Consider the following 112333-nt stretch of genomic DNA (forward strand, 5'->3'; position numbering starts at 1 on the left):
GCCAGTGGGATTTAAAGATAGCTTCTAGTTTGACTGGCTTTTTTTTTTTCTGGTTCATGCTTCTGTTTGTTGAAATTCACTGATTCCCTCCAGTTTTCAAATCCGGAACCGAGTTTATGACGCATTTTAATATTTTTCATCGCCACGACCAGTGTGCTCGTGAAGCACCGTGGGTCCTGAGAGCAGTCAGTCTCAGCCCCTCATGAGCCCATGGCTTCCTTCCCTCTCATCTTCCAGAGGGCCCCGGGCAGGAAGTCATCCACGAGGAGGAAGGCTGCCAAAAGCTTTCTTTTTGGTGTCCTCAAGTGTCCATCACTACCAGGAGCAGGCACCGTGGTTTAGAGTTTTCAGGACAAAATGCGCTGATCATCAGCTTCACAGACTGGCTCACATTTCTGCCTGCCAATGAGCCGTGGAGATGCTCATGGTCTGTGTTCTATGCATATTATCCTTGTTTTGCCTGCGAATTTACCCTAGAAGAAGGACATTGTGCATGAATTTATCACCTGACTGACCAGAATCCCATAATTATTTAGCAAAGCATCTTATATTAAATCAGAAGTTCATGTTATAAATACACAAAAGAGGCTTAATCTCATTAGTCATTTGGGAAATATGAGTTCAAATTGTAATAAGAGACAACGACAGGATTGTTAGATTAGTCAAAATTAAAGCTGACCATAGGAAGAAAAGATGCTAACGTGGAGCAGTTAGAGAGACTGTAAACTGATGGCAAGAGTGAAAAGTGGCACGGTTTGGAAACTAAACTGCCCATCTCCTGGAAAAGTTAAAATGTACCTACTTCTGAACCAGTAATTCCACTGCGCAAGCAAAATGAATGCGTTTGGCTGTGCAGATACTTGTCTATGAATATTTATGATATCTTTACTTGTAATTCTTAACAGTGGAAAGTAACCAAAATATCTAACAAGGGATAAATTGAAAAGAAAGGGCTTGTATAGATACAGTAGAATTCTACTTTGCAGTAGAAAAGAGCAAAGTAATAAGTGTTATCCAAAATAAGTATAGCCCAGAATATAAATGATGAATGAAACAAACCAGGCAAAAAAGATGTACACTATATCCTCTATACACTTTCTAAAACCCCTAAGATATAGGAATAAAATAACTGTTGAGCTATGAGTACAAAAAATAGGGAGAGATTACATACAGCATCTTGGGAACTTTTAGGGGTGATGTGCCTGTTTATTATAATCATGGTTTCCCAATACATACATCTTCAACTTCCCAAATCGTGTGCTGTACCAAATTTATTAGATGCTAGGTATACCTCAGTCATGCTATTTAAAGAAATAAGTTGACGCTGTTACACACTTAGGAGCGATTTCACTTTAACATACCAGTTTCATTTAAAAGACAATTGTAATATTGATAAAATGTTAATGATGACAATTAACATTTAATTGTCACTTTGCAAATCTGGTGATTATGCAAAGCATCCTACTTAGGTCATCCCATTCTATCCCCATCAACAAGCACATCAGTTTGGTACTGCTAATGACCTCATTAGACAGGTAAATAAATCGAGGTTCAGAAAGACTAAATATAGCTTATTCAGTAGGCACACACAGGGTCAGCGACAAACATGTGTTGTGGCTCTACAGTCCAACCTCTCAACATCTTTCTGAGTGAGGTGGGAAAGGATATTTTGCCTTACTGGCTTTTCTTCATCCAGGTTCTGACCTTTCCAGTTTTTACCTGCTTTCTGTGGCAAAGGTCATTAAGCTAGTCCTCACATAAAGCCAGTTCTGAGCCTGGGGATTAGAAAAGTACACAACCTTTTGGTTATACTTTGGGAGGTTACAGGGATGGAAAAATTGTGAACAACTTTGGGATGCCCTGACGGGATGAAAAAAAAAATCTAAAAATCACATTTGCTATAGGAAACAAACAATAATGTAAGTATCTCCTGTCTACCTAATTATCTTTGGTGGGATGTAGTTGATCATCATAAAGGCATGCCCCCTTTCCCTGTCCTTTGAGAGCTGTCCATCCACACATCTCTTGATATCAGCTTCTCTTATATGGCTATAACTTGTCTATGGAAATGGTTGTAACAACCACTGGTTCTATCATTAATGGTGTTTAAGTCCTTGAATTCTATATTTTATATTTTATAAGTACCATGATTTATCTTTTCATAGCAAGTTCTGCTCTTCAACATACGTACATTATAATATGATGCAAATAAAATTTTAATAACTTGCTTTTTAGTGAACAGAGCAGTTTGTTGTATTTATTAAGCTCTTCCCAGATTTGTCCCTTCTGTGTCTGTATAAAAATTTCATTAATAGAAGATAATGATTTCCTTGTTGGATTTTATTAGAAAAAAAATAAAGTCCAGGAGTAAATACAGGTAAAGTTTTCTTTCTTTCTGTTTTTTTTTTTAAAGCAGTTCTTTTTCTCTAACCATAAATCTTTGGATGTTTAATAGAAGAACAAGAAAGAAGGTGAGTGCAGGTCTTCGGTCTGCCTTCTTAGGACGTCTGCCAAGAAAAAGAAAGGCAGCCAAATGTTCCTTGACTGAACTTGCCATAGAAAGATCTGAGTTAGAATAATAGGTACCTGCCTTTCCAGATCAAGTCTCCATCACAAGTTAAGACAGTGGGATGCAAAATGGAAAGCTAGAGGGGCTCCCGGTGGACATGCGGGTCACTGGAGATTGGGATTAAATAGCTTTAGACTCCAAACCAGAAAGGCGTTGATGGCGTGTGGTATTTTTACAGGTTTCTCTTGTAGCCCTGGCTCTCCTGGACTCACTTTGTAGACCAGGCTAGCTGGCCTCAAACTCACAGAGATCTGCCTGCCTCTGCCTCCCAAGTGCTTGGATTAAAGTTGTGTGCCGCCACGCCTGGCCCTATAAAACAATATACATATGTGAAGATTTTTATAAGAAAAAGAGGTAGATTAAGCATGCAGTGTATATCGGTATAGTTAAATTATATGAAAGCACTGTTCGTCTAAATAGATAGGGATAAGCAGTTGGTAAGACTTGAGGTCACTGTGTAAATTAGGAGCATGATCATAGAAACAGCACAATAGAAAACCGCCATTGCAGCTTAAACATGGCAGGTGTTTTGTGTCCCGTGCACGTCAAGGTTTAGACAACTGCATGGTGACATCATCAAGGACCTACAGTCCTTCCATCTGGAGCCATTTTTATTATGCTTTTCATCCTTGATTGTCAGGCAGTACTTGCGAGCGCTGCCCGCACAGTACAAGTCTGAATGTTGGTAAACGATGGAAGAAGAATGGAGTATGTGGGCATCTTAGGACATCTAAAGGTTTTGACAGTTAGGCCTCCAGTTGTCCCCTTTGTAGTCCATGTTACGCTAACTCAAATGGCAGGTGACATTAGGAAATAAATATTTTCAATAATACTTTTCTTCCCTGAAGAAAATGAGAATTTGTTTGTAAAGGTGACAAAGAAAATAAAAATTGCTTGGGTGAAAGCAGTGAATGCTTACATTTATGCTCCTATAAAAATCTTTAGTCCTATTTTACTCAGTGTGTGTGTGTGTGTGTGTGTGTGTGTGTGTGTGTGTGTGTGTGTGTAGGTAGGTAGGTATGCTGTGGAGGTCAGAGAGTAACTTTCAGCAGTTGGTTCCCTCCGTCCACCATGGATTCTGGGCACTGAGCTCAGGTCGTTAGGCTTGTGTGACTAAAGACTTTCACTTAAGCTGTCTTGTCAACCTCACCACGCCTACAATTCTTCTCCTGGAATTTACCTCCATTCTGATAACCTTGATGAGGGATTTTGGGGAACTACAATCGATGTATTTGTAAGAAAAGACCAAAGAGTGAGCCTGCTGTCTTTCTCCCATGGATGGGTCTAGGGAGAAGGCAACAGCCTGCGGCTTGGGAGAAGCTCATGGCTGAACCTGGCCCTGGACTCACAGAAGCCAGAACTCTGAGAGCAAAGATCTGTGTTAGAAGTCACCAGGTTACACGGTTGTGTTACAGTAGCCCAAACTGAGCCAGACAACACCACACTCAGAGCTGACTTCACCATTGAGTGTTTAATCTTTATTATTATTTTTTAAATCCCAACAATCTTAAAATAGCAAAATGTAAGTTCAGTCTGCTTTGGGTTAAAATATAATGTTCTACATCTGCAAAGTTGTACATAATCACAACCTCGTGTTTGAGAGGAAACCATTGTGCTACTTACAAACCATTTCCAAACATGTTTAACTAACAAAATCTCTAAGCCAAATTTTTCCATCAATGGAAAAATAAATAAATAAATACACTCGTCATTGGTGATCACACAAAAGCTTCCCTGAAGGCAACATTAGCTCTAAGCAGCATTCAGAGAGAGGAAAAGGGCATGATTTTCTTCAAAACTTAAAACTATTTGGATGAGGCCAATATTATAAGGAGATTTTAACCTTAAAACTTTTCGTTTCAGTTTTCTGTCACTTTAAGGTAATCTTCCTTTTCTTCCTGAGTCCACTTCTTTTTGAAGGCAGTTTTCGCCTTCCCTTCTGTCCTCATTATTTTTAGTCGTTGTTCCTTCTATCCAGAACACCGTTTTAATAAGGACTGCAGAGAGCTTGCCCTCTGTTCAGACTCCTATTCCAGAAGACGGGATACTCGGCAGTCTGCGGAGAGGCTTCTCATAAGTTCCCATGCAACAAACGCAAAGCAATACATTCTGCTCCAGACTTAAACAAACAAAAAAACCCAGCTGTGCTGAAGTAATACGTAAGAGGTCACTGGGAACATCACCTGTGCATGTCATGCCTGCGCACTGGCTTATTTCACCTGAATCCCAGGACTGGGAAAGAACCGCACGGAGCGTAGCTTCCTTCTGGTGACAGCTGCAGCCTCCGATTCTCTCCTCTCAGCGCTGCAGAGTGGAGAGGAACCAGGCAGAGACCACACAGCTGATGCCTCAGCAGAGCACCCAGAGCACCCTAGTGCCTCAACAGAAACAAAACAGTTCTCCGGCGCGGGGGTGGGGGTGGGAGGATAACAAGGCAAGTGTAGGGCGGATGAGAGGTCTATATTTAGGCGCTACGCATGCGCGTTTCAGATGAACTCAGTGTAAGCAGACTGGAATGCTTACTACACTAGTTTAAGTTCATATCCCCTACAATTTATGTCACTAATGACAGGTGTGTGGTCTCGACCTCTTTTCTTCTTTTCTCCAAGTCAAGACAAATGCCTGTCTGACATTGATCAGACCCTGTAAGTCACATAGGTCTAATCTGAGATAGCTTTAAATTTGGCCAAATTTGGTGACATTATAAAATGCCATGTCCTGCTAGTGAGAATATAAATTGTTTTAACTGTGTGAAAGATCATTTGGTGCTGTATTAAGAACTGTAAAAAAGCATAGCATTTCCAATCCATGCCTAAATCTGATTACCCTGTTTGGATAAAGTAGCTTTATGTTGAGATATCTCATAACATATTTATAGAAAATGAAAGTAACCTAATTAATATATTTTGGGATATTGTATAATATATGCTTAAGGTCAAAGATGGGGTACAAAGAATAAATATAATGTTACCTGAGTTTTGAAATTATAAGATCCAACACAATAAATTCTACCACAAAGTAGTCATAGATACATAAAGAAGAGTACAGCCTTCTAAGCACACCCTGACCAAATCTCAGATTACTTGCTTTGAATGCATTCCTAAGTACATTCATGATCCAGCACAAGGCATGTTGTGATTCTAGTGTTTTCTAACACATTTTCAAAGAGTCACCCAGCCAGGGGCTGTGACACATGCTTTAGTCCCAGGTACTCAGAAGGCTGAGGCAGAAGGATCCCTCCAGGCCAGGAGTTCAGGAATATCCTGAACAATATGTAGAGTCCCTGTCTCAAAGAAACACATTAAGCCAAGCAAAGCCAAGCAAATAGTCACCCAGGAGCAGCGCATGAATACGTCAGCGGCGAAATGACTTCTCCCCTGTGTACACCTCGCTTGCTAAGTCTTCTTTATGTTTCCATCCAAATAGATACATTACATGTGAGTATTATAAAACTAAACACGTATGTTGAGTGTCTGAATACAGAGTATCCGCAATGCTAGCACATAACATGGGTCATCCCTTCCTTCAATAGGGAAGTCTCTAGAACCAATGTGAGAGGTGAGATGTATCCCATACACAAAGAAGTGATGCTGCTTGCCCTCCCTTTGGCTGATTGGAAGATGTTTCTAAGTGTGGCAGCATCTACCTCACAGGAGAAGTGCCCTGAATCCTAATCTCTCTCGTTCATCATTTCTTCTGGGGGTCGAAATCTTTCCTCACACTTGAGACCCCTTGGCCCATCTCTGGAACGTTCCTTTCTTGAGCACCGCATTAGGTCCCCTCAGTCTGTCCTCATGTTTCCACTCCTATGGCTCTCACCCTGGTGTGGGATTTTACTTGCCTCTTATTTAACGTACATACTTTTCTGCCCAAAGCATCACATTATGATCATGGTATTAGAAAGATGCTATCTTGAAGTTGGGAGTCTAACAAGGCCGACGGAAAGCACAGACAGATTGTGTGGTTAATCATGCAATGACAGCTACCATGAAGTTTCACACTTGTACAACTATAAGAGCTATTACAGAAAATACCTGGAGAGACAGATCTAGTCTAGAGAGCTCAAGTGAAGGGTTTATAAAGAAGCACATTTACCTGAAGCTTGGAATCTGTGGCGTTAGCTAAAGGGGAGCAGGTGGGGTAGGGGTGGAGAAATCTAGACACAAAGAGCAATATGTTTATAGAAACAGAAGAAGAGAAAAACTGGGCATTTAAGACACTGAGGCAAAACCTGATTGGATACAAGGCAGAAAATGATAGTGGTTTCTCTGGAGCCGGCAAGGCAGGTCTGACCAGGCACCCCTTACAGCACTAGACTACAGCCCAGAGCTGATGTGAAATTGGCTTTTGCAGCTCTAGGGCATGCCCTCCCATCTCTCTTACTTGCTCCAAGGGGATTTATTTTTTCTGAAAGAACTGCTGGTGCACATTGGCTTCCTAACTAAAAGAAAATGGGTAACAACAACAAAACCCAAAACTGACCTCATGGTATTAACGGCTGCCTATGAAGCCAAGGAGCCTCCTTGAGCTTTGAAACAGACTGAGTTATGTCCTCCCCACCCCCCGCCAAATTTATATGTTGAAGTTTATATTATGTACTGATTTAAACTGAGGCCATATTTGGGAACAGAGTTCATGAAGTCACACTGTGAGAGGACAGACAGCTAGTCCAGATGTCTGTGTCCTTAGCATGAGAAATTTGAAGATACACACAGAGGAAGCCAGGTGAAGATGGATTTTATCACATGGCTGAGAAATACATCAGCTTAGAAAGAAGTTAGAAACAGATCATTTCCCCTTCAATACCACCTGTAACTGTCACAACATATAACACCTCTCTCCAATGGTGTCAATGTTTGAATCAATACAGACAGACCTCCCTCGTAGAATTGGAGAACTTAGGCCTGAGATTGATACATTTAAATGGTACTCAGTATAAAATATAGGTAATTCAAATATCTGAGTAAGTTTTGTAACTCATAAAATGTGTAAGGTTGAATATTTTATAAAGAATAAGTTCACTGTACTTTCTGTGGTAGGAAAGTCCAGCTTTTAGGATACTGGTTTCTAATAATTGAGCGTCTGACTGTGTGTCATAACATGGAGCACAGACAGAAAGGGAAATAGAAGGGGCCAACATCCAACATGTAGACTGTCCTTGCTTTGTAACAGCTCTTCTGGCTAGGCCTGGCCACACAGGCCTTAGGCTGGCGCAGAACGAGGAGTTCAAAGCTAGCCTGGATGACATGAAATCCTATCTTAAAACTAAACTAAAATAGTAAATAAGTGAAAAGAGGTCTAGAGGTATAATTCATTGCCAGAGTCCTTTACACTAACATGAGTTTAATCCTTAGAAACTAAAAACAAAAAACCCACAAAAAAGCAAGCAAGCTTCTTCTAGGAAAACTGATTGAGGCACACAAGAACCCCCCACTCTCAGAAAATGGCCATCCCGAATCCCTTCAAAGTAAGGGTAGGGCCACCATGATTTATTCATCTTCCTCTAGGCCCTCATGTCATGTTTCCACTGCCTGAAAAAGAAAGGCTCTAAAAACCATGCAACAATGGAACATGTGCCCTTCAGATAACAAGTCAAGTCCTACTATTAAATCTGATGGAAGAAAGTGGAGATAACATACACTTCTTTCCAAACAGTATTGAAATATGTGTCAACCTGGGCAGGAATATGGTACTTTGTTCTGTGTCTGTATCTGAAATACAAAAACTATTCTTGATTGATACCTCATAAGTAAGGAGCTCTCTGATGAGCCCTGCACCTTCTGTCCACACCCAAACACCAATCACTTCCCCTACCTGTACACTGGCCGTAGTGAGTCACTTTTAAGAAATACAGTAGGACAAAAGTAATCTTACATTGCTACCAATAACATGGTACAAAAACAAAACAAAACAAAAAACCAGTTGTTCTGTCTTGGACACTCTGGCTCAGTCTCTTGCTCTTCCTTGCTTGTCTTGCTTTGGGGTGCCAGCAGCCACTCTGTGAGGCGGTCCTGTGAAAAAGAACATGTGGGTGATGCTGGTGATAGATGTAAGGATTGCTAAGCTTTCTCCAAATGAGACTACAGGTCCACTTCACAGTAACCTCCAGCCAAAGATCCAGCCAAGTCACTTCCAGGTTCCTACCCCGCAGACACTGTGTGAGGTGATAAATATTCTTAGCTTTAACCACCAAGCTTTGAGATAATTTGTTACAATGTGATAAACAAGTATTTATTATAGCATTCTATTAATCAGCTTTCTTTCCATATTAAATTTGCTCTAATTTTTATTTTGAGGTTGGGAATGGGATTGCTAACTGTACTGAGTTTGATGTTCTGAGGGGAAAAAAAACCATCCTAACATTTTTGTTGTTTGTTTGTTTGTTTGGTGGAGAATTCCAAAATCAACTTTAGAAAGCTACCATACCCACTAAGTTTCTGTGATATGTGTACATTTATTTTTTTAAATCTTGGGGAAATTCCTAATAATGAAAACTGTGTATATAATAAAAAGTATCTAGTAGATAGTAGCCATGACAGTAGGCCTAGATGCCAAGAATTCCATGTGTTTGGATATCTTACGTAATTCACTCAGTTTCTCGCTGACCCACCTGAACCCCGCCATCTGCTGAGCCCCTGTTATGGCCAGGCACAGGAAATAAGGTGTACCTCGTCAACTAGTGCTACTCTTGCCCTCCCAAACTTGTCTAACAGGGCAGACAAGCCAACAGCCATTCTGATAGCCAGCAATAAGTGACGGAAATAGCAGCTGGCCCTGGGCACTGTTAGCACCAAGGAGAGGCCCAGAAGGGTGACAGAAGGTTCTCCTTGAAGCCCTTTGGAAGGATAAGTAGGATTTAGTCAAATCTAAGAGAGCTTGGTGGAAGTATTTCAAGTAGGAGGCAAACGTGTCAATGCACAGAGGAGAAAAGGACTTCAAAACTTTGGGGGCACTCAAAGTTGCCCATTGAGGTTGTAAGGGAACAGCAGGGGGTACAGCAGGAAGGTACGAAGCTGGGAATCCTCCGAGACAGATCTTCCCAGGGCAGCTGAGCCCACGAAGAGTCCACATTTGTTTCTAGCCGACACGTTACATTCGAATCACCTGAAGCAGGAAATGATAGGTTCCCACTGGCACTGGAGATTACCCAGTCCAATAAGCATCTCAGGTCAGTGTTTGCAAAACTTCTTTTAATACGTGGACCATTTTAAGGGGAGAGCAAAACACATCTTGACTAGCACTAGTCTGAAAAATGAAAATTGAAAACCGGTGAAGTTTAAACCTGGTAACATTAATTTAAGGTGTGGTATGATGTTGCTTGCTGGGCTAAGGCTTTGCTTCCAAAGTGAATATGAGCCCACCTGCTGCTCAGAGGGCAGACTGTCTTCACACTGTGTGCCACAGGGTTACTTGGCTCATCCGCTATTTTTTTCCCATTTAAACTGCTGTAACAATCTAATGTATATGGTCTATTTGTTGTCATTTGACCTTCAGTCAAGATTCTGGGAGTCTTAGGTCCATGGGATAGTTAGGATGGGATTCAGGTAAAGTGGCAGAAAGCCAGCCAACACAATTACGCAGAGCAGATGCTTATGACTAGCTCATCAAGGCCTGGAAGGATGGCACTGGCCTGGTATAGGCCACACTGTGCCAGGCACTCCGGCTTCTCCCGTGCTTTCTTACCACTTTGCCTAAACTGGACCCCCACGAGTTGTCTAAATATCTTGTGAAAGAAAAAGGCCACAGTTTGCAGAAGCATGAGTCTGTGTTCCACAGGGCAATGGAAATGCTTTTTTTTTTTTTAAGCATCCTTTCTCTTTGTAAGGACATTCTATAGAGACCACAATCACACTTTTGCTTATTTTTTAATGTTTCTTTTGAGGCAAGTTTTCATGTAGCCTAGGCTGACAACAAACCTCTCAATTCTCCTGCCTTGTAGCATTTGAACCACACATGTCACAATACCCCACAAGCCACATGTATGTATCCCCCTGGCCACATTAAGCTGCAAGAGATTCTGAGAAATGGAGGCTTCATCCTAAGAAAATCAAAGTCAAAGTACAGGCAGATTACTTATTCCGTTTTATTTTGTTTTTTCTCATTAGAGCACACAACACACACACACACACACACACACACACACACACACACACACACACACACACACACACCAAAATACTGTTGCTATGTCATAAACATAGAGTGAACAGGGACGTTGAACGCGGTGGTTCGGGACACTCTCATTTTAACTGTTTTAGATGAGCGTCTAAGAGCGTGAAATAAAACTGCGGACTTTTTCACTGAATCGAGGGAGCCATGAAAAACAGTCTCCGGTTCAAGCAAACCTGCAGAGGTGCGCACACAGCACGCTCAGACTTGGAAACCAATGACAGAAAGAGTTGATTCATCGTGCACCTTCTAAGCACGCTCACGGTAAGAATAACAGTCGTTCTCGGTATAAGAGAGACTATGCTAAAATCTTAGAAAGTCTCCTCGGCGATAGAGTCAGCAGAAAACAAAGTTTGACGAGTTCTTTGGGGGTAGAGCAGAAGGAAAGGAGAGAAAACATTGGAAAGTCTGACTTAAACAGTCTGAGAAGTCCGGTTTCAGAAAGGCAATGCCGGCAGGACGGTCTGGCAGCGCCTAAGTAGGAAACCAGAGCACAGACTGCAGTAAGTACTGAGACCGCCAAGGAAAGCTCTGACGAGGGAACCCTGAACTCAGGGCCTGAGCTAAGCGCAGAAGGAGCGAGGCTTGATTACTTTCCGTTACCAGGTGAGGACCTTGGGGCGGGTCTTAGGGGTGCCTTAGGGGTGTTTTGCTGTTTACTGGCCGGTAGGTGAACACAGGGAGAGCTACTGGTCCTCACCAACTCCTCCCACTCCTTGCTCACCTACAGATTTTTTTTTGTTTGTTTCATTTTAGTCTTAAGCCACACATTGTTCTACACTCTAGAGGTAGAGTTGAAAGGAATAAACGTGATCGATGCCCTGTTTTTACTAACCCTTTAGAGATGGAGAAAAATGCACGAGGCCATAAAGATTGGATTATCAGTTGCACTAAATTGGGCTGCAAATTGTGACAAAGCGAATGAAGGGGAAAGCAGAGTGTGACATATGAGATTTTAAAGGGATTTGTATGTAATGTTGGAGGAAAAGGGTTTCATTTTAGACTTCTTAATAAGCCTGCTATGCCCCCGTAGAAAGGTAGCTGCAGTTCAGTTGTACAAAGAGAAAGGTTTGCTGGCATTGCAGCTAAGGATTTGGAGTCCGTCCGCATAGAATTGTTAGCTACGGCCATGCGCCTCCATTATCGCACAAAGAGAAAATGTGTAAAGTCACCAAATTGCTAATTATGTCAGAGTGCTCTTTGAGGCCGACTCTCAAGGCGTTGACACTGATTAATTTTATTTCAAAAAAAAAAATCTGTTACATTTTAACATCAGGGCAGGATTTAAAATTTTTCAAGTAATTTTCTTTAGATCATAATATTAATAACCTCAGAAATTGTCCCTAATGGGGTCCTGTGTGCTTTCAGAAGTTCTAATTCGGAAAGTGTGTGAGACAGAGGTCAGGGCTGGGCTACATGCCCACTGACCACTGCATGGTACAATGGCTGCCCGCTTCAAAGGTGAGCGTTAGCACAGTCTGTAGTCTGCAGGCTGACCAATTTGCATCTTTCATCTAGTTTTCTTCTCTATGAAATGGTAATGAGCTATGCATGTGTACAGTAGGGGGTGGAGCGGGGAGAGCATGAAGCTTGCAGTACGTTGTGTGTGACTGCAGAAAAGGATGGGGCTTCTGGAAGCAGGAGTCTTGTTTTTGTTACCCTGAGGATCGCGGGTGGGTTGTAGCAGTCATTAACCACTCGTGAAAAGCAATGGGATCTTCTGGGGTAGGAGGATCACTAGTGAAGGCACGCTCCAAGGCACTGCTGTTTCTGTCAGCTCTGCAAGAAAGAGTCACTTTTCCCCTGTGTCTGACTGCAAGAGCAAGGGAAGAAGAAAAGGTCTGGAAACGCACGCATGCGAGCGCACGCGAGCATACGCGTCCGTGCACATGCAAACACACATACACAGGTGCACACAGTCAAACAATTTAAGATACAATCTCTGCATAGAAACTCAAAATTCTGGAATTATCCAAAATCCTATTGTTTCTATGCCTACTGATACCTGATAATACTAAGAAATCTGATCACCATTTACAATGACTAATATTTTTATTTTATTGCATCATTTTAATATGAGAGTGATTTTAATTTTCTAAATTACTTGGGTTCGTTTGGTAAGTTGAAATAACAGTTCCAACTCGTGTTTACTTTTACACCTACTATTGAAGTATTTCAAGCTTAAGCATATCAATGCTATCATAATTTTTAAATAAGTAGTGTAAATGTGTTAGGTTATAACAGAAAGCTATGGGGCAAACAAACGAACAAACAAATAGACCTCACTAAAGAACACATTTTTAACTGACTCACAGAAGTGTTACGTGAGGAAGAGTCTGAGTTGTGGGCCCTCCCTGTTTTAACACAGGAGTTATATGGTATACAAATCTGTCTGTTGTTAAAATGACATTTGCAGCATCAACTGAGCGTAGTTGGTTATGAATTACGTTAGCGTCAGGTGTGGTGGTGAACAGCCTGTGATCCCAGCATTCCAAGAGTGAGACCAGAAGATCAAACAAGCAAAGGCAGCCTGGGCTACAGAGGGAAACCTTGCCTCCAACAAACAAACAGACATTAAAGGAAGTAGAAAGTTGGCTAGGTTGGGTCTGGAGAGATGGCTCAGTTCTCGCAGAGGACCCTAGCTTGGATCCCAGCACCCAGGCCGCTTGCTCCCAGCCATCTGTAACTCTCGCTCCAGGGGATCCTATGCCTCTAGACCCTCACCCCAGGACAGCTGCACGCATACACATGTAAACAATGGAAAATGAACTTTTTAAAAACTTTTTACCAAAATTGCTTTATTATAAGAAAAGTTGTACAAGTGCAGCAGGGAATGTTAGAGACTGAGCAGAGCCAGTAAGTATTCCGTGTCTTTCATTGATGGCTTTTTTCTCACAGACTTCCTACTAGCCACAGGGAAGACGCTTCTGGGTTCACACAAGACTCACTCCTTTAAGATAAAGCCAAAGATCAGCTTCATTTCTGATGTGATGGTGACGAAACAAGTGTTTTTTATAGAGCCCTTGTAAGTCTTTACGGTGTTTTCCCATCCGTTTCTTACCTTCTTCGGCACCTTCCTTGGAACAGGAAAAGTGGGCCAGACTGTACCATGTTTTCATGCTGTGTTGTGTCCTTTGACTGAACTGATGGAAACCCATTCTTCAGCGTTAATAGCCGTGGACCAGCTCTGTGACATAGACGTGACTATCTTCATGAGTTGCTTGCTTTTACTTCTAGCCGTTGCCTCTTTGAGTCCTTATTTCCTTGATGAAGATCACAGTGGAACCTAGGTGCTGTGGATAATAATGTACTATAGATACCTTCTTCGTGGTTTCCACCCACCCGATCGGCTTTTACGGCAGCGTTTGATAGGTGATGTTTATCATGTGAAGAGAGTTCTAAATGTTTTTTCAACAAATGTCAGAGTTTTGTTTCCCATACACAGTCTTTAATCCCCTCAAAGCTTAGTTTTGCACAGAAGGTGATGGCGGAATCTCATATTGTCCCCAGGTGTGTAATATGGCCATGCTCTGAAATGTTCCTGCTCAGCCAAGGTGTCTGGCTGGCTGCTGTGCTTGGGGGCTGAGCCTGTTTACTGAATGGGATTCGGATGTATTTACTAAAGTCTGACTTCCTCCACCGGCTTGAAGAGCTAGCTTGTTCTCTTTTACTCTGTTTATGTCAAACACTTCCTACACTGGCACCGCGCTGACTTGATGTAGCTTTCTGTCTTCATAGTTGCTAGAACTCAATTTTTTCCCACTTTGCTCCTCTTCACAATTGTTTGGCTACTTTTAGCCTATTCCCTTTCTAGATGTGTCTTACAGCTCATGCGTCAAGCTGCATGCCAGGCTTGCCAGGATTTTGTTGGAACTGCAAAAAAAAAATTTATAGGATAATTTGCTGTGAGTTGATATTTGATACTATTGAATCTATAATTCATACATATGGTAACACTGCTTTTTTTTTTAGATCGTATTTGTTATTTCTAAACTAAGTAACATTTCCATAAATGTCTTGCACATGGTTTGTTTATTTATTTCTAATATTGCTTTCAATTCTTTCATATATTTTAGAATTGTTAAATTGTAGCTTTTGATTCATAGGAGAATGTACCATTGATAATTTTGATTATTCTATACTCAACTCCAATAATTTGGCTGAAAAGCTAATAGTTAAATTAAACACTTGCACAATGTTTATTTTTACACATAGAGGCACAATCTCCATAATTACTTAGAGACCACAACGTGCCACTACTATTATTGTTATTTTATATGTGAAGGCTGAGATGCAGCAAATAGTTTTAAGCAAACTTGCCCAGATCAAACAAGGAGAGTCAGTATTTGAAGCCAAACTAGCTGGCTGTGTGCTCTGCAGAGGGGTCTGGCCATTTTCATGTCAATAGTGGCCTATGAATAATGATCGTGTTTACTGTCCCTTTCTTAGCTCTGTACCCTGTGCTGCTTTTGTCCATACTGCTATATTGTCCAACTCAACACAGAACACAGGCCACAGTGGGGCGTCACGCTGTCCTGCTTCTGATTTTAAGTGGGCCAAGATTTAACTATATTTCAATTGTCAAAAAACAAAACAAAACAAAACAAAACACCTGTGGGAAGTCAGGCACTCAGGGTTCTCACCACTGCACACATGCGGGGACCAGTCTCTCTGTACCTGAGAGCTGGGATGGGCAGGCTCAGTAGCACTCGGCATAAACTTTAGAGATGGTGTTTTTCATCTGGGTTGATGGATTGCAAAGCTGGCGTTCTTACCCACAGTTTATCCGGTATGCAGTTGCTGCACACATGAGTACATGTGTTTAAAAGTACCATAATTCATGTTCCATCAGAACTGCTTTTACTTAAAAAAAATGGCTGAGTCGGGTTTTGTTGTTTTTTGTTTGTTTGTTTGTTTGTTTGTTTGTTTTTTGACTGACCCTGTATTAATTACTGTTCTATTGCAGAGAAGAGACCCAATGACCAACGTTAGCCCATGATCAGCAAGGGCAGAGACACGGTGGCAGGCAGGCCTGGCGCTGGAGCAGCAGCTGAGAGCTTACATCCTCATCTGTAGGGAGCAGGCTCTGGGCCTGGAGCCAGGGCTGCATCTCCTCCAACAAGGCCACACCTCCTAATCCTTCCGAAATGGTCCCACTAACTGGGGACGAAGTATTCAAACACGCAAGCCTATAGGTGCCATCTCACTCAAGCCACCGCAGACCCTAACCGTTTATACTGTTAATAAAAGTAAGATTGCTGAGAGCACAGCTGGGGTGAGTGGCACAGAGCAGGTCTTTGTACGTATATTTCATCTATCTCGGAAGCCCCTTGGGGTGCCTAGGAACACCGTGGTGCCTGTAACAGTATAAAGAAAGATGGTAAATCATTCCACAGTATACAAATTGCTTTATCTCATCTGCTAAGAACTGACGATTACGGACTCTTCCGTTTACACACATACCTCAGCACTTACCTGGGCTTTGGGTGGGTCAGGGGCCACTCAGTCCAGGACGGCTCATGTCAGTCACAAAGACTGTTTCGTAATGTCTTTGTCCTCAGGACAAACGATCCTCCAGCTCCCTGGCAGCAGACCTTTAGAAGAGGAGAAACTCTTCCTTACATTACAGTACATTTTTAGTCATAAATAAATTACATTTTTATGTTCTGGTGACAGTGCACCTAAGGAACTAGCTGCTGGCTGAGGAATGCCTGCACATTTGTTTAGAGACTTTCAACTGGTTGTTCTGCACTAGCAGGCTGGGTGTCACCTTTACACTAGGGATATCAGAGAATCTTTCATCATAAATTTGGAGTTTTCCCACACAGTTTAAAGTTTCTTTTTCTGGAAGAGGGTCTTCTGTAAAAGACATCGCATGGTAAAAATAATCATTCATCAAAATGCTTAATTGAGTTGACTCCTCTTTTCTGGTAGTTAAAGGCACATTCTTCTAAAATCTTCACATCTTAGAACAAGTTACAACTTTAATATATAAGTCAGAATTCTAACAAAGAAAATAACCTTACTAAAATTTAAAATAAGCATAATGGCAAATAAGAATATAAAAAAACATAGACAAAGGCGACAATGCTGAATAATCGCCCTGAAGAAACACAGATCCTGATGAATGTTATCTATATGGCAAATGAGAACTTGGAAAAGTTGTTAAGTTATGGATCTTGAAATCAGGAGATATCCTAAATTATCCGAGTGGACTCTGCTGGTGCCTCAGATATCTTTGGAAGAGAGAGGTAGAGGTCAAGCTCTGCAGGAACAAGCCACAGCACTGTCTCTCGGAGAGATGTGAAGATGCTATGCTCTTAGATTTGGATGAGAAGGAAGGGGCCACGGGTCTTGGAGGGCCAGGCTGCATCTAACCTAACCCCAACCCTGACTTCATCCTATGGAACTGATTTCAGCCAGAACATCTGTAAAGGAATATGCTTGTTGCTTTAAGACACATTATGTATGGTGATTTGTTATGGCAGCTATACAAAACTCATAACCCATGTTTAGTTAATTGTAAGAAAAGATAAGAGGAGTCAAATGTTGAAGCAAAAGTGGTGCATGCCTTTAATCCAGGAATTGGGAAACTGAGGGCGGAGGACTGCATGTCTGATAACAGCTAGCATGACCATTGACTCAAAAAAATTAGCACAGAATGAAGTTTCAATCCCCCGGGAACATCACATTAGAAATTTATAAGCTGAGGATTTTGTTGTTGATTTTATACCAATCTCCCTCTTTCTAGGGGCCTCCAAAGCTCATGTACTGGAATTGGTCTAACGCACGGAAGCTCATACATGTCTGGCAGCATGGTGAAAGCAGTCCTAAATGCTTTTTACCAGTCCTTGGATAAAGTCAAGACAATAAATATAGTATAATTTGTTTTCTCAAAATTAATTTTAGTTTCTTCTTCTATGCTAGGTTTGTATTATCTTTCCTGTGAATATAATCTGTTAATTCTTTTCCCTTCAATTTTAAATAGTAATTATTAAAATAAGGCAGGAAATCCCACAGCTGGCATTTAGCACTAACATACTGTTTGGAAATTCCATGGGTCCATGAAATTCTTGAGCCAAGCTCACAAACCACTTAAGCATACCAACCATGAAACCCAACTGTGTTGTCTATTTACTGCTATTGTACCACACTACCACACATTTAGGGTGATGAATTATCCAGTCATTCTGCAGTCTAGTAGTCTGATGTGGGTCTTTCTGAAGGACTAGCTTCTCTCTGGTACCTCTAAGGAGAAAGTCTCTCCTTGCCCTTTCCAGCTTCAGTCTCGCTGGTCTGTGGCCCAATAGCAAACCAGAGTTCCACTCACACTGAGTCTCCTCCTCCATCCTGACTCCACGACTCTGACATGCTCCATTGTGATTAGTTGGTCCTACCTTGGGAATCAGGATCCTCTCTCTATTTGAAGATCATTTATTTTCCCTAATGCCACCGAGAGCCTTAATTTCTCTTTGTGGTGCAGCCTAAAATGTTCACATTTTCCAAAGAGTAGAACATCAACATCTGTGGGGGACAAGAGGTCTGTATCATGCTCCATCGCATTCGTAGACATGTCTCTGAAGGCACAGGATGCAGAACTATTAGAGGTAAAGTGTTTTTGTTTTCATTATTTCCTTACAATGAATTATGGTCATTCCAGTGCTGAGCAAATGAAGTTTGTCCACTGGGAAAGTTTTTGAAACACATTGTCAAACTTACACACACACACACACACACACACACACACACACACACACTATCAAGCCATCATTGTCCATTCAACTATTACCTTTCCTTACTCTTCTTTATATTCAAAGGCAAAGTGAAAACAGCCAAGCACTAAGCACTCCTTAAAAAAGGACTCAGCAAAGTCCCTGCCCATTGATGAACTCAGAGTTACCAAGACACACATTACTTTCACAATATGTTATGCTAAGTACTTTAAATGGTTATCTTCCTACATAGCTCTTGTCTTCTGACTCCATTACGACAACTGCTTTATTTTATTTTTATTATGTGCTTATCCTAAGATTTATCTCTCCTCCTAAGATTTAGGGGTGACCATTTATTATTATGGCACCTTCAATCGAGGACTCTAAAGTCAAACCACCCAAGTTTACAATCAGCCCCAGTTTTTAGTGTCCTGAACTGTAACCTGATGACAGCTGTGTTAGTTACCTTCTAAGGCTAACTGAGAGTCATAAGGAGAGCTGAGAATAGCGTTTGATATATAGTGAGCACCTAGTAATCAGTGGCTATAAATACTTTCTAAATCTATTATTATATCATTGTGCCTAAAACACTGACTAATAGGCCAATATTTAAATATTTAAGTAAATCAATAATTTTTGCATCCTTTGATAGTTATGTTCAAAATTCAGGTAAGAATGAGTAACCTTCATTAACCTCAAATTTTCATTTTGTCACTACAGAAGCTTAAAACTTTGATTCTAAAACTCTACCAGTATTTTATGAGCCTACATATGATGACTAAACAAAAGACTGAACAGAAGCATAAAATCCAAGATGCTGTTCTAGAATTGCATCCCGATTTTGTGATCCAGAGTGGAGGGAAAAATCGCTGCCAATTGTGTTTGGTTACGTGAATTATGTTCTTAATTAAACTAACGTGGGCTTGGGTTTTTATCACACATGACAACAGGATAAAGAGCAACAGATGACTTCACACAGTCCAGGGCGGGAGCTGCATCAGAAGCGGTGCCTGGCTGAGAGTGATTTAAGATACCATCGATTAGAAGGTCCATTTTGATCTCAGAGGTGTTAGAACTCGCAGGTTAGAATCAATGGATGATATATGCCAGCACTAGGGAGACTAGGCGAACACGGCCGTTTGGGGCTCTTACCCTTCGGCGGCTGACGCAACGGGCTGCAATGGGAGAGGACTGGGGTTTCTTCTGAAACACATATTGCCCGCGTCTCAGGTCTGGTGCGCAGGACACGGTTGCTCAGTTACCTAATGAGCTTGGCGGCTTAAGCGCTCAGCTCCACAGCCTTGACAGTAACCCATGCAGAAACTCACTCTCCTCGTCACTCTATGCCAAAGGTTAAGATTATGTGAGGGTTTTCTGTAGCACTTGGCAGTGTCAACCTCATACATTCTACAAGCAAACGAATACTGTTTGAGCAAATTAAAAAAAAACACCTAGCACTCCTTCAGTGCCGACTACGTCCAAGCACTATTGTAAGGGCTTTCTCAAAACTTCCCCCATTTAATCTCCCACAAGCAACGACTTTACATAGACGGTTGCATCAATTACCTTGCCTGCTGGTGTGACAAATACCTGAAAGCTTGAGAGAACCGTGTATTTTGGCTCATGGTTTAAATGTGGGTCTATAGTTGATCAGGCAGGAAGCGACAGTCAAAGGAGCATGAAGCATCTGGTCACATTGCCTCTGCAGTCAGGACTCAGGGTACAAAGGACATTCGAAGTCAGCAGTTTCCTCCTGGCCCCCACCCCCTTTTTTTCTTATTCTTTTTCTTTCTTTCTTTCTTTCTTTCTTTCTTTCTTTCTTTCTTTCTTTCTTTCTTTCTTTCTTTCTTTCTAGACAGGGTTTCTCTGTGTAGCCTTTACTGACCCAGATTCGATTTGTAGACCAGGCTGGCCTGGAACTCACAGAGATCCGTCTGCCTCTGCCTCCTCTCTCTTCTCCCCGTTTTTTAAATTTAATCTGGGATCCCTGTCCAGGGACTGTTGCTGCCCGTTTTCAGGGTGGGTCTTCCCTCTTCAGTTAAGAGTCTTTGGAAATGCTCGCCCGGATGTGTCCACAGGTGTGTCTGGTGGGTCATTCCAAATCCAGCCACAGTGACAATGAAGAGTAACCATTGCAAAGATCTGACGAGGATAGAAGTCCCTGGGCTAGGTAACTAGGCTCCAGGAGCCGTGGCTCTGCAAGGCCAAGCCTGTTTTAAAGCCTGGTGTATCTGACTCTAATTACTGGACTGGATTCACATCTATATAATTATCAAGCCAACAAATATCTGCTTCCAGTCACCTGAAAGTAAGTCAGAGGGAATTTTTTTTTATTGATTAAATTTGTTCTTTGACAGTTCCGTCCACGTGTATGGCACCTTCTGTTCGCTCTCACTGCCCCCTCCATCACCTTCTTTTGTGTCCCCTCCCGTCCCTGCTTTCCCTCACTCCCTTCTCACAGGTCACTTTCCCACATTCATGAGTTTTGTTTTGCTTGGTTGGTGATTCTCCTCTGAGGAGATTTGTGCGTGTGAGTGTGTATGCTATAGTATTCTTACTATATAATTTTCATGAAGGAAATACACTTTGTTAAAATGAGCATAATTTGAAGAGTACTAGCGTCAAATATAGATACAGCATTTTTTTTCTCTAAATGGATAAAAACAGCTTCAGATTGGAGGCCTGTATGTAACCCCCCATTACCACTTGAAAATTATCCATTCTGTATTATAACTAAACAGCATATGCATGTATTAAAAACAGTATTTTTTTTTAAAAAAGGCCCATGAAGTAAAAATAGTTGTTGAGATAGCTATGCAAATTTAAAGTAATTATTATAGATTGAAATATTTGGGTTGACTCACTGGACTATTTCAGCATTAATAAACATATACTTATGTAATCTAGAAATATGCTCTTCTATAATAGATAAAGTTGAAGTCATGATTTTTGAATGCTTCATGGAAAACAGCCCAGCAATCTCTATACACACCATCAGTCTCCGGCAACTTGAACCACCTCTAACATTCTCTCTTAATCTAGTCCATGGACAGTCTGTTCTCACTGCTCTTCCCTTCAGTGACTGCTGGCACCTCTACCAGGAAGTTGGAAAAAGCAGCCATCCTCAAACTCGACCATCTTATTGAATCTTTTAAAGCTGGAAGAGCTTTAAAAAGGAAACACCAAACTGACTCCTGGCCAGCTCTCCCCACAGCTTACGATTTCAGAGAGGTCAACCGTGGCCTGGGCATCAGGACTGTTTTAAAAGCTCCCAAATCATCGCCAGATGCTTGTCCTGTGCAGGCTAAGCTGAGAAGAATTGACTAAAGAGCTCGATAATAGAAAACACACCTGCGAGTTTGAAAAGGAAGGCTGACGCAAATAGCTTAGCAGTAGTACTTCTGAAGTAGCTACAGATTTTGATCTATGCATGCTATCTGTTCTGAAAACACCATGGAGAATGGAGACTTAGGTATGCTACTAACTACACTAGTAATTCATGAGCCTCAGATTATAACCATACCATTATCTCGTTATAACGCCATTGTTAAATTTATCGTATTTGTTTCTGGACTTCTGTAACAAATCTGCATTTGGATCTTAGCACCCAGAAACCCAGAAGTTCTACAGCTATCTTGAGGGAGGGGAGTAGAAGTGAGCAGTAACAAGGTTTGAAATTTATAACTTGCCATCTTGGGCAGTTATCCCAGCCAACTCTGTTAAAAGACAATTTGACACACTAATACAACTTCTGCCAAAATAATCCTTTGCGGAGCCAAAGTAACTTTAGGTATGATAAACTGTCTGCAATATATGAACTTATGAAAAAAAACAACTGTAACAGGCTATCTGAATTTCTAACATTACTGTTTGCTGGAAGAACACCCACAAAAGAAAGCAAGACTCTCTACAGCAAGTGGAAGTGATATATCTAGGTCTCCAAATAATAATAATAATTTATGTCCATCAAAATTTAGTAATTGCTGAAGATGATGCTCCAACATTATAGAGAGGTTTGGGTTCAGGCAGTAAACTGTCTCTGTCTGTCATGTTTTCATTTTGGAAGCTGCTAACTTGCATTTCCTGTTTACTCAGGTAATTAAGTTTTATTCCTTCTCTGTTTCTGATGGGGTTGAACCCAGACAGTTATGTCTTACAATTAAACTTAGCTGGTTAAGGGTTAAGATGCTTTTAGATCTAGATAGATGTTTTAAGTTAATAGAGATTAGATATGATAGATATTGATTTTCATTCAGAATTTTAGACTCAACAAGATAGGAAAGATGTTTACTTCAAATGTGTCAAATACAAAGCCAAATCACTCTGAATGTAACATTTATATAATTCCTGATTGTTTTGTAGTTCTTCCTGTTGTATGTAATTTATTTTATTTATGTGTAATAATATAAATGTATATGTTAAAACAAACAAACATAATTTAAAAATGGAAAAAAGGAAAAAATTTGGTAATTAAAATAATCCCCACAATAAAATTTTGTATTTGGTTTCTATGGTGATTTAAAATCACCTTCGGTTCTTGGTAATGTTCTTTGTTAAACAAATGTTTTTAGAGCTCAATCAGTGTGCTAAAAGGTAATTTAAAAGACAGTTCAGAATTGATTGACACGAAGGGTTCCTGATGGCGACAGTCATGACAGAGAAGGGAAGCTAGGCCATGACGTTTACATCCAGCACTATAGCTGTTTCTAAGTAGCATATTTACCTCTGCCTCCGACTCTACATCATCACCCATCAATGCCCCACTTTAAACAGCTCCTTAATGTTATGTCTTCTAAATAGACAATTGGCAACTGCAAGAGCAAACACTGTATAAGAGGAAAATATGACCTCTTAAGAGGAAAGTGTCATCTACTGGGACTTGATAGCAGTGAATGAATATTCATTCAAATAAACATCTGCTACTTCCACAAGCCACAGCAGTAAATCAGTTTTAAGGAGCTGAACAGAGATGAATATCATATCCCCTTCCCTCACCTCAAATCAATCTCTGTACAACGGCATCATTTGGCTTAGGTTTTACATCACACATAAGATACTGAAACACACTGTAGTCACATGACTCAGGCTCTAGAGCTCCTGGTGTCAATCTCTTTTCCTGACTTTAGTTGTATAGTATTCACAATAGTCACTTATATATTTATGAAGTTATATGGCTGTGAACGTTGCAATGCTGATCAGCCACTGTAGCACCTCTAACAAACACATGCCTGCTCTTGTAACATTATCTGTGTACATACACACACATGCACATGCATACAAGTACATCTTACACATGCAGATGTGTCTAAGAAAGTAGACTGAGATCTAGTCATCAATCCGAACAGTATTTGTACTACACTGCGCATGGGTTGCATAATGATGTTGGGGACTTCCTGCACCCAACGCCTTCAAGGACTATTACTCTTATGTGGTCACATAGTTCAATTCGCAAGCAGTGTTTTAGTTTTCTTTACACAGAGTAAGAAACTTCAGTATTCTATAAACAGTTTCTCAGTCCATATCAGGTATACATGAACTTCCTGCTCCCTTTATGAAATGTTATTAAGATGTTCCCAAATATGATTTGGGGGATTGCCTTAAAGCATTAAAGAAACTTTTAAATTCAGCAATAAATGCTCTGTATTTAACCTTTGGCCCTGTCTTCTAATATTCAATTTGTACAATAAACACTTTGTAATCAACACAGGGGGACTTTTTTTTTTCTGTTAAAAGTCATTGACCCTCATGTACCTCCCCAGAAAGTCATGTTTTTGAAGTAACTTCAGCTGTTCTCTCTTCATGGCAGTGGAGAACAGAGCAGTATGATTTGTACATCTCACTTAACAAACAGAATGATTTGCAATTTAGGTCAACCTTATCACAGGCTAAAGGGAGGTGGAGACAAAGAAATGGCATAAAAGAGCAAATTGCAGAAGCATTGGTAGAAAATGTGTCCAGGACTGCAGTCATTTCTGATGTTTTTCAAGAGCTTACTTACACATTTCTTTCTCATTGAACGGTATTTATTGAACTCACAATACAAAGACCATCCAAAAGCAACTCCCTCCCTTAGGCTCCTGAAGACACAGCATTTCACTCTCTCCACCAGCATCTCCAGGGGATCCTGGAGTGGTTGACCTTTTATTGTTAATTATGAGGCCAAGAACACTATTGAGTGTTTCTCCACCATCTTATGGGTCCCCCTCATTGGCACTATTATTTCTCTCTTTGGAAGTGGCAGCGTATAGAAACCAAAGTATGGCTTCCCGTGTCAGAAGCCATCCTGTAATAGTCATGTGACCAGAGCAAGTCATTCCCCTTCCCTTCCCCCCCCATCTCTCTCTCTCTCTCTCTCTCTCTCTCTCTCTCTCTCTCTCTCTCTCTGTGTGTGTGTGTGTGTGTGTGTGTGTGTGTGTGTTTCCTCATTTGCAACAGTATCTACTCTAATACTGGCCTCGCTGAGTCACTGAAAGTATCTCACAGGTCAGTATGTAGAATCAGCCTTGGAAAGGTAGTCCCTACCACATGTGTGTGCAATATTTATTCAAGAAATGCTTACTGAGAACCAACAGAACGCAGGGCACTGGTGCTAAAACTGTGACAGCAGGGAGTTGGTGATAGCCCAACATCTAAACTGTCTTGCTAGGTTGCTCTCTTTCCTATAAAAACAAGGGTAACTTACCACAATGAAAAAAAAAATTCACAGACTGCTTTTTAGTCATATAATTATCCTAAGATAGAACTTGTTTGTTTGTTTGTTTTAATTTACTCCACAAGGCTCGGCTCATTGGTGCCCATTCTCTGTGTGTGTATGTAGTGTGTAGTGTGGTGCGTATGTGTCTGCGTGAGTGTCTCTGTGTTGAAGGACCTGTCACCTGCATACAAAATTACTGTTTTCTCATTTGAACACTCAGTATTTGTTGAATAAGCATGTAAAACTGACTTTTACATTTTATGCACTTCAGGGCAGTAAAACCAGAGTCCTTGGAGGCTGCTTATTTCTTACTGCACAGATAAATGAAGCTGCCACTGCTTATGACGCAAGAAGCTCTTGTTTGGGGGTATTGAGGACCTCCCTTTAAATCGTCCTTTTATATTGTAAACCCTTAGAACAGAGGTGAGAGTATCATTTTTGTTTGGTGCATATTTAGCACTGTCTTTTGTGCTTTAAAATAAAAGGCAAGTATTAAGCTCGTTAAATGAATTCAGTCTTAGATATGCTAATATATTTTCTAAACACACTTTGAGGGGATTTCTGTGTGTGTGGAAGGAAAGGCCGTAAGGTAAGCCATAGTCTTCTTGTGTGCTCTGTTTTTTTGAGACAAGCTCTCACTGTGTAGCCCAGACTGTCCTCAGATGCTGAGCAAGTCTCTTTATCTCTTTATCATTACGGTGGTAAATTACCCTGCCTGGGAATCACAGGCTTTTAAAAGATGCATTTCTAATAACAATGGGGAAAAAGCAAGTCATGCAGATACATATGTTCTTAAATCATTGCTGTCCTAATTTTTAAAAGCACTGTGTGTGTGTTCATGCGTGCATGACACACACACACACACACACACACACACACACACACACACACACACACACATTAAGACTAAAAACCATATGGATTAATTCAGTTTGTTCAACATGGCTTTATTTAAGCAAGAGCATAAATCACTGGTTTTCAAGAACTGAAAATGACCTCCCTTCTCATGTCTCTGTGTCCCGATTTTGGGTACAGCACCTACAAAAGAAGGAGGGCTGGCTAGAGGGCTCAGGCTTCTGAGAGAGCTCAGCTTTGAGTGTCAGAGGCCCTCAAACAGGCTTTCTGCTCCCCACCTCACCCCGCCTGCGCCCCCTGTCCCGCCATCCACCCTGGCATCATCAAAATGTTTCCAAGAGATCTCTGAGCCTTCCTTGGATCTTTTGTATGATGCTAGGGGCTCCTGAGGGACTTATGGAGCAAGTGGCTCCTTCCTTTGCCTGTCAGGATTCCTATCTATAAGCTTATTAGCAGGAACTAGAAACCCATGTTTCTGCAAAAGCGTGACGCTGAGTAAGTGGTAGAGACACTTAGACCAAATAAATACAAGTTCTCTTTCCATTAATCTTTTAAAAAGCCTCTTCAATGAGCCTCAGATTGATTGATTTTAACCTTAATTGCCAGTATTTAAGCCTTATGATACACTAAACTTAATTTCACCCACGAAGAAATCGTATTAAGAGGGCTAGGGAAGTTTTGTAGCCCTATTGTTTTTGGAAATGAAAGCAAATCTGTAGTTCAGTGGGCAAGCTCTGACGACGGCTCCACTGGAAGTGTTGTGAGAAAATGGGACCGCACACATTATTTAGGAGGTTGCAAGGTCACATACTAAACACCCTGAACTTATGTGGGTGTACAAACCCACTGTCCTTTACTGTTTCTAGATTATTTTATCCTTTGTGTGCCTGGCCTATGCTACTTTTTGTGAAAATTATTTTAAGGTTTTGAAAAATATTATTTTCCTTATTACACCATGGTATTTCCTTCAGTTGGCTTTGAGCATGAAGGTAGCCTGCTCACTATTCAGGGATTTATTTACTAGCTGTTACATGCCAAGCACATATATGACTCCTATGCTTACATTAGTGGGAGAAATAGTAAAGAAATAATTATACAAATAAACTATGATAAAATTATGAAAAGAGTCTGTTTTCAGTGATTATAACAGGACTGAACTATGCCACCATAACAGAGAGCGTGTCTCCTGTTACAGTGGAAGGTGAATACAAACTGTTAGAAGAAATTGATGATGCCTTGGGGGCTATGAGAGCTATAACAGAATGGGAGAGGGAAATTGATGATGCCTTGGGGCTATGAGAAGTGTAACCGAATGAGGATAGAATTCTGAAGTCTTTGTATTTGAAACATTTATCACATTTAGGTTAGGCTAACCTGAAACTATGTCACCCAGGCAGGCCTTGAACTCACGGCAATTCTCCTGTCTCAGCATTCCAAGTGCTGGAATTAAAGCTGTGAACCACCAGGCCTGGCTTGTCAAGTTCTGTCTACTGTTCTGTTGGGAGTTACCTTCTGGGATCTAGGACAGACATGTAGGGTCTCAGATCCAAACTTCTTCCTGCTGAAACATCCTCATTTAAATGGTATTTTCTTATTCTGCCTCAGTTGTAAAGATGCTCCTGAGGATGTAAGCAGGCTTATTGTGGCAGATTAAACTAATTTATTTACAAATGAAAGTATATTGCTTCATACTGAGTATTAGACATCCTTTGTGCAAAATAGACAAGTTAGGCAGAACCACAAGTAAGCAAGCACCTTCATCCAAAATGATTCCTTGTATGTTTCCTTCTGCATCTTTTTATACATCTCCCCAGGTGATTGCTGCACACAGTTGTTTACTGAAGAAGAGATATACATCTATTCTGATTTTACATATGAGATACTGTAAAGCATCCCAGAAAAGTCTACATGACAGTGCTAAGACCTCAGTTAAAAAAAGGGGTGCCCAACATGTCTGGTTAGTCATTAACTGAGTAGTCTACGAACAGACCTTAGGAAAACTGCCTTGGCCACAAATAGGGGTTGGTAACAATCATATTTAGACTCCACATCATTTTACATTCACAAGTCATTTTCTATCAAGTGAGTGAACCATATTTTACTAAAGCCTAGCCCTTATGTTGGACAGTTTGAGTGGTTTTCATTTTTGTAGAAAGCAAATTACATGAGAACAAACATTGTTAGGCATATGGCATTTAAAAATATTTTGTACTGTTTCCTTAGGATATATTCCCAGAAGCAAAATCACTAGGTTAAAGGGTATGGACGTTTTCATGGCTTTAAAACCTACTGCCAAATGGCTTTCCAAAAAAGGTTCTATCAATTTACCAAGCCCTAAGTAATACAGCCCTACTCACAGGGTCCTCCTGAGTATTTGGCATGACAGCTTCTAGATGTGGGATGCAAAACCATAAAACCTCATTTTAATATACACTTCAAATATTTAAGGCAAAGATGAATATTTTTATATTCAGTTAAATAGATCTTGTTTCTAGTTTTCCTTTAATTGTATGATATTCTTACACATTTATAAAGCTACTCAGAACTATGTGGGGCATGTACAAATCCCATTTCTCAGGGAAAACCGTTTTTGTAGTTTATTGTTTAAATTTTGTACGGCCATGCACAGGAAGGCACAGTGAGGACTCAGTATTTACCTGGAAGAATAGACATTTTCTCCTGTGCTGTTTGTGGCTCTATTGCTCCTGGGTCACAACTCCTCTCTTCCTATGCTAAGAATTCAATTATTCTGATTTTTTCAGAAAGTAAAGTTTTAGGAACTTTTTAAGCTTTTCTCTTTCAAGACAAAGGGTGACTTTGTAGCCCAGGCTGGCCTGGTAACATGGCTCCTCTTGTTTCAGTATCTAATTATAAGCTTAATCTAAAGATATGTCTGCATCACACATATAGCAACATAAATGGTAGACACATGATACAGACACATCTCTAAGTAGTCTGCTATCACATTGGTGAATAATTACTTCAACTTACTTTTAGTTAGTTACACAACCCCTTTTGCTGTGATTTTAAACAAAGTCTCAATAGTACTTTAGTTACTGGGTTTTTTCATGATCAAAAAAATGGTCTCTCATTTTTTTTTCTTATATCAACTTTACTATTATGACAATTTCTAAGACAGCCTGCCTGAATCTTCACGTTTTAATTTACATCAGAGGAGAGCTAGAGACTTGTTAAAACAGCATCTGTTTTCCTAAGTTCCTGCCTGTGTCTTTATTTACACCTTGCCCCTCTCTTCTGTAAAGGGAGCATGTACTCATTAAAGTAAAATAACAGTGAACACAGTGGAGGGAAAGGTTATCTACCTCCAGCCCCAAAGGCTTAGAGCTGTGGAATACCCTTGGACATTTTTTTGTCTCGGAAGTTGTAAAAGTACAGCCATATCCACTGAACAATAGCGGTTGTTTTTGTGCTAGTGTGCTGCTGGGCTCTGTCATGGTAAATAAGATAGACAAAAGACGGCCTGTGTTAACACTGGTTTGAAATCTGCTAATGTGTTTGTGTACACTAGCCATGTGCATCAGCGACAGCAGCAAGTTGCATGGTGTAGGTGAACCAGTTGTGTGATTGTGTTCCTGTACAATTTGTTGTGGGTCTTCCCGCCTTTTCAGCGATGTTTTCCCCTTATACTCATTAGTAGATGTTTCCTTTCATTGCATCTCTTCTTCCTCTTTCTTTTCCTTCCTTCTTCTTCTGAGACAGCCTTGCTATGGCGTCCAGGCTAGCCATGAACTTTCTTAGTCACCAGGTCTGGCAGATGCCTTTCTTAAAACGGAGAGAGCTGGTTGAAAGGTAGGATTATATTTAAGGTTTCTGTCAAAATCCCAATACTCAGTACAGATGGTGGTAATGACCTCTCCACTCAGGGCTCAGGAGGCGGAAGCAGTGGAGCTCTGTAAGTTCCAGGCCAGCCAGGGCTGTATACTGAGGCCTGGTAAAAATCAAACCTGCCTAGAAACTCCAAACTGTTTTTTTCTAAAGGGCTCATCAACTTTTATCACTTCTGAAAATGGACAAAGGGAATTTAAAAAGCCAATTTGCCAGGACTTAATCATTAGCTTTTTTCTTTTTTAAAAGAAGAGAGGTATCTTAGCTTAGGATTGTTGTCTGTTTTGTTTTCTTGAGAAAGGCTCTCATGGTGTCTACAGGTCTTACTGTTTCCTGGATACATACCACCATGTGCTGGAATATTTCCTTCCCCTTCCCTATCTCTTATTTTTCCCTTTTTTTTCTCTTCCTGTTTTTCTTCCCCTTTCTTCCCTTTCTCCCTACCTTTTCTCCTACTAGCATGTTTCATTTTATTTTCTTAATAAATAAAACACATTTTAAAACCTTTTCCTGTTCCTGTCTTGAGGTGCTTACTATTTCACTTATTTGAATTCCTTAAAGAGTCCTTTTGGTACTTAACAGTGCTCAGAGTTGTCTCAAAGAAACAAAAGCAAGGCATGACCACTGTGCTCTAATCCATGAGGCCAAGGCCAGGCTTGCCGACCTTCTGCCTGAGATTTCAGCTCCCCAGAAGGTTCCACACAGTATGTCCTATAGAGGCCCCAGATGCCAAGTCCTTCATTGGACCTCGGGAGGCCAAAGGCTGTGGTTGATAGAGCCTTGTGAAGCACAGCTGGGCTTGACCTGGCTTCCCAGTAAACAAGTTCGGTTCACTGACTAAGGGGAGTAGGAAAAAAGTTTACAGCCTGAAGGATACAAGTGATTGCAAAGTACTAGAAAGAGCAGGGGTGCGGTGGGGGTGGGGGCAGGGATGGGGAAGAAAGAAAGAACAAAAAAGAAAAGATAAAGGTGAAAGAAACATTGGGAAAAGTTATGGGGTAAAAGAAACAAAACCCCATAAATCCACAGAATAGATTAGTAAGTTTGCATTTTATATTTATTGTGAGCAGTAGGTTGCCATGAGTTTAGCTTACACAATAACCCAACTCAGAAACTTTTTAAACAACTAAAAAATGACGGGTGTGTAGGTATTTAATTAGGTAACACTGAGATCCACTGGAAGGCTGGTGGAAAGGTGTCTCCTAAACTAGAGATGTGATGTGAGCCTTACCTGCTGTCATAATTAATAACCGTATCGTTGGGTTACAATGTCTGGTGGATGAGCAGAGGGCGTGGTTGTGGTAGTGGTGATGGCCATTGCTCTGGATGCAGTCCTTGCTCTTCTGTCTGATCCTCTTAGGATGGTGAGAGGCTGGCAGGACCCCTTATTAATGAGTGGGGTGGGGAAGGGAGGGTGAGAGACTGAGACAGAGAGAAGCAGAGAGATACAAAGAGAAACACAGAGAGAGAACACTCATGTAGCTGATGTCTGCTTCTTGGTACTCTTTTCGTGACACCATGGGGAAAGTCACTATGTACATATTTAGGGGATGATTTGCATTAGTTTAGACGTACACACTAGCTGAAGTGGTTATGCAGCATGATGATCCCTAATTTCAAACACAGACAAGAAATGACCAAGTAAGTACAAGCAGGGTGTCTTGAGAGAAACGACAAGTCATAACTTAAGAGCTGCTCCTGGGTCAGGGGGGTGACATCATGGTACTTTGAAAGACAGCTAAAAATAGCCCTCCGACATCCCTGTTGGTAGCTGAGTACACGGCTCTGTGGCACCGGCGCTTCTCTCTCTAAACTTGCATATCCCTCCAGTGTCTTCCTAGTTTGACAACGTGGACAGTATTACATGCTTATTATGTTGTTCTGTTTCTTGCTTTCTTTTCTTTCGGTTGGTGCTAGCGATCCAATCCAGGCCCTTGAGCATGTGGGCAGGCACTGTATCACTATTATTGAGCTGTATTTCTCCCACCAGCTTCCAGATATTTCGCCAAGAATGTCTTTTCTGTGTCTATCGTCTCTCGGCCTACAGATGCCTCCAGGCTCAGTCCAGTGTAACATCTCTCGGTTCAAGGCCGTCGTCACAACTTCCAAGCCACATTAATAACCCCAATTGTTAGGGGTTTTAGTTTTTAGCTTTAAACAAGCCCTTAGTACACACAAGGTTGCCAGGTAACTGGGTACACCTCTACTTCCTACACAGTAATTCTCGTGCTGTAGAAAGGCTGCTTCGCAACCAGTTAGTTTTGAACTGGCAGCTAATACTGCCCCAGTGTCATTTTCTATCTCTCGCAATACAGTGTGCTCAGCCTTTATCTATTTTCTCTCTGCCCAGCTACAAACTGAGCAGTCAGTACAAGTGCTCTGCCAACAGCTTACCGATTTGGTAGTTCCCAAATATTCTGAGGGCCTGGACTCCAGGAATCCAAACTCACCTAGGGTTCATGGAGGTTTTTTTTGCCAACGATTACCCTTCAGGCCTTCAGGCTATTTCTAGGGGATTGAATCTCCCTCAGAACCTCACCTTTTCCACACAGCTGAAGAGGCTGCAACCCCAGCAACGCCCAAACTCCCAGCTGGCTGGCTGCTCTAGTGTCTGCCACATGATGTAAAGTTGGAACTTTCCGACTCAGCCCCTGTGCACGCTTTCAGTCTAATCCAAGTGTTGGTGTGTTGATGTACACACAGATCACGACCTCACACTTGGTTCTAACTGGAACATCCTTTCTTCTTCCCATCAGGGTGAAAGTTAGTAATGGGGTCTGCTTCCCAACACGGAGCTCCTGCAGGGAAGGAGGGCAGAGGAGGCTTCTGAAAGAAGTCTGTGTGTCCAGTGTATAGCCGCTTTGGGTAAGTTCACTGAATATGTGTCTTCGGAAAGCTACAGAGGTGATTTACAGTTTTGACTAGCTTTTTATCCAAGCTTTTCTATTTGCAGGAAAAATGTGTCGGCTCACTCTTTTTCTCTCTCTCTCTTGAACACTGGCTCATCTCTCATGGCCCCACCATTCCAACTCCTTCCGTGAACTCATGCTCCCAGCACCCCTGCCCCTGGACACTTGTGGGAGAGGAATGCACAAATTCCTGTGAGCTTCCATCACTGGAGCACGTTCTCAGGAGCCGCAAACAGGAAGTTTCTGTACTTCTGTCTAGTTTGTGCTTGGGGCAAAACTGACCTCCACTCGAAGATGCAGCAAAAAGAAAGGCAGGAGTAAAGCAACCTTCGTGACCCCTATCTAAAACTTTTTATGAAGACACTGCCACAGATCCATCCTGGGCTCCCCTACCCAGAAGAGGTGGCTCAAGAACAGGGCAGAGGCGGCCGCCAGGCAGGGATGCCAGGTTCTAACCCCTCAAACTTCCTCACTCCAAGTTCCACATCTTGAGCGGGACATTTAAAAAAAAAAAAACGGTTCGGGACTTTTAAGTTTCCAAAGCGTCCGGAGGGCAGTCCCCTTTGGCCGTGACATTGCAGGATGGAAGACAGAGATTAGCTGAGGTTTCCTCCGCCCCCCCAGGCCCCCCCCCCACCTCAAAATCCTCTCCACCTCCCTCAGAGCCTAGGACTTCACCTTGCCACTTCCTTCAGCTCACAGAGGGGCCAGGAGCAGCTTTGCTTTGCCTGCGTGCTTGGCCTCCTCAATAACACTATTCATCTCCTGCCTCCCGGGGCACCGGGGAAGCCCCAGCCACGCGCCCAGGGCTCTCCGCTCAGGTACGGGATCTCCCCCGGTAACCGCGGCAGCGCCCCCCACCCCCACCCCCAGGATCTCAGGGGCGGGTAATCCAATGGGCAGCGTCGCCCGGGGGGAGGCGGGCTCAGGCCGGAAGCCACCCGCGGCCCCGCGAGACCGCGCCCCCCGCCGCCTCCTCCTCCTCCTCCCTCCAGGACTAGCTCGGCGGCCAAGGGCGCAGGGGCCAGCCCGCCGGTCCCCGCCGCGCTCTTTGTCCCGGCCGCGCGCGGGCGGGCGGACGCGTGCGCATCTACCATCCGACACCCCCTCTTTCCCACCCCAGCCCCCCCCCCCACCTCCTCCCCGCGCAAACCCGGTGGAAGGGAGGCTCGGCGGGGGCGCGCGCACGCGGGGGCGCGCGCGAGCAGCTCGCACCCCCCCCCGCCCCCTCCCCCCCTCCGCCAGCAAGCGGCGAGCACGCGCGCCGCCGCGCCCGCCCCTCCCCCGCTCGCTCGCTCGCTCGGAACTTGCTGACTGCGCGGCCGGGAGGAGCCGAGCCGAGCCGAGCGGGGCGGCGGGAGGCTGAGCGCGCGGGGGGCTCCCGCGTCCCTGCGCCTCGGCCGGCGGAGCGCCCACCCCACCGTGGCTCCCGGAGCGCGGGGCGGCGCCACCCTCCGGCCGCAGCGCGGCACTGCACGGCCGCCTGCGACTTTCGATGTTCCACACTCCCCGGCCGGAGCCTCGGCGCTCGGCGGCGGCTTTTTTTTTCCCCCCTCCCTGTTTTCTCCCCCCACCCCCTCCCGTGGTTCTCTCTCTCCCCCCCCCAGCCCCCCCACCCCAGGCTGCCTCCATTTCCTCAAGGAAGGTTCCTCGGCGCTCTCCCTCCCCCACAGCGTAGCGGCGCACGAGCGGGCCGGGCAGGCGGCCGAGGTAAGGCGGCGGCGGGGCCGGGGCCCGCGTGGGGGGCGGCGGGGGCGGGGGCGGCAGCTTTGTTCGCGCCGGGCGCCGCGCTCCTCAGTCAGCCGCGCTCGTCAGCCAGCCGGCGGCGCGGGGCGGCGGGTCCCGCATCCCCCGGCGGGCGGGCGCAGTGGCGCGGTCCCCTGCGCGGCCCTCCCCACAAAGGACCGCGGAGCTGCGTGGCCCGGCGCTCGCCCCGGGGCGAGCCGCGCCAATTTGTTGCACTTCTCGGGGTGTGGGGGTTGGTGGTGGTGGTGTGTGTGGGGAGGGCTTTTGTTTGTTTGTTTGTTTTGCCCTCGAGCTTTTTGGCCGCTTTGCGGATTTTTTTTTTTTTTTTGGACAAAATGTCGGTCGGCGAGCGAGGAGGAATTGAGCGGGGAACGTCGGTGGCACCGGGAGCTTTGCAGAAGGTGCAGTTCGGATCCTGCCCTTCCCCGGGTGGCAGCTCGGGCTTGGCCGGGTGAATCCTCGCCGCCGGCTGTGGGGCGGCTGCCAGTTGATTTTTTTTTTTTTTTTTTAATTTGAGTGCGGTGTTCAAAGGCTTTCGGTGCGCACGGGAGGACCCGCCACCGTAAATAAACATATGGGCGACTAACAGGGTATGTTTCCCTCTGGGAAGGAGGATTTGGTGGCTCAGACCCGTGTCAGCCTGTAAATATTTAGACGATTTTAGTGACTTTCGAACATTCTCAGCGAGATCTGTTATTTACAGTTGTCATATGTTATTAATGCCCGTTGCCCAAGTTCCCTGGCAAATCTGTTTCATGCCATCTGAGAAAGTAGACAATTGATAGATTGTCTGAGGGATGGGGGAAAAATGTGAGTGGGTTTCCTAACTTGGCTTCGCCAAATCCCTCAACGCCTGCGGTACACAACCCTTCAGCCTCCCCTCCCTGTAACCTTGCTGTACCATAAATACAGGGACTTTCGAGTCCTTTTACAAAAATACTCTCGTAGGTGCTTATTGGGAGAGCAGCATGCTGCAGGGTTATTTTTTAAGATCTAACATTTCTCTGCCGGTCCCTTCTCTCCTTAGAAGTTTTCCCAGAGATAACTTCACCAAGATGTCCAGTGATAGGCAAAGGTCGGATGATGAGAGCCCCAGCACCAGCAGTGGCAGTTCAGATGCGGACCAGCGGGACCCTGCCGCTCCAGAGCCCGAGGAACAGGAAGAAAGAAAACCTTCTGCCACCCAGCAAAAGAAAAACACCAAACTCTCTAGCAAAACGACTGCTAAGTTATCCACTAGTGCTAAAAGGTAACGCCTGCAAGGGAGGACTCACGTTGAGAGGCTGCCTCCTTGTCCCATTGGGTGCTTTTGTTGGCTTAATGTCCATGGCAGCTGTTCAGAAATACTTCCCCATCAAATGTATGTGACCGTGAATGAGCTGTCATTCTGTGCGTTGTGCATAGGCAACCTTCCTCCGACTGCTGACTTGAAAGCACGTGCACTTGGTTCTGTATATGGTAACTTGAGTCACCTCAGGGAGAGCTGGGGGGGCTCATTCTGACAGATGAATGGGTTGGCAAGGAAAATTCGGTGAACCCAAATTAGATGGTACATCGGAGAGGTTTCCTTTAGTGAGTCATGCTTGAGTGGAAGGGACAGTTCTAGAGGCCAGCAGTGCCTCTCTCCGCAAAACGGAATGGTCAGAGATGATAATGTTTACTAGAGAATTGGTAGCTGCCAGGCTTGGCTGTGTCGGAAAGCACATCTTCTAGTGTGCTTTTTAAACTGGATCCCAGGTTGTGTCAAGAAGGCTTTAAATCTTGCAGCGCAGGTGTAACTGGGGGTAAAATTAGTGTCACCCCACCTTCTTGTGAGGCCAGATAAGACTCCAAAGTAGCCAGTTGTAGTTTTAGGTGTCACTCAGTCACGGAAGATGTCACTGTCCTTCGTCCTCTTCACTCTGTAACTTGTGGATATGTATGACAGGCCAGCAGCAGGGGAAACGTCACTGAGGCGAACTTAGAGCTGAGCCGTTTTCTGTTGGCTTCTGTTTTCTGTGGTGACAGAAAAAAATTCTGCCAGTGGGACTCTGAGTCGTGGTAGTGTTTGAATAGCTAGAAAACTAGTGATTAAAATGAAACGTAGCCACAGCATTATCCAGTATGGGGGCTTTGCTGATTTTTTTTATTGGTCAGAACTGAAGGAAGAAAAGTGTAAAAACTGATCAAATGTTATATTTTTATTGAGACGCAAACTCTTTTTGTTTGGATTTTAACTATCAATCAAATGCTAGCAACTTCAGAGTATTTTTTTTTTTGGACCAGGAACAGTCTTCGAAATAATCTAAAGTGCCCAATTTGTTATAATCCTGTGGAGGAGCATATTAAATGTGCCCTAAGTTTTGAAAATGTCCTAAATTTGGAGAATATCATAGTTGCCTTTTGCTTATAACTTGAGCTTATATATTTATATTCTTCCTCTGCAAATTTATTGAATCTTAAAAGGTTCACCTTAAGATACACAGAGAGAAGACAGTCATAGTTAATGTGAATGCCAATTTGAAATTTTCATTGGCAAAGATGTTTATAAATTTTATACTTTTCCGACAGTTAAAATATTGCCAAAACTGTGAATGTGCCCTTGTGGCAAGCTATTAATTTTTAGCTCAGTAGAAAGTGACTTGAAGTCATTGTCAAATTCTCTGGTGTTTTCCCTCCTCCCTTTCTGTCTCATTTGCATATAAGCTTGAAAAGAGAATTTCTTTGGTAAAAACTGTTTTTTAATGGATTATATATCCTTCCCTTGGTGGTCAGTGAGGCCTAGTTCTCAAATCAGGTGTAAATGGCACACTTGGTAACAGTAGCACGTGAGAAAAAGAGCTGCAAAGTTTCTGCTAAGGGATTTGGTTCTGCCTCTGAGAACAAAGAGGAAGCAGCCATGTTAGCCTTACTGAAGGAGAGCCAGCCTTGCATTTAACTGCACGGTGGTAGAGGGCAGTGTGATCCCGGCTGTTCTGGAGGCTACCTCAGATCGTTTTTTTGTTTGGTCTCATTTCACTAACAGAATTCAGAAGGAGCTAGCTGAAATCACCCTTGATCCTCCTCCCAACTGCAGGTAAGAAACAGATTTTGTTGTTTGGATTTTGAGTTGTGGAGAAATGATTGAGAGATTAATGATCTTGCCTGGATATATGTGCAGCCTAAGAAGCGGGCTTCCTTGGCTTCCTTCCTTCCTTTTTTTTTTTTTTTTCTTTTCTTTTCTTTCTTTTTTGAAGTGCACTAAACTAAAATTATCTAGATTAGTTAAATAATAATGGGAGAACAGGTACTCTTTAGCATGCACAACTGAACTTACGAACGTAGGATTTTGTGCTTCTGAAGTTAGTGTGGATGGTGCTGACTGTGCCTGGATGTCTGTAGAGCATTTTTGTTCACCACTGTATTTCAGTGATTTCTAAAAATTTCAGATTCAAAGAACTGTTTGTGTGCAGTCTGAACTAACCTTCCAGATGTAGAGCTTGCTGAATGCAGTGTTAGAAAATGTAGATGCAGTAAACAAGAGTGTAGTCATTTCTGTTTGATTTCCAGTAATATGCCTTAAGGAACAAATTTTATGTGCTAAATAATGGTTTCAGTTATTTCCGGAGGATGAATTGCTGGAATTATTTACATTTTAAGCAATTATCCTAATTGCTTGAGAAAATTCTTAGTAAGTTGTAATCGTGGAAAGGATTTCACTGAAACCCAGGTAGAATAATTTAAGATTGTTGTGTCTAATAATGTTAATATGCACCAAAAGTAGCCAATGGGTACATTTTTTTCATAATTTTTGGTTTCATCTTATATACTACTTTTATTTTTGAAGAGTGATTATATAGCATTATTTCATAATGTATCACATTTGGAGATAAATATAAATAATTTGCACATAGATACTCACGATTGAGAGTTGCTGGTACAGTTGAGGCGATGTTACAGTTTGGCAGAAAGGCACCTTAGCATTTAATCTCTTTCGGCTACAAATTCTGTGTTTGCTGTGTTGATCAGACAGATCTCTGAAGTCAGCTATATACACAAGTGTGATCCATTGACCTCTTACTGTGTATGTTAATCAGGTCTGTGATAAGGTGGTCTGATTCTGAATTTTCCACTGAACTAAATATTAAATATTAAATATTAAATAAAATAGGCATGTCCAACCTCACGGTATTTAGGAGCCATGCTACCCAATACTGTAGCCACTAACCACATGCAGCTATTGATGGCTTTACTTGTGGCTGGCTCAAAATGACACCTTAAAAGTGTGATGTATGCATTGAATTTTAAAAGCTTAACAGAGCATAAAAATTTGCTGTTATGTGTTGAATGATAATATTGTGGCTATGTTTAGTAAATGTTATTAAAATTGTTTTCACTTTTTTTAGCTAGAAAATTTGCAACTAATTGTGAGACTAATGCTGTATTTCTGCTGCCCTAAAAATAAGTAAATTGATTAAATATAAGTATTTCTGTCCGGCCTCCCAAATGGTATGTCACATCTGTGTTCATTTAAGAAGGTCAAGTTAAGTTTGTACTCTGGAAGAATCTATACTCATTTGCATCATGCATACTTAACTTCTTCTGTCAGTATGAGAAACCCAAAGATCAGTACAGAACCCTCCACTATTTAAAAACTGTGTGTACGACCGAACATTTGAAAAGGTAGATTTTCCTGAAGATAGCATAGTCCAGGGGACAAGAGTAATCTACAGAAGGACGTGTGTTGGATGCCCCTCACTCACAGCAGTGCTGTGGCGCCGGAGGAACCGGCTTCCACGTTACACCGAGGGTGTTTCCACAAGGTCACCAAGAATTATTTTAGAGGAAACAGACGCTTTCTATGGGCAGAATGTTCTGAATTTTTCCTTTGTGGACCAGTCTGTGAGCTGGCGCCTTCAGCATTTGGCAGTTAGGCTAGCGGCAGACTAAGGCTTTGCTTCTGCGTGTGCACGGCAGCTTCCGTCTGCTCTGCCCCTCGGTGCACTTGATGAACTGTCAACTACTGCAGGTGGCATCTTCCAGTTTTCTGTGTCTTTACTGTCTGAGTTACTGTGCAGCTGCATGAGTAATTAGAGAAGAGTGGGCATTATAAATTGCTTTTAGCGCTTTGAAGTTAAGGCCTTCTTCTCGTATATATACCTTGCATGTAAAAAGGCCAGGTACTTGGGTATGTCTAGTGCTGTGTGGAAGGTCCACTCCTTCTCCTGGGTGGGAACTTTGTAGATTGTTTTAGCGCAGGCAGTGTTGAATTTTGAAGGACAAGCCTACATTTGTATCATGTACTTACTGCCTTCTTGTTAGATCTGGGAAAGAGCATCACAGTGTTCTTAAATTCATAGATGTTTAAATGTTTATTGTAAGGCTTATGGAGATTGTATGCTTTAAATTCACTCCTTATTTAGGCTAAGGTAAAAATGAAATTTTGTATTTATAAGTACATTTAAGATATGTGGGTTTCTATTGTCTGCAATGTAAGAAACCTAATAGCATAGCTTTGAATGTGTGTGGAGTTTTGCTTTTCTTTCTTTCTTTCTTTTTTTTTTAATACACACTTTCAAAGTATGTGACAGATGTAATTCTTCCTCAGGGCAGACATGTAAAGTATATCTGTGTATCTCAGAAAAAGAGTTGATTGAAATCCAAGAAAATTCAGAAAAAGAAAGCCAAATTATTCAGACTAGGAAGATTTTTTATTAAATTTCTTTGTTTAATTAGCATTCTTTAGTTAGGTCTAATCACCCAGAGTGATCAAGTATTGATTTAATTGTTGGATTGTGCTCCCTTAAGTAAGCTTGATGGTAGTTAGGTGGATTCCTTCTTTTTTCTGGTACTAAGCACATTGGTAAAGACATGGTTGCCAGTGACTTGATTGTATTTCAGTTTTGGAATTACAAGAGATGCTGCTGCTCACAGGCAGGGTAGGACCCCCTTCTCAGTGAGTTCTCTTTGGAAGCACCCTCACAGGCATGCCCAGAGGGGTGTCTCCTAGGTGATCTCAGGCCTAGCAGCTTGCCCATGAGGGTTAGCCTATTGATGCACACCTTTTGCTTATTGGTTTAAATGTAGTCTTGCCATGCAGGCTTCGGATTAGGCTGTAAATAACCGATATGCTAGCAAAGTTGAAAGAAAATTGTGTGTGCGTTGCTCTGCTTTTAGAGAAACCTGTTGAGGTGCCCGTGGAGTGCTGTGCTAAGAGGGTGGCCTTGTCTTGTGGGCAAGGCTTACAGAAACTGCACATTTGGAAAGGTGCGATGCTTCTAACTTAGCCCCTAATTTCTCTCTATATATATATACACAAATACAATGCATGCTTCTAAAATACTCTTCAGCATGTTTAGATAGAATCTATTATAATGCAGATGTTTAGGATATTGGTATAGTTTTTTGATGTGGGAAATGCCTATTTGGGGTAGGCATTACAGATTTAAGTTTATAATGACATTTTCTGGTAAGACCTAAAAGTGAGTGCTTAGAAATTTTGATATAGTACTCCTGAAGAAAACTAAAACTGGAAACCTAAGTTCTGAATGAGAAGCTGGTAACTAACTCCTCACCAAGATCAATCAAGGGTCTTCTGGAGGTTGCTTAAACCATCTTTTATCGTAGATCAGAGTGTTGTTGCTGATAGGGTGAGCTGTGCATCACAGGGAGAATTGTGGGAAACACAGAGTGCTGCGTCCTCCTCCCTTTCCCCTCCTCCAACCTCAGTCACAGGTGTAGAATCCGAAATGTGAAGTTAACAAGATTTGAAGATTTGTGTGTTAAGGTTTGAAAAGTCCTAGTGTAGAAGTCAGGCTACCTGGGTTCAGACCCTGCTCTGCTGCTCAGGAGCTTGTCACTACTAACTAGTTACACTGTATCTGTGTCCTTCTCTTTTCCCAGAATGGAATTCCAGGAAAATGATTATTTTGAATTGGAGAAAATATTAAATAGCATATATAGTTGTTCTTACTTCAGTTGTTTAAGATGATTATCCTAATATAATTTTAAGCCAACATTTTTATTTGATTATAAGAAGCAGCTTATATTCACAGTAATCTTACTTTTTTCATATAAACCAGTATAGGAGGACTTGGACTGTTGGAAGACTAAAGGCATCCCCCCCCCCCCCCGCCCCCTGTACCTCCCCAGGGGGTAACTGAAAACGGTACTCCTGGGAGGTCATAGTTTTACTAGTATTTGTTAATGCCCAGTTCAAATAATGTCAGAAAGTAGGTGGGAACAGTAAGTGCTTCTGAAAAGTTACATGCTGCAAATGCGGCTCTCTGAGCTCGGCAGTTCTGTACCTCATACTGTATTCTCAGCTTCAATGTGACGCTGTAACAGCAGATGCATTGTGTCTGGTTATCAGGAAAGTCAGATTTGCTTGGGTGTTCAGATTGAGAAGGCAGAACATGGTTTGTTTTTTTAATGTGAGAGAAAGACAGAACTAGGCACAAGTTTAAGGAATAGAATATGATTATTTTCTTTCTTCTCATGTCTTTCAATAGAGACATGTTTGGGCATTTTGCTAGAGGCCTAGATTCTAGATGATGTACTACTGTATTAAGTTTTTGATAATTTTCTTTTGCTTTGTGATCAGTGGTTTTGTATTAGGGTATTGCCTTAGCCCCCCCTACCCCCCCCATCTTGGGGACAGTTGCCAAAGCCTAGAGACATCATGTTCTTAAGAATTGGGTAGAAGGTAGAGATGAAAGGTGCTGTTGTGTGCCTGCAAAGTGTAAGACAGCCCCCTCCTTCCAGGAATTACCAGAACAGAAGCGTCAGTTAAGCTGGAGGGAGGAGCATCACAGACACCAGCTCCTGGACTCTGCCTTCTCAGTCAGTGGACAGTTGGCTTTAATGCATCCACCTACAACGATGCCCCCATCTCTTACCAGTTCTCTATTATGAGTTTATGTGTGTCTTACAGTATGATGTAGGAAGCCACAGGAATGGGTATCACGAACCTGCTAAATTACAGCTTTGCACTCAGAAATGCTTTCTGCCATGTTTCTTTTAGGTCTCGCCACTGTTAATAGTACTGTTAGCGTGCTATGGCTGTAGGCTGACTATATCTAAGGAATATTAATGGAACTTAAGGGAGACGTATGCAGGGCTAGAGCTAGTGGTCAGTGATAGGGTGCTTACTGGCTTAGCATGTGTAAGGCCGTAAGTTTAATTCCCAGTGCCACAAAACAAACCAAACCAAGAGGAAAAAAATACATTGAAGAATCATCAAAGTTCAGCTTTAGACTAACTGAATTGCACATGAGTTTAAGTCATTTAAGATCAGCTCATAATTTGTTTTTGCTACCAAATAATTTTGTGCCACCCTTACTGAGCACTCGGTCTTCACAGCTCTTGGGACCCAGCATGTAGACTGGCAGGTGCAGCCCCATCCAGTTTCAGCTCTGGCTGGAAAGCACAGCCATGCGCTGTGAAAGGCTTTGTGGTCGCTCCTTGCTTCCCTGCTACCTGTTCCCTAGTAGAGGATTACAGTTTCTCAGTTGGTAGTTTTGGATCATTGGGATTTTTTGTTTGTTTTGTGTTATATCTTGTGTGGTTACTAGAAAAAAGTTAGATTGTTGGTTTTAGAGTTTTTACTCTTACAGTGAAATTATAAGTGTCTGTTTCTTTTTAAAGTTCTGTATATATCGGATTGTTTTCCCACTTTGCTTTCAAAACACGATCTTTTAATTTTTCTTTTTATTTTGCATATACAGAAGTACACAGAAAAGATCTCCTTTAGCATACCCAAGGTGTGCCATTTTCAAATGTGTATTGTCTCGAAGTATTTAAGTACAATTAGGCTGTAAAAAGAAACACCAAGTTCTGCTGGCTGTGCTGTGATTATTGAGGGGCGCAGAAGAAGGACTGGCTCAGCGTATTAAGGTGTATTTCTTATTTGCAAGGCTTCCTGTGCGGGTCCAGGCACACGTCTGGGTTGCTCTTCTCATGCAGATGCAGGTCCATGCCTCCATCCTTAGCTCCCCCACTTGGAACACGTGTCTAGTCAAGAGAACTGAAGGAGTCATGCGCCGGATTTAAGTACTTTGGTTTGGAAATAAGACACAAATTGGTTTCACAGCTGTGACTAACCGTAATGTGACTGAAGTGAGAGGGAGTTCATGGGTCTTCCATGAGAAACCAATTTCTCTGCCACAGAAACATGCATGCCATGGATAGATGACTCTCTAAGAGTAATGAGTAAATAGTTGAGTAGCAGCCTGGCGCTGAAGGATGCCTTGCAGTTCAGTAACATGAATACAATGTTTTTGCTAAATCCTAAATGAAATAATATCTCTTTTGATTTAAATGTAAAAACTAGTCTAAGAGTTGTTGTGAACTCTAAAAGTTGTAATACCATGTTCATGAGAGAATCAAGCATAAATCTCAGCTTACTGCAGATTTGAAAGCTTGTTTTTCTTCTCTCTCTTTCAAACAGTGTTGTTTGAAAAACCCGATGAAAAGAACTCAGAGCTTGTGTATGTGTTTAGTGTAAGTGTATTCCTCTATCTGGTTCTTCCATGAAATTGTCCAAGATGTTGGTACTGTCTGGTTTTAAAATCTGGGCCACAGTAAGGCTCAGGTGTTTAGGTTGGCTGAGTGGGGCTGGCTTTCTCTTTAGGGAGGGAGGTGTCATTCTGAAGGACTTTGGCAGGAAGCATTCCCAAGCTTTCTCTCTCCTTGTAAGGACAGATGTAAAGGAAGGATTGACTGTGTTCATAATGGATAAAACAAAGCTTTGTTTTCTGCTTTGTAGTCTTCTGTGTATGGCTTTCTTGTGGACAAATGATAAATCTACATTTTTCTCTGGGTAACTGAAAGCAGTCCATTTTTATGAGTTTGATAAAAAGCGTTATGCAGTTAAGGATTTCTGTGCTTTACTGGGGAAAGCTGCCAGGCACACCAGATGTTAAGGGAAGTGTAAAGCTGATGGCACATACATGCATGGGCATCTTCTAATACTGGTACCAGGTCCAGGTTTTTTGTAGGTGCTGGCTTTATGTTTGATTCCTCATAATTTTGTTTTGTTTTTAATAGTGTCACCGTTTATTTAAAATTTGTTTTATCTAAACATGACTTTATACAAAAATTGCTGTCAGAGACTGTTATGGGGATTTTCTTTCCTAATATGTCTCTAGGACCTGGTCTTTTAGCAAAATTGATAGAATGTTCTCAGTGACAGGCCAGGTTTATAGAGCTTTATCACTCAGATGTGCACCTTACATTTTGTTTAGATTCCTGACTTAAAATTATATTCTAAACTTTGAGGTCTTATCTCTTAATGTTGTGGCAGCTTATAAGGGGTCTATAAGGAAGCAACTGAGGCTTATGTAAGGCACCGGTGACACTGAGTTATGATTAAATGTAGTGTTACTAATAACAGTTAAGCAGTGCTCCTAAACCTTAAAGATCTGGTCCTCTGTTTGGCTTTTATTGTGTATAATGGTTGTTTCACTTATATGACTTTTTGTAACAAAACTTTGGAGAGAGTTGGAAGGAGTCACAGTGTTGCTTACTGTCACAGGCTTTGTCAGCGTGTTGGGGGATTTTGACCAGTCGTATGTCACTTACAAAGGGTTTCTCTTCTCAGTTTCTTTTTTGCCTCATCAGTGTCCCAGAGCAAATATACTTTGTCACTTTTCTTTAACATCCAGTTTATCTGGGGAAAAATAAAGACATCTAGTCCGAAATTGCTTTTGGGAGTGTAGCTCCACATCTTTTGCGCTGAATGAAAGGCCTAAGGAAACATGAATTTTGTTAACCTCTTCATTTTATTTTTCTTTCCTTACAAATCATCATGATGATCCTCCCTTTACATCCCTGTTTTACTTTTTAAAGCACTGTTTATTTCCCTTCTAAAGGTGATTATCTTTAGGTAGTTTTGCTATTTAAAATTGTATAGGTCTCTTAAAAACATATCATTTTCTATCACATTAAATTTTAGTAGGTTGGGAATCCATTTATTCAGAGTCCCCAAGAGAGTGTATTTCAGAAGTGCGTGGCTGCATCTTTTTATGATGTCTGATGCTTTTTGTAGTTTTCTAAATGTAAGAAGCAGTGACAGCACAGTGTAGAAGACGCAGCAAGGCATCAGGTCAGTGACTCCATTCCTGCTTCCTACTAGAGCACCTGACTGTTGGATTTGTGTTATGCATGTTTTTACTGTTTGCCTAGTATCACAATGAGGTAAAATGTCCCATTTTACCCAGACACAATTTGAGGCATGCATGTGATTTATGGAGTAGGCTTTCTTTGTTTTATTTACATAATGTCTTTGAAAAAATTTAGAAGTCATTTTTGTTGCCTTTGCACATGCTTGCTATTAGCCCTTCTGTTAAAGGGCTTTGTTTAAACTGTGGTCATTTTGCTCTTGTCTGTGAACTCTGAAATATATTGTAAAAGAACAGTTCCTTGCTGAAGTGTTTTAATTTTTTGAATTATCTTTTTATGGAAATATCAAACATGTAGGGAAAAAAAAAAAACAAGCCAGCATAATAAACTCTCCATGCAGCTTTCTTCCGGTTGGAGTCGTCACCAGCCCCTGCCTCTTCTTGTTTCATCTACACAGGCCATTCCTCTAATAACTGTCCACAGTATGACTCAAAGCAGATCCCAACCTTGTTTCATCTCTTCCCCCTTTAAAACAGATATTGTAGTACTCTTTTTCAAAAGGTATAGACTACTTTTAACTATGAGGTCGTAGTTCCTTAGTCATTATTCAAAATTAAAAATGTGCTGTAAATGGCTTGGCTTCTCCCAGTCTTAACTTGAACCAGAATCCAAGTAAAGCATGTAAGTCAAGATTGGTTGGTTGAGACTTGAATGCAGTGGCTCTCAGTGCCCCCCTCCCTTGGGGACTGGGGTCAGACGACCCTTTCATGGTGGTTCTTTGTCAGATGTCAGATACTTACATCACAGTTCATGACAGCAACAAAATTACAGTCATGAAGTAGCAATGAAAATGATTGTGTGGCTGGGGTCACCACAACACGAGGAACAGTATGAAAGGGTCACAGCGGTAGGAAGGTGGAGAACCACTGCTGTACTTTGTTCTGAGCTCAGGATCTCTCCGTCTCTTTTCGTTTTGTAGAGAAACTGAGCTGAATTTCCTGTGGTCTGGATCTTGCTTATTAGACTCCTGTTAGTATCTTTTATTTCATTGGTCTATTTGGGCATTAGGTCAAGAGTCTTGATCAGAGACAAACTGAATTCTACCCCCGTCTCCACTTTTCCCATTGCGCTGGCTAGTCATGTCACCCTGACAGGAGCTAGAGCTATCTGAAAGGAGGAACTTCAATGGAGGGAATGACGCCATAAGGCCCGGCGGTAGGGTATTTTCTGTTGTAGTGATTGATGGGGGAGGGCCCAGCCCACTGTGGGTAGAGCCATGCCTGGGCTGGTGGTCCTGGTTCTGTCAGAGGGCAGGCTGAGCAAGCCGCGTGAAGCCAGCCAGGCAGCAGCACTCCTCTATGGCCTCTGCATCAGCTCCTGCCTCCAGGCTCCTGCCCCATTTGAGTTCCTGTTCTGACTTCCTTCAGTGATGGGCAGAATATGGAGGAGTAAGCCAAATAAGCCCTGCCCTCCCAGCTTGCTTTTTTGGTCATGGTGTTTCCACGCAGCCGTAGAATCCTAAGATACCTCAATAACCTATTGACTCTTTTCTTCTTTTCCTTTTTTTAATTTTAATTTTTTTTAAAGCAAGGCTGTTTCATAGTCAGAATGCTTTTCTATCAGTAGACATTCAGGACTTGACAGCCTTTTTTGATGTTACCTGATTGAACAGCCTCCCACAGGCTTATGTTTTTGAGCCTTTCGTCCCAGGTGGTGACAGTGTTTAGGGATATTATGTAACTTACAGGAGATAGGGCCTGGCTGACAGATGTTTTCCCTAAGGGACCCATCTTTGAGGATAGGCAGTAAGGCCCTGCTTCTGGTCCTGTTTTTTTTTTATTCTGTTTTCTATGCAGCCATGTGCTTTCAGGGGCAGTGATGCTTCCCCCAGTTACAATTTTCTGCCCTGATGGACTCTAAAACTGTAAGCCAAAAATAAGACCCTCAAGTTGCTTATGCCAAATGTTTTACAACAGCTGTAGGAGAAAGTGTCACACACCAATGGTGTATATATGTGGCAAAAGCAGGGCGAGTGGCTAAGTTCCTGGGTAGCAGTGTGTTTCTCCTTTTTTATCAAATAAGTCTGTTTTTACTCTCCTTTTTTTTTTTGGAATCATTAACTCCTACTTGTCTTAATGAACAGCAGTGCTTTAGAATATTACTGTTACTATCCTTATATAACTTAATAAGTTATTTTTCTTGTGTTTATATACATCTATACACATAAGTAGGGTGTGCTTGCCTATGTGTGTGCATGTGGAGGTCACATATTAGCTTGGATTTTTTTATTGCTCTCCATTTTATTTTTTAATATATTAATTATAGTCTCAAAAATAAAAGATGATTTAAAATTGTTATTTTTATTTGTGTGTAGGTGACTGACTGCATGTGTACAGATATTTGTATGTATATACATATATATCCATGTGTTGTTTCCTGAAGAGGCCAGAAGAAGGTGTCAGGTCCTCTGGAACTGGACAGGCAGTTGTGAACTGGCCCATGAGGGTACTGGGAACCAAATTTAGGTCCTCTCCAAGTGCAGCAAATGTTCTTACTGCTGAGCCACCTCTCTATTTAGTCACTTAATTATTTTTATAGTCTAATTTAACTTTTGTGACATTGTATTAATTTTAAAGTTTTTCATATATTTTGGTCATATTCTTTCCCGTCCCCTCCACAACATGATGGTGAGGTCCTTGTGCACATACTTAGAAAAGTTGTCATTAGGTGTCTTTCTTTTGCTCTGTCCTGAAACAGTGTCTGTAGCTGAACCTGACACTCTAGTTTGGGTGGCTGGTCTACCTGCCCTGCTTGCCCACAGGAACACTTGGGATCTCTTTACAGAACGATGGGGCTAGGCTGCTGCTGGGCCTCCTGGCTTCCTTATTCAGGCCCTGGCATCTGAGCTCCTGTTCTCATACATGCGTGCTGTATTCTCCGGGCCTGAGGCCCAAATTGACAGGATTTTTATTGTATGTATGCATCTATTATGAAAAAAACGCTTTCTTCTCCTCAGGTCCAAATTTATGTGATTTTTATTGTATATATAAGTGTCTGTTAGGAAAAAATACTTTCTTCCTTCAACTTTTCACTTTCTAGAGCCTCTTCCATTTTGACATCTTATAGCTAATTTGAGTTCTGTGGAATTGTTATGCACTCCTGCATATTCCTGCCCTCCCCCCCCCCCCCCGAATTCTGTACTCCTACGTATGTGCGCTCTCTCTCTCTCTCTCTCTCTCTCTCTCTCTCTCTCTCTCTCTCTCTCTCTCCCTCCCTCTCTCCTCTCCCTCCCCTCCTCCCCCCTTTTTCATACACACACACACACATACTACATATCACTTTGTGAATTCGTTTGATTTTTTTTTAGTGAGTTTTATTTACAGGCAAACCTGTGTTAATAGGATTTTCATGTATTACCTGAAATGAGCCTTTCTAATCTCTTCCATCTATTACCTGAAATGAGCCTTTCTAATCTCTTCTATTAGCTTTTTTCTTATTCTAATAGAATCTTTTTGTCTCTTATTTTTCATAATGTTATCAACTTTAGGTCAAGTATTCAAATATCTGAGCCTCTGGGGGGCCGTTCTCATTCAAAGCACCACAGATACAGTTATGTTTATGTGAAGTTGGAGTGAGGCTTAAAGGATGATTAGTACTGTGAGCTTCACCAGTTTAACACAGTACTTTCCTTTCCCCCACTTCCCCTTGTATTACAGCCTGAAAGTTAACTGGCTTTTAAGGTAGAATAACTTGTACAGTTAAGGATTGAAACAGAAAAACAGGGCAGGGGTGGGGAGTGTTTAGTTATAAAAATGAATGTCAGAAATCTAAATCGGTGTGTTTAGCTGTAAAAATGAATGGTACTATTTTAATTCTCATTTACTCATAGATGTGTTAAGACTTGAAGACTTATTAAGATTAACATCAACAATGTCAGTAGTAAGAGTTTACATTGATTGTATTCTCAAGTTTAGGGCTTTAAAGAGGAAGTCATTTAGTCCTCATGCTGGGGGTTTGGATGAGGGTGGCCCACTGTCCTGCTGAAGGCTATGTCCTCACCTAGGGGAGCTGTTTGAGAAAGGCTGGGAGCTATCCAGTAGGAGGCGTGTGTCACCTGGGGATGGGGTTTGAGCTTCCAAAAGCCCACACCAGGCTCCACCTGGTGGATCAGGATGTGAAACTCTGAGCTCCAGTGCAGTCCCCTCCTGCTTCCCTCCGTCATGATCACTGTAGGCGAGCCCCTAATTAGATGCTTTCTTTCCTAAGAGTTGCTTCGGTCATGGCGTCTCTTCACAGCAATAATACATTAAAACAACTGTGAGAAGAATATGCTAAGAGACACTGCTGGCCTTTTGTCAAACCTCAATTTGGAAACTAGTGCTAAGTCTAGAGGAGTATGTTTTACAAAGAAAATATTTTAAGTAATTCTTCAAAATTCCGTGCATTCAGGCTTTAATTCAGTCACATGAAGTGACTGTGTGTGTGTGTGTATGTGTGTGTGTGTGTGTGTGTGTGTGTGTGTGTGCATGCGTGTGTGTTACACGTGCCCCGCTCCAGCATGCTTGTGGAGTCAGTTGTCTGCTTCCACCATCACGTGGGTTGTCCCAAGGCTTGAGCTCAGGCTGCCCATCTTACTTACGCAGCACATGCTTTACCTGCAAAGCCGTTTTACCAGCCCCATCAAACGATTTTAAATAAATCAAAGTTTGTATTTGTGTGTAGTTTGCATTCTGGCAGTTTATGGGACAAATTTAGCACTATGTTTCTTTGTGTGAGTGGCTTTTAAAAATAGTGTGTTTTGTATCACAAGTCTCATTGTTGCAGACGTGGGACTTGAGAACAGACTTACTGGCCCACACAATTAAAAGCTCAGGGTCTGTTTGGCTATCAGTATCTCATCACCTTCACACTGTCCTGACTGCTTCCTCCCAGTTGTCCCCAGTTGTACACATACTGTTTCATGCTCATACAGTACTACAGTACTGGTAGTCCTTCCAGCTTCCTCCCTCAGGTGGAGTTAGCACTTCACACAGTGTGACTCTCCACCCTAGGCTCTTTTTCAGAAGTCTCGTTTTGTTTTTTGTTTTGACTTACTTAGTATTATTTATTGTTGTTTATCTTTGTAAGCTAAATTTTACCACCATTATGTGTTCATTGGAAAAACACAGTGTGTATAGGCCAGTTACTTACTAGTAGCCTTTAAGTCTTTTTTTTTTCTTAAACAAATGTTTTTATGATTTTTATTCTTTATCTTCTGGCTCTGTGCACTGTCTTCCCTTGCTTCCTTATGTCTAGTGTACCTGGGTCACTTGCCATGTGCTCCCTTGTGTGGTTCAGCTGCTCCCCACCCAGGTCTCTTCATTATTCTAGTGTATGTGTGAGGTGGTTCACCTACATGTATGGCTCCTTTTCTTCCGTTTAAAGCTATTATCAAGTCATTCTGTTACAGTGCTACTTAATATGTAAACTGCATTGCTCTATGTAAAGCATACTTTTGGAAAATTAAAACAGATGCTGGAGAGACGGCATGTTGTGCGTGGGTCAATGTGACAGATGTGTTGTTCCATGACAGGTTATGTCTAATTTGTTTTTTTGTTAATAATCAATGAAAGTAAAAAGGCAGTCAAACGTTTACCATCAGTTCCTCAAAAGAGTAACATGTTATATATTTTTGGAACTCAAAAAGTTGATTTTGCTGCTTCAGAAAGTTGAGTTTTGTATATCTACCCCCCCCCCCAAAGAAAAAAGCAGTTCTTTCTCATTATCCTCCCTTGGCCTTCTATCTAAATTTTAGATTGTATCTACACTTATGCATATTTTTACATGTTCCTACATGCATTGTAGGCTAGGTTTACATATATGAGAGAGAAGATGCACATGTGTTTTCATTCCTAGCTAGGCTCCATTCTCTTAAGCATGCTTTGCAAGTGCATCCTTTTTTTCTGAAAATTTGATGATTTCCTTCCCTGACCCCAGCTGAATCATATTTCATGTTGATTGAGTATGCACCACATTTTCCCCATCCAGTCATGTGCTGGTAGACATTCAAGCTTGTCCGTTCTTTACTCGTGTATACAGGGCAGGGACAAACATGGTGTGCAGATAGATGCCTTTGTGGTGTAGGGTATAGAACCTTCAGGCAGCTGCCTAGGAATGGCACAGCTGTATCATATAGTAGTTTCATTTCTAATTTTTTAAGGAATCTTCAAACTTACTTCCTAATGACCATGTTAATTTATTCTTCTGTAGTGGACTAAGGGTTTATCTCTCCCCACATCCTCCCCAGCGTGAGTTTTCAGGTTTCTTGGTGATAGCCATTTTTCTTGGGGTGAGGTAGCTTCTCAAAAATAATTTTAACATTCATTTTCCTGATGACTAAAAATGTTGACCACTTTTAACAATAGTTACTTTCCTTTTTTAAAGAACTGCTTATTTCATTTGTTGATTTGCTGTTCATTTTGTTGCTGATTTTAGTTTCGGATTTATTTTTAAATTCTGTGTGCTTATTGTAGTATAATTTGAGGTCAAATGTCGTGTCACCTCAGTTGGATTCTTACTCCTTAGGATTGCTTTGGGTGATGTGGTTTTTTGTTTTGTTTTGTTTGTAGTTTGGTATAACATTCTTGAATTGTGTTTTCTAGACCCACCAAGGGTGACATCAGAATTTAAAAGGTTATATCATTTAGTCTATAGATTAATTTTTTTTGTACTAAACTAATTTAACAATATTAATTCACAAGTCCAGGCCTGTGAAATGTTTTTTTTATCTTCTAATGTCACCTTTGATTTTCTGTTTCAGTGTCTTGAGGTTTTCATCATAGAGGACTTTTACTTTGGCTGGGTACATTGTTAGGTTCATTTAGGCTTTCTTTCTTGTTTGTGAGTTAATATGCCTGAATTTTTTCTCCTAATTTCCTTCACTGAGGGTTCATTACTATATGAAGGCTACTCTTAAATTTTTTCTTTTTTCAATACAAAGTTTCTGTGTGGCCTTGGCTATCCTGGACTTGCTTTGTAGACCAGACTGGCCTCTAACTTAGGGATTCATCTAAAATTTTATATCCTGTACCTTATATGTTTTTTAGTAAATTCTATAAAGTCTTTGTTTGGTAGTTTCTAGAGTCCTTTAAGTATAGGATTACCTCGTCTGCTAGTGAGAACAGTTTGACTTTTTTTTTTCCTATTTTTAAAACCTTTTCCCCTTGACTAATTGTTCTAGCTAATATTTAAAGCACTATATTGAATTAAAAATGGCATAGAGACATTGAGCTCAGTTTCTGTGGTATAATATTTGCTCTAGGCTTGTTGAATATAGCCACTATTATTGTTGTTGTTGTTGTTGTTGTTATTTTTAGTTTTCTTTTTAAAAATATATTTTATGAGCCTTTATTTATTATTTTGATTTATGCCTCATGGGTTCCTAATGTCATCAGTTCTTGTGTTACAACTTAAACTTTGTAAAATGCTATTTATCATCGAGAATGATTACATAGTTTCTGTCCTTAAGTTTGTTTATATAGTGTATAACTTTTATGTCTTAATTTTGATAATTCATTCAACTTATTAGTTGCTATGGGGGGAGGGCAGTGACGCTGGCATATGAGTGTGGTTGTCCCTGAGTTTGAGGTGGCTTTGAAAAAGGGACATACACTTGAGGTGGCTTACCACAAGTTTAATGACTGGAATAGCTTGGCAGAGTCAGCATTTGCCTGAGTGACGAGCATTATACATCTCATCTCACCTTTCCCTCTTATGTTCGCTTAAGTTATATTGTTGTTTTCATACCATAGAGACATTTGTGTATGAATCCGTGCACTATAGCTATTGTCAGAACCATGGAAGAATCTTTTATGGCTATGTAACTATACATCTTTTTTCCATTTAATGTAAAGATCTACTTTTATGCTTTTAATAATTAGGATATCAGTGTCTTACTATGTTTTTGTGAGTGTGACATTAGTTATTTGTTTTAGTTAACGAAATAGTAAAAATGCTTATAACAGTTTGAGCTAATTGGTTTTATTTTTCAAATGACAACACCAAAACTAGTTTCTCCCAGAATTGGTTTACTTCAGCTGGATGTCACAAATTGCTGTAGAACAGCCTGAGATCAAGATTTTGGCTGAGTTACAGACAAGCCAAGAGCACTGACCTAAACACCAGTGGGTGGCTTAGGATTGTTGTAGGAGCCCGCTACAGCTGCCACAGACACAGAAGGAGCTAGAATTGAGCATTGTTGTTGGACAAGTTTCTCTAAGAAGATTCTCTTATCCAATTCACAGGCATAAAGTTGGCTTATATCCACATGGCTTCACTTCTCCAGCTAAGATACAGTCTCTCCTTAGGGCTTAGGCGTTCTGATTTTGTTGCGTGAAGGCTACTACTGAGTCCAGGGTGGCAAGATAAATGAGTTTCTAATTAAAATTAAATTCAGATCAACAATGAATTATTACACATACACACCTCAGATATATTTGAGGGTGTAGGACATAGTTATATACAATCTAAATATTAGAGCATACTAAATATCCTTGGGTATTTATGGGCTGGTTTTCTATATCTTTATAGTTAAAGTTTGTTTAGGAGATATGATATGTAGGGTTACATGCATTTTTTCTAATTTGTTAGCATTTAACTATCGAGAGTAGCTCATAAGTTATCTTCCTATTTCTATGGTGTTTCTTGTACTATGTTCTATTTCCTCTTTGCATCTAGTCAACACATTTTTTCCAATTGTGTTTATCTTTTGAAAAGGAACTTTTTTTGTTTCTTTCATCGTTCTAATTATTCTATTTTAGTTATCTTATCTCTGATCTTGTTATATCTCTCTTTGCATTAATTTTTGGATTTGGTTTGTGCTTGCTTTTGTTCCCTAAGTTGTATCTTCAGGTTGTTAATCTGAACACACCTCCCTACTACTCCCCATCTCCTTAGCATGCGTACATATTACTGCAAACATTACTCTTTGGTAGTATGTTTTTGTGTGCTATTTTTATTTTTATTTGTTACCAATAATTTTTTTAAATTTCCCAAGTGTCTCTATTCATTAAATAGCATGTTTAGTTCTTTGTGCAACTTCTGAAGATTTTTGATTTCTATTTTTATTCTATTATGGTTAAAAGCATACACACACACACACACACACACACACACACACACACACACACACGTGCCATGACTTCTTTAGAATCTGGTTAATAATTGCCACCATTTATTAAACTAGAACTGAAAATAGAGTGTTATATCAATTACTTGTCTTGTGACAAAATACCTGAGTAGAAGCAGCTTATTCTGGAAGGAAGGGTGTAGGTTCCTTTAGGCTCACAGTTTGAGGGTACAGTCCATTGTGGGGGGCAAGCCATGACAGCAGGGTCTTGTCACATGGCATCAACACTCAGGAAACAGAATGGGGAATGCTCTTGCTTAGTTTACTTTCTCCTTTTTAATCAGTCTGGAGTTCCCAGCCTGTGGAATGGTGCTGCATGTCATGTGCCATGTAGTTAAGTTGGTGTTGTGACCCCAGAGAACCTAATCTAGACAATCTTTCCAGCCATGCCCAGAGCATAGCCTCCTGAGTGATCCCACATCGACACAACTGATATTACTCATCACAATATTTATAATATCAAAATACAAGTTCATTTTTGATGTTTATATATGTGTGTATGTGTGTATTGATTCACATGTGCACATGTATGTGTGTGCATATGGAGGATAGGGACAGCCTTGGTTAACTATCCTAAGGAACACTTTCCACCTTCTTTTGAGATGGGTCTCACTGGCCTGGGCGTAGAAGTCTGAGCTAGCTGGCCAGGGAGCCTCACAGATCAGTCTGTCTCTCCAGTCCTTGGATTACAAGTGTGTGAGTGCCATTATGTCCCTGTTTTTTTTTTCATGGTTTCTTGAGATTGAACTCAAGTCTGTAGGTTTGGAGATAAGCACTTTACCTCTGGGCTACCTCCTAGCCCCTATAGATACATTCAAGAGTAATTAGTGAAGAGTGGAAAATGTGTTAGTTACACTGAAAGTATGTGGTTTATCCTGTAGCATGTTCTATAAACTATGAGAATGTGTATTTTGTAGCACTTTTATGACATTGTGATTTATTCAGTTGTTCTTTAACATTTAACTGTTTCTTTGATGATTTTTCTATTTTTAGTATAGGGGTATGTATGTTCTCCTCACTGATGAATCTAGGGTAGTGAGCGTCTCAGTTATTTGAGTGTTGAGTGGGTATCTTCCGTCCCCTCTCCTTTTCAATGCTGCAGTGTTTGCTTTGTGTGATTGGGTGCTCTAATATTGTATGCCTATGGGTATTTAAAAGCATCTCCTCCTATTACATAGATTGCTTTATGATGCATACTGGGTCCCTCTGATTTGAGGAGGGTCTTACTTTGTAATCCTGTGAGTGTTGAGTTAGTGATCCTATCTTACCTACCCTCCTAAGGGCTGTAGGTATAGTTTTGTACTGCTACAGCTCACCTTTAGCTTTTGTGCATATTTTTATTTTTATTTAAAATTTTTTACATTATATGTAACTAGTAGTACATACTACTCTTGGCTTTTGTGTGTGTTTGTGTTACATCTGTTCTCATTCTTTTTCAGTTTGTGTATGTCTTCACTGGTAAGCGAAGTCCTTACAGGTAGTATATCTTTTCATTTAGTTAGTTTTTAGCTATTGAACCCATCTGATTGTATCTTCTTACTGAGAAGTTTTTTGTGTTCATAGTCAGGGCTGTTACTGTGAGAGAAGGCACGCTCATCATCCTGTTACTGGTCCTCAGACTGCCTGTATGCTGTTTGTTCCCCTCGTGCTCATCTTTCTGCTTTGGGGATCTTCTGCGGCAAGCTTTGATCTTCCTTTTTTATGTGTGTTTGCTGTTTGTTGAGTGTTGCACTTCAGTTTTTATATTTTCTATCAGTCATTTGTTCTAGTATACGTTTCCCTTAAGTGTATCTTGGAGGTAAGTCTTGTGATGCTTCCATCAGCTTCCATCAGCTTCCTATCTGTCATGAAGCATCTCTTCATTTATAAGAGCTGGCTTTGTTGAGTATCGTATGTCTTAGACTGGAATATGTAACGTTAAGTGAAGTGTAACGGTCTCAGAAAGAAAAAGAACACATTCTCCCTCCTGTGGATCCATGCTTACATGTACATGCATATGTGTACATGTATGCATATGTATATTATATAAGCAAATGTACGTTTGGGTGCGGTATAAGTTGTAGAAAAGCGAGCAAGAAAGGTTAAACATTAGGTGACAAGGACTGAATAGAGAAGGAACATGAACCATCACAAATGAGATTACAGATTTTCTAGTTTTAACTTTTATGGCTTTTGTTTGTTTTCTGGTTATAGATAAGTGCTTACAAATATATTTGATAGTGAAAGTGTAAAGAGAAGTGCCGTGGGTTCAGAATGGCTTTTCTAACTGTACAGACGTTCATTGTAATATATAGGTCTTGTTTCTGGTTAATTTTGATGCATGATCTTTTTTATTATTTGTAAATTCTTTATAATAAGGCTAAAACTTTTGATGACTTGTCAGCTTCAACTTGGCATATTATATCTAATCATGGGAATTAAATCCAAGCTTCTCAGTATAATTAAGCAGAGATTCCCTGACTTGGATACACAGTCAGGCGCCTTAACTCTCTGGAAAAAGTCTAGGTCTCTGGATTCCAGTTCTGTCTTACTCAGTTTTATGTCACTTAAAACTGATACCTGAGATGAGGTTATTTATCCAAGTGGATTACTTGGGTCAGTTTTGGAAGTAGGGAAGTCCAATATGGCGCTGATAATCCCGTGAGCATCCGTCCTGTTACTTCTTCTCATGGAACAAGAAGGAAAGGTAATAGAAATACAAAGTAGTGTGGAGCAAAGGGCAGAGCTGACTGGAGCCTGACAGCCCATCACCTCGCGGGGCCACCTGCTGATGGTCACATTGGTAATCACACTTTGTGTGAGTTCTTCAGGAGTATTCACACCACAGCAAGCCCAGTGCTTTCTATGGCTTTTCACTGTCAAATGGGCAACATTTTCTTTAAAAAAATTAGCTCTGGCTACAGAAGAGCTAAGGGATGAGCAGTCTTATTTGGAACTTAATTTCCAGCTCAAGTCCTTCCCTGTTGATCATCTCTGCTCTCGATGGCAACCTTGTATGAGCTGTAACAGTTGGATCACTGAGTTGGCAACTGGTACAAAAATGGTTTGTGCCACTACTTTTTGGCTTATTTTGAATTTTAAAACTAGTCACTTCTTGTTCTAACTGCTTTTAGAAAGGAGCAGATGCTATGGATTCTTTTTTTTTTCCAGTTATCTTAACATGAGCATTATTTTTATTTTTTTGATTAAAAATTCTGTTTATGAGGTTTATTAAACAAAATAGATTTTATAGACTACATTGTGTTTTCCAGTGTCAGAATTAAGTTGTCATTTTATGTAGAAGGGTAACTTTACTTTGTGAACTGCAAAGTGGAAGAGAGTTACTGGTCTCCTGGGAAAGCAAATATTGTCTTGCAGAGGAAGCTGCAGTGGTTTGGTTTTATTGTTCTTGGGATCATGTGCAGCGCTGTGCTTATACTGGGCTAGCTCACTGCTACTGCCAGCGGCACACTTTGCACCTGAGAAACTGACAGTTTTGAATAGTGCACATTTGTTCCTGTCTTGCAGCTCCGCAGGCTAGATTGGTGACCGTGCTGTAGTTAGATTGAGTGGTTTTGGTTGGTTGTTTGGCTCAGCACTTGTTTCTCTCCAGGAAGACTACGTCCAATCTCCAGCTCCCACATGATGGCTCACAACTCTCTAACTCCAGTTTCAGGGGATCTGATGTCCTAGCCTCTGCAGGCACCAAGCATGGATGTGCACATACATACATGTATGGGTGTAAAACACCTGAGTACATAAGGGCGACCTAGGGTCCCAGAAACTGTTGCATGTAATAGTATGTACTGTATATTTTAAGTACATTTAATAACTTAAATGTATATTAGATTGGCAGCACTGATTTGGTTAGTTTTAGTGGCTCAGTGGATACTGTAAATTTTAATATAACATATATATTGTTGAGTTGTCAAGGTACTTATAAGTTACAGTTGCCATTTTAGTGGTGCCTTGTTATTTTCATTATTTACTACTTAATTTTTCTATGTAGTTTAGAGTGTGTGTGTGTGTGTGTGTGTGTGTGTGTGTGAGAGAGAGAGAGGGGGGGGAGAGAGGGAGAGAGAGAAACAGAGAATAAGACACAGAGACAGACACAGAGAGAAACAGAGACAGACAGAGAGGAGAGAGGGGTGTCTTAGGACAATATGAGGTAATTGGGCTGAGTTTAGGTCCTAGTTTTAGTACTTTTAAATAAATTACAATTTAAAAAATCAAGTTGTCTCTGTGGTTGGGGATGCACGTGCATGGATATGAGTACGTATGTAATCTGAAGTCACTTAGCTGGCAGCCCCACAGAGATTTGACATGTAGTAATCACAGCTATCATATTGTTATACCCGAAGCTAATTTTGAAACATTGCTAAATGACTACTGTAGGCTGTGTGCACTAGCAGCTGTAGATATACACCCAGCTTGGTTTGGTCGTCTACGTATGTATTATATATTTTAACATTTAAAACCTAGGGTTTGAATTGAGCTATTAAGTCATTGGATGGCATAATATATTCAAGTTGCACCATTATCTGTCATTTTTGTTAAATCATGAATTTAGGAAACTTTATACAATTTGAAATCTTTCCTTCTATATTCATTGAGCCCCTACTTCATGTAATAAGAGTACAGTTATGAATAGCTGGCCTTTTCTAGCCCATATAAGACTCTGGTAGAAACAAATGGATAATATTGGTATTGTGCAAAGGGAAGGTAGCACTGCTAAGCAGTTGTTTTTGTAAAAAGCTGTTCTCCAGGACCCAAACCAGACCAGCAAACACACTTGGTCAAGATCGGTTTGGTTCTGAATGGAATTATCTTTTTGTACTTATCAGATGCTATATTTTACCACTATGTTATTTAAGTGAAAAACAGTAATGAAACTTCCCCGAGATATGTCATCTTAAAGACAAAAAGTTTAAGGATGGGAATAGACTTAGCTTAGTTGGCAGAGTGCTAGACAAAGGTCCTGGATTGGATCCCCCAGCACCACATAAAACCAGGCACTGTAGTGAACATCTTAGGTGGTGGAGACAGGATGATCAGACGCTCCAAGTTATCTTTAGCTGTCTAAGTTCAAAGGGGAGCCTGGCTGCATGAGAGTTTGTCTGAAAGGGGGGTAGGGTACAAAACAAAAACAAAAGATTCTAGGATTGTATCACTGTTTAAATCCCCAAGATAGGAAGCCCACTTAGGAATTTATGGTCCTAAACAGTAGGATCAGTAAAACATAGCAGAGTGGGTATAGCTGTACATTGATGATACAATTTGTAGTATAAAGCACAGCTCTGCCTGTGTTTGCTGTGGCGTTTCCAGAGATGATGAGATCATGAGTCTCTGGCCTAATAGGTGGCTTAATTCACTTATCCTTCTCCCCTCCACCCCATAAAGATCAGAATACTTGGGAGGTAGTAAAACTAGGCAAAGTAGGGACTGTTTGGAGGAAACACATCCCTGAGTTTATCTGTGAGCGGCTGACTTACGCTGCACAGGCCCTGCTTTCTGGCTGTTGTGTGGAGGACGTAGCTCATGCCCCTGCCTGCTGCATACCTCCCATAATTTTTTTTTAAACATAGGAGATTGTCACTCAAATGATTATTCATTGCTACTAAATGAAACTATGGCTCTGGGGGTTATTAATGGCCAATACTATGATTTGAATGCAAAATAATTACATTAGCTCTTCACTTCTCACTTCTATGACAAAGTTCAGTAATATAGCATGGCAGTCACAGAAATGCTGGAAAAGGTGACTTGCATTTAACAACTGTAATTAGATATTTTAAACAATTGTAAAAAGAAACAAACCCAAGTGGCTTATGCCCTAGGAAGTTGGGTGTTTTCATGATAAGGAAAGAAGGAAAATCAGTTACCTAACAAAATTAAGTTTGTTTTAATATCTCACATTTGAAAATAGGTAATATTTTCAGTGACAAAATCAATATTAGACCCTGGATGTCATATTTGCAAATTAAATACTGGAAAGACATAAAAAGTACTTCTAGAAAGCAAGCCACATCACTGTCATCCTCCACATTCATGACTCTAGGCTTCCTAAGAGTCACATTTCCAATTAAGAATTTAATATATTGGTCAAAATATTTGGTTTCTAAACAAATTCCAGACCCACCGTAAGTTAAGACCCATGCTTAGAACACTAGTGTCATTACTTGATGTTTTTAATGTAGCAGCACAGACAAGGAACTTTGATTTAGGAAGCTTGGGCTAAGTATTTCAGAATTAAGATATTTTCATATACCCAACAGGATATGCTGGGAATGAGACCCAAGCAGAAACACAAGCTCATTTATGGTATGAATACAATTTATAAATCTAGCCAAAAGGCAATTTTGTAAATATTTTTAGTTCATCCGAGTTTCAAATACAACTATCTCAGAGGTCAAGATGTGGAGTTCTCACACATGAAACTGTACTGTGACTCAAAAGTTTTACATTTTGAAGTTGATAAATTAGGGGCTTTTGAAATTCGGAACATTCAGATTTTAGTTCTATCTCTGCTCCCAACAACAAAGGACTGAAGCCACAAGAAAGGCTGTGCTGAATTCTTAAAATAAAAAAAATAACAAAATGGTTATCCCCATAAGCTTTTAATAAAACTAAAGTGGAGCACAATAATAATCACAAAACCCTATTTACTACAGTTGAAATGTTATAATTCATAATTACCTAGTAACAAATTATATTACTTCATTTCTTAGAATGTATGGCTTTTTATTAAAACTGCTTGTATACAAATAATGGTTGATAGAATGACAGAATATAAGTAGTAGACATATAGGTAGCCACTAAATACTTTTCAGGTATTTATTTAAATGTGCTCAGAGTAAGATGTTTAAAAAGTAGGCCACAATAACAATTCACATACATAATAAGGCATCCTAATTACAGCTGTCACATACATCACTTGTCAAATTTGAAAGAAATTTAGAAAAACATTGAAGGATCAATGTGTAACACTATTAAAAGATCTATTCCATTAGAGCATTTTATGCTTTGATTATTGCTTATTTATTGCTTTATGATCATTGGAAACTGCAAAATACTTAAAACTTGGGTATTGAAAACTTTTCTGGATTGTTCTTCATATGAGGTAAATAGATGACAAATATGGAGTATTTTTTTCTAAACTAAGTTAAGCATATATATATACAGTCAATTATATTCTTATAATAGCTGAAAGAATAATTTTAGGTGAAGCAAGATGAATATATTGTGTACTTTTAAAAAGAAATAAATCTTTGATGACTCACTGTTTTAACATTTGGTTCACAGACAGAGGCTATCTCCTTCCCTTCTTGACCATTTACAGTGATAGTAGCAACAGCAATGTGGGTGTTGAGTGAAGTAACAAATAGGAAAATCACAGAAGCTTGTCAGTCACTCGTTACTTCCACTGTACAGTAAGAGGTATGGAGGATCAAGGAAAGTACACATAAGGTTAGACCTCAATAATAATGATGATGAATGGCATTTCTTGAGCACTAACTTTGAAGTAGCAGATACTGCTTTAAGCACTTTCTGCAAAGTGATGTAATTCTCAACTAAACTCAAAAAGTAGTTACTATTAATATTTTCACTGTCAAAGGATACTGAGGAACAGAGAGGTGACATAAAAATCACACATCTAGAAAGTAAGTGATGGCTTCAAGAGAAAGGTCATCAGCGGTTCTGCATACTGGACAGTTTTGATTTTTATGCTATGCAATGCATGGGGATTGCTGAGTCTGGAAGCTGTGTTCAGAAGGTTAAAGGATGCCTCGCGCTGTCTTAAGTCGTCTGTCTTCTGGGCTCACAGCAATTCATGATTCCTTTATGTAGCAAACATCATCCTCTGGTTAAAAGGCAAAAGCATTAATGTGGCGTTTGGGGACCTTATATCCTTTATGAAATCAGAAGAAAGATACAAAGCATATATATCTGAATGTAATGAATTAGTAATATGTAATAAATGGATATCTTTATATAGAACAAAATTATGTACTGTTGGCAGATTTTGAATATAGGCACAGAGAACCAAACTATCTCTCCCAGGAGCTGTGGCTTAGTGTTCAGGAATTCGGAGTTTGTAAAAACTTTATTGAACATTACTACTTATTCTCTTTTCTTTATTTAAGCATCTATACATCTTCCTGATGTAGATAGAGTTATCACTATGAAATAACTTAAATATTCATAAGAAAAGAGTACTTGACTCCTGGAACTATGGTAATTAATTATAATAATATTAGTGACATATGATGTGATACTTAAATTCTGTTTTTTAAATAGCACCCTACTGTATCTGACCTGCATTTCATTAATTTCTGAATTGTTATATACAGAGACTAGAGAGGTCACTCAGCCAGTCAAATCAAAGTCCTGTGTTGTAGACGTGAGGACCAGAATTTGGATCCTAGCGCCCACTTAAAAGCCAGGTACCAGGCACACACCATGTTCTGTAGAAGTAGTGCTGACAGGAGGATCCCTGGGGTTCACTGCTTACTCTGTCAGAATTGGTGAGCCCCAAGTTCAGTGACACACCATGTGTCAGTAAGTAAGGCAGAGAGCTGGAGGAACACACGTGAACTGGGTCTCTGGCCAACAAACATGTGTACTCTCATGTATGTGCATCATGTGGACATACAACGCTACGTATGTTCTTATTTTTCTTTGCACAAATTGTAAGGCCGACTATTAGAAGTAGAGGTAGATTCGCATATTAAGGATGACTAAGAAGACATCATGAAGTCTCATGTCTTTATGTCAAACCTCCAGGTGCACATGGAATCAAATTTCAGGAACCAGAAACATTTTCCAACCTATGTGTCATTCTTTAAAAACAAAACAAAACAACAACAACAAAAAAAAGGAATGAAAACTAGTAAAGACAAAACTGGCTTGTAGTTATGGTTAAAAATACCACCATACATTATCTGCCGAACACAGCCAAGGAACTATACATGGGTCCATAATCACTGATGTTAAATTTAAGTCAGAGGGTGGGAGAGATTCAGTGTTTGGATACTTTTCCATCTTCTATAAGAAGAGGGGGGGAAATCTAACTTAGACGAGTCATTTAAAGATGTCAAACAGCAACAATTAATACCTTTTATTTGTAGTAAAACTATCACAATCGTGATAAATCTCATGATTTTTAGTCAGAAGTAAATTATATGTACCAGTCACAGGAATTGGTTTATCTCTCTACAAATGATCTCCACTACTGTTTCCAGAAAACACCTTTCCTGAAATAATTATTGCCTTCCCTATATTTTACTAAATACTTTGAGACAGAAACTTACCAAGAACACACCTGAATTGAGAAGTTTGTGCAGCTAGATACGTGCATTTTAAAGCCACTACAGATAAACTGCATGGTGAATAATCACCTTCATTTTGCATCAAGTACATTTGTGTGTCTATCTGAGAATGCTAACCACATGTCTAAGCATACGGGTGTGTATATATGTGTAATCACCACAACACATTTTTCCATGAAGGACAGAAGGTCTGTGGTATTATTTAGATTTTTGTTGGCATCAATTGCTCCTGTAATACAACCCTTTTTATTAGTTGTTTGAGACTTTACATGATATGGCCAGAAATTTACTAAAAAGACCACAGGAAGTGAAAACCCAACAGAATATTCTTTAAGCTCCAATTTTTTGACTTTTAATTCATACCAGTGGGGTTTTTATTATCTTTCTTGGACCTGAAATTTAGCTTTTGTGTTTGAGAACCAAATGAATAAAAGAAATGTACAAGTCGCTCTTTTTTTTTTAATAAAAAATTTCAAGGAAAAATGACAATATTAAATAATGAGATAAGTGAACTCAAGCAACTCCAGTTTCATATAACATGGAGACAGACGGAAATGTAACAGAATTGACCTAAGGGATGGTGGCGGGGAAGGAACTGTGAGAGGGAGGCATGAGGCGTGGCAGCTCCGGACTGAGGTGACAGCTTGCATAGGAACCACCAAACCTGCTTAACCCACCATAGTACACTATACCACAGTCATCAAAAGCACATTTCAGTTTGGAGCCAAAAGTCACAGCGAATCAACAGTATTGTTGGGCATGTTAACTTTATTTATTTATTTATTTATTTATTTATTTATTTATCTATCTATCTATCTTAAAGTTTAACCTTGTGAGTTTTTATTTAAGAGTTGACCTCAGTTTCTGACAATGTTCATCTTACCCTTGAAACTCTAGTTTCTTACTTGGAGATAGAATGTAATTACAGGCGCAGTCACAAAAATCCGTATGTTATGTGTTTCCACTGATAGTTTAGTTTCAGAGAGCAGGTTAGGTGGTGTTTCTGGGAGCGCGTGATGGGAAGAAAAGGTTGACTCTGGTTCTTGAATTGGTAAAAATGTTCTACGTCTTGATTTTCTGGATGTCACAGAGCTGTATGCGTGAATCAGAACTTACACACTGTGTACCTTAACGGCAAATTTTAAGTAAATCAAACTAATACAAAGCCAATTAAAATGTTTTAAAACACAAGTAAATGTTTATTTGCATTGAAAATAGAATGAGAATCCATTTGTTTTAGATTGTATTGATACAAATTTTGGAAGTCATCAAATTTCGTAATGTTCGTTGTAAAATCAAAAGGGCTGCATTTTAGTAATGACAGACTAACTGGATTTTTGTGAAACATGGAAATGGATAAAAAGTAGTTATAAAATAATCTGTTGTTTTACTTGGTGAATTTGAGCAGTCTGTAGCCAAACCAATAGCTATTTTAATGGATTTGTCAGTTCCCTCTACTCTCCCTGGTAACCACCCTGTGTTTTTGGCACTACAGTTTGCCTCCTCTAGGATGTTCCGTAAGAGAAGTACACATGGCTGTGTAAGCGCAGTGACTGGGCTTCCTTATTTAGTGGAATGCCTTGTTTAGACATATCTGTATTATTTTCTTGACATTTCTGATAATTTATATGACACTGAGAATGGTGCTTTTAAAAACATATTCTTTGTGGGAGACATTCATAAATTTCAGTATGTGTTCTCAACCTCCCCAGTGCTGTGACCCTTTAACACAGTTCCTCATATTGTGGGGACCCCAACCACAAAATTATTTTTGTTGTACTTTATAGCTAACTTTGTTACTGTTGTAAATCATAAGGTAAATATCTGTATTTTCCAAGGGTGTTAGGTGACACTGGTGAAAGAAAGGGTCATTCAAACCCTCATAGGTCACAACCCGCAGGTTGAGAACCACTGTGCTAAGTCACAGTGACACGAACTCCTTCATACTCCAGTGTTTGGTTCCACTTGTTTCACTGTATTATATTTGGCTGTTTTTTATGTCTGCAAATTTAATCAGTTGATATTCTTTTATATCTGTCACAGCTAAAATTTCTGGCTTCCGATGTATATGTAATAAATAGTTGATAGGAAACGTTTTTTTGTTAGTTTTGGGTCATGAAGCGTTTTTTACCATGTTTGATATTTATTTATACAACAAGCACTTACTTAGTAACTTGTTAACTGGCAAACCTTCTATAAGCTGTTTGTGTAAGTTGCTGTACCATATGCATATTTAAGTTAGAATACAATGCTATTTTTATTTACTACAAGGTGTGATATAAAGGATGTGGTGGATAGTCACCAGAACTTTTAGGAGGTTCATAGGTTAAAAGTAGAAAAACTGTTCAGTCTCATGACAAAGAAAGTCACTGTGATACTGAAAAACAACCATCATTTAAAATGTCACATAAAAAATGACTTGAGATCTTTGTGCTTCTCCTCTTCCCTGGGGGCTGTTGGTCACCAGCCCACAGCAGGAAGAGCAGAAGGTGAGCTGCAGAGCTTGGAAGGCGGCAAACAACGGAGATGGAACACTCAGGGATCTAGTTCAACTTTACTTGGCGAGGAGAAAGGATATAGTCCTTGGGGAGTAGGTGGGGGCCTTCCAGGGTAGGTGCACATAATTGGTTGAAATGAGGTACTTTTCCAGGCTTAGAGTTCTGTGTGAAACAGTGTGAAATGCTGGACCAATTGGGACCGGAAGCTTTCTTCAGAGCTGTCCTGAGAGCTGTGTTGCTGTGAGGAACAGCAACTGAAGCACTTGGTGCTGGAAAATGAAGGATGCAGGATGTCAGTGTCCAGCACGCTGAGCGGAATGAATCCTGTCAGGTCTGATCCAGCATCAGTGTCCGGTTCTTTTAGTCTGAGAACATATTAATTTCTCATAAGCATTATACAGTCCTAAAATTATAAATATATGAGGTGTGCGTGATGCACAGGAAAATTAAGGCTGGTTCTCTGCTCTTCGTATGAACAGAAAAAAAGGCATCTGTGAATCTTCATTTATTCCATTTGAAGAATCACATCTAATAAATCATAGGTGTTCTGTAACCAACAAGAAGCATTGTCTATGCTTAGACATTCATGTCCCAGCCAGGCTCACAGCTGTTCCCATGTAGTGGGATTAGCAATATAAGTTACCTGCTTGTTCTGCAGTTTGAATTCTTCACATCTCACTTGTAGCCCCCAATTGCCTCCTGGTCCCCTGTGTCTCTTTCATTCCCTCTCCCTCCCCTACTCCTCGGAAAGTCCCCTCACATCTGACCTCAGCCTATCAAGTCTCATCTGTACTACCTGTAACCTCTTCCTCTGTGGCCTGGTAAGGCCACTGTGCCAGGGGGAAGTGATCAATGTTGGAGGTCCAGAGTCCATGTCAGAAGTAGTCTCTACTCCTAATAGTGTGGGATTCACAAGGAGACAGTGCTGCCTATCTACTCCGTCTGAACAGAGGGTCTAGGTCTGAAATTAATCCATGTAACGATAATTAGTCCACCAACCAGTCCAGCTGGTCAGTTATTGGGGGATCGAGGGGGGTCGCAACCTGTACATAAAGACATGGGCGGGAGAGAGACAGTAGCTCAAGCGAACAATTGCTTGTCAAGAGCTCGTTTATTAAAGGTAAGGGCAGGCTTTTTAAAACCTGCTTTAGTGAGGGCGGGGGTACGCAAGGAGAGTAGTGGAAAAGTACAAAATCTTCTGGGTTGAGCTCCGGGAACATTAGCAAGGGGAGGGGTCTTTCAGGTGAGACAAAGCAGGATGTCTCTGTGAATATCTTAGGATCAGATCGCTGTCTTCTCAGGGCTAAGCCGGATGCCTTGCATACCTAATGAGTGGCCCAGCAGGATGTTGGCTGCAAATACTGAATGGGTGGGAGTCAGCCTCAGGCCTTTTGGTCCCTGGCATATTCATCCCTTTTGTTTACTTTGGCCTGAGGGAGACCTTACAGCCCAGCAAATGACCTTTAGGAGGTCACCAGTCATTGTTACAGGATGGCGGTATATTTAAGAATCACTAATGTCCAATGTTTCAGGACAACAGTTATTCTGGACCGGCCAAATTCCCAAGGAGAGGGGGCCTCGCGATGGCCTGAGCCTGCTAGAGGATCGATGCTCAATCTTACCACGCCTATGGTCTGTCCTCCCACCAAGGACCGACCGACGTCTGATAACCGAGACTTATTCGATCGCTCCGTCTCTGACTTACCAGGCACTATCGCGGGTCAGGTCAAGGTGGGCTCAGGCCAAAAGATATAGGGGAGGGCTTGCACAGGTTTACCAAAGGCACCGAGGGCACAACCAGGCTCACCATCCAGCATTCTGCATCCTCGGGAACTGCAAAGGCCGCCCATAGGAACTGCAAAGGCCGCCCGTAGTTAACCGACTGAGGCGTAGGTGAAATCTCCTGGATGGAAATAGAAGTCTCATTTGAGTCCTCAGTCTCCAGGCTGCGGTAGTGAACCTGGATATTCTTGGTGGCAGCTTCAACCTGACTTTTAACAAACCCTGTAAGACGGTTTAAAGTCCATGGGCCAAAGGATAATAGAAGGAGAACACCAACGAGGGGCCCGAGCAGGGTGGGGAGAAGAGTAGTAAGCCAGGGGGAGGCAAGGTTAGGGTTGGGGAAATTCCCCCTTTCAGAAAATTTAAAAATGAGTCGGGGTCATGAATAGTAAAACGGGGAAGAAGGACACACCAGTCTTTGGAGGAAAGGAAGGTAGGGGCATAGACGATCGAGGTTAAACCAGAGGAACAAGCAAAATGGGTGTTATTTGGCGCGAGAATGTAGGGGAGGGAGAGGTCGGGAATGACAGTCTGGGCGCGAACGTCGCTGAGGGGAAGAGGTTGGGGGAGGGAGCATATGGGGACCCAGGAGGCAAGTACCTATGCCGGAAACAGGCTGGAGGGTAATGCGATTGTCGGGAGCTAAGCCGGTGAGGGTGGGGTAACATTAGTAAAGAGCAAGGTGGAAAGAAGAGCAATACCCTCGTAAAAGGGCGGGGAGGGGGAGAAACACATCCAACATTCAGGAAATGACAAGGAGGAGTCATTCATTTTTTTTTTTTTTTTTTTTTTTTTTTTTTTTTTTTTTTTAAGGCCCATATGGAGGCATTTGTCAACTGGGGAATGACATCAGCCGAAATGGGGGGGGGGGCCCAGGGGGAGGGTAGGTCGGAAGGGAGGGGGTGGGAGGGGAGGGAGGCATGGGGGTGGCGGGTTTAGGCGGGGGGGGGGGGGGGTCAGGAGCAGGAACGGGAACAGGATGATGGAAAATATGATTAGGCCCAACCACTGTAGCGCCCTTACTGGGTACCTTCTTTCAGGAGGTGTAACCTGAACGTAAGTTCAAAATCGTACTCTGATTTATAAACACGGAGGCCCCATTCAAATCCACGACCCGTCCAAATGGCACGTTTACCGGGCTCAGTGAAGCGAATGGTCAGGGGGTTGCACCAGCCATTGGTGACTGAACGAGCTACATTGCAAAGGTCTTTAAGGGTCCCAAGAAGAGGATGGCTTCCAGTACGTGTCGCCAGTGGTCTCACACCCCCAAGAGGCACAGTAAAAATCTTGGGCCCCACCACAGCGATGAGAGGGTCCCGGGAAAACATAGAGCCCTCCGGCCCAAGCAATCCCATCTTGGTGTAAGGTTTTGTGGAGCATGATGCGCTCCAGGTCATTACAGCAGCCGGGACTGGGACCACCAACCGAGCGAGAGAAAAAAAATGTCTTCCACGCCCCAAGAAGAGGGGCCTCCCAGGGCCAGGGCACAGAGGTCAACCTGTAAATCGAGCCACTGGGGATTAATGCCCTGAGAGGAGGAGGAACTAACAATATCTCCCGCTTGGTTAATAATGACCCAGATAAAATTATAGATTGTATAAGGCTGAGGTTGGCGCAGAAATGCGGCGAGAATCACTTCAGGGAGGCAGAGGCAAAGGAGCGACGTGGTGAGTAGCAACGTGATGCATCGGCGGTATCTTTTTTTATCCTAAAAAAGAGCACAATTACATCTTTTCCTCAGGGGAGTTCCCTGGGAGAGGGGGGTTAAAAGGTTTGACTAGGCGCTCAGGTAACCAGCGCGCATTTTGTTCTTTCTGATCATAAATGTAGGCATGACCTTTGCCCCAAATAAGGACTGGGTCGGGTCCATGCCATCGGTGGGTCAGTGGATCCTTCCACAGAGCCTTGGCATAGGTGGAGGAGGTGGAGGAGTGCCAAAGGCGATCGGCCGCCGAATGGCCAAGATCATCCTTTTGTAGAAAATTTAGGATGAACAATGCATGATTGAGAAGCAGGCGAGGCCCTGCTGTAGAGGGATATAGGATTCCTTTGGAAAACTGTAATTTATTAAGCATTGTTTTAAGTGTCTGGTGGGCCCTCTCGACAATTCCTTGTCCTTGGGGATTGTAAGGTATCCCCGTAACATGTTTAATCTGTAGTTGGGCACAGAAGGACTTGAAGGCAGAGCTTGTATACCCAGGGCCGTTATCAGTCTTTAAGGTATAGGGTTTGGGGGCAACAGTAAGGCAATATAAAACATGATCAATAACATCTCTAGTAGCCTCTCCAGCGTGTGGAGAGGCGCAAATAAATCCACTAAAAGTATCTATAGACACATGAATATACTTAAGTTTCTTAAAAGAGGAGAAATGAGTAACATCCATTTGCCAGACCTGTCCAGGCATGAGGCCACGAGGGTTGACTCCCGTATGTGGCTCGGGAAGAAAGGTGACACATGCCTGGCATTCTTTAACAATAGCCCGGGCTTGTTCCCGAGTGATGGAGAACATGTGGCGGAGGCTTTGGGAATTAAGGTGGTGGAGGGCGTGAGCCTCCCTGGCCATAGCAACGGAGTCGCTGGCGGATGGAACGGCCAGCCCTGAAAGCAGGGGGCGCGTGGCTGAGTCCACCTGGGCATTAAGTGTAGTCAGAGGCCCTGGCAGGGTAGAGTGAGCGCGAATATGACCAACGAAAAAAGGCTGAGAGCGCAAAAGAATAAGCTGTTGGATACGGGAGAAGAGAGGAGAGGCATTAGTAGCAGGCTTAATACGAGGAACCGTCTCGAGGAGTGGAACAGAGGATGCTACATAGGCACTATCAGTATATAGATTAAAGGGAGTATGGGGAAGCAATGTAAAGGCGTGTGCAACAGCTTCCAGCTCAACAAGCTGAGCAGAGGTATGGGGGGTTTGTTTTTGCAGGATAGCTCCGTCCACAGAAAGGGCAGCAACCCCGGTAGAGGAGCCATCAGTAAAAACCAGGGAAGCTTGGGGGAGGGGTCTGGAGCGGGTGACTCTCGGGAAGATGACAGGTTGTCGCTGCAGGAATTGAATTAGTTTATCTGGGGGATAATGATTATCTAATAGGCCGCAAAAAGAAATACAGGAGACCGCCCAATCATCTGAATTTTGAAAAAGCCACCTTATTTGTGTGGCCGAGTAAGGCGTGATAATAGAGTGAGGGTCCCTTCCGAAAAGCCTGGTGGCCGCTTCCCGCCCCTGTCGAATGAGAGACGCAACCAGAGTAGGATAGGTAGGAAGGACCTTAGTGGAGGAGGAGGGGAGATGGAGCCAAAAAAGAGGGGCCCGTTGCCAGAGCAGTCCTGTGGGGGCAAAGAGGGAAGGAAAAATTATGAGCGCGAAAGGCTGGGTAGGGTCAGGAGCCGTTCCACCACCTTTCTGTTCTCCCTCCGAACCTGAGGAATCATGCTCACTATCAGAATCTACAAGGGCCGTGGACGACTGGGAGGGTGTAGGGGCAGGTGGCTCTCCCGAAGCAGCGCCTGAATCAGTGGCCTCAGTTTTTGCCCCGCTCAGGGGCTGGCTCTGGGAACGAGTGACAGGGAAAATAAACGGAGCTGTGGAGGAAATGCGCGTTGTTAAAAGCGAAAGCCGTTGTTGAAGCTGAAGAATCTTTGTCGCATGGGAGATCTGGTGTTGGAGATGAGCCTCCGTCTGGCAAAAGCAGTTTGGGAGGGAGCAAGGTGGCGGGAGCCGGGAGGCAGGGTAGGGCTTAGTAAGGGGAGGGGGAAGAGTGAGCAAGGTAGAGGAGGGAAAGGTTGGCGCCGCGCGGAGGAGGCCATCATCGGAATGATGTCGAGCAGCCTCCTCCTCAAGGGTGGCAGCAGCATCCGGATCCAAGGGCTCATCTGGGGCCTGAGAAAGGAAAATGGCGGAATGGCGGGAGGCGCGTGAAGGGGGAACAGGAGAGGCTGGCGGACCGGATCGGACAGAGGGTGCCCTTTTTGGAGGAAAAACAGGGGCACAAAGTGGTGAACACCCGCGTTCCATAGCGGAAATGGGGTCCTCATGGGTGGGAGGAAGCGACGGATAGAGACGGCGGGAGGAAGGAGAAGGCTTGGACACAGGCGCAGGGGAAAGATTTTTTAAGGGCTTCGAGGATGTAGGAAGAGAGGAACCCTGCAAAGAGGAACAGGAAGGAACACGAGAAGGAGGGAGAGATTCGCGCAGGCAGAGTTCAGCCACGGAGAGGAGTTGCCTCTCTCCGCTTTCGTTTTCGCCGGACTCAATTATGTCCCGTATAAGGCCCCAATAAGAAAAAATACTGTTCGACACCGCTGTATTACCATCTTTTTTAATAAGTGCATTAAGCTCACGCCCCACCTTCTGCCACTTTTCAGAATGAATAGTAGGTCCATCAATCATGAACCAGGGACAGGTCTGGTCAATAAAAACAAAAAACTCAATCAAATGTTTCTTTTTTACCCTAATACCTCTCTCTCTGAGTACGTCCTTTAAGCCTTTTATGAACTTTGCTTCCTTGGACAGCGAATGGCCCATTCTTGAGATATGCGAACGGATGACTCACCTAATGACGAAGCCGGCCGGGCGAGCTCGGCTGGTCATGAAAACTCCTGTGGACCGGTCCCTTAATCCGTTCGGGGAGAAACCCGCACCTCGAGTCCCTTCGTGGTCGCCAGATGAAATTAATCCATGTAACGATAATTAGTCCACCAACCAGTCCAGCTGGTCAGTTATTGGGGGATCGAGGGGGGTCGCAACCTGTACATAAAGACATGGGCGGGAGAGAGACAGTAGCTCAAGCGAACAATTGCTTGTCAAGAGCTCGTTTATTAAAGGTAAGGGCAGGCTTTTTAAAACCTGCTTTAGTGAGGGCGGGGGTACGCAAGGAGAGTAGTGGAAAAGTACAAAATCTTCTGGGTTGAGCTCCGGGAACATTAGCAAGGGGAGGGGTCTTTCAGGTGAGACAAAGCAGGATGTCTCTGTGAATATCTTAGGATCAGATCGCTGTCTTCTCAGGGCTAAGCCGGATGCCTTGCATACCTAATGAGTGGCCCAGCAGGATGTTGGCTGCAAATACTGAATGGGTGGGAGTCAGCCTCAGGCCTTTTGGTCCCTGGCATAGGTCCACATCATACATGGACCATGGTTGGTACATCAGTCTCTGTATGGTAGTGTGGTTATTCTGTACTGTGGCTAATACCTGCTTATGAGTGAGTACCATGTGTGTCTTTCTGGGTCTGGGTTACCTCACTCAGGATGAACTTTTCTAGTTCCGTCTATTTTCCTGCAAATTTCAGGATTTCCTTGTTTTTAATAGCTGAGTAGTATTCCATAATGTAAATGTACCACAGTTTCTTTATCCACTCTTCAGTTGAGGGATATCTAGGTTGGTTCCAGATTCTGGCTATTATGAATAAAGCTGCTATGAACATAGTTGAGCAAATATCTTTGCTGTGTAGAGCATCTTTCGGGTATATACTCAGGAGTGGTATGGCTGGGTCTTGAGTTAGAATTATTCCCTATATCCCGAGGAAGTGCCACATTAATTTCCAAAGTGGCTGTACAAGTTTGCACTCCCACCAACAATGGAGGAGTGTTCCCCTTTCTCCACATCCTTGCCAGTTGTGCTATCACTTGAGTTTTTCATCTTAGCCATTCTGATGGGTGTAAGGTGGAATCTCAGAGTTGTTTTGATTTGAATTTCCCTGATGACTACGGATGTTGAGCATTTCTTTAAGTGTTTCTCATCCATTTGATATTCCTCTGTTGAGAATTCTGTTTAGTTCTGTACCCCATTTTTAAATTGGGTTATTTGGTTTTGTGGTGTTTAATTTCTTGAGTTTTTTATACATTTTGGATATTAGCTTTTGGTCGGATGTAGGGTTCATGAGATCTTTTCCCAGTCTGTAGGCTGTTGTTTTGTTTTGTTGACAGTGTCTTTTGCCTTGCAGAAGCTTTTCAGTTTCACGAGGTCCCATTTATTAATTGTTGATCTTAGAGCCTGAGCTGTTGGTGTTCTGTTCAGGAAATTGTGTCCTGTGCCAATGAGCTTAAGGCTCTTCCCCACTTTTCTAACAGATTTAGTGTATCTGGTTTTATGTTGATGTCTTTAATCCATTTGGACTTCAGTTTTGTGCAGGGTGATAGATATGGATCTATTTGCATTTTTCTACATGTAGCCTTCCAGTTAGACCAGCACCAATTGTTGAAGATGCTATCTTTTTTTCCCATTGTATAGATTTGGCTTCTTTGTCAAAAATCGTGTCCATAGGTGTGTGGGTTTATTTTTGTGTCTTCAATTCAATCCCATTGATCTACCAGCCTATTTCTATGCCAGTACCATGCCAGATTTTACCACTGTTGCTCTAATAGTACAGTTTGAGATCCGGGATGGAGGTTCCTCCAGAAGATCTTTTATTGTACAGGATGGTTTTAGCTGTTACGGGTTTTTTGTTTTTCTATATGAAGTTGAGAATTGGTCTTTCAAGATCTGTAAAGAATTGTGTAGATATTTTAATGGGAATTGCATTGAATCTGTAGATTGCTTTTGATAAGATGGCCATTTTTACTATGTTGATTCTCCCGATCCATGAACATGGGAGATCTTTCCATCTTCTGAAATCTTCCTCAAATCTTTCTTGAGAGATTTGAAGTTAATTTTCATACGTCTTTCACTTCCTTTGTTATGAGTTACTCCAAGATACTTTGTATTACTGTACCACAAATGCTATTCCTTGCCTGTTTAACCATTTTTCCCAATTTTATTTGGGCCCCTACAAATGTATTATTTGTCCCGAATAAGCCTGAAGAAACCTTTAGAAAATGATGCCCCGTTTCCCTTATTAAGGGGGGTTGGGTAGGTTTTTGGTTGCTTTCTTGGGCGATAGATGTTTATTTTCATTGGGAGTTGGTTATAAGTTACTATTGGTCTTATTTAGAGAGAAAACAAGGTTGGACTCGGATGTCTCTCTTTTCCTTTATCTTTCATTCTTAGGTTTGGAGATAGGGGTTGAAAAGAAAGGAGGAGGAATATATAGGGAAGATAGGACAGAAGGTAGATCAGTGAATCTACTCCTCAGCTTACTGCTTTAATTGTGACTCACAAGGTTATTTTTAATTCACTGATATAGAATTTTGTATATAGATGCAAAATAAGGGGTTTTTGATACATTGGTATAGGATTCAAATTTATGATTAATCTTCACACACATTATATATATTTCTACTCTAATATGAGGTATTGTACCCATACAACTCAAGTAGAATACAAGGTTTACTTCTAATACTTTGAAAGTGCAATTGCAGGCTGTTTAGGATAAATAAGTTATACAAGTTAATTATTAGTTGATCAAATCATGATCACATCAATTACTAGTTTATTTATATCACAAGAATAAACATCCTAGGTATAACAGATAGATATGATTTCATAGAAAGATAAGGTCTTCAAAAACCTCAGAGACCTACAGAATATGGCATTTAAAATGTTTTTATTATTTTAAAGATTCACTGACAATGAGACAGGTTAACTCCTGGCAACACCCAGCCTACCTCAAAGAAGACGATGAGCATCCAAGAAACTCCTTATGGAGGTGGCTTCAAATGTGGCAAACAAGCCACTGGGAAAAATGTCCTTGTTTCTACCACAGACAGAATTCTGCCTAAAAACGGGCAAGCTTGGATGCAGACAGAGTCGACAGCCAAACTCTGCCAAGACAGGGTAAGCAAGTCCTCAATAGTTGCTGTCTCACAAATATGTCTGTCAGATATATTGGTCCAGAAGGCTGAAGATGATGCTCCAACACTATAGAGAATTTTGGGTGACTATTCAGGTAGCAAACTCTGCAAATTGCCCCCCCCCCACCCACCCATTTTGGAAGCTGCTAACCTGCACTCTCTGTATACTCAGATAATTAATTTTATTCCTTCTCAAGTCTCTGATGGGGTTGAATACCAGATAGTTTAGTTTTACAATTAAGCTAAGTTTTTAGGAGTTAAGGTGTTTTTAGGTCTAGATAGATATTTCAAGTTGATAATGACGAGTTATGATAGATACTGATTTACATTCAGAATTTTAAGATGCACCAAGATAGGAAAGATGTTTTCTTCAAGGCTGACAAATACAAATAGCCAAAGCACTGTGAATGTAACATTTATATAATTCCTGTTGTGTTCTTCTTGCTGTATTGTATATATGTGTAATAATATAATGTATGTGTGAAAAAATTAAAATGAAAAAAGGTGAATCGAGGTCAAAAAAATAAATTAGGCAGTATAATGGTACTTGATTTGCATTTGGCAGCGTGCTCCTATCATATGAACGGAAACACAATAATCAATTTTTCTATAAATGCAGGGAGGAGAGACCTAGCAGGCGCTGTGTCAAAGGCCATATATCAGATGTGGTTGGGGCATCTTTGTCTAAACACACGCTGCAGATGAGGTCAGGCAGAGAGTAGGAGGCCCTGCTGCGGAGAGGGCTTCCTCCATCTAATGACCTCAGAATGGCCATCTGGACAGGGGGACTGCAACCACAAACAGCAGAGTTCTTCCAATAATCTTTAAAACTAAAATCTTTCCCCTTCTGTCATATTGTTAGTGAGGTTATGCAGTTAGTGCACCGACTACCAAGAGGGACAGGAGACTTGGAGTTCTCCTAAGTATATGCTGAAAGCGATTCTCTGATGCTTCAGCACTTTTTTTCCCCAGTCTCTAAAGGCTTGTATTGAAGAGTGATGCCTCTCAAATTCATAGTAGCTTTTCCTTTTCATATGAAATGTCCACACTTGAGCCAGAATCCTTCCTCTCTCCTCACAAAGGTAATGAATGGATGGTAATACAGCCTTCAAGTGTAACTCTTACAGATGGTCTCTGTGCTTCTTCTAATTGTTAAAATGGGTGTTGAGATGCTAAGACTGCTGTGTCACATAAGCATTTTCTTAAAAGCACAGACTGCAGACTTACATCAACGGTATATTGACAGCCAAGACCCCTTGCCGCATCTAGCATGATTTGAAAGAGCATTGGAATGTGAAAATGACTTATGCCCATCACAGGGTGATGAGGAAACCTTACATTTGCAGATCTACAGAGTGGAAATATTCTAGTGTTACTTGCCCAAGACATTTAGGAAGCCAGTGTGTGGGGAAACAGTACAGATGTTATCCCTGCTCTTAGATTTGCTAATACGTCAATATTGGTAAGTTATAATTAAAGTCTGGGACATACTCAGATTATTTTCTAGGGTTTTCAGCTTTTATTATGAGATCTATTAACCGTCTTAGGTCTTATCTCTTCTTTAGTGTAGCCCATCAACTGTCAGTCGTATTCTAAGCTTCCAGGTTATTTGGAGATTGATATATTTGCCTCTGCGGGGAAACAAAGATACAGTGACTATTGAATTGCTTAGTCTTTTCTTAGCCTTGAAGCTGCTGTGGAATTTCAGTTGCTCCTCTGGGTCTTCAGCGGCTGTTTACACTCTTCATATTGTCTAACTTGCCTGTATGCTGTTATGTTTTGGTTTTTCATCAGTGAGGTCTAACTAAAAAGTCCGTTGGTGGTATATCTAGATAAATTGAGAACGAGGGAAAAGTCAATCTTGGTAGTGTCCAGGACCTTCTATTTATTCCCTTGAATTCAAATAAAGACTATTAAAAGAGGCAGGAATGACTGAGGCGGTCAATTAAAAACTTGTGACAAAGACCTGAGAAATTCCAAAAATGCTGATAAAATAATACTGAACTTGGCTATAAGAAATGGTAGAATTCAGATTCTGACACGTACCAGCTGTGTGGCTTTGAGCAAGGCATTTGGTTCAGTTTCTCCATTTATAAAACAAGTGGTGGGCACTGTTTTCTGAAATTACCTTTCGGGTCTACATATTTTTAATTTATTCCCAGATTTGATCTGGGAACATGCCTAAAGAAGAACATGCCTAAAATTCACCATCTTTAAGTTAAGAGATAGGTACTGCCACATACAGCTGGGCCACAGTGGATTACTTGCCTGTTACGTCTGTTAAATACTACCAGATTTGAGGACATCTGTCTTTCCTAAGCTTACCAGTGTTCTTCTGTATTTCTTCTTTCATGTTACTCCTTCCCCTCACTCAAAAATTAGTCAGGACTAGCTGACCAATTTGGTATCACAGGGCTGGTGAAGAAAAGAGGGTTGGTACTTAAAACTAGACAGCTAGAGAGTAAAAACTGCTGTTAAAAATCTGAGGCTTTTTGGCTGGCGTGATGGAAGGAAAGACCCAATTCTAGAAAGATTCCCCCACCTCTCTCAAAGATCCCTTGCCACACACCTGCATCTATATCCACGTATCGTAATATATAACAATTTAAAAGGTAATTTTTAAAATAATGTATGATAGCTGTAGAATGTTGGTAAGATACAAAACTAAACATGAAAACTGAACCACATCAATGTAGATATACCCACTAATAGTTCCATTTTAAAATATACACATATTTCCACAGCTTAATTGGTGGTATATACTAATCTATACTTCTCTATTCTCCCTTAATCTGCCACTGACTTTCTCAAAAATCATTAGTTTTTTCAAAGTCTCGATTCCTAGTAGATACAACATAGTTGATTAAAAAGTAGCTGTTACCATTTTGGTGGACATTGAAATTATTTTGAGTTTTTTATTTATTTTGCTTTTGGCTTTTACCTATACCTCTGTTTATTATTGTAGAACTCTTTCCTGAAAATGGTACTTGATCCAATGACTGTTGATGCATATGGTGAGGAGTCCTAAAGCGGGGGTAGTACTTTATCCTCCATCACTCTTGCCTAAGCACTGTTGTGCCTCTGTGCACTCGGCATCATTATGTGCTACAACTGTTGAGCAAGGGAGAGATGTTTGTTAATAAGAGGCTTTGGGTTCTGTAAGGCCTTGGATTGAGAAATATTCAACTTACTATAGCAACCACTTCTACAATTTTAACATTTTCTGCCCTAATTTCACTCACTACTATGCCAGTAGGACTTTTTATGTCACATGGGCTATTCTTGGTTTTCTTAATGAACTTTTTAAATTATCTGCTTGTAGATGATCACGTATTACTGAAGTACTTAAATAGTTTTATCTTAACCAGTATGTTAAATATTCATTTCCCCCCTGAGTTTCTGATACTGTTTTGCTCTATCCTTCAAGCCTTTGTTATGTTCCATTTAAAGTATTTCTAATATATTAATTAGTATATAATCTGCTTTTGTGTATTGGTTAATGTTTTAGAATTAATTGTACATGGCTAAGCTATACTGTAATTCCCCACTGTGAATTTTCTAAATATTAGAATTTAAGGTCAGGTGTTAAAGGTCTTTAGTTGAAGTGCTTACATGTATCATCTAGCAGCAATAACTAATATTTAGGCTTTTTAGTCTGTTTTGGACTTATAAACAGAGAAGAAAGCGCAATGTATGAAAGCAGAAAGAGCAAACACCCTGCAATGTTCTGCCATTGTGCTTTAAGAACAGATGTATGCAACATAACTCATGTACTGTGTAAACAAGAACATTGTGAACATTTTCACGTCTGATCACTTAAAGAAAGGGTCCTAAGGTAGTTCTTACTGTAGCTTTTGAGGTGATGACAGGGAAGTTTTCTAGGATGGCTGTAATGCCTCTGGCTGAGAATTAACAGAACAATTTTAACTTGATAAATGCACCACAATTCACAGATGTAATGACTTTAGGCAAAAATCATCATAGCATGTTAGATATATCTGCACAGTAGGAGGAACAGTTACAGCTGGATACTGTTAGAATTTGTTAAGGCTTTTTATTAGTTATTTTTCTGTTGTGGTGATAAAGCACGATAATCAAGGCAACTTACAGACGGGTTGGTTTGACTTACGTTCCAAAGTGCTAAGAGCTTGTCACAGAGGGAGAGTGTGGGCAGCAGGGAGCAGCACGGCTGCGGGAGCAGCAGCAGAGAGGTCCCATCTTGAACTGCAAGCAGGAAGTAAAAAGAACAAACGTGAAATGGCTTGGGTCTTTAAACTCTCAGAACTCACCTCCAATGATATTCTTTCTCCAAGGAGTCCACACCTCCTAGACCTCCCAGTCAGTGCCATGGGCTGGGGACCACGTGTTCAAATACGCAGGACAATGGGGCCATCTCATTCACACTCCACTGACTTTCCTTACAAGCAACACTTGAGCTTGACGTGCTTACCAGCTGTTGGTTGTATTTTATCTAACATGGCTTGTCTCAGAATAGAAACTGGAAAATGTAAATGATACACCTGTCAAGTATGATTGATTGACTTGTGTTAAAAATAAGTTAGTTTAAAGTTTGGGATAGACCCTTAGTGGATTAAGTGGGTTGAAGGAAGATGCATAAGAAGACAGCATTGGTAGCCAAGATGCCTAAAACCTCTTGGCAACCTGAAGTCTTTACTGTTACAGAATCTTTTCTCAGATTTAGGACTAAGGTTTTTTTGTTTGTTTTGTTGTTTTGAGACAGGGTTTCTCTGTGTAGCCTTGACTGTTCTGGACTCACTTTGTAGACCAGGCTGGCCTTGAACTCACAGCGATCCACCTGCCTCTGCTTCCCAAGTGCTGAGATTAAAGGCATGCGCCACCACCACCTGGCTTTAGGACTAAAGATTTTAACGTATGCCATACAAGTTAATTCTACTTGATATATTTATGGCTTAATCTTTCCTTCTGCAGTGTTCCTTTAACATTGAGTGAACACTGTATGAGACAGTTCAGGGTAGATGAACAGGAAAAAGTGGATTTCCTTCGTACTGTAGAACACCTGGTCCTCTGTAAAGATACCCTCTATGGGCGTTTCCTCCTCTCCTCTTATCCCATGGCTAAACATTACGCCGAAACACTCTTATTTCTTCGCTTAGTTCCCGTTAGTGTGTAACACCTCTTTCTAACCTTCATGCAGTTGAACTTTCCTTGGATTTGCTCTCGTCTTTTTAGGCTAGGTGGTGGCAGTAATCTCTCTGATACATACTGCCGTGGGCCTGCTATGTAGTCTCTTATTTGGGATGTTTCCCAAAGCTACCTCATTCCACCTTTAGGACTTTTATTTAGCTACCCTGTACCAAGGTCTCAAATTTTTTGAAGCGTGCTGCAGTTCAGGCTCCGAAGATATATACGACCTAGTTATATGTGTATATCTTTTTGACATGTGGATTTCTTACATATTTCGAAAGCTTTTTAACACATTATTTCAAAACTAACTTCTATATTATGGTGAATGGCATTTGTATCATCTTAGTTGTATGCTTCACTAAGTTACAAACTACTCCTGATACTCCTTTCTTGTTATCCACATCTGAAAAAAAGTTACACTGATTGGTGTGCAGATTCGCCTGTATGCACGCTTCCCGGAGGCTATGGTGTGTCTTCCTCTAAGGCTCTGCCCCTTACTTCCTTTGACACCACTTGTCACTGAACCTGAAGCTTGCAGTTTTGAACTGGGCTGACTCTGAGTTCTTGGGGTAAATTTGCCTACCTCTGCCCTTACCCGCACCACCCCCAAATTTGGGGTTATAAATACACAGGGCCATGCCTGCATTTTTTATGTAGGTGTGATAATTTGAACATCAGTCCTCATGCGTGAATAGTCATCTTACCAAACCTGTATTTTAAAACCTAAGTCCTTTACATTCCGTTGTGTTCTCCATATTTCTTACACCGTAGTCTAACCTGCTGTCTTCTTTCGCTGAGATTATTGCGCAGTAATCCACAGCAAGTATAAGAGAGAGAGCCATGGGCTTGGGCCTTGGCTGCACTGCTGGGAAGTGGAGCTATAAGCCACTGGGAGTGCGCTGTGTAAGGAGGTTGTGAAATCTCTGTCTTGTCTTCATCCTGCGTCTGTTCCTATCTGCTTAGGTGAGCCATTTACTGTGTCATGTGTCCTCTGCCACAGCCTAATGGCGTGCCAATAGTCAAATCTTGGACTAAAATCTTCAAAAGTGATTCAAAATTTACTTTGTAAGTTAATTACCTGAGATACTTTGTTTACGTGACATGATGCTGACCAATACCAGGTACAGACACAGGTCCACTGGAAACACTCGTTACATTCTTATGAGCTCTTCCCTTATTGTGCTGTTGTGCTTTCATGGATTCTGCCACATCATCCTGGTTTCCAGGTTCTGTAGTTCATTTTACCTGCATGTTGCCCCAGTATATTTGCATGTGCTCCTCAGCCTTTTGAAGTTTTTATTTGTTGCCAACTAACATGTTGGTCTCAAGTATCTCTCCCACCCACTGCTCCTCCTGACCCAGTCATTTCTCCTCTTCTCAGCAAGTTCATGCGCCCCTAGCGCTCAGCCAGGCAGACTTCTCCTTTGTAATACACACCACATTTCTGTTTTGTTTGCTGTGGGATTCAGGTCTTTAGCCTCAGGCTACAATCTTGACATCAGGGGCTTTTGTATCATTGTTGGTTCAGGTACCAGTAATAAAACAGTAGAACTCAATAAATCTCTAATGAAATGATACATTTATTTCTCTTTTCTCCAGTGAATCTAAGTATGAATTACAGTATTTTATAATTATAAAGATTAAATTCATTGTGGGTTCATTTTTAAAAATCACAACATAGATGAATATGCTATACTCTGGTCTGGTTAGTTGTAGTAGAAACTGATAATCTTTTCACCAAAATTTACAAGTCCATTTTTTAAGGCATTTATGTAGAACAGTAGGAATAGAAAGTGACTAGAAACAAGTAGCAGATCTCTAGGTCTTGGCTTTCCTATTCTTAATAAAGAATAAGGATTTGATTCATTGTCAACCTAGAGAAAGACAGCTTTTCCTACAGTCCCCTACAATAGCAACTGTTCACTTTTTTAAAAAATATTAAAGTTTGGGAAGAAATAGAGACATGGTTTTCCTTAGGAAATTTGGGAGGAAGTTTTTCTAGGTTTCCAGTAGAGGTCACTCATGTCCACATAAGTGTCTGATGTAGTGAGGGGTTGGTCTTGAAAAAATTGTTTCACCTCTTACATAAGACTAGTTTTAGAAGTATTTTACCTGACTTGTGCAAGGGTGCTGTGTAGTGAGTTGTGTCTGGACTGGCGTTCTTACCTCTCTTCTAAAGCATTTCTCATTACTATATACAACTGTATTTGGATGGTGAGTGTCAAGGTAGACAAAGCGTGAGCTTTGTAGTAGTTTAGAACAAAGACTGTATGGTAATGCTGCTCAGGAAGAAAGGCTTGCGTTGCTTGGAGTATCTCCAGGCACGTTCCATAAGAACGTTTGAGTCCATCAGACTTTATATGTACACCTGACTGCCACAAATATTCCTTCATAAACATGATCCAGCAGATGGAGCACGTTTGTGCATGCGTTTGTGCATGTGCCTGTATTTAAAACATGTTGACTCTAATCCCCTTAAGAAAAAATTATGTAAATTATGTAAATCTTGTAAATCACTATATAACATTGTCAGGGCTGGAAGAAAGAAGAAAGCAGTGTATACAGTGTCTACTCCTCCTTCTCAATACGTGACGTAAAGACTAGGTCCCAAAAACATAACTACTTTTCATGTGTCACAATACTTTACAGAAGAGCCAGGAGGATACATAGCATTTGGCAGTAGTCTGTGTAAAACTTGTTGCTGGTACAGGACGGCTCATAGTTCCAGAAAGTCTGTGCTTATGTGCTGACATACAACAGTGTTTAGATGGTGCCCAGCATAGGGAAGTGTCCACTCTTACTACAGGACAGTGTATTAAGTTATAGTTTCTGGAATTGAACACATGTTTCAGAAGAGAGTTACATGTGTAGGCTTGCAGTGCAGATGAATTACATTTTGTGAAGGTGATGCTCTTTGAATTTTTTCAATTTATTGAGTAGGGCATAGCTCTTGGCGTCCACCACCATCATTTAAATGTGTATTTGTGTACGCATGTGTTGTGTGTAACATTTTTTTTCAGTTTCCATGAGTGTGTAGGTTTTTTAAAATATAGTTTATTAATTTATTCATATTACATCTCAGTTGTTATCCCATCCCTTATATCCTCCCATTCTTCCCTCCCTCCTATTTTCCCTTACTCCCTTCCCCTATGACTGTGACTGAAGGGGACCCCCTGTATGTGCTCATAGGGTATCAAGTCTCTTCTTAGTAGCTTGCTATCCTTCCTCTGAGTGCGACCAGGCCTCCCCATCCAGGGCACATGGTCAAATATGGGGCACCAGAGTTCGTGTGAAAGTCAGACCCCACTCTCCACTCAACTGTGGAGAATGTCCTGTCCTTGGCTAGATCTGGGTAGGGGTTCGAAGTTTACTGAACATATTGTCCTTGGCTGGTGCCATAGTTTGAGCAGGACCCCTGGGCCCAGATCCACCCATCATAATGTTCTTCTTGTAGGCTTCTAGGACCCTCTGGGTTCTTCTAGTTCCCCATTCTCCCTTGATTCTCTCACCTAGAGTCCCAATAGGATGTCCTGTCCCACTTTCCTTGTAAATGAAGACTTTCATGGGACATGCCCCTTGGGCTAGTGTGCAGGTATAAGTGAGTATATACCATTTGACTCTTTCTGCTTCTGGGTTAACTCACTCATTATGATTATTTCTAGTTCAATCCATTTGTCCACAAATTTCGGGAATTCCTTGTTTTTAATAGCTGGATAGTATTCCATAGTGTAAATGAACCACAGTTTCTTTATCCATTCTTCTACTGAGGGACACTTAGGCTGTTTCCATGATCTGGCTGTTATGAATAAGGCTGCTATGAACATGGTTGAGCAAATTTTCTTGTTGTGTGCTGGACCATCTTCTGGGTATATTCCAAGGAGTGGAATAGCTGGGTCTTGAGGAATCCCTATTCCCAATTTTCTGATATAGCGCCAGATAGATTTTCAAAGTGGCTGTACTAGTTTGCATTCCCACCATCAATGAAGGAGTGTTCCTCTCTCCCCACATCCTCGCCAGCATGTGGTGTTGCTTGAATTTTTGTTCTTAGCCATTGGAATCTCAGAGTTGTTTTGATTTGCATTTCCTTGATGACTAAGGAGGTTGAGCATTTCTTTAAGAGTTTCTCAGCCATTTGATATTCCTCTGTTGAGAATTCTCTGTTTAGTTCCAAGCCCCATTTCTCAATTGGGTTATTTGGTTTGGTGGTGTTTAATTTCTTGAGTTCTTTATATATTTTGGATATTAGACCTTTGTCAGATGTAGGGTTGGTGAAGATCTTTTCCCAGTCTGTAGACTGTTGCTTCATTCTGTTGACAGTGTCTCCTGCCTTACAGAAGCTTCTCAGGCTCATGAGGCCCCATGTATTAATTGTTGACCTTAAGGCCTGGGCTGTTGGTGTTCTGTTCAGGAAGTTGTCTCCTGTGCCAATGTGTTCCAGGCCCTTCCGCACTTTCTCTTCTAACTGACTAAGTGTCTCTGGTTTTATGTTGAGGTCTTTGATCTACTTGGATTTGAGTTTTGTGCATGGTGACAAATATGGGTCCAATTGCATTTTTTTACACGTAGACATCAAGTTAGACCAGCACCATTTGTTGAAGATGCTATCCTTTTTCCATTGAATGGATTTGGCTTCTTTGTCAAAAATCAAGTGACCATATGTGTGTGGATTTATATCTGGATCTTCAATTCGATTCCACTGATCAACCAGCCTGTTGCTGTGCCAGTACCATGCTGTTTTAATTACTGTTGCTTTATAGTACAGCTTGAGATCAGGTATGGAGATTCCTCCGGCTGATCTTTTATTGTATAAGATTGTTTTAGCTATTCTGGGTTTTCTGTTTTTCCATGAAGTTGAGAATTGAACTTTCAATGTCTTTAAAAAATTGTGTAGGTATTTTGATAGGGATTGCATTGAATCTGTAAATTGCTTTTGGTAAGATGGCCATTTTTACTATGTTAATTCTCCCGATCCATGAGCAAGGAAGATCATTCCATCTTCTGATGTCATCTTCAGTTTCTTTCTTCAGAGTTTTGAAAATTTTTTCAAACAAGTCTTCACTTGCTTGGTTAGAGTAACTTCTAAATATTTTATATTGCTTGTGGCTATCGTGAAGAGTGTGGTTTTCCTAATTTCTTCCTCTGCATGATTGTCATTTGTATATAGGAAGGCTACTTACTTTGTGTGTAACATTTTAAAATTTTATTTATACATGTGAGTACTCGGCTTACATGTATGCCTGCACGACAAAAGAGAGCGTCAGATCCCATTATAGATGGTTGTGAGCCACCATGTGGTTGCTGGGAATTGAACCCAGGTCCTCTGGAGGAGCAGCCAGTGCTCTCAACCCCTGAGCCATCTCTCCAGCCCCCATGTGTGACATACTTTAGAACAAGCTTGCAATATGTTTTCTATGGCGTCTCCTTTTTTTATTCTATGATATGGAGAAGTTTATTTTAGTGGGAGGGGTACCCCAGCGAGGAAGAGAGAGAAGCACAGAGATAGATAGATAGAGACAGCAAGAGAAGCGGTTCAGAGAGGGAGAGGAGGTGCGCTTGTCTTTTTATCTACTCCTGGGCAGGGACATGCCTAGTGGCAGGTAGGTAATGATGTCATAGGTTGCTAGGCAGACTGGGGGCAGTATGCTAACATTCCTCCCGTTTCCCGTAGGTTCATTGGAAGCAGCTCTTGGCTGCCATGCAAGGGGGAAAAGAAAGAAAAATGCAAAAGCAACAAACTGTTCAGATTGTGTGGTGAAGGGGAAAGAAAAGCTCTGCCCTGGAAAGCTCAGGGTAGAGGGCAGGGTATGTCAGCCATGTCCTGCAGATAGGGACCGAGGAGAGCTGGGGAACCTGGAGCTGTTTGTCCTGGGTCTGCAGCACACTACCTCAGCCTTTTGTAACTGAATAAGGGATGAAGAAATAAATGTCTTTGGCTCCTTCCTGCTGACAGTAGGGCAGTGACAGGGGGTTAAAAGGCTGAAAAGTTGGCCAGGTCCCAGAAGATCAGGCTGCTGTGTTTGCCGCCCAGGGTTGGAGAACATGTGCGGCTAGGAGGGCAGTGCAAGAGCAGCTGGCACGCCCTGTGAGGCTGGACTGGAGCACCCGTAGTAGCTGCTTTGATGCTGTCCTGGGTGTAGGGATCGGGCAGGATACTAGAACAGACCTGCTGATACTTATCTCTCCTTCCTCATCCCTTTATTACCCTTCCTGCTACTCTTCAGTTTTTAATCTTCCCCACATTTTTTCCATTGCCCGTTTGTTTATTTCTCCTCAAGACAGGGTTTCTCTGTGTTACATTCATAGTGTTTTGGCTGTTTGTATTCGGCAGCCTTGAAGAAACCATCTTTCCTATCTTGGTGAGTCTAAAGTTCTGAATGTAACCATTATCTATTTTGAAGGTTATACATCTTCTAAGTAAAACTATTTTTGTAGTAATTTTACAGGTATTGGGTATATTTTCACATCGCTAATGTATTTCTGTGCAGTTGTGGACAGTGTACAAATTATGTGATTTTTAACCCTATTTAAGGCTGATTTATAGTTGTGAAATGCTTGTTTCCTTAACTGTTGATGATTATTACTAAATTATACCCTGTTATTAAGATGTATAAAAGTAGCTGAACTAGGTACATTCCTCGTGAAAATGAATGTAATACTCAAAAGTATAATTTAACCATTGGGATAACTAAGTCTGAAATTGAAATGCCTGTTGAAACTTAATCTTTAACATGACATGAACAGGATCTTGGTGATGTTAAGAACAGATTAAGCTAGAAGTGGTGACACCTGGTTACAGTCTAGGCTGCTGTCAAAGTCTAGTCACAAAGAAAAATAAGGCCTTGCTGGTGTGGTGGTACCCTCCTGCAAAGGCAGGCCTTGTGTGAGGCTGAGGCTTGACTAAACTGCTAGGATACTTGCTAACTTACATCTAGAAAGTTTATTTTCTAGAAATGGCCTGAGTGCTTTTAGAAATAGTCACCAGTGAGAATATATTTTATTTCCACACATTTTATTAACACCAACACTAGCGTTCACTGGCTTGTCCTTTTTACTGGTTGGCTGATTGCTGTGGATGTTTCCTTCCGCTATGTAGCACAGCTCTTGGTTTCCGGTCTTCCCAGGACCCGGGCCTCCTAAGGGTTGCAGGGATGCTCCTTCTTTGCTGTCCATGTCCTGCTGCCTTAGTCTCTTCTGTCCAGAAGGAACTCCTTCGCCGTGTCATCCTTGCTGTGACATGTTTGCTGGTCAGTGCCTTAACTTTCTGACCTTTTCCTGACTTTTTTCCTGTCAGGCAGATTGACAGGCTGTCCATTTCCCCCTGTTCACAGCTCACCTGTCCATCAGTATTGTGTCCTCTGTCTTAAATTTTCTAATCATTAAACAAGAAGAATCTTTTTCTTTTGGCCTTCCATTCTTTGCAGCTAGAGTTTTATTTTTTGTCTGTTTTGCCCTGGCTATGAAGTTGTGTTGGGAAGAGTAGGAAAGCTCAGAGGCCAGAGTGAATACCTACCAACTGCATGAACTTGACGCCATGCTTGTTAAATTGGGGTAGTGTGGGTAATGTAGTTTTAAATGCTAAACCTGATAGCACAATAAACATTGATTTTTCGTATTGCTTACAAAAAAAGTTTATATGCATTTATTCCTTTACTGTTACAGGGGAAAGCTGGGTACATTAATGTTGATAGGCAGGTATGGAAAGTTCCATTTACAGTCATATGCTTAGAATGCTTCCAGAGTCCAACATAATTGCTTTTAAGACATAACTCTAGAGTACATCTGTTGTTTGTAATTCTGAATCTTTTTTAAACAAATCAAGACATGTAAAATATTTATAACATTTTGCGTTAACATGCAAATTCTATATATTCTACAGTTTTTCTCAGTGTTTTACAGTATTCTGACAGCAATTCTAGATTCATAGCAAAGTTCAGTAGAAACTACAGCATTGCATGTACCCCTTTGCCTCCTGCCTCCGCCATATTACCTTCATTGGCATCCGTACAATGGTGTGGGTGTTGTCTATTACACTCCGTGAACTTGCTTTGAACGTACATTGCCACACAAGGTCCCTGGTTTACATCATAGATTGTTCTGGTGCCCTTCAGTTTATGGATTTTGACAAATACGTAGTGACACATTTATCCAGCTTGTCTCTATGTTCCCTCCAGTATCTGCTGATGACAGTTTTACTTCCGTCATAGTTTTGCCTGTCTTAGGATATGGTATGTTTGGAATCTTATAGTATGGAGCAGTGTGTAGATTTTCATATTGTCTTCTTAGACCAAGTAATGTGGATTTAAGATACATCTACGTCTTTTTGTGGCTTGAACTCTTGCATTGAGTTCTATTTCATCATCTTGATGTTTCAGCTTCTTGTTCTGTTACTATGCCTTGGTTACTTTCCAGTTTACACGATTATGAATATTCCTGCTATGCACAGGTTTTTTTAAGTTGAGTTTCCAGTTTCCTGGCTAAATAGCAACAAATGTGATTGCTGGATCATATGGTAAGGTGTGCTTAAAAAGGCCAAAGTATCTTCCAAAGTGAATTATCCACAGGCAGAAATGGGGAAATCTAGACATTTTTCATTGCCTCTCTCATTTTACTTTACTGCAGTAATTTTGTAGCCTTTGTTGAAGAGCTGCCTTTGCTCTCTTGTTACCCTTGCACCTACAAAGATCAGCTGTAGTTAGGCGACCCTCTGGGATCTCTGTTCTTTTCTTTCATTGTTCCTTTTCACTTGTACACACTGATGTCCTTTCTTTGTAGTTGTGTTATAAGTCTTCAACGTGGGGTAGTGCCTGTCTTCCTTCCTTCCTTCCTTCCTTCCTTCCTTCCTTCCTTCCTTCCTTCGTAAATGTTCTTGTTCTTATCTACATAAACTTTAGAATCAATTTGTTGATAACCACAGAAAAATTTGTTGTGATTTGGAGGGGAGAGCATTGAGAAATAGATGAAGTTAGAAGAATTGACATTTTGACACTAGTCTCTCTAGGAATTTGATATGCAGATTATCTGTTTAATTAGTTTCATGGTTTTATCTTTTTAAACATTTACTTATTTTTTTTTATGTGCAAGTGTTTCTCCTGCATATAAGTGCATGCACTCTGCACGCATGCAGTGCCTGCTGAGGCTAGAAGAGGGCATTGACACTTGCGAAATGGTGATGAGCCACCCTGTGGGTGCTAGGAACAGAGCCTGGGTCTTCTGCGGGGGAGCCTCTGCGCTCAGCTGCTGAGTCACCACTCATTTGACTTTCTGCTTTAACATTAGTTAGTTGGCGGATGAAAAATTACCACTGGGCCCATCAGCAATGCCATTGTTGACCTTAGATAAGATTCTCAGTTTGAAACTATTTTAAAAACAGGAGGAGAGAAATTAGAGATAACAAGGAAAGGGACCGCTTTCAAGTTTTCTGTTAAAGGAACACTAAATTGAGAGAAAAGCTGGGAAGGATAGAGAAGCAGTAGTTCATTCGCCAACTTTGGGGAAATGGCTTTGCTGGCTTCTTGTGAATGTTACTCACCTGAGAAGGAAAGGAGGTGGTGGAAGGCAAAGTGGTTGGAGGTTGTGGAGATCCCTCCTGTGGAAGGGAGAGAAACAGAAAGCACCGAGATCAGGTTGGCCATTTTCACCCGTTCTTTCCCACTCAGCTGTGAGGCCTCAGGGGCAGACTTGCCGCCAGCAAATGATGCTTTGAGCTAGTGGGCGTCCTTTCCTGTGCCTCTTGGTGGGTCTGTCCCAGCCTCTCTTATTTATTCCAAGTGTTGCCTTGAAGGAAATGAAAACAGATTCTGTAGGTTAGGTGCTTCTGTTGAATTTAATGTCCTCACATAATAGGGTTAAATGAAGGCTTTTCATGCAGCATGAGGGAAAAAAAGCAAACTTGAGAGTAAGTTTCACGGTGGGAACCTCTCATTTAAGATGGATTCTTCACCATTTCCATCTTCATTTCTTCAAGGCCTAGTAGATTTGTCCAAAGCACCTACTTTCTGTCTACAATTCTACAATCTCAGCTTACCTTCTGTTCAGTCACCTGACGCAGTTTGGTTGTGTGGAAGTTGGTTATCTTGGGGTGCTTAGTCAGTACACATTTTCAGTCTGTACACATTTTCAGTCTGTCAGGAGAGCCAGAGACGTTAGAGAAGCAGCACATGGAAACCTCGTGAGGACTGTAGCGTAGCCTCTGTTCACTGCTGCCGTTCGAAGTTCGTAGCTTCCCAGTGTCGGCTTTGCAGAGTGAATCATGTGCTTAAACTGATGCCATATTATTAATGTGGTTGCAGTACTGTTTTGCACTTACTATTTAAATGGGACCTCCAGACCATTTCTAAGTCAATGGGTAGTTTAAAGAACAAAAGCATACGCAAACTTATGTTTAGAAGGCCAGGATAATTAATGTAGAAACCTAGAGGAAAATAGGTGGGAGAAATGTCTCAGTCATTAAGAACACCTGCTGCCTTTGTAGACGGCCTGGGTTTGATTCCCAGCACTCATATCAAATGGCCCAATGCTTAGAGAAGATACTACTGTCTCTCTCCTAGCCTATGTGAGTACCTTCACTCATGTGCACACTTCCTCCCTGCCCACGCCCACTCACATGTACACATGATTAAAAAGAAAATGAAGTTTTAAACAAATAGAAGAAAATGCCGTTTTGTCAGGGGTGTTTGAACAATGTTCATAGGAATCATAGTTACATCACTAATCAGACATTTGTGAGTTTTGATTATATTGGACTGTTAACATTTTTATTTCATAAATGATACTGATGTTGAGGACACTGCATTAAAATGTTTCTGTGATTCAGTAGAATTCAAGTCTTGATATCTTAACATTCCCCTACAAGAACCCAGGCTTCTTGAAGCTGGTTCCAGGGCCAGAAGGCTAAAGCATCTTCTTGTGCCTGGAAAACTGTACTTCAAAATGCATGGTAGAAGCATGTTGGAGCTGTTAGTAGGCTTTCCCACTGGGAAAATCTATGATGATTCATGCAACAAAGTTATTAAAAGCAATAATAAATTATAAATCATTGGAAAGAAATAGTACTTTATGAGACAGTATCAATAACATAGCATGTATATAAAGACATAAGGGCAAGAGGGAGCTCAAAGCAGTTGTTAAATGTGGAGGGAGAACTGGAGTTGAAAAATCATGATTATGCCAATGTCTTAGGAAACTTAGAGGACTCTAAATGAGTGTTAAGTCTAGAGGAGAAAGTTGGATGAAGAGAAGGATGTTTGCGTGTTGGTACTCTATCTAACCCACGAGTACCTAGTGGTGCAGAACTGATAGTAACTAAACAGTAGGAACCTTGGAAAGTATCATCAGAGGGTGAAGCTCAGGACCACCAGGGCGGGACAGGACACCAAGCATGTCCTTCAAGGTGCTGTGCCCACACACTTACTTCTTTGGTTCGGAGTATGTTACTTGAGTCTCATTATGAGAGAGCCACGGACACACTCAAGAGATGCTGCCCTACTTTTTAATGGACTATATTCTGCCCCCCCCCAATCAGAAAAATTAAATTTTGATAGAACCATGTTGTTAAAGGAAAGTGAAGGCGTAAGTGGGTGTAGTGAGGTGCACATGGTGGATTTTGCCTGGCATTACAGCACTCCAGATGGGAAGGCAAGATGATTACAAGTTCTAGGCCAGCCTGTGGCTACATAGTCTTGGAATAGATTAAAAGTATAAGATTAAGATAAGGTTTTCTTGACTCTATGGCTAGATCTTTTATGTGGGAGGAAAAATTAGGTATATTACAGAATTGACAATTATCTCATGCAAATTATAGATTAATATGGTTGACATAGTTTCTCAAATTGTACCTGTTGACTTGTAAATTATTTTTTGTGAGAGTACATGTAAGTACGTGGAAAGGGCCACAGTGTGAGTGTTGATGTGTGTGTGGAGGGCACAGTGAGAGCAGGAGGGAGGAGAGTGAGCAGGCAAACAGCAGCGCTGGCAGGAAGTATCACGTTTACGTGGCCTTTGTATTGTCATTGTAATTCTTCTGTTCATTTGGAATACTTAAAGTTTATGCGTGTGGGCGTGAGCACACCTGGTTAGTCTTATTTCTTTAGCTTGCTTTTTTAACTTCTAGTTTTGCATTCATCTTAAGGTGTTAACTTACATTTTTTCTAGATGTGTATATTGATTTTTAATTTCTTTTAAATAGTGCTGGGCCTAAAGGAGATAACATTTATGAATGGAGGTCAACTATACTTGGTCCACCAGGTTCTGTATATGAAGGTGGTGTTTTTTTTCTGGATATCACATTTTCTTCAGATTATCCATTTAAGCCACCAAAGGTAAGAGCCTAGATTAATTGATTAATATTAACCTTCTCCAAAATCCAGGTATCCTGGAATTTATATGTATATTAATGTAATTTTTATTTCATTGTTGTTCATGAATTAATATGGAAATTGAGAACCAATTATTTTAAATCCAAAAAGTCACTGACTTCTGCCTTCTAAAAATAATTGTATATGCAACATGGTTTGTTAATAGTAAATAAAACTATACATTGAGTAAAACATAAATGTGAACTTATACAAAGCTCTCTTTGTGAAATATACCTGATTGACAACTTTCAGTAGTAGGTTAATAATAAACATTTTGTCTTTATTCATAGATAAGGAAACACTGGAAAACTAGCAGAGGAAAAGCCAGTACTTACATACTCCTTTTGTGCCCTCTGCAAATGTAGTACAGAATAGTGGCAGGCTCCCTTCTACCTTCTTAATGCATTTAAATGGAGTGTTCACCTGGGTAGCAGACAGGAAACTGTGGCTCTGCCAAGTGTAAACATGATGCTTAGGTGAAGACTGCCTCCTCCGACTTTTCATTATAACACAGTCAAACAACAACCCTAGCGGAGTTTCTTACAGAGGAATCAGGAAGGTTGTCAGGACCATAGCCCCCAGCTAGTACAATGCTTTTCTTTTCATTTTTTCTTTAAATTGCACACAATTTTTTAATGCAACATATTCTTATTATGATTTCCTCTCTTCCCAGATCTGCCCTACTTCCCCTCTCACCCAAACTTTTCTCTTTCTCTTTAGGATACAAACAGGTATCTTAAAAAAAAAAATCATAAAAATAAAATTAGATAAAGACAAACCAAAATAGGATAAAACAAACAAACAAATACAAGAAAGAGAGACAGAGTTTCTGTCTTTTCTGTGTGAAATGCTTTTCTTTTTAAATCCTGGAATTCTTTTAAATATATGTCAGCTGGGCGGTGGTGGCGCACGCCATTAGTCCTAGCACTTGGGAGGCAGAGGCAGGCGGATTGCTGTGAGTTCAAGGCCAGCCAGCCAGGACAGATAAACCCTGTCTGGATAAAACAAAAAACAAGACAAAACAAACAAACAAAGTAGTGATTCAGTGTGTTTCTGTGTGTGTCTATTTATCTATCTTACCTATCTATCCACACACTATATCTGTCTGACCTTTTCAATTCTGTGTGTGTGTGTGTGTATTTATGTATGTGTATGCGTGTGTCTGTAAAGGCTTACTTGATTTTGTTGTTGTTTTCAAGACAGCTGTGGCTGTCCTGGAACTGTCCCTGTAGACCAGGCTTGAACTCACAGAGTTCCTCTGCCTCCCAAATGCTGGGGTTAAAGGCGTGCAGCACACCCAGTGACTTACTTGATTTTTAGAAAGGACATTTTTGGGAATGTATTCTCTAACACAGTGTAACAATAGTCCCACCTAGTGGAGACTACCTGAAATTACACACAGGGTTCTTCCGTTCTCTCTCAAATAGAATTTTCATGTTATCCTGATCAGTTTCCCCTCCTTGCACTTCTCCCAGCCTTAGCACCCCCCATACAAAACAAGGTTCAATAAAACAAGGGAAGAGCCTTCATGGAGGCTCTGTAAGGCAACTGAACTGGAGGAAGAGAGTCCCAAGAACAGGAGAAGAGTCAAAGGTACACCCACTTTCACTGCTAGGACTCTCATAAAAACACCACAGCCATGACATACACGGAGGACTTGTACAGACGATGCCAGCCCTGTGCTTGCTGCTTCAGTCTCTGTGAGAGGGGAGGGACCTTATGAAAACCTCCAGTTTAGACACTCCTCACATACCTGGCTTTAGGTCTCTGTACCTAACTCCCATCTGCTGCTGGAGGAGGGTTCTCTGGTGACAAGTGGACAAAGCACTAACCTGAGTGTAGCAGAATATCATTGGGAATCAATTGATCAATTTTTGTTCGCTAGCTGCGTTTGGTTCTATTCAGGTCTCTGAGCTACCCAGTCTGCGGTTCCTGGCCACCCAGGCAGTGTAGGGCGTGCGCTCCGTGGGCTGGTTGTTGGCCACTGCGCTCCCATAGCCCCAGCACATCTTGCAGGCAGGGTAGATTGATTGTAGGTCAAGGTTTTTGTGTCTGGGTTAGTGCCCAGGTTCTGTAGCCTGTAGAGAATCTTCCTGTAGCACAGAGAACATAGGCGTGAAGGCCCCATGCCGGCTACATTCAGTGAGTTACATGGATGTTGTCCTCAACAGCTCCCCTCCCCCCTCCCCCCCACCAGCCCCCAGTCAGTTAGCAGAGAACTGCAGTAACTGCAGTGAACTTCCTAAAGGCCCTTTGTCCTTGCATCAGCCTGGGTTGTTTGGCCCGTTAGAATCTAAGATCCTAAAAGTTACCTTTAAAAGCTCTTACCATCTATCTACAGGGCTCGCTAAGTCAAATAGAGGATTGTTAAGTGAAGTAAAGGGTCAGAACACTCATGTCATAGTGCCACAAATTGGATCTTCATGGAGAATGATACATGTTTAATGTCAGCTAATTGTCAACTGCTCAGTTTTAACTCTTTGGTTGTTCTCTGTATAATAAAGCTTTTGTAAGCCTTATGCTTACTTTATAAATACTGAGACTTCCATGTGTGTAGGTTTTCATGTTGGAAATTGGTCTTAACACTTTAGAAAAGTAGGGGGAGAAAGTTAACAGGACATATTTGTATAATATTTTTGTGTGTAAGAGGAAAATAATGTAATTTAAAAGGTGCTTACATTTTTCTTAGTACCATTAATGGAATTGTCTAGCACAAGAGGTTTGACTTGCCATTTTTATTAGTATATGGCTATATATAGATTAGTATGCTATGAAGTTACAGTGTGTTACATTTATAAATCACTAATGTTGTCTTCTTGTTAAAATAAATGTTTTTTTCATTTTGAAACCCTATACCTAAATAAAACAAATAAAATTTGTAGTTTCTTGGTATCAAAATAAGCTATTTCTCTCTCTCTCTCTCTCTCTCTCTCTCTCTCTCTCTCTCTCTCTCATATTTTTGTTTGTTTTGTTTGTCTGGCTGTTTTTGGTTTTTGGAAACAGTTTCTCTGTGTATCTCTGGCTGTCCTGGAACTAGCTCTGTAGACCAGGCTGGCCTTGAACTCACAGATCTACCCACCTCTGCCTCCCAAATGCTGGGATTAAAGGTGTCCACCACCACTGCCGGGCTTCTCTATAGTATTTTTGAAGTTCAAATAAAGTGTTGAACTTTTTAAAGAGTAACAGAAAATTTGTTAATGGCTAGTAATTTGTTTAGTTACTCTTGATAGTTGGAAGAATTTAATATCTCAATTGTATTTGAAAATAATTTCTATATCTCTTAAGTAATAAGCTGTCAGTCATCTGGACAGGCATGTATTACTTCCATATTCTTGAACAACATTGTCTAATAGAAGCTTAGTAGCAAAGTGCAAAATACATGAATAATTTTAAGTTTCCATACCCACATTAAAACAGGAAAAGGGCCAGGTGTGGTGGCGCACGCCTTTAATCCCAGCACTTGGGAGGCAGAGGCAGGTGGATTGATGTGAGTTTGAGGTCAGTGTGGTCTACAAAGTGAATCTAGGGAGCCTAGGCAACACAGAGAGACCCTGTCTCGAAAAAGAAAAAAAAAATTTACATTCTGTTCTGGTTTTGGTAGCAAGTCTTTGAAACCTGGTATGTTGACTATGTACAATTCAGATCTTTGCGTTTGCACACAGCTGCTTTGCAGTGTGTCCTGACTTCCTCTGTAACCCCGCTTAAGCCATCATTCGGTAGTAGGTTTGTATGTGTGTTCCTCCACTCTTCCTACCTTTGTTTTTTCTTTTCTTTTTTTTTTTTTTAAATTTAATCCCACCACCCAAAAGGCACTTTTGGGTGTTCTTCCTGTTCCCAGGTACACTCCTAATTCTAAGATTGGGAATTCTTATTTTCTCCACATGTCCAAATGATCAGTTTTCCTTTCAACTACTTTTTGCATTTTCTTAGAAACATGCAAGTATTTATTTCTGAGGAAGAGGTGTTAGTTTCTTTGATCCAGTAGCTGAAAACCTTGCTTTTTTATGCCAGTGTCTAGCCAGACACTGAAGCAGCTGTAGAAGTGACTAAGAGAAAGGAAGGGAAGGCGGACACTGCTGTGGCCTCCTCTCAGGCCTTCACTTTGTTCTGACATACTGAGTTGGTGATCCTTAGGAGAAGCTGACCTACCCTTTAAAGACTTGTTCATCTTTTCTTCCTGCCTTTGAGTGCCAAAACATTCCTCTTCTCCACTTTCCATGCTCATGCATGTCCACAAAGATGTATATGCTATATGGCTACACATGTACATGTGTGAAGTGATTCTATAGGCTAATTGATCAGTTGCTCACCTGCTCACTTTGTTCTTAAGACAGGATAGTTCTGGTTCTTTATGCGGTGCAAGCTTATAACTCCACCTAACCCTCAGGAAACAAAGTCAGGAGAATTGCTTTGAGTTTGAAGCCAGTGCAGTCTGCGCGGCAAGTTCAGGTCAACCAGACCTACATACCTTGGGACCTGGTATAAAAAACAAAACAACAACAAGAAAACAGAATGTTAACAAATGTTACCTTTTTAAATATTTTAAAATAGTTTTCAGATTTTAAAAAAATATTTAAAAACAGTTTAAAATATAACTGTTTAACGTTGTTGTCACGCCCAATGTAAGAGTAGCACTGGTTAATTATTTGCTGTCACATCATCTGTGATGCGTTACTGCTGAGGTGAAGTAGTGACATAGCCTGTTTTCCTCTTGTGTCCACTGTGACCGTACGTAGGTTACCTTCCGCACCAGAATCTACCACTGCAACATCAACAGCCAGGGAGTCATCTGCCTGGATATTCTGAAAGACAACTGGAGCCCTGCTCTGACGATTTCAAAGGTTTTGCTCTCTATTTGTTCCCTTTTGACAGACTGCAACCCTGGTAAGCAAATCTTTATAAATCTACAAATAAGGCTCTTTGTTTAATGCTTATGAAGATATAATTGTTATTATTAGGAAGATCAGCATAAGATTTTTTGAGAGATGGTCATGGAGGTTGAGTCAGCCGAATAATAAGTCTGAGGCTGACGTCTGGCATGTAGACTTCTGAGTTAGCTCAGGCTACTTGGTGAGAGCTTCTCTCAAAAACTCAAAGGCAATTGTGAGGAAACCAATGCCATTACAATTAGACACTGGGCCAGAAGCTTCTCAATATTCATTTAGTTTACTGATATCCTACTATGAAACCTCTGCTTTCAAACTGCAGGGCTGTGCAGACTATTTCTGCCAGAGAGGAGCAGTGTCTCTGATTCCCTTTCCCTCCTTCCATGCTTCCATGAGCTTTATTGTCTTCACCCAGTAGTTAAGAGTTTCTCCTTTTTTTGTATTAAATAGAGTGGTGATGGATAATACAGTGGTAGCTCATGAATCAGTCTAGTTAGTTACTGTATGAGCTCAAAATGACTAGTGTATAATTCTGTGACTTCTGAAATACAGTAAGAAATGGAACATCGGTAGCAGACTTGTTAGAGTTATGTTTAGACCTAGAGCTTCACCTCTTATTATTGTGTACGCTTGGCTGTTAGACATGAGAGAGGGTTCAGGGAAGGAGAGCTGAGTAGTTATGCATTTGTTTAAGCAGAAAGTTAGAAATAACCGGAGTGTCCATTAGGAGACTAGCAGTTAAAGCATGGAACAACTCTGAGCTCACAGGGAGCCAGTCTGAGTTCTAGGATGTCAAGATGCAGGGCCTGGAGAAGATCCATAAGGCATATATAGACTACCTGAGAAAAATGACTGCGAGGTGGTAGCAGTTGGTTGCCAGGGAGAGGATCCCGAGTCTTTGGAGTCCGGGAGGGAAAGCTTTTATGGGGTCTATATTGGCTTTGTCTGGAACAATTTCTGTACCATGCACACATACTTTTACTTACGAAAGTTTTTTCAACTTTTATTTAAAATTTTTACTTAAAATGAAATGATAGTTTTTTAGTGCCTTATGTTTACAATTACAGACATTGCATGACCAGCAGGGAACATTTCATTCTGAGTAGCACTGTAAGATGGAAACTTTTCTATAAAACTTATGTTAACATGATGCGTAACAAAACAAAAATGTAGCCTCTATCTACCACATTTTCATAGTTTAATAAAATGTCAAGAATAACACATCAAGGAAGCTGCATCCATGATACCTCAAAAGATATCTTAGGCACGATGACATTCACAATTGGATGCCAGTGTGTTTCTGGGGAGGGGAGTCTGACAAGTCCCAACCCCTAAGTGAAGAGCTGCAGACAGTCAGCAGCTGATGAGCCCGTAACAGGTTATGTAGTCCTAAGTGATGAGCCCTAAATACATGGATGAGGAGAGAGGGAGGGAAGGAGGAATGTACATAGATATATACATATATGTAACGGGACAGAGAGAGCTCGTGAGCTCAGGGAGAGACGTAAGTAGAAGGAATGGCAATATAGTAGTCATGTGATTCTCAAAAAATAAAATTAAGTTTTAAATATTTCTTATAAATGAATACACCTCTTAAAAGTCATTAAATTACAGCTGATGTCTTTACTGAAAGGGATTTCTTTGGAAAAATCTAAACATTCTGAATTAAAATAAAAATACTGCTGAAATATAATTTTTAATTAATGCCTTGTTAGAGCGGTATGTTTAAATCACACCTGATGTCTTAATGTCATTTTCACTCTTCCAGCGGATCCTCTGGTTGGAAGCATAGCCACTCAGTATTTGACCAACAGAGCAGAACATGACAGGATAGCCAGACAGTGGACCAAGAGATACGCAACATAATTCATATAATTTGTATGCAGTGTGAAGGAGCAGAAGGCCTCTTCCCACTGCGCTGCGGATCTTTATAGCCTTTACAATACGGACTTGTGTGTATATGTTATACTGATTCTACTCCCTGCCTTTACCCTGGAGCCTGGAGACTCCCCCAGGGGTAAATGCTCTCGGGAGTAGAACTTTGTAGCTGTAGATTAGTTACGTTTAAAATGCCTACTTGCAAGTCTTGCTTCTTTGGGATATCAAAATGTATTTTGTGATGTACTAAGGATACTGGTCCTGAAGTCTACCAAATATTATAGTGCATTTTAGCCTAATTCATTATCTGTATGAAGTTATAAAAGTAGCTGTAGAGGACTAGGAATTATGTCATTTGTATTAAGCCCAGATCTATTTCTGAGTATGTGGTTCATGCTGTTGTGAAAATGTTTTACCTTTGTCAGTTTGTAAGGAGAGGATTTCCTTCTACCCTTTGTAGCTCAGAGAGCACTGATGTGTCATCTCAAACACAATAAACATGCTCCTGAAGGCATAGTGTCCTGTCGTCATGTTGGAAGTCTTGTCAGAAGGTGTGTCTGAGGTGATTGTGATGAAATAAAGATGTGGCACTCAAGATTGATTATTAAGGACTAATACAAATGATGAATTATTAAATTGAAAACATTTAAAAATCCTAAGTCTGTAGAGTTTTTCCTTTAAGGATAGAATACAGTGGGCTTAAATATGAAGCCGGATTTAAACCATTGGTCTTAAAAAAAAAAAACCACATGAATTCTACATTGATGATGTCGCATTTGAATTGAAAAACAAAGTCCTGGGTTATTCAGGACTCTCTCCATGTCTTTCAGACATTTTGTTTCCAAATTGGTGATTTCTGTTCAAAGCTGGGCAATATTGTCAGATAATTGCTATGCTATGATTGCTTTTCAATGGTGCTTTTCCCTTTGATCCTGATCTTGAATTTTTATGGTGCATTATTGTTACTGTGATACATGGCCAGCAAGTTAGCCGGAGGCTCAAGAGCCATTTTTCCTGAAGGTAAAAGGTGGTTAGTGTGCAGGAGTGGTGCTCTCAGTTGAAGACATACTAAGTTGTAAGGGTTTAGAGGTTACATTACTTCTAAGTATAATTACTAAGTATACGTTTAAGATTGTAATTATTAAACTTTCTTAAGAGAATTGTAAACAATATAATTGTACTATTTTTCCCTGTGCCTGGAATAAACTATCTGTGGTCAGTGTCTTTTCCGGTCCTAAATATGGTAATACAGTACCATAATAAAATTTATGGAAATTAAGCAAGCATTGTTTTGGACTAGGAATGTTAGCTCAGTGGTAGAGTCTGACTTATCATCTTCAGCAACACACACACACACACACACACACACACACACGAACACACACCCAGGAAAGTGAACCATATAGTTATGTAGACTACCACTATAAAATAAGAGGGCTTCTGTTCAAGTATTTGATGATAGAAGTCTTAAATCAGAGGGAAGCTTAGTGGTTACCTTTTTCCTGCGAGTACAACACACCCACATATCCAGTACCCTTTTAAAAGGGAACAGCTAACAACACGTTCATGTTTAGAGGATTTAATCTTTATCTTTGGAAACTTCATCTTATTTTAAACAGAAATAAAAAATTCACAGTTCTAAGTCAGTGTGATGAGAGTGGAGGTCTTGTATAGAAACCAAAAGGATTTTAACGAACCATGGTAAGCTGAAGAAAGCACTTTTTCCCACTGCTGAGCTTGGCCGTTCTATCCCCTAAAGCAGTGGCTTCTTTTGGTGCTAGCAAGCTTTCCTTTTGAATACGAGGCTGTTGTTGCATTGGCAGTCCAATTGTAAGTGTGCGGATATGACCAGGCCACCACACATCCCATCAGACCTGTGGTGTTTTAATGATCCCTTTCTGAGGAGCTGGGCAGTGCACCAAATAGTGTTGAATATACATACTGGCTATATCTGTTGTCTGTAACAGAATTTTTCATGGATTAATTGCAACTTCTCCAATTAAATAAAGAATATTTGAATAAATCTTTAAGAATCTATTTTAGTTTCAGATTTATTTCTAATGAATATTGGGTAGTTCATTAATACTTACTATAGGAACACTTACATAGTTCCCCCTGTTTAACCCCTTGAAAATGAGACAAGTAATACTAAAAACAAAAACATCTTACATAACCACATCAAAAGTTTGAATTGCTAAGCATATCAAGTATATTAATTATCAGGATATGACCTTTTCTTTTGCAGTAGGAGTCTTAACTAATTGTGAGCATGAAAATTTGCAGTTTTGACCCATGCTACCTTTTCTCAGAAGAGTTTTGCTCTCTGAGAGGTAAAGACCGTGAGCTAGTCCCCTGGTATTCAGTGGTATACAAGTAATACTAGAGCTGGTGCAAAGGCGGGACAGTTCCCCTTCTGAAGCTTGAGTTGTCACCATGTTAATGCACACGTCAACACACTGCTAGTCACAGTCTACCTTGTGGACTTTGAACGGACCGTTTATGTATGAGCTGAAACAGCACTTATTTTTTTGTTAGACTACTTTAAGAAACTAATCTTACAGTAACTACATCATGGTTATATTTCAGTGACTGTTCCTTATTCAAAGTATGTAAATGTATAAGCCTCTTTGTTTTATATCTAGCCACATTAGTTTTTCCAAGTAATACCGAAATAAAATATAATTACATTTTAGTAGATGTATACTGTTTGAGTGCATAGCAAAGTAAACAGCTTGGCATGCAGACACAGCGATCACCTTATCCTCAAAACTTCGCCTCATGCAAGTCACTGAAAGTTTTCCCCCTCAAATCCCCGCAGTTTATCTCCAGTCCACCCAGTCGATAAACATTTCTTTTGCACAACTCTCGTTTACCTGTTAGTTTGTCAGTGTTTTCCTGAGACATCATCTACACAAGCATCACAAAGAATCAAGCATGTGTTTATTTTCCATTCTCAGCAACAAGCCAGCCAAGAGCTCCTTTCTATCTCTTTGGAAAAGACGGGGAGTGGGTGGATGGGTGGGTGGTGTTTAGAAGATGTATGTACTGTATACCCCCTTAACTTACATTGTGACTTTGTTCTACAAAGTTTAAGTGCTTACTAATTGATGGTTTATTTATAGAGTACTAAACAGAAATGAACACATTTTAACATCCTTATTAGCAAATAATCACTTTTGCCAGTCCAGACAGGTTTTTTTCCTTAGCAAAAGAAAACACATCTTTGGTTTAAAAAAAAATCATTTTTCTCCTAAATGAGAAGTTGAACAAATGTCCCTGCTGATATAACAGTAAAAACATTGGTATAGTGTTTAGTAAATTTACTCAATCCATATAATATTCAATATACTGAACACTGACATTTTCAAAACATTCTTGGGCTAGCAAGAAGGCTCATGAGAAAGGTGCTTGACATGCAACTGTGACAACCAGAGCCGGCCCGAACCCACATAAAAGTGGAAGGAGAAAACACATCCTGTATCCTTGCCTTCCTCCAAGACAAAGTAGAAGGAGAAAACACATCCTGTATCCTTGCCTCCCTCTTAGGCATTGTACGTACACACCAAATGAGGAAAATATTTAAAATTACTCTTAATATTTGCTGCCTGAGTCTTGTAATTTGGCGTTTTTCTTTGTTCAGTTGATACCATGTCCCTGGTTGGCTAGTGAGCCCTGAGAAGATGCTCTGTATCCTTCTCTGTCTTAGAAGCTAACGTGTAGCTGCCAACAATGATTACTTACCATGGAAGTAAACGTACAGCTTAAGGCTGTACCACACCTTGTGACGTTTGTCTGCATAAAGAAGCATCTCTTCCTCGATTCCTCAGCACACTGACTGCAGTACTTTGTATATGGTAGATGCTGCTCAGATTATTCCTGTTAAAAATATGTGAAGCAATAACACTGTTCATTTTCTTAGAATGAAGAATGAAGTCATCTTATAATTTTAAAAGTTCATCAGTCCACCAGAAATCATTCTGTCTTATGACTGTACAATTTCCCATTATCATTGCTATCTTGTTAATCTTTTATTGGTAAAAAGAAAAAGAAGCCTATGTAGACTTGTGTCTTGTGTGCCAGCACTTTGATGGGTGGATCACACAAATGGTTTTTGTGTGTGTGTGTGTTATCCGTAGCCTAGAGTAGCTGCCCAAACTTGTGTCCATGTACTCTGATGGTCTTACAGTGGTGAAGAGCTGTGCCCACATTCTCAGAGTGTATTATTGCCTTGTTAAGAGACTTGTGACTGTACCTGTGTTTTAGGAAAGTAGGAAACTGAAAAGGATGATGATATTTGGGGGAATTAACTTAAGAAAAGAACTACATAGGAGTTTCTGGTACACTGTGTGCTGCTATGTATTAGGGAGCTACCCTTGACTGATAAAAGTTGTTAGTGACACTTCCTATTTGCATGGTCTGCTAGAAGGGGAAATGGAATAACGTGCACATCAAAGGGCTGCTTTTTGCTGTGTTGCCCGATGTTCCTGTAAGTCTAATTGGAAGGTGACTCCTTCTAGTTATCTCACTTAGGACATCAGGGTTTAAGTCTGCGAGCAAACCGGGCCCACCTGGATGCAGTAGGGGTAGACAGTAAACCCACTGAAAAATGCCGGCATCAGAAGCCTGATGGACAAGGACCCAAAGGTATAAGGGAAGTTTAGCATTTTCTAGTGATTTTAGAGTGGGAAACTTACGTCAAGTTATTATCTATGAAGTGATGAAGAGTAACTTGTGTGGAGTATAAAGGACTAAGGGAGTAAAGAGAGCGATCTACTTGTTCCCCTTAGCTGCTTCCTTCTTCATCATCAGTGGAACACTGGCCTTCTGAGCTTGTCTGGACCAATCAGTGAAGGTTGTAATATGTATCTCCAAACAGTGATGAAGGTTATAATATATATTATACATTTATATTATATATGAGATAGGTTTTTAGTTGGTACATTTAGAAATGCATATTACTTTCTACTTGTGTGTGTATCATCTATGATTTATTTTATTCCGTCAATCCATTTTTATTTGTATACTTGGGGAGATTAATGTTATCCTGAGACTATAGCTCAAAAAAAAAGAAAAAAAGAAAAAGAAAAAGAAAGGGCCTTATTCTTAAATACTTTAAACCAGGGAGTCCTAATGAAAAGCTGTGCTTGTTAGATGTAAGTGGTATGTAGAAAACTGCAGTAAGAAAAGGAGTTAAGGAGAGGGTGTTAGGGAAAAGGGAAGTCCTGTTCACTTATAAAACGGGTAGTGTATAAATCAGGGTCCCACGTCTTCAAAAACACGAATATTGGAGTTTTCAGATCTTTGTACAACTTAGTTGTTTAAGATAGTATGTTTCCCTCATTTTCCCAATAAAACCACTTCTTTAGAAACCAACAGCCCAGTTGAGGTTAGCCAGGAAAGACATGGACAGAAAAGGAAGAGCTGACAGAGCTGAGCTTGAAGGATAAGCTGGATAAGAGTGCCCCAGGGCAGTAGCAGGTGAAAGGACTCTGGCATGAGATCACTCAAGAGTTCAAGAAGAGTAAGTGTGTGAGGCTGGAGCGTGCTGAGCACTGAGGGGAGGGGAGGGCCAGGTCGTCATGAGGTAGATGAACAGATTTGGAGTCTTGTATGAGCTTCGGCTATCATAAATTAGAAGCTCTTGGTGGGTATTTATACCCCAAAGGTACAAGAGATCATTTAGGGTTTTGTTTTGTTGTTGTTTATGGTTTTTTTGAGACAGGGTTTCTCTCTGTAGCCCTGGCTGTCCTGGACTCACTTGTGTACCGGGCTAACCTTGAACTTACAGAGATCCTCCAGCCTCTGCCTCCCAAGTGCTGGGATTAGAGAGGTGTGTGCCACCGCACCAGGCTATTATTTAGGTTTTGTTAGGCTCTCAGATCACTGTTAGGAGAAAGAAAAGGGGCTGAGAGGGTGAGGACACGTGAGCTGAAACTCGAGAGGGTGACAAGTAGCAATCCAGATAGTGCTATCAATGCCCTTGACCTGGGTGACAGTGTTATTGATAGAAAATGCCTGGGTCTGCATTCAAGATAGAGCTAACAATATTTGATAAAGTTTGTGTGATGTGGGAAAGGAAGCAATGTGCGGGACTCAAGCAGAGCAGAGGGATGTACTTGTGAGGGAGTCAGGGGAGCAGGGATGGGAGGGAGGCTAAGAGCGCCTGGGTTTGAAGTGCCTGGCTAGACGTTGCCGTGGGCGCGTTGGGACAGTGGATGTACAAATCTGGGTTGCAGTCTGATCTGGACTTGGTGTGTGCATTTGGGACTTGAAAGTGAAGATGTGGCATCTACTCTATGAAAATGCGCAAGCTCACCTGCCAGGGAGTGCTGCTAGGGCAAGAAATGAGGGCTCAGCTCTGTCACAAAGAAGGTGAGACGAACCCGGGAGTGGATGGAGCTGGACAGGAAGTGAAGTGTTCTAGCGATGTCAGGAATGGAGGAGGCCTCAACTGCCCATCTTTAGGAGTACTTTGCATTGATGACTTACAAGTGTGGCTTTGTTCCAGGCTCTGGCTAGGTCCAAGCTTGATTGTAGATGGCACCAAAGGAGAAGAAAAGAAAGATACTATTTGTTGTAGTGGTTCATGTTTAAGCTCACGTAAATGTTTTGTGTGAACTTAAATATTTACTAGGCTATGCCTAATTTCCTATGTTAATTGTAATATTATTTACTGTGTTTAATTTAGAAACAACTTGATAATTGTTTTATTTTCCTTATTTTTGAAGGGCTTTGGGTCTTTAGCTTATTTTCCTTTCTAGCCCTACTTAAATCCAGTGCTTGGTTATCCCTTATCTAAAGATCCTTGTAAAAGAGTACCGTCTTGTCTACATGCGGACTCCACCCCATTCTCCACACTACTGGCACATAAACCTCCCCATACAAGCTCCAGCTTGCAGGTCCTGCCCATGTGACTTCAGTGGTTGCCTGTTGTTGAACAGATGACGTCTGCATTCTGGAGAAGCCTTGCTTTGCAGTGAACGTCAAGGGTCACCCTTGCTAACTGCGACGTCCCCGTGTGTCCATTGCAAATACTGCTCTGAGAACAGGATAGTGATGCACTGTGAATCCTTAGTCTCCCAGCTCTTCTTCAGGGCTTCCTTCTGCGCATAATGCTGCAGGTCTCCGATGCACCGGCATCTTTATACTCTCCTGGGAGTACTTAAAAGTTGATACATGTAGCTCCGTGGACTCTACCATGTTTAAGGTTCAGTAAAACACCAACACATGCGTTGCTTAACATCATTGCTAGGCACCTTCGTAGCTTAAATGTGGACTTGGTGCTTCGAGGCAGATGGTGAGGTGGCACATTACTCTCTGTACCTAAGAGCATTTGACTGTGCTAAAATTGAGCTTTCTGTTTAGTTGAAAATAATTCAGTGATGAGTGGGCTACTTTGTACTTTTCTTTCCTTAGAATTTGAGTATTTGGAAGTGCTAGCTTCCAGAGACTCAAACTATATATAACCGTATATAACTATGTGCAAGCACCTTCATAAAATGAGACTTCATGAGTAAACAAGTACGTAGTCAGTGGCTAAGCCCTATGTATCAGTTTGGCACGTGTCACTTATCATCATAAGGATGCTTCAAGTGCTTGGTTATATTTAATTGTGCAAACAGAACCTCCAAAGCTTAAATTAACCATTCACTAAGCTAACTGTTAAGTTAAAATGATACGACACAAAGAAACGGACTGGTCACGCCTCTCAGACACTTTACTTGAACAGCACTCTCCATATATTCCTGTCCTGGGGGATTGTAGCTAGTAGAACCTCCCAAGTCTGTATTTATAGAAGAGCATGTCACAAATCCATTAGCATTTCTGAAGTCTTGTAACTTGGTAACTAAAATTGGAAATTGTTTTGTATTTTGACTTGCAGCTTGTTATATCCTTCTCAATGTATTTTTTCCCTCATGTATTTTCAAAGTAGGATTAAGGTAGCTGTATTTATCATTCAGGAATACCAGCTATAAATTACATGGAATTCCGTAAGCTCACCGGAAGTGCTCCAGTAGGAATCCTGCTGAGAAAGTACAGGCGCGTTCTCTTTGGCACTGAGGTGTAGGCATTGCCTGTGGTGGCGATGGTGGATCAGGAGGTGTGATTTTGGAAGCTGCTACACTGGGGAAACCACCTCACCCATTTAAATTATGGAAAAAGATGTACTCTCGAGCTTGGGTTAAAAATACTGTCTTGCTTGCTCTCATTGCTGGAAGCATAAAGAGTCAATAAAGTTTCCTCTGCCTCTATAAGTCAGATTTGTCTGTATTTTCTTAATGTTCAAGGGGAGCCAAGGTCACAAGGGTGGTGGGTGGGTTCTCATGGGAGAAATGGTGGCTATCGATTCTGTACTGTTACTGTGTTCCGAGATTAACTACATTGTATGCAGATGCTCTGACCATGTGTAGGTTCACCTATAACATGCCATGGACTGGCCCTTTAACAGTTGCCTCCTCTTTAGCATCTACAGCTTTGAAGACATCTGAAAAACTATTCTATAACGTGGTATCCTCAGAGAATGGAGCTAGAACAACTTAGTGGGGTATGTAGACACCTCCCCCCCCCCCCATACACACACCAATGATGAATGGCTCCTGAAAATGAACAGAATCTGCTTCATTTTACAAAGTAGGGAGAGCAGCCTTGGTTCCATATCTGGGGTCTGCCCATGACCCTATGTAGCTGTCAAAAACTACCATCCAATAAAGTCACAGAACACATTTATGGAAACATTACCAAGGTTGCAGTCTGCCACACTCTTGACACTTTACTTCTGGAGGAACAGACATGGAGATCACAACTGAGTTTCACTATCTGTTCAGTAAGCTGGGGAATTAATGCATCATAAAAGCTGGTGACTAAAATATTCTAAAGATCATTAATACTTAAGTTCTGATTTCTGGGTCTTTAGTAAACTGAACTTTAAGAGCAAAACAGTTTCACCACAGGTTTTATTTGCTGTATTATTCTGTAACTAGGATTTTTTTTTCTCTGTCTTGGAATCTGAATCCTTTTCAATTATATAATTGAGCTAAAGCCAATGAACAGTGCTGCAAAAAATGTAGTGAGGGAGAAAATTATTTAGTGGCAACACACTGGGCGTTACAAGTTATTTGGAGAGCAAATGTAAGAAAATTCCATTAAGTTGTATGCAGCGTAACACCTCACTGTAGAACATGGTTTTGCTTGGTCTCCAACTGTATCCTATCCTTTTCGTTGTTTTTGTCTCAGCTATGAAGATTGGAATTCAATATTAATTGCTGAGGACAAATGTGAGTGTTATTTCTTTTACATTTAAGAATGCCAACAATTAATTTATTTAAGGATAGACAGTTTATCTGAGCAATGTGGTGACTTTAAGGCTCACTGACGATGTCCACACTCCAGGGCTGCCCTTGCCAACCATTACTAGGTAATTCTGATTCCCAGAAGCAATGGAAGAGGGAGCGCTTTTTACTGATGAGGGTTATTTTGGGTGTAGTAGCAACAAACTCGTACACATTCTTCTCAGGAGGAAATCATGCTGTGCCTCATTTTGGGGGCATTTCTTTTATTTAGTACTGTTCCTTCCAGACCAAAGGGAAGAGGTTTACACTTTTCTGCTTGTTGTTGTTGTTTGCTGTTGTTGTTGTTTTTCCAGAAGTGATGTGATGGAAGGTCTGCTATGAGCAAAAACTAAGCACACAGCCATATATATAGGAGGAAGCCCATGCTGTGGTTGGAACCACCAGAGAACAAGGACGTAGCCTGATACGGATCAGACCATCCACTCTTGAGTCCCTTCCCAGCTTCACTAAAGCAGTGGAGTGGGCATGGCTTAAATTCATGTTAGAGCAATGTGATTTTGCCAACATTCAAATATTATTTTTGCTTGATTTGAATGCTTGTATAGTAAATAAGATATGAACGCATTATATTGACTTTCTGGAGATGGAGAAATGCCATGCTTTTATTGATAGTGCTGCACACTTTGGGAATCTTGGGAAAATAGAACATTTTGCATATTTTATTCCAGAGTGTTAAGTAAATAGGCTTAGATAAATGCTTAGTGATATGACATAAAATATACACATAACATGTTTGTCTGGAATTAATAAAAGTATAGCCATGGATAATATTCAAGTCATAGGTATAAGGTAGAAAACTAAGGAAGTGCTTCTCACCTTTCCATTTCCATTTCCTTTTGTATTTTGTTTTTGTTTTTTATGGTTTTTTGAGACAGGATATCTCTGTGTAGCCTTGACTGTCCCGGACTCACTTTGTAGACCAGGCTGGCCCGAACTCACAGTAATCTGCCTGCCTCTGCCTCCCGTGTATTTTTTAAGAAAAGGTGTGTACCTGTTTACTCTGAAAAGAACAAGTCAGTATAGTCATGTGTCCTTTAGAGTTGTAAGTTGAAGGGATGTTTGGGAGAAATCTCCAGCATCACAGTTCCAAACAGCTCTTCCCCACTCGCACTTCCACACTTGCCTAACTACTTCCTGCCTTGTGCACTGGGCAATGCTAAAAGCAAGACTTAACACAAGACGCAGCTCTGATTAATCTTTTTATATCTGTTCTTGATGCTTTGAATAAAAGTGGGTGGTGGTTTTGCTTTTGTGTGCATTATCAGAATGGGTTCCTTAAAGGCAGTGGTTCTCAGCCTGTGGGCCACTGACCCTTCAGCAGGGGTCACATCAGATACCCTCCATAGCAGATATTTGCATTACAATTTATAGCAGCAGTTATGAAGTAGCAGTAGAAATAAATTTATGGTTGGTGGTCCCCACAAGAGGAAGGATTGTACTAAAGGGTTGAAGTGTTGGGAAGGCTGAGGACCACTGTTTTAGGGTGGAAGGAAGGTGTCCCACAGCTCACTATAAATCTCCACTAGATGTCAGTGTGTGACTGAGGGAATCCAGTGCAGCCTTCTAGAACTGTTGGGGAAACCTGTAAGAGGGGTGAATTCACCTATTCAGAGTGTTAGAGGAACATTTTACTGGTGCTGGCTAGTAAGTGCTACTTTTCCAAAAACTGTTATTCTATTTTCAAATAAGGAATCCTTCGCCTTTCATCTGAAAACTAAAGATGCTTGCACACACTCATTGTCTCTATAATAATACCACAGGCACTAAAGCTACAGTTGCATGGGAACACTGACTGGCCTGAGGCTGCCAGTTGCCATGCAGCAGAACGAGGCTGGTCCCCTAAGTCTCTCTCTCTCTGCCTGTATTGTCCCCAGCCTTAGTCCTCTGAACTACCTTTCCTTTAGCATGTTTACTAAGACCGGCATGAGAAGAATCAGCCAGATAGAGGACAACATGAAAATATTTAAACCAGAAACTTAAAATGTTAACTGCGACCACACAGAATGCAAAACAACCATGAAAATACCTTCTGTACAGTGTTTTCATAGATGGTAAACTCAGATTAATGAGAGTCTCGTCTTCATTCATTGACTTAATGGGGCTGGGAAAGGGAATTGTAGCTTGGGATGAAGGCTCAAACTGGTAGGTATTTGATGGATTATTGTGCTTATTTCATATTGTGTGTATACACTAGCTTCCTAAAAGAGAAATCACATTTCTATAGTGATTTTTTTCTTTGCTTGAATAACATAGCTTGCACCTATGTTTTAATTTTGCACAAAAAAAAGGTACACATAAGAATGAAGTTAGGTTGAAAGTATGATTGGAAAAATTATTTCCCCTTTGTGTATTAATAATGTTTTATAACATAAACACAAAAACGTCCTCCTTTTTTGTGTATATCATAGAAATTGGGCACAACCTCAGCCTTGAAAAGTCTTATACTCAGTTGCATTGGATAGGATTATAGTTCAAATAGATAGGATTAATGTCGTTTGTCTACTTTAAATAATTGTAATCAAGGTTACACAGACTGAAGTACAGGGTCAGGTTTTCAAACAATGTAAATTTCAAATAGAAGTAAATGCTTGTCTGAATCCAGGAAATCATTTTGATAATATTTAGTAATGTTCGTTAATATTCTTG

The 112333-nt window shown here is 41.0% G+C and overlaps 1 protein-coding gene and 2 long non-coding RNA genes across 6 annotated transcripts; 2 read left to right on the forward strand and 1 right to left on the reverse strand.

The window, feature by feature from the left end:
- Positions 1–11030: 11030 nt before the first annotated feature.
- Positions 11031–17241, forward strand: LOC311607231. Its single transcript, XR_014782562.1, has 3 exons — positions 11031–11344; positions 13637–13763; positions 15705–17241. It is a non-coding gene; the product is annotated as an uncharacterized lncRNA (long non-coding RNA).
- Positions 17242–33453: 16212 nt separating this feature from the next.
- Positions 33454–100851, forward strand: UBE2E3 (ubiquitin conjugating enzyme E2 E3). Of its 3 annotated transcripts, none has more exons than XM_084798921.1 (6): positions 33454–33575; positions 35528–35749; positions 37505–37555; positions 93405–93537; positions 98310–98457; positions 100228–100851. In XM_084798921.1, the coding sequence occupies exons 2-6, from the start codon at positions 35556–35558 to the stop codon at positions 100323–100325; spliced, it is 624 nt and encodes a 207-aa protein (XP_084655047.1). In that variant the 5' UTR covers positions 33454–33575; positions 35528–35555; the 3' UTR covers positions 100326–100851. The 3 variants fall into 3 exon arrangements, with proteins under 3 accessions (XP_084655047.1, XP_084655045.1, XP_084655046.1); XM_084798919.1 differs by lacking the exon at positions 33454–33575 and adding an exon at positions 34014–34464; XM_084798920.1 differs by lacking the exon at positions 33454–33575 and adding an exon at positions 34807–35090.
- Positions 87699–98294, reverse strand: LOC311607232. 2 transcript variants are annotated; one of them, XR_014782563.1, is made up of 3 exons: positions 97884–98294; positions 93909–95666; positions 87699–90806 (listed from the first exon to the last, which is right to left on the reverse strand). It is a non-coding gene; the product is annotated as an uncharacterized lncRNA (long non-coding RNA). The 2 variants fall into 2 exon arrangements; XR_014782564.1 differs by having other exon boundaries at positions 93909–94023; positions 95406–98294.
- Positions 100852–112333: the final 11482 nt, after the last annotated feature.

The sequence above is a fragment of the Acomys minous genome (genome assembly GCF_964271855.1).
Source record: "Acomys minous genome assembly, chromosome: 10".
Classification (NCBI taxonomy): Eukaryota; Metazoa; Chordata; class Mammalia; order Rodentia; family Muridae; genus Acomys; species Acomys minous.

Coding starts and splice junctions, on each gene's coding strand:
- UBE2E3 (XM_084798921.1), top strand. CDS start 35,556: ATGTCCAGTGATAGGCAAAGGTCGGATGATGAGAGCCCCAGCACCAGC. Junction 37,556..93,404: donor GATCCTCCTCCCAACTGCAG/GTAAGAAACAGA, acceptor TCTTTTAAATAG/TGCTGGGCCTAAAGGAGATA. Junction 93,538..98,309: donor ATCCATTTAAGCCACCAAAG/GTAAGAGCCTAG, acceptor GACCGTACGTAG/GTTACCTTCCGCACCAGAAT.